The 144,179-nt window shown below is 37.8% G+C and overlaps 3 protein-coding genes across 4 annotated transcripts; 2 read left to right on the top strand and 1 right to left on the bottom strand.

Annotated features, from left to right (window-relative positions):
* Positions 1-45,177: 45,177 nt before the first annotated feature.
* Positions 45,178-92,865, bottom strand: slco4a1 (solute carrier organic anion transporter family, member 4A1). Of its 2 annotated transcripts, none has more exons than XM_030139310.1 (12): positions 92,697-92,865; positions 66,398-67,515; positions 62,884-62,974; positions 60,589-60,710; positions 59,484-59,595; positions 58,672-58,826; positions 55,972-56,242; positions 54,450-54,612; positions 49,822-49,997; positions 49,063-49,127; positions 46,870-47,018; positions 45,178-46,649 (listed from the first exon to the last, which is right to left on the bottom strand). In XM_030139310.1, exons 2-12 carry the CDS (start codon positions 67,242-67,244, stop codon positions 46,479-46,481), a joined length of 2,322 nt encoding a protein of 773 aa, XP_029995170.1. In that variant the 5' UTR covers positions 67,245-67,515; positions 92,697-92,865; the 3' UTR covers positions 45,178-46,478. The 2 variants fall into 2 exon arrangements, with proteins under 2 accessions (XP_029995170.1, XP_029995169.1); XM_030139309.1 differs by lacking the exon at positions 92,697-92,865 and adding an exon at positions 69,004-69,134.
* Positions 92,866-109,336: 16,471 nt separating this feature from the next.
* Positions 109,337-130,140, top strand: LOC115422477 (uncharacterized). Its single transcript, XM_030138828.1, has 7 exons — positions 109,337-109,661; positions 109,805-110,914; positions 114,701-114,826; positions 117,612-117,770; positions 119,238-119,931; positions 125,033-125,319; positions 128,452-130,140. Exons 1-7 carry the CDS (start codon positions 109,398-109,400, stop codon positions 129,736-129,738), a joined length of 3,927 nt encoding a protein of 1,308 aa, XP_029994688.1. The 5' UTR covers positions 109,337-109,397; the 3' UTR covers positions 129,739-130,140.
* LOC115423098 (nuclear factor 7, ovary-like) lies at positions 114,551-120,552 on the top strand. Its single transcript, XM_030139816.1, has 2 exons — positions 114,551-114,826; positions 119,238-120,552. The coding sequence occupies exons 1-2, from the start codon at positions 114,572-114,574 to the stop codon at positions 120,432-120,434; spliced, it is 1,452 nt and encodes a 483-aa protein (XP_029995676.1). The 5' UTR covers positions 114,551-114,571; the 3' UTR covers positions 120,435-120,552.
* Positions 130,141-144,179: the final 14,039 nt, after the last annotated feature.

The raw sequence follows: 144,179 nt of genomic DNA, 5'->3' as shown, positions 1-144,179 counted from the left end.
TACTGCTGGTATTAGAAATTTCAGAATTCAAAAAAAAAAAAAAAAAAAAAAAAAAAGAGAAGAGAAGACTATAAAGCTTATGGTGCACGTCAAAACATGGAGCCTACATTACACTTTGTAAACAAGGAATCCAAAGTCTGAACCATTGACATAAAACCAACTTGCTTTTTGGCATAACTTCATTCAACTCTCCCTCCCGTCAACAGATTGATGACAGGCTGAGTGTGGACCGTCGTTTGCACTTGTTCATTACGTGATCAGGCCAATGACAAATCATCTTCCTGACGTTGTTGCAGTCACCGGTAATCAGCGGTGAAAACACTAAATTTCCTTTAATTTATTTTTTGTAATGATACTGTGCATTAAAAATTTATCTGAGTAGAAGTATGCATTCGACTTGGGAAATGTAGTGAAGAAAAAGAGAAAGTAAACAGAATGAAAAAATACTCCATAAAGTACAAATTCTCCCAAAACATACTTGAGTACAGTAGTGAAGTATTATTACTTTGTTACTATACAAAAATGGTTTTTAAAAGGTGGAGGTTGGAGAGGGCAGAGTGAATACTGTTGAAACTACATTACAAGGAGGTTATTCAGTGGTTGGACTGAGGCTGGAAGTTGTGGTAAATAGATGTGCGAACCCTCTGCCACAAGAGCAATGTTTTTAACATAAATACTAAAGAGGGTAGGACCTAGTATTGACCCCAGAGGAACACCCTTAGACACTAGAGGTACAGAATCAGATACTCCCTCTGAACTCACAGACTGTTCCATATTTGTGCAGTAACTGTTAAACCATGCCAGACAATATTCTGGAACTCCTGTCTTTGTGAGACTCTTGTGCAAAAATGTAATGTTTCACAGAAGCAAAAGCTTTTTCAAGGTCAACAAATACAGCCATACAGGATCGTTTTCAGTCAGTGGTGCTTAAGATGACATTTAACTCATTAGGTTGTGATTAGGTCTGAAACCAGAGTAGTTCTGTGATTTTTAGTTCCTTATTATCAGACTTCTGGATGACCATTGACACAAACATGGACTGAATGACTGTTGAGTAGAGCAGACTTGTTATAGTGTAGTCAACAGAAGAGAGAAATGGAATATGTGATACCAGCCTTTTTGTCATCACATCATTCCACTGACAAAATTCAGGTGGAGGGGAGAAAGTGAAAAGCCGACAAGAAGAGATGAAGGACCAACTGTACTGTGTTAAAGAAAGAAAGGTACAAGTAAGTCAAAAATAGTCATTCTCAAAGCACCAGCACAGGGTGGAATTCACAGCAGGCTCTGTTGCCAAGTAGGTCGCACCAGTCGTACGCCTGGGTTATTTTCAGGGGAAGCAAAAAATTCCTTAATTCAGTGCAAAATCAGCCCCTTTCCTGCAAATAAACTTTGTTGCAAAAGCCTTCTAATGCACAAAAGAACAGCACAAATAGCAGCACGCAATTCTGGTTGGTGTAAATACCATCTGCAGAGAGCTGGTGTGAACTGCACATGTATATGTATATATATCATATCCCTATGTAAGTGTTAAGTGATGTTTGTTCTGTAGCTGTTGCTTTAAATCCAGATGAAGATAAGAAGATAAGAAATCCTTTATTTGTCCCACAATGGGGAAATTCCGAACTGAACTGAATAAAATACACTTGAAACCACCAAACTGTAGTGTCTTGGTTAAATTGTTTAACAATATCAGTAGCATTTTGCATCCTTAAATTTTGGCAATGATTGTTGTTGTTAATGTTAATACCATCATATGCAAACAACCTATTCATGGTACAGTTACAACAACCAGAGAAACTTGATAATACAACTTTGGTTAGAATAGGTTTTACCAAAGGTTGTAGTACTGGAAGTTTTGATTGCTGTCTTTGGTCTATTTGTACTGATTGGACAATAGTCAATCTGGTGTTGGACGGTCTGTTCACTGTCCCTGGAGAGTTAAAGTAACTCCAGAAAACTCATTTTCTTTTCTGTATTTTATTCTTTTCGGCTTCAGAGATTCACAGACCAGTTTTAATGAAAGTTTAGTGGAATATATGACAGTTGATTTGTATGGTTAATAACAAGATTCATGTTTGGTTTGTATGTTCTCACCATGTTCATTGTGTTGAACTGGAATAATAAACAATCCAGAGGTGTCTCATCTAAACTGCAGCATAACTGAGTGAAGTATACATGTATACCCCTTCCTAAAGTGAAAAGACATGCATTTGTACAATATGTATAAGATTTCAATTCCCAAAATTTGGGCAACATATTAAGAACTGGGGCAAGTCAGTTTTTTATACATATACAAAAATGAATCATTAAATTCATTTTTGTGTCTTGCATCAAATTTAAGAAAATAATGTTTTTTGTTTCTTCTACAGCACACTTGTTATTGCAGATGCTACTACTACTTACATGTGGCTGGTTGTGCGATGTTTATACTTCTGCACTAGGCGAGAAAAACATAGAGACGCAGGGAAGGTACAGCCAATGATACACTGCATTAAGAACAAAGCCCATTTGTATTCATGGCAACCTTTCAAGATAAATAAGGCCTGGACTTCTGGACTCTGTGGCCTGTGTAGTCAGCGGGGAATTAATGATTCTAATACAGTAAATTGTGTTGTTTTTGCAGATAAAACAGCCATACACAGTACCAAGTACAGGTTCACATGCTGTTACTGGTAGACAATAATAATAGTTTCGTCATGTATGTGCTAAGATGATACAGATTTATTTTAACTCATAAATAAAATCATCTTGCACAGTTTCTAAAAGAAGACAAATCAGTTCAAATTAGATTATCTTCTTTTAATTTACGAACTTTTAATAAGATGAGATCTCCAAAGTACCAGTGGAAAAGTCTAGATGATAGGACACTGCTGGTTTCACTACAGTCATTACAGTCCTATTTTGTGTAACTTATCATTGCAGTGACACATGTTTCAGAGTCATACAGGAAATGAGTCATTCAGACAGTTCTTATTGAAACTATTGGACTGATCAAACATACTGAGACAAATACAGCCAAATAAATAATGGTTCTCAGTTTCTGTTATATCACAGCAGTTTGTGGGTGTGGGGGTACTTCTTTTAAATAAGTGTTGGGGTTATGACTTAACTTTCTGATTGTGCAGAAAAGCACAAAAGATATAACACAACAAGTTATTGATATCTATCTGTTAGAAAGACTTTACTGTTCTGCCATAGAGAGGAGCAAATGACCAGTTTCCAAACAAAACTGTATCACAGAGTCAGAACTAGAAACAGAGAAGCTGCGTTCAGCTTTTGTGCTCCACGTCTGGAACAAACTCCCACAAAGCCTCAGATCAGCTGAAACACTCTGTTTATTTAAATCCAGGATAAAATCCCACCTATTCTCAGCTGCAATTGAATAGAGTTTTTATTCAGAAGTTCAGATCTGCACCGTTTCTTTTAAGCTTAAGTTTTTATTTGTTATCTCCGCCAAGGAGGTTTTTTTTTTTTTTGCCGGCGTTGGTTTGTCTGTCTGTCTGTCCGTGTGCAAGATAACTCAAAAAGTTAAGGACGGATTTGGATGAAAATTTCAGGGAATGTTGATACTGGCAAAAGGAACAAATGATTAAATTTTGGTGGTGATCGGGGGGGCACTGATCTGCCTTGGTGGAGGTCTGTGCTCTCCAAGTGCTTTTCTAGTTTTATCTGGGGTTTTTTTGTTTGTTTGTTTTCATGCTTATTCTTTTCATTGCTTCCCTGCTGTAATGCTTTTGATGTTTTATCTAAAGCACTTTGAATTGTCTTGTACATGAAATGTGCTATAGAAATACTCCTGCCTTGCCTTGCCACTGAACAGATTCATTTACAACAGTATGGATGAGTTTGTGAAGGTGTTTACAAAACTCTCACAGTCGGTTGTTTTTGTACTTCAACACAGGAGAGAATGTTGTAGGTACAGTCTACTCTCGTTATACCGCCAACTTCCGTTCACGGCCAAATTGGCGGTATAGCGAAAATGGCGTTACAACGGGTTGCGTCCATAATGTGCATGTCTTTACTATACGATGTCTATGCTGCCTCCGTTAACCCGTTCTAATTGCGTTTCTAAATAAATCTTGATTCTGTTATGTTGTAAGGCAGGGATCGGCAACCTTTAACACTCAAAGAGCCATTTCGACCCAGTTTCCACGGAAAAGACAACACTGGGAGCCGCACCTCGGAGGTGCCGCGCCGCAGCGGCGCACCTCGGAGGTGCCGCGCCGCAACGCTGGCGGTATAATGGTCGGGAAATCAATGGTATAAGTGTTGTTTGTGCATGGAACTGGGCTGGCGGATGGCGATAAGCGGAAATGGCGGTAGCTAATGGAATAATGCATTGGGGATTTTTGTGCAATGGTTTTGGTCGGCGGTGAGCGAAAATGGCGGTATAACGGCGAGCGGTTTAACGAGAGTAGACTGTATAAGCTAAATAAGCTACAGTGTAGGACCTCACGATCTGCAGGGGCCTCAAACAAATTCCAGAATTTTTTTTATTTTATTCAATGTCTTAAGATCAAAATTTTGCAAATTAATCATCTATAATTGCATTGACTATAGCTGAATTATAGGTGATGTGTAATATTTAGTATCAATGTTCCTTGTTTAAGTAGCCCATAGATAATTTAATGGAATCATAATGTATATAATTGTGTGAAGTGAGGCACTTTTGTGATTATGTCAAACAGAATTAGACTTAGACAAAGTTTATAGATCCACAAGGGAAATTACTTGGTCACAATAGCTCAGTCGCATACAAAAACACTCTTAAAAAAAAAAAAAAAAAAAACTACTAAAAAAGAAAAAAAAAAAAAGGAAAGTGTGAAGAGACAAGAGCAATAAATAATATAAATAGAATACACTAATAAAGCAGAAAAAATACAAGATTTTCATATGTACAAATCTACATGAAATGGAAGTAAATATACACTATATACACACAGGTGTGAATGTGACTAAGGTGCAGTAATGTGAATGTATGAGTTCTGTTACAGAAGGGTGAGCTGTTGTACAGGTGGATGGAGAATGAAGTCCTGTACCATTCACTGTCACAGAACTATCCTGGAAAAGAACAAATTCTACACAAAGATCTGTATCAAATCATCTTTCAAGACAAGATTCATTTAGTTTTCACTAATGTGGAAGCAATATTATGACTATTTCGATGTCTGATGGCAACACATTTTGTAGGAGAAGGATCATTTCACAGCTAAAGAGAATAAGAAATGAACTGAGTGTCAGTTTGTTTCTCTGCCATTTCCTTCCTGACTGTCACCTCATTACTACCATTGTTTTCACCTGGGACTCTCTGCTGCTGTCACTGTGCCACACCTTTTCAACCAATCCCTCTCCACCTGTTTGCTCCTTCCCTCACTCAGCCACACCCACCTCATCAGCCAGCTCTGTTCACCTGTGTACACAGCTGCAGCTCATCAGGCTGACACTCTATATTCACTCTTCTACTCTCAGTTCTTTGTCAGATTGTAGTTCAACACCTGCCAGACACTCCTGCTCTGTTCCTTTCTCTCATTCCTGTTTCAGACCTTTGCATGACCTTGGACTATATCACTCAAATATATCATGTTGAAATGTGATATTATGATGCACAGCAATGAAGAAAAGAGTCTGGTCTTGACAAAGGTTATAATAGTTTTGGATTTTTAATTATAGTTTAGTTTTAATTAGTTTTGACTTTTTTCTCTAATTCAGTTAGTTTTAATTAGTTTTTAGAGCAGGTTTGTTAGTTTTTATTAGTAATTGTTTTTTTTCTGAATGCTTAGTTTAGTTTAGTTTTAGTTATTTCATATATTTTATCTTCCTCACCATCCCATTCAAAGAAATTAGTCAGGCGCGGATATGGGTTACCCTGGACACTTTATTTGGGGGTTGGGTTGGGGCGGCTCATTGACTGAGCAGAGACACAAACACATGTACAGTACAATGTATAAATTCCATATAGCAGGTTGAGCAGGGGTGCAATCCATACACAACGTCACTTATGTGAAAACAATGCAAAGATGTGCAAAGCGTGAGAGGAGATGCACAAAGCAGCCAGCAGTAAACCAGATAGAAACATATATAAACCAGCTAACCAGCAGTTAAACCAGATAGAAACATGTATAAACCAGATAGAAACATATATAAACCAGCTAACCAGCAGTTAAACCAGATAGAAACATGTATAAACCAGATAGAAACATATATAAACCAGCTAACCAGCAGTTAAACCAGATAGAAACATGTATAAACCAGATAGAAACATATATAAACCAGCTAACCAGCAGTTAAAGCAGATAGGAACATATATAAACCAGCTAACCAGCAGTTAAAGCAGATAGGAACATATATAAACCACTTATAAACATATATAACCCAGTTCAGCAGCAGTAAACCACACCTTAGCAGATGGGACCTTATGTCATATCTTAATCATCTCCAGTTCCATTATTAGCCAACTCTGCTTCATTTCATTTCAGCTAGCTGTACCTAGTAACATCAAACGTTTTTTAACATTATAACAGGTTCCATACCTCTGTAATTGGATTAGTTTTCATCCTCCTCTTCTCTCCTCTTCTAAACTGTGCAGTTAAGGGCTTGGAAGGCCTTTTCATGGTGATAAACTCTCCACTCGCCAGCTTTTACCTGGATGCTAGTCTTGTCTGACTCTGTCATTTAGCTCCACTCTATCTCTGTCACTCAGGCACACACGGGGTGCAAAAAAACCCAAAAAAAAATGACCCCACGCATCACTAAAGTAAATCCCAGACAGGACTGTGCTGCTTTGTCCCAGCTGTAGTCTGTATGTTCCAGGTAGAGTGGGGACCAGAAGACGACTGGAAACCACAGTGACCAGACATGACAGACTGTGAAGTGCTGTATGCTGCTGCTAGCTAAAACTGCTCAATTTGATATCAATCGGACATTGACAAAGACGAAACCGAAGGGAATTTTATCCATAATTTTTACACGTTTTAGTTAGTTTTGTAAGCTCACAATACAGTTTCAGTTAGTTATCATTTTTTTTCTTTTAATTAGAGTTTTTATTTATTTCAGTTAACGAAAAGGTTTTTTCAATTTTAGTTTTCGTCATTTCGTTCGTGTTCGTTAACGATTATAACCTTGGTCTTGACCAGCTCTACAGTGTTATTATTGGTGCTATATAAATAAAATTTGATTGACTGATTGACAGGAGCTAAAAAAGAGTTCATGAGATTTATGTCCCATCAACACTAATGTGGATCTTTTGCAAAACTGATATTTGGTCTTCTCATACATGTAAACAGTGTATTAGGTAGCATAAACCTATACATGCATACATACATACATACATTTATTTATTTATTTAAACACTTTCTATAATGAAGATTTTTGAAAAGTGTGTATCTGTGTGGACTATGAAAACAGGGATTAAAAAATGACATCACATCCCATTTTGCTCATGTCTGTTGCTTTGTTTATTGAACCCGTACCTCCTCATGTATCAAATCCAGGCATATTCATCAGTATATCACCTGTGGTAGATCAAAGTCAGCACAGAAACCTTTGGGCGATGGACTGGACTGGTGTCAGGAACAAATCCACATCATTTAAAGAATACACTTCAACAACCCAAAGAAATACTTAAGGTAATTCAAGTTTGTAATATAATTTGTTGCTGCTTGTTTTCATGACAGATTAAAGTCTCTGCTTCTGCTTCATCCAGGTTATCCATAGTGTCCACAGTTTGAAGTCCAGTGTAAACAATGGTTTTTCTGTGCATCTGTACCACTTTGTGGTTGTTTTTGTGTTGTTATGTGTATCTGTCAACAAATCTGTGTAGATTATTGAGGACAGGGCATTAGTTACCTCCGCCAAGGAGGTTATGTTTTTGCCAGGGTTTGTTTGTTTGTCTGTCCGTTAGTGTGCAACATAACTCAAAAAATTATGGACAGATTTTGATGAAATTTTCAGGGTTTGTTGGAAATGGGATAAGGAAGAAATGATTAAATTTTGGTGGTGATCGGGGGTGGGGGGGCCCATGGGGGGGGGGCACTGATCAGCCTTGGCGAGGTCTGCGCTCTCCGAGTGCTTCTAGTTTGTTCTGTGGCTGACTGGAGTTTGAAGCTCAGTGTCTGGACCAAGGTTATAATAGTTTTGGATTTTTCATTATAGTTTAGTTTTATTTAGTTTCGACTTTTTTTCTCTAATTCAGTTAGTTTTAATTAGTTTTTAGAGCAGGTTTGCTAGTTTTTATTAATTTTTGTTTTTTTGTCTAAATGCTTAGTTTTAGTTTAGTTTTAGTTTTTTCATATCTTTTATCTTCCTTGACATTGTATTCAAATAAATCCCATACAGGACTCTGCTGCTGTCTCCCAACTTTAGTCCCCATGTTTCCAGGTAGAATGGGGACGAGAAGACGACTACACGGCAAGTGACCAGAAGTGATGGACCATGAAGTGTCATATGGTGCTGCCAGCTAAAATTGCTCGAGTAAAATAAATTGAATTCTTATTAATCTGACATTGACAAAGATGAAAACAAAGGGAATTTCATCCATAATTTTTATATGTTGTAGTTAGTTTTGTAAGCACACAATACAGTTTCAGTTAGTTATCCTTTTTTTCTTTTTATTACAGTTTTTATTTATTTCAGCTAACGAAAATGTTTCTTCAATTCTAGTTTTCATCATTTTGTTATTTTTCGTTAACGATGATAATCTTGGTCTGGACGGCCTTAAAATTTGCTGTTCTGTTCACAACCCAGAAAAAGTGTTTCCACAGATACAAACAGCTGTGGGATTTCTACTCTCCTGCAGAAGTGATTTTCACCTTCTCCACTTTAGCAAAGTGTCTGAACATGACACTATCACTACATTTCACTTGCATTTTCTGATGCATTTAAAACTTCATGGTTTGAAAAAATCTCCCACACATTTCCTTCAGGTGGAACACTTTGTGCCAATTTTTGATCCAGCTTTCCCCAGGCAGACTCATGCTGCCTACTCACTGGCAACAGGACTGATCTCCCCCCTCCTTCATTATCAGTCTGTAATATTAGATAAAAGCTGCTGCAGTAATGTTGTTGTTGTTGTTGTTGTTGTTGTTGTTGTTGTTGTTGTTGTTGTTGTTGTTGTTGTTCTTGTTCTTGTTCTTGCTCTTGTTCTTGTTCTTGTCTGGTCTTGGTTTGGACTGAGTCTTGTCCTCCATTGGCCTTGTTTCTGTTTTCATATACTTTGGCCTCAGTCAAACAACATTCGGAGCTTAAAAACAAATTTGCGAAACCAAATTTGCGACTGGGGGAGGGGATGAATATTTAGTAAGACCAGAGGGGGGTGACTTCTCCTTAAGTGCCGCAATGTACCCTACCTACCTACTACGGATGCAAATGATTAATTCATCCATTAATCATTAGTTGGTTGACCTTACTGATAGATTAAAGATTAATTGATAAGCGACAATTTTCCGAGAACCTGAATTTCTCTTTCGATAGGGTCTATAAGAATAAAAGCTAAATACTGTTTATATACTTCATGAAAAAAGCATGTCATATTCCTTAATGATTGATTTATTGGACCACTGGATACAGTACAGGCAATTCGTGAAGAGAGGTGATTGACACGCTCGTCCAAAAAATGAGAGGTGTGCAGGATCCCAAAAAAAATTCAATTAAAAAAAAAAAGGAAGGTCTGCACAACCTGTGAGCTCCCAAAGAATTTATTAAACAAAGTTGACGTTTTGGGCTGAGGCCCTTCATCCAACTGACTTAGTCTGATGCCCGAAACGTCACTTTGTTTAATAAATTCTTTGGGAGCTCATAGTGCAGGCAATGACATTTATGGAGTAGAACTAAATAAATTCTGCAGAGAAATTCAATAAAATAAATGATCTAAAGGGGGGCAGTTTAGAAGAAATGGGCATTTCTGACTTTGCATCACTAGTTGACATGATGGAAAGAGATTTCAGCGGCGATGCCGCCGCTATCCCAGCTGCGGCGTCACAGCGCGGACAAACCGGCAGCCTTTGGACAGGTGTGGGCAGGGTGACTCCCCCGTTATTCAGATTCAGCAATGAAGCCTAGTTTGGGCAGTGGCGCCCCCTACTGTCAGCACCACAAATCCTGCCGTGGAAAAGGGCAATTAATCAAAAATTAATAATTTAATCGAGCAAATTCTTATCGACCATTAATTGATAGTCGATTAATTGTTTACCTTCCCACTACTAACCTCTCTCCAGCTCTTTCTCTCTCTCAGATTGTACTCAGTACACACAGGCCGTATGGCTGCAGGTGCTAATGATGAAGGGACATATATTTACTCATATGCTTATTTTAAAAAAAAAAAAAGGAAAGAAAAAAAAGGGCTAAAACAGTAAAAAAAATATGTATTTTTTTCCTACTTGGATTTCATGTTATTTCAAACACACTGACCAAATTTCATGTAAATACAATGATCCTTGCTCATAAAAACATCAAAATAGAGCATAATGTCAATACCCGCAATGCATGGTGGGTACTACTATTGTGTATAGGTATCCATTGTCAGCTGAAGTAATGTGCTAATTAGTGTCTAGCCAGAGGTGAGTTGCTGTGTTCCAATAAAAGTTAATTAAAGTTATTATTCAAGAGTTAAAGAGGGCATACTTCAGTAACTTATCGTTTGTAATGTCCGACTCATCCTATATGAATTCTGTTGGGTTTTCAATGAGTTTAGCATCCATGCTAATGCTACCATGCTAAGTTAGCCACTATGCTATCCACTGGTTAATTCCCTTCATTGTGTGTGTTATCAGGAGAGCAGAGGTTGGCAATGTTTGTTTTAGGAAAATATGAGCATTTTACCAAGTTTGTATTTTTATACAGAATATATTGAGAGTATTTTACGTCTGTAACAAATTTCATTCATTTTTTTCTTAACTAATTAATTAATTATCTTAACCAATTGGATGAATTTCAAATAAAATCATTAACATTTTTGAAGGGTTGTTAAACAAAAATGATAACATCTAGTAACTTTGTTCCAAAATTTTATGATTATTAAAAATATGTTGGTGATTCATTGATTCATACTGGATGCAAAAATAGTTTCAATTATCCTTCAGAAAACATTTGCCTGAAAATGGCATTGTATTGTATTTTGCATTTCATTTTTTAAAGGTTCTTGTTGTTGTTCTTGTTGCTGTTGTTGTGTGGCCATGTGAAAGATATTTGAAGTTACTGTTTTAAAACTTAACTCCATTCTCGCTTATAAATTACATCCTTAGCAGCTGGTGACCATAATTGTGACTGAATTCTATATCTATCACACAAATGGGAGACAAACCATCTGTAGCAGCACATTAAACTGAAGATCTGCCAGTGGACAGGACAGATCAAATCAACATACTGTACATCCATATGAGTGAAAAACTAGAGGCTGTGGTTGCTGCAGGACTTTCCCATAAAGGTATCCCATGTGATGAGAACACAATCTGCCAAGAGTGTCTTTGGTACCAAAGAAAAGCTCTTTTTCTTTACTTTGAAGATTTTTTCAATCTTTGAAGTTTCCACTTTCATTTTGAGACCTTACTTGCTAAGAGCATATAAAGTGCTTTGCTGTTTTTTGTCAGGAGAACACATTTTCTTTGTTCTCTATCAGAGCTTGAGGATGACAAATCTTGTTGCCTATTAGCTGAAACATTCTTTTTGGGATGAAATTTTACTGGACTTTGTTTTAAACTTTAATCTATATTGTTTTATATGGTTAAATAGTGCATTTCAGTTGGGAAAGGACCATCAACGCTCTCCTTTCATATAAGACAACAGTACCTCAGCCAACCTCAGCTCATTATCCAGGTCTACATCAGAAACAAGTTAGGACAGTAATGAAAAGGCCAAAAATTTGAGCAGCGATTCTGAATTAAATTCGAGGTCATGGCAGACAGTATTAACCCATAAAGACCCATTGCTTCTTTTGTGGCAGTTCCCAAATGAATTTTTCTGTCTATTTAACCTTTCGTAAGTGATTTACCACCATTCATCATAATATTATTTCAGTGTAACTCATTTATTGTCCTACATTTCATTTACAGATCATGTAGATGCTCATGAATACTCAGAGTAAATCCAAAGGTTATTATAATAAAACAGAAAACTGAAGAAAAAGTGACATTTTCAGCAAAGATATCAAAAACTGAAAGTGAAAACAAGCATCTTCAACCTCTGTTATTTGTCAAACCACATGGGTTTTACTGGTGAATCAATGTTGCAGAAGATGACAGTGTTTCCACGTTCAGTATTGAGCCTCTGATCATCCAAACAGGTCATATGTGATGACCCTGGAAAAAAAGAGAAACTGCATTTTACCTCAGTTATAGTAGTTACATGTATTGATAAGTTTAGTGGTTCCAGTTATTAAACCATTTTAGATCAGTAAATGCTTTTGGTTGTCGATGGCTGTTTGGGACTTTAAGGGTTAATGTTCAGACTGCAACACATTCCTAAACAAGTATATACTGGGGCAATTTGAGGCTAATAATCAGTTTTATTTACTGACTTAAATGTGATATGGACCAGTGATTGCAATCATAATTTAGTGTAAAAGCAGCATCCTGGAATCATGAACCAAGGATCACTGGTTAGTCAACCAGTGCACACAAAAATAATCAAAAATGTGTTTAAAGCCTATCTAACTCCATCATCACAGCACTGTTTTGTCTTGTTTTGTTTTGTGTTTTTTAAAGAAACTTTGGCAAAGGTCAATTGGATTTCTGTGATGCATCATTACAACTGCAGGAGGTGAAATCTGGCAAAAATAGCAGAACCTCCTCTCAATCCAAATCAGATGACTTAAATATAGATAAACCTGAGGCTGTTTCATGCTGTAGAGGAAAAGTAAAGCCACTTTTCCAAGCATCTGTTTCAGCCAGTGTATTCATATCCATACGGTGTCTGATGGTATCGGATTAGTGATTGATAATTGCAGCTTTTAATCATATGTTTAATCTTGGAGTAGAATCTGTAAGTAGACGCTCGTGTCCTCTCAGACCAGTTAAATTAGAATTTTTGCCCAATGACAATAAAAACCAAGCACTGCTGATTTAATGCTGAAAGGTAAAGCAGAACACATGCTGCCTTTCAGATGTCTGTTTTTTCCAAGGATGCACTTGAATATAACGATTAAAATACAGGTTCTTAATGTTGTTCCATCCATCTATCTGTCCGTCCATCCATCCATCTGTCCTTCCGTCCATCCATCCATCAATCCATCCGTCCGTCTGTCCATCCATCCATCCACTATCCATCCATCCGTCTGTCTGTCCATCCATCCATTATCCATCCATCCGTCTATCCATCTGTCCGTCCGTCTGTCCGTAAGGTCGTCCATCCATCAATCCATCATCCATCCATCAATCCATCCGTCCGTCTGTCCATCCACCCACCCATTATCCATCCATCTGTCTGTCCATCCATCCGTCCATCCATCCATCCATCCATCATCCATTTTCCATCCATCCATCCATCCATCCATCCAGCCGTCATCCATTTTCCATCCGTCCGTCCGTCCGTCCATCTATCCATCATCCATCCATTCATCCGTCCGTCCATTTGTCTGTCCATCCGTCCGTCCGTCTGTCCATCCATCCATCCATCTGTCCGTCCGTCCATCCATCCATCCATCATCCGGGGCCAGGTCGCAGAGACAACAGTCTAAGCAGGGATGCCTAAACTTGCCTCTCTCCAGACACCTCCTCTAGCTCTTCCAGGGGGATCTCAAGGTGTTCGCAGGCCAGCCGAGAGATATAGTCTCTCCAACGTGTCCTCGATCTTCCCTGAGGCCTCCTCCCGGTGAGACATACCCAGAAAACCTCCCCAGGGAGGCCTCCAGGAGGCATCTGAAACAGATGCCAGAGCCACCTCAGCTGGCCCCTCTCGATGTGGAGGAGTAGCGGCTCTACTCCGAGCTCCTCCCTGGTGACTGAGCTAAGATTGTACCAGCAACCATGAAATGTGGTCCCACACAAAAAATACAGAAGTTTAAATAATTTATCAAAACAGGTAAAACACCAAGCATAAAACAATCCTGAAATGTCATAAAAGTCCACCAGTTTAAATGCTAAAAAATGCATAACTAAAAATGGGTGCATATTTATAAGTTCAGCTTACTAGCCAAAATGTGAACTTCCCTATCTTCAATTAAATAAAGTCTATGGAAATTTTAATGTAACTTTCTTTCAAAATTTGTTGTATTCAGACCCTCCAACCCTCCTTCTGCTCTTTTTTCAGTCCTTATTCATAGAATTGCTGAGAAAAAATATAATCACAGACTCTGTTGAATCCCTTAGTCCATTTTGTCTATCCTAGCTTTCAGAAGGTTTGCACATTCTGCAAAATGTGTGCATTTTGACAGATTGTGTTCACAGACCTTGTTTCGCTTTTCTTTCTCATTGGAACTTTTAGAATAACTCGTCCCTCACACTTGACATTGTCAGACCTCATATGAGCTTCTTCTTCAGGAAACTCTCAGTGGTTCAATCATCCTTCCCTCTGTCATTATTCCTAGACCAAAAAAAAAAATCTACTGAAATTCGCCATATTTCTATATCAGGGAACTCTTCCTGGCAGCTCTTAACATTCATTTGCACCATTATTTCCCTGAACATTTTTTTTGACCATTCATCTCTCCATGCCCATCATATCCCCTTCTCTCCTGCTGCTCTTAAACTTGTTCAAGTGTGGCCAGAATACCAAAATGAGCTCCTCAGACTGAGCTGGTGCTGCTTTGCTGAAAGTCAAAATGACTTGGGACTTCAACATGATAGGCAGATGATAACTACTGGTCGAGGAGCCTTCGGGTAATAAACGTAACTGAGGTATCACAGCTGCAGAGATAGTAAATGTAGCAGCACTGGCAACACATTTCATTTAATTTCATGAACAAGCTTGGAATAGGTCAACTTAATATTACTTTTGACCCTATATGTGTGATGTTATTTTTCCACCAGACATCTATTTATGACACTATCTACGAGGTTAGTGGTCCTCACTCATGTCTGTCAGCATCGGTTACCAGTTTAATAAGCAGAGTGATACACTCCTGTCTTTTCTTGTTTCAAGAGATTTCCATCATTTCTCATCTACTGTGATTTTTACAGACTTTGATGCAGTCTCTACCACTGTGAAATTTTGCGAGAAAACCAGTAAGTATCTGTCATTTACACAACAGCGGCTGAACAAGAATACAGCTCTGGAAAAAAATAAGAGAACTCTGCAAAATTGTCACTTTCTCCGATTTTATCATTTATCCTCCTGAGACCCAGAAAGTAAATATTGTCACCATTTTACGTTAAATAATTGCCTTAATTGGAAACAGCATGATGCAACATTTTTTTCAGATAATTTTTTTATTAATTAATTAATTTATTTTTATATAATGTCCTTTTCAATGGACTTTTTTTTTTTTTTTTAAGTAAAACTGTGAAACTCTTGTCCACTACAGAGGACAAAAGTGTATTGCTGGGTCTCAGGACGTTATAGGTATGTGTTTGAATAAAACAAACATTTTTCTTTTATTTTCTAAACTACCGACAATGTTTCACCCAAATTTAAAAAAAAAACATTATTATTTAGAGCATGTATTTACAGAACACAACACATGGTCCAAGTAACAAAAAGATGCAATGTTTTCCGACCTCAAATAATGTAAAGAAAACCAGTTTATATTCATTTCTAAACAACACAATACTAATGTTGTAACTTGGGAAAAGTTCAGACATCAATATTTGGTGGAATAAGCCTGATTTTCAGTGACAGCTTTCACGTGTCTTGTCTCTCCTCCATTGCTGTTGGATGACTTTATGCAGCTCCTGGCTTAGAAATTCAAGCTCAGCGATGTTCTGTGGCTTGTGACCATCCATCTTCCTCCAGCTGTTGTCAAAGTGGGTTCAGGTCTGCAGATTGGGCTGGCCATGACAGGGTCTTCATCTGATGGTCTGACATCCACACCTTTATTGACCTAGCTGAGGCCAGGAGCATTGTCCTGATAGAAAAACCAGTCCTCAGAGTTTGGGAACATTGTCAGAGCAGAAGTCCAGTAGTTTTCAATAGTTATTTTTAGATTCCAATTACTTTAGCTGGTCTAATAGGACTGATTTGTCTATTGTAAGAAGATAGTGATGGCCACAGCAGTGGTGTTTATACTTCTCCTTAAATAAGACATGGATCAGGTGTTTATTCAGTAGAATAAGGTGTGCTTGTGTTGGAATTCAACAGACACAGGAATGGAATGGCTGTCATACATGCAGACATGCTGGTTTCAAAGGAAACTGCAGTGGTCTCTGATTTTTTTCCAGAGCTGTATATTGCAGGCAAAATCATAAACTGAAGAATGTTACAATGAAGAAGAACATGAAAGACACTGGGGCAGGTTTTCAGATTACTATCACAGTAGCAGTTGAAGTGACCCCTTCAGCTGAGGACTGAGTGGACCAAAGCATGAAGATCTGATTTCATGTGATCATTTTCAGTCGGTTTGATTTGGTTTAGATTGACACACATGGACAAATCTTCAACCATTTTCAGGAAATAAAGCACTGCTGTTCTGTCAAAGTCATGAAGCCATGAAGGCTCAGGTTTGCAACTGATGTTAACCCTTTGACCCCTGAGACATTAGTTCAGCTAAACATGCTGCTGTGAATTTTCATCTGTAGAAGTGTCATAAAAGCTGCTATGAGTATGTGCTTGTGTTCTTTATATTCAGGAATCCTTCTACCTTCCAGATCCGGCAGTCATTTTACTTTACTGTGTTTTAGGGTCCAAACAGGGTGGAAAAACAGAAAAAGACAAAGAGAGGAATTGCAGTTTGACAGGTTTTTAGTAAACAAGGCACTCAGAATGTACACCAATAAGAGATTTAGATGTTAAACATGAACTGTGAACTGGAACACACTGAACAACAACAAGGATTTGAATTTTGGCCCTGTAGTTTTTGTTTTGGGGCTCTTTTTTTTCTAAATCAGTTCAGTTGCTTTTTGGCACCTGATTGAACTCCAAAAAGTAGTTACACGGTCAAAACTCAGTAAAAACACAGTTAAAAAGAAATACAGGAAAATTATGACAACACAAAAAAGCTCAAACTGTCTATTTTTATAGCAAATCGGTCTCACTCACTGCTCTGTGTTTTTGCCCCCCATTACATGCACTAAGTATCCCCAGATGTCTACAAAAAGTGCAAGGTCTTTTGTATCAGTACATTTTGATATTTTCTTATTGAGCAAATGGTTGAATTTTTATGAATATTTAAAATAAATCATACATATAGAACACTCACCACTGACACGTCAGGGGTTAAAGCAGTACTTTTCAAACTTGGGGTAGCAACCCCACAGGGGTTGCCTGAAATTTCAAGAAACAGATTTTAAAAAATGTAAATAAATTACTAATCCAAAATTTTTTTAATGATTCAATATATATTTCATTATAATTAAAACACCATACATTTTTCCTAATAAAAATCAAGTTCAAATAAAATGCAGGATATAACGCTAAGATATCACCAAGAAAAAAATGTCTCCATTTTGAATGTCTGGGGTCACGAGAAATTTGTGACGTTAAAATGGGCTCACAAGCCAAAAAAGGTTGGGAACCATTGGGTTAAAGGGCTACGGTTTCACCAGCTGCAATACTTAGAACTGGAAAACTAGGTACAGATAAAGTTTATTAATCCCAAGGGGACATTTGAGACAAAGGCATGATGGTGTTTTTCTGGACACTTTGATTGCTTAGAGTTGAGCAAATCAGAAGTGGAACCAAACCCAATTACAGCAGACTCCAACGCTGAAGGCGAATGGATTAAATGTCAGTTACACTGGTACATCAAAATGTATGCATCGAGTTAACCTTTTTAACCTTTGACCTTTTAAGTCACAAACAAAAATGATCACTTTGCAAACTTTCACAGTCATCAGCACTTTTATGAGTGAAGGAGTGTAGACGAAGACACGTACAAGGGATTACAATACATCAAAAGGGCTTTACAATATCTTGGGCTTTTTTTGGGGTCTTTGTTTTTACATGAATGGATGGCAAATTTATACTTTGAACAAATATAACTACAACCAGAATTGTCAAAATAAATGTTATGCACATACACATTTGTGTTATAGATTAGTATATATGATTATTTTCTATGTAACTATGTCACATAATGTTGTGTCAGTGTATTCCAGTATCCAGAATACCTGGAAAATAATAACTCATAGGTTAAAGCTGCAATGCTTAATGTTTTGTTTTGTTTTTTCAGATTCCACTCTAGTGCTCTATTCATCACAGAAGTGGGGAAATGTGTTTGTCATGTTTCCATACTGGGATGGAACAGGGTTAAGTCACCTGTTTTTATGCAGTCTTTTGATTTGTACCAAGTAGGGCTGGGCAAGTTAACGCGTTATAACCGCATTAACGCATTCATTAAATAACGCCGCCAATTTTTTAATCTCACATTAATGCCATTTTATCATTGTTCTCCCTTTCAAGCAAGTCTTAGTTCATTTATACATATGGACTCTTATTTTGAAACTCATACTTTTATTTTGGCGCTCCACACGCACTGTAAAGCCAAGCGCAGGTGCTCTGTGAGAACTGTGCACATAGCTGAGAGGAGAAAAACTTTCCGAGTAATGCTGAATCAAACTTTGTTTAACTCCTGCAGAAGCAACGCCTGTATCAGAGCCACAGGGATGACGTAGGCAAGGTAGGCAGCTGCCTAGGGCCCCCTCACTGAAGAGGGCCCCCGATGGCCACATGGTCATTTATCTATACAACTTATTCAAACCCATCCATTGTAAACAAACCACCACAGTGAGGCAGCGCTAACCCTCTCCTGCACTGTTTTGTGACTGGGCCCCCCAAACTACAGGGTGTCCCATAAGTCTCCATACATAGGAAAAATAAACGTTTCTTGACATAAACCATTTTTATTTATATAATATGCTCTATATGACTGCCATTTTGTCGGGAACACATTTCAATGCGTGTCCTCCACTGCTGAAGAACTATAAAGAAGAAATATAAAGAAATACATGTTAGAACCATATATGTATGGAATGTATTATGTCTCTTATGTATGGAGACTTATGGGACACCCTGTAGAGGGATTCCCCCTATGCAATGACAAACGCTATGAGGGTCATGTAGAAGTGACATCCGCCCTCGCGCACCCCCCATCACACCCCCCACTTGCTGTCAGTGGAACTAACGGTCTGTCCACACTGAGCACGGCGACGGCCATTTTAAAAGAACAGCAATGATGAAGAGCTCCTACCCTTCAGGGTTTGGAAAAAGACAAAAAAAGAAAGAGGAAGAGGAAAAACCCCAATGACACATATTAAGTAAACCACTGTTTTCTCCAAATAGGCTACAACTGTGTGATATGTTTGAAAGTGTGCAAACAAAAGCCCTCACATCAGTGACCAAACACACAGATAGATGTTAGCATAAGAGGGGGAGGATTCAGTTCAAGAACTAATCATATACACACAACTGTGTTCTGTTGGAAGAATTTAACGATAGAATAAACACAACTTCTCCATCGCCCTTTTCTACTGTTGTACAGCGTTCCAAAACTTCTTTTGAGCTAAATAATTTGGATGTGGAGGACTGAAGTACGACAGCATTAAAAGTATTTAGTCCTGAAAAGCCAAAGCTAAGCCTACTGAAGTGTTTTCACTTACTCTGGACGGTTGTCTGCCTCCTGCTGCGGTCAACCACACAACTTTATTCCAAACTAAATCGTCTGGTCCTATGAATCCCATCCAGTTTGGCCTAATAATCCATCCAGTTCAATGGACAGTTTCGGTTAGCTAGCAATTTCCGTTGGTGATCTGTCCATTCCATTATGAGAAAAATGTCCCTTTTCCATTGCGTTTGTCCGTCTCATCAGTGCGTATGTTCCTTGTGTGTCAGCTGGTTTAGGCACAGAAGAGGACTAGAGGAGGACTGCAGCAAAAGTTTGTATTTTCAGTCCAACATTTGTTAAAGTCCCTCACATCAGCTCTGTGCCCTCACTGCGGAACTGAGTTCTGTTCACGTTCAAGGAAGCGCACGTAAACAATACATGAGGCGTTCAGGAACAATTAGAATAATTAGGAAATTACAAAACTTTTCAAAATCGTCAAATATTCAGAATATTCAAATACAGCATCAAAAAAAATGAATGGCTGTGAACCATGTCTGTGAACCATGTAATCACAATCCTACATTTTAAACTCTGTAATTAAATATATTTCCCACACTTGCCCATCAACACATCACAACACTTTGCACCATGCACTCAGGTAGTTTTGCCGATGAGGTCTGACATTTTGGTGCACTTTGTTCCAAAAAGTCTTGGTATAGTTCTTTTAAAGAATGATGATAATAATGAAAATAATGAAAATAATAATAATAATAATAATAATAATAATAATAATAATAATGTTTTACCATGTTTTTGACTTGTTAACAAAAATAAACATTAATATAACCAAATTGTGTCATTCCCATCAACAATGCCTAATTGAAGACACTGTGTCCTTTACTACACTCTAGTGGATACTCTGTGTAGCGTAATACATAGTAATTCATGACTCATTAAATGCACCAGAAAACAGGAAATCGCATCTTGATTTTATTTTTCTTCTTTGGTGATTTGACCACCACATCTTTGTGTATTAGGGGCCTCATTTTACTTTCTTGCCTAAGGCCCCCAGATATCTTGAAATGGCCCTGGCCTGTATGTATCAATCATCCTGTTCTTTGCTAAATAATTTTACATGCAAATGTGCCGTTAGAAACATGTTTATGACGTTATTTTGGATGTGTTTATTACAATGTGTTATTAACATGTTTAAGCTAATTTGTTTATGCTAGCATTCGGAGATGGGTTGCTAATTCTTTATGCAGGCTCATGTTAAGTTTATGTAAATTCATTGGTTGTGTTTAGGTATAATATGCCAGCCTTTGAACTAACCTTTACTTATTTACAGTGTGATTGTTGTATTAGCAGTCAATTTAAGTTTATAATAATTACATCTATGCATTCTCCGTGAATATGCATATCATTAATAGACATAACTAATTGAATTATTTTGTCTTTCTTTTATAGTTTCACTCTGTCAATCTGCATGATGTCAAGTATGTACATTGAAGCTGCAAACTTCATAGAGGACATATCTTGCATTGTCAATTCAGAGTTTAGCTCGCTGTCTAGCTCAGAATAAATACAGATGTCTTAGCGAGGACAGTACAATTATAACTCCTATTCTTCTGCTTGTGTGCGTGTAGCGATTAGCTCGGCAGATAGACAACAGGTTTCCTAAGAACAGCAAACACCCAAAACTTCTCTCCAAATCTTTTACTTGAGACTCACTGTAAAACTGCAAAATACAAACAAAATATGTCTGTTTTGTTCATTGCCTTAGTACATTTACATGGCATTATACATTTAAATGAATGGAAAAAAGATCACTAGCTCGGTGCTAACTTGAATGGGAAAATCCATAGACACACTAACGATTAGCATTTACAGATTAATTTAAGATTTACGTCTTTTTATCCAGCGACAAAGGTTCACATCAGAGATATTTTATACTATTCATTCTTACAACAACTGAACATAAAATACTCACATGCAAACGTTTTTCAGGCCATACAGACAGAGTGAAAGAAACGTGTCTGTTAGTTCCTTCTTATGTCCAAACTGGCTACGGGAACACGGCAAGTACAGAACATACGTTAATGCAACTTATTCCGACTAGTAGAGGGCCCCCTTTGCTTGCTTTTAACAACTGAACATCACATATTATTGGGCTTATTAGTATTAGTACTTATTAGTGGGCTTAAGACTCTTGTCAATCACTCACAACCGGAAATAAACTGGGGACATAAACATGGAGAAAAGTAACGGTCTTTTCCATGGACATTTTCATTTTAAATGTCTTCAGATGGTGGGGTTGAGAAGGACACAGTTGTTTGTAAGCACTACAATGTGGAATTATTTTTTATCACCGGAGTACTTCGAGTCTGAAATATCACTTAAAGGCAATACACACTGTTGATGCCAGCAACCACCCCCCCCCCCATAACTATGCAATTAATCACGATTAATAGCAGAAATCCAAGCGATTAATTGCGATTAAAAAATTGAATCGCTACCCAGCACTAGTACCAAGAGAAGAGACCTACCTAATGATAAGATGAGATAAGATAAGATGAGATAGGATAAACCTGCTATTGGGAAATTTCACAGCAGCAGCATCAAAAAGCGAAGAGTGAAACATGAAATATAAAGAGAAAAAAGAAAAAGGAATGTGCTTTTTACATAAATAGTACATACATTTTAAATAGATATAGTTGCGCATGCACATGGTGTGCACATATGGGGGCTGTACTGGGACCTGTTTTGTAGTCTGATGGCTGTGGGAAGGAATGACCTATGTTATCGCTTCTTCTTGCACTGGAGGTGCAAAGGTGTAAAAGTCTAGTCCTCCATGGTGTGATGCAGCAGGTGAAGGTTTGTATTCTGAAATTCTGCTTTTTTTTTTTTTTTTTTACACAAAGTTTTATAAATATAATGAAAAGGTAAAATTTGCAGCAGATGGATTTCTCATTGACTCTTTTATTTGGAAAGAAAACCCAACAAAGAGTCTTGGCCTTTCAGTGAAAATGTCTGAGCTGGAGGTGTCCAGTATCGGCACAGGTAGGTTATTAGAGTCAGTACCAAAACCTGCTGCATCACAGGCACTAAAGGTCACCTTGGACGTATGACTGAGATGACAATAACTTTGACAAAATGGGTTGTTTGAGCTGTGGACTGAAACACATGCCACGTTCCTCTTGGATGAATGCCCTTTGTCTCGTTATTGTCTCTGTTGTATTCAACTGGAATGGCAGTGAAGCAGACTGAAGGTGACCTATCATGGTAAAGGGCAACGGACTGATAACATGAGCATCACCACACTGACACAGACAGTAAAGAGGCAGCTGATGGGCTCTGTGTGAACATATGCATTGTTTTATGTATTTGTTTGAGATCGTTAGGACCGAAATGTTTATTGAAATGTATTATTATTAATGTACTGCTCATGTAAGAAGAGGTTTTCATGTAGGCAGAGGTAATTATACCATAAATCTTTCATTAAGCAAATAATAATAACATATAGCAAATTATGACCATATTATAAAAACCAAAACAATGGGCAGAAATAAGACATTCATAGAAGCATTTATTTTATTTTAGGCACAAAGAAAATGTTGACTTGCTATGAATTCTCTATTACCTTTTTTTCAGTTGCTTAAACATGAACTTATAATTTGGGTTGGTTGATGTCACTAAATAAAAAAGACAACTTTGTGCTGGTTTCTGTAGTCACATATGAAAATATTTAACAGATCTCCAGTGAGCATTACTGCAGAAAAGGTTAATAATTCTCTGCAACCTCTTTATAATTCCTTCCTTATTGTAAAAAGAACAGTCATTTATGCAGTCAAAATCATCAGAAGCCACTTTTACACAGAGATCCCGGAAAAAGGTGAGATGGTGGTCCCACCTTTTTTCCACCATTGACTGATTTCCACAGCCAAGCCAAAGGAGGAACAGAGGTGAGACAGGCTTGAATCTTACACTGCGTTCCGGAATCAAAGGGGCGGTGACGCAGTGCAGCGTATAGTGTGACGTTTAACTTGCATGATGGAAATACCCTGAGCCTAGCGGTGTTGCTAACCTCTCCAGAGTCGACCCGTCTTTCGCTGTTCCACAAATGTTAGCATGGATAGAGTCCTCCGCTTGAAGTGACAACAGCTCGCGGATCTCGGAATCTCCTCAGTTCGGCACCTTTCCGGTCGCCTTGATATGTTTGTTTAGTGTACACAGCCTGCGCTCATTTTTTAAATCCCCTGGCGCACGAATTGCACCCGCATTACGTCATCAAAACGTCACACCTTGGTTGCGGAACAAAAGCTGTTCCTTTTACATAGCATTCTGGAATAATGATCCCACCTTTGTCATGACTCTGTTACTACCTCCAAAGGCATTACAGAGCCATGATAGAGGAGGGACCAAATGATCCCACCATTCCGTTCTGGAATAAAGGTGAAGTATTCCCGGTACAAAGTGCTGTATAAAAGGGGTTACAGACCACAGCTTGTAATATCCTTTAGCATTCGAAGAGCTCAGGGTTCCTGTTAGGAGGAGCTTTAACATGAGTGAAACAATCACAGAGGTCTTGTGGTCAGTGCTTCGTTGTGACTGTAAAACTAGCTTCTAGTAACTCTAGGGTCTTAGGGTTATTATTGCAACTTAAAAGAATTTAAAGGGTACCTGCAGTGAATTTTCCTCGCTAGCTATTTCAAAAGTATGTCATGTATAATACTAGCAGTTCTGTCCAGTAACTTCCATTATAACCCACTGTCAAGTACGCGCAAGTACTAAGTCACTGCAACATGTCGCCTCCTTCTCCTTCACGGGCTGTTCCAGCACCGGTAGTAACGAAATCTCATTGTATTGTCTGATGACCTGGTCTGTGATGGACTGGTGTCTGACCCTAGACACCAGTCTAAGATGACACATTATCGTCCGGTGGTGGGTTGTGTCTCTAGGACAATGGTGGAGTGCAAAGCTTAGCTCCCCAAAGGTTCTGCCCACAAACGGAATTCATGTAATATAAAAAGGTCCTGTGTAGTGCATCTATGGCGTTTTTTTTACTGAATTTGCGCCTCTCTTACTTATAAGTAAAGCACAAAACACTATTAATGTCATAAGCATCACTAGTACAGATACACTAATACCTTCATAGTCTTTTAGAGTCAATGGGCAACAGTAATTCAAGAGAGAAAACAATTCTCTGGACTCTGTTTTAGGCTGTACATGTTAGGCCGGATCTACTAAGATCCCAATTTGCGTGTAGTAATTTGCTTGCAAAATCTAGAATTTTGCGTGTGGGGTGTGACCACGGTTTGTGGGTGATTTACCAAGATTACTTGCACAAATTACAACAGGTGCAAAATCTTGGAGACCGCCCTATTTAAATGAGGATTGTGCATGTACTACTGGAGAAAATACGCTGTATAAACTGCTGTGGGATACACCAGCACTAATGGGAACAGTGACTGAATGATCCAGACGCAAGGAAATGTAACGTTGGGGGAGTTATAGAAGGTACTGCATGACTCATTCATGTATTCATTTATTTTTCATTTTAAAGGTGTGTGTGTGTGTGCACGCGCGGTGTGTGCATGCGGGGGGGGTAATTGGATAGAATGACTGTCATGCGCACATAATTTTGTCACACTGTAGCTGAATGTTGGTGCGTATTTTTAATCATGATCATCAGGAACCGTAAAGTGTGTGTGTGTGTGTGTGTGTGTGTGTGTGTGTGTGTGTGTTGGGGGGGTTGGGGTGTATGTGTCTCAATTATTTTTTCTTCCATCACTCCAAAAATGTTCACACGAGGGTTAAAAATGCATTCTCTGCATCTCGTTTCATCATTTTTTTGTCTCCTAACCACAGCCATGTGTGCACAGTTACACATCCAAACCGTTTGCACCTCCTTTTGAGATGTGTTAAATACAGACGCAGTTTCTATCAGCAAAATTGCTTTCGTGTTTGATTAATCACTTTGCATGTGCTAAATTAATATATTTACATTTTCTCCTCCCACCACATGCACAACTGCGTGTAAACACCCCAAATTGCATATTCATTGTGCCAAATGTACCAACTGGATCAGACGCGCTATTTTGCACCTTTGAAAGACACAACCCTTGTTGCGCACTGTTAGCAAATCAGTTTGTACATTTTTTTTACATGTGAAAAGGGTTTGCAAACGTCTTAATACACGCAAACCTTTGATAGATCCGACCCATTGTGTGTTGTGATGGGAGGTTTTGTCCATTAATTGTAAGGAGGTCGATAGCTGTAATTATGGATGATTGTTCAGATTCTGTAATGCGTGACTCTACTCTGAGGTTCAACACTGAAACTTGAAACATGGACAAAGTCAGCCTGAGGACTGCTGCAGTTCAAATGATTGAGAAGCATTTAGATCCCATCACTCATGGTATTCCTTTAATAGCCTGAGCACTAGTGTTTCTAGGGCTACACTCAAGGACCGCCTTCTCAGGTGAAGCAACAAGTTGTAAAATAACAATTAACGGTTTTTATTGCAGTATGTTGTTCACTTTAAAAGCTGCCAGTCGCCTCTGAGTCACAGAGTGAATTAAATTTACAATGTCAGTCTGTTAAAGTCCAAATGAAACCTCAAATGCTGCAGATGACCTGGTTTTGTACAGACATGAGGACAGATCCATGTAAAGACTGTGGCGAGGCCTCAGTGGGGAGGAGAAATCTAAAGTAAAATAATTCTAATGTAGTTATCAGTGCAGATTAAATGATAATTATACATTCAAAGATAAAATATGATAATGTTTGTTTTCGTGCAGCTTATTCATTCCCCTTGAGCTTTTTAATGTTACTGCAGAGCAAATGTCCCCTTTAATCATTCATTTTAAATGCATTAGCAAAAGTAGTGGACATTAGTAATACTTTAGAAAAATAGTGGGAAATGTCCATTTTTGCAGCCAGTTTAGGAAAAAACAACATGTATCTCCACATGACCCATACTATCACTTGTGATTATCTGCACTGTTCAATCTAATAATGACTTCCTATGACATCACTGAACAACAATACTTTCATTACTGGGAAAGAAATATGTAATTTCACCTAAATCAGGTATGTTGGTTCCAAATCTAAAAGGAGGACATGAAAGACCAATTTTGGGCGATTCAGAGTGAAGTACCCAGATCAGAGAACTGACTGGTGATTCTGATTGGTTGACCACAGACCTTCAAATTATGATGAAGTATTTAAAGACATAAATGAAGTATATGAATTGATAGGTTGGAGCAGAGGTTCTCAACTGGGGGGGCACAGCCCTCCAGGGGGTACTTTGAGGTTTTTAATACAGTCCAAAAAAAAAAGTACAGAGGACAGAATACACACGAAGGAAAAAGGACAAAAATAAGAGAAAATAAAACCAAAAAGTCTTGTCAAAAAATGGCCACCATGAACTGTTGAACACCTGAACTCTTTTTAAAAAAAACAAAACAAGAATGAGCAGAAATAATAACTACTGCTATAGTTTATAAATCATTAACCCTTTAAGACCCAGTGCTACTTTTGTGTCAGTTCCTGAATGAATTTATCTCTGTATTTAACCTTTACTTAAGTGATTTATCACCATTTGTTATAATAGTATCCTTTGTATTTAGCATTTTTAAGTATAAATCTGATATTTCCCAATATGTAATATACTGATCATGTAAATATTCATAAAAGCTCAGATTAAAGTTGAGGATTGTTATATTAAAAAATGAGAAAATGGAGGAAAAAGTGACTTTTTCAGAAAAATATGTCATTAACTCAACTTAAACCAAGAAATTATGACTTTTTTTAGTAAAATATATCATTAACTGAAACTAAGCCAAGCACCTCCATCCACCGTCATTTATCAAACTCGTGAAAACAAGCATCTCCAACCACTGTTATTTATTATTTGTTAAAATCCATAGGTTTTACTGGTGAATCAATGTTGTAGAAGATGACAGTGTTTCCACGGTAACTACAGAGCCTCTGAATGTCCAAATGGGTCATATCTCATAACCATGAAAACATGACAAACAGTATTTTACACCAATTATTTACAAGTATTGATAGGATTAGTGGATCAACAGGGATTAAACAGTTTAGATCAGTAGATGTTTTTTTATTGTCTGTGGCTGATTGGGTCTTTAAGGTTTAAAATGTGTAATAAACAGGAATGCATATGTACTGTTTCATAAATATAAACACTAAATGTGTCCATGTACATAAACAGTATGTGTTTATATCATGCATATGTTGTCAGTAAAAATAATGAAACATATTTTTGGGATTTTAAGTAAAGGTTAAACTAATAGTGAGTCACAGACTTCAGTTTTTCTGCCTCCATGCTCCTGTTCTCCTCTCTTTGTGCTTCTACCTCCCTGAGCTGTGAGGTCCAAACTGACCTTCAGTCAAGCAGAGCACTGACCGGTGATGCACTGTTTCCTCTGTAAGAAGGAACACAGGATGAGATGAAAACTTTTATTGAAAAATGTCTTTAAGAATGTTGTCTTCATACTCTGGCCCTTCTGGGTTTTTCAATCAGTGCTGATGTGCTGTTGATTCTCAACTGTTACCACCGCTCACGCTTTTTTCATATTGGGATTTCATTTTTATTCATTGATTCTGACCTGTTCTGTTTGTATGCTGTGTTGAAAAATATTTTTGAGAGACCTATCCAACATGTTCACACATTTTCAACTTCAAACTGACCGAATTTATACATGCTATACTTCTGGTTTGACCCATATTGCAGTTGGTTTTCTTTTTAATTAAATCACATTTCCCTTTTTCAAATCCACAAGATGGTCTGTAATAAAACAAATCCAGTTGCAGTGTGTATACAATAGTCACACATACAAACTTGCTGCTTTATGATGTTACTAAGAATTATCCCTATGTCTCCTGAAATGAAAGAGGAATATGTGGCTCAAATGTCAAGCCTTGTGTACAAAGAAGACCTGCTCTGATGGGTGTTTGGTTGAGCTTCATCTTGTACCTGCAAAAATCAAAATAAAGCGCTTTGGGTGCCTTGAAAAGCGCTATAGAAATGTAATCCATTATTATTATTATTATTATTATTGTTATTATTATTATTATTGTTATTATTATTATTATTATTATTATTATTATCATCATCATAAAAGTGCAGGACAGCATGTTAAACTGGTGATTCCAGCAGATGGTGATGCAAAGGCAATGGACTTCAACACTTAGAAATTAAAAAAACTAAATATATTAACTTACTCCAGTGCACATATTAGAACTCACATAGTGATTTTTTTTGTTTGTGGTTCAGTCTCCCTTTCTTTTGGGGTTCATGTTGGTACAAATTTCACATTGTTATTACTCTGTTACAAAATAAAAAAAAAAGCAAGAAATCAATACGAAAACAAAATATGTTAAATTGAGTTATTATGTCTCAAAACTTCAATAACACAAAACAGTTTTGGAGGAAATTAAGTACAGACCTCAAATAATAATAAAACTATAAAAACTATATTAAAAAAAAAAAAACAACTCTATTCAACAGATAAGTGTGGATAATGACATGTTATCTCTGAACCAGACCAAATGTCACAGATTCTAAATGAACTTTTCTCTACATCACTGGAACATGACCTACGCACATGCTTTCCCATCTCATGCATTATAGGACCCCCTTAAAAAAAGGCATGCATCTCAAGTGGCTAATAAAACTGAAACTGAAATACTACATTTGTCAAACAATATGCACTGATGGACACCCCGGGGGGTTGTATTTTTTTATGTGTTATAAGTTCCATACACAGAATAGGTCTTGATGATGGGAAAGTGAGCTAGGATGCAAAATCAGAAATAACAGAAATTCCTCAAATACATTAAAACTGAAGTAATGGGCCTGTTTTGAAAACGTAAGGAGTAGAAAGTACAGATATTTGTGTGTTGACGATCGTGTACAAACGTCTTACTGAAGTACAGTACCAAAGTGTTGGGTCTTTTTGTGCTGAATTGATCATTTATGCATGTATTTCTTATTTTTATTTTTATTTATCTATTATTGGTGCATCACAGTTTGCACCAAAAATAAATAACAACCCTCTTTCCAGCATGTGTGGAAAATTCTCCTTTCTCCTTTCAATGTAGAAAACTGAAATGCACTGAGGATTTTGTTGTGTTGAATTACTGAGATGAATCCAATCATGAGAAGACTGAAAATTCACACCTCTAACACTGATGATACTTGTATGGAAACTTTAAAGTGGAAATTTTACAATAATTGAGTATTTTTACATTCCGTATCTTTAGTATTTTTATTGGTAATTGTGGCGTTGTAGTAGCTGACGGTCACTACATCAGGCCTGTCAGGAGGAATTTATGACTTTTAATAAAAAGTAATAATAATAACTTGAAATACAAACAAATTCTAGATCTGTTGATATTTTATCAGCATCAAATTGCACTACAATTTAAAACCCACTGTAGTCACACTGCTTATTCACTTATTTGTCTTATTTTCAGCTAATAAACATCCTGTGGCTAACTAATACAAAGCTTTAATGCATTTTTGTCCTCTGCAGTGGACAAGAGTTTCACTGATTTACTTAGAAAAAAAAAAATCCTGTCTACTGCAAAGGACTTTCCATAAAAAAAAAAAAAAAAAAAAAAAAAAAAAAAAGTATCTGAAAAACTGTTGCATTATGCTTTTTCCAATCAAGATAAATATTTAATGTAAAAAAAAAAAAAAACATTTACTCTCTCATTTGCTCCCTTATTCTTTTTTTCCCCCAGGTATGATAACATGCTTTTTACATTCAGCACAAATGGATTAATCCGACACATTGAACAGAGAAATCAGAAGTAGTCAAATATATGAAGCGTATTACAACACTCTACATTAGCTCAGTTTTATTCTGATCTAACTGCAGTTCTCAGTATCTCAAGACCCTTTAGAAGACAAACTACTGTGAAAGATGAAAGGGAAAAAAATGCACCAAATTTTAATAAACATGTTTTTTGGTCATGATTATAAAACTTAGTCAAACCAATTTTTATTTTATTTTATTTTATTTTATTTAACCTTTATTTAACCAGGTTGGTCTCACTGAAATGGGGGATCTCTTTTTCAAGGGAGATCTGGCCAAGACAGCAGCGATACAGCCACATCATTACAGTTTTACAATAATAATAATAAAAGCATTTGCAAACACAGAAAAAAACATACAATCAGTAGAAACATTTACAGACCAACAGTCTTGATTCCAGAGTTTTAACACTCTGTTTAACCCATAAAGACCCAGTGCTACTTTTGTGTCAGTTCCCACATGAATTTTTCTCTCTATTTAATCTTTCTTAAGTGATTTATCACCATTTATTGTAATATTATCAGAATCAGCTTTATTGGCTAGGTATGTGAACACAAACAAGGAATTTGGCTTTGGTTTTTCTTTGCTCACGACATACAATTTCAACATGAACCCAAACACACTTAAACATGGACCTAATATAAACAAACATTTGACTAGAGACAAGGACAACAATGGGTTGAGATTTACATTGGATTTATATTGTAATATGTACAGAGTGTGTGTATATATTATTTATAATGGATTTATATTGCAATATTATCCTCTGCAATTTGCATTTTTCAGTGTAAATCAGGTATTTTCCCCTATATTTAATTCACTGATCATGTACATGTTCAAGAAAACTCAAAGTAAATTTAAAAGTTATTATTTTACAACAGTAAAAAAAAAAACATTTTGCTGCTAAATTGAACTGAGCTGCTAAACTGATTTTCATCGTTCCTATGACAGTGACAATAAAGATCTATTCTATTCTATTCTATTCTATTCTATTCTAACAACTGAAGGAAAAGTGACTTTTTCAGCAAATCTATCGTTAACTGAGCATAAACCCAGTGTGTCCATCCACTGTCATTGATCCAACTCCATGGGTTTTACTGGTGAATCAATGTTGTAGAAGATAATGGTGTTTCCATGGTAACTACGAAGCCTCTGAACATCCAAATGGTCATATCTGATGACCATGAAGAAGTGAATAACTGGATTTTACACCAATTACTCACATGTTTTGATAGGATTAGTGGATCAACAGGCATTAAACATAATAGATGAGTAGATGCTTACGGTCGCCAGTGGTTGTTTGGGTCTTTATGAGTTAAAATCAGTCAAAGGAATCAGTGTTTGTAAATGAAGCTCAGACTGAAGCTTGTTCCAGGCATCAGGAGCTGAAAACCTAAAAGATTTTTATCATCAGTCATAAGCACAAGGTGACTGCTATTTCATTTTGAGGCAAGGTTGGTTAGTTTTCTTTCAAACTAAGTGAAAAAATCTTTTTTTTTTTTTTTTAATTTATAATCACTCTTCAAAGCCATATCCAAACCCCATTCAAGCAAAAACCAAAATCCAAACCAAAAAGAGTTCTCAGATAAAAACACTTTCACACTGATGACTCAAAAAACATGCCAATCAATCAGCATAAATTCATTTGTGCAAGGATAAGGATGCTTCAGCTGCTGATCAGTAATTTACTGGAGGGAAGGGGGTTGATAAGAATGAAGGAAACGCAACAATAAATCTCACTAATGATGCATCCCATCTAAACTGCAGCACAGACCAGCTGGATCTCCATGATGCTCCTTGTGCTCACAACCTTCGAGTCTAATTTAGGAAAATCCTCCACAAACATGCTGTAGCTAACATTTATGTGACACACTGAGGCTGTTTACATGACCATAAAAGCCTGAGAATGGGGAGTAATTGGATAAAGGTCCGAATAAGGCACATCTGGCACTCAAACTGCATTTTATCTGAAGTATTTACATGTATTGACAGGATTTGTGTTTCAAAATGAATTAAACATTTTAGTCCAGTAGATGTTTCGGTCTGTTTGATGGGTTATTGAAGCCATGACATGTTAGTTGAGTGCATTGCTTGGATGAATGTGAGATAGGTGACGAAATTTGCATGATGAACAAAATCCTCAGTGGAAATGAGTCCAAAAACCAGCAGACAGGTCAACCATAGACCCCATTGCATTGCATTAGTTTTATAGCGGTGATAGTGTGGGGGTCTGATATACTACTGGAAATAAGGAACGAACCTCCAGCCTCCGACACAGCTCATACAGTTTACTTTTTGATAGACACTTTAATAAATTAAAGTGACTGCATTATGTTGTTGTTACTAATCAAGTTTGACTGAAAAAAATATATATAATTGTAGAAAATACCAGCCATGTAGAGCAGTGGTTTTCAATTGGTGCATCATGACCCAAAGTGGGTTGCAAACCCATTTTCAGTGGGCCTTTGTCTGGGCAAAAAATGATGTTAAGAAACAAATCCCGTGGATTATATTTTATGGAGCTGAGTATCGTCCATTCACATTCCCCAACAGTAGATGGCAGTAATGCACTGTAATGATAATTAACACCAGACATTTAACAGAATAAAGGAAGAGCCAAAAGTTTAGATTCAAATCATGGTGAAACACAGTTATGACACCATTTACATCAGATGTAGTGACAAAAACCTCAGTGTGTTTAATGCTCAAATAAGTCACTGAATGCACTTTTAATTTTTAACTGAGTGCACTTTTTAGTTGTTTTTTTTTTAATGTAACTAATTTAGTGTTAGAGGGAATATTTCCATATTTAGCATCACCACCTGCTGGTCAGTTTGGTTTATCATTAACCCATAAAGACCCACAGCTACTTTTGTGGCACTTTCCAAATACATTTTTCTCTATTTTCACTTTTTTCAGGTGATTTATCACCATTTTATATAATATTCTCCACTGTCTTTTGTGTTTTTTCAGTGAAAATAATATATTTTCCTATATTTAATTCACTGATCATGTAGTGGAGTAGTGAAGTAGTAGTTTATTTGGTTGTTAATTACTTTAAACAACAAACATAAACAACATATCCATTGTTCCATATATAATGTGACCGAAAGGATTTAGGCTGAATTTAAGACTTATTTTGCCTAACCCTATTTACAATTAACACAGTTGTTCCATATGAAAACAAACTAACTAAGTAACTAAACTTCAATGTAATCATTGCTAAATATAAAACAGAAGAGAATACATATTTAATTTAATTCAGGTAAATCCTGTCCTTATCTCAACTACCAATATTGATCGTAGTCTTTTAAACAAGTATTTTCTTGAGTCAATCCTGAGCTCTATATTTTGAATAATAGATCATTTGTACTTTTTAAAAAAAAAATTTAATTGTTTTAGACTGTTTTAATCGATCTACCAAGCCATTCCAAAGATTAACCCCTTTAACGGAATTACATCTACTTTTTTTTATTTGTTCTTGCTTTAGCTTTTTTTTTTTAAATGCCAGTTCGTCTGAGGCTGTACTGACTTTTCCTACATTCAGTCATCTCCTGGATGTAAGGAGGGAGAAGATTATTGTGTGCCTTGTACATCACATCACATGTAGATGTTCATAAAAGCTCAGTTTAAAGTTGAGGGTTATTATCAAAAACAGAGAGAACTGAAGAAAAAGCGTCTTTTTCGCAACGATATTAATAACAGAATCTAATTAGAAGCATCTCCATCCACTCTCATTGATCCAACTCCATGGGTTTTACTGGTGAATCAATGATGTAGAAGATGATAGTGTTTCCACGGTAACTACAAAGCCTCTGAATGTCCAAATTGGTCATATCTGATGACCATGAAAAGATGAATAACTGTATTTAATACCAATTAGTTTAACCTATTAACAGGTTCAGTGGTTCAGAAATGATTACACATTTTAGATCAGTAGTTGGTTTTGGTTGCCAGTGGCTGTTTGGGTCTTTATGGGTTAAAACTTGTCTTCTGTGTTTTCATATTGTGATATTGTGTATTCTCTCAGGTTTAAAACACATAATCTTTTCAACAAATACGTTTGAGAAGTTTAACTTTTATCCGTTTGGTTCTCTGCTTGTCACTGAGGGGTGATAGTGGGTCCTGAAGTTCTGAAGCCAGACCAGTTGAGAACCAGAGGATGGAACATGGTCATATTCAACCAAGAGTACAGGGACCTTTTCCAAAATATTTGAAGGACCTCTTTGTATACATCACCTTAACTCAAATTCTCTGCACTTACACACACTGAAAGCCCTTACCTCACTACATCGGCCTCTTGAGTTTGCTGCTGGAGCTCTGACACCTCATTTGGCCGTCAGGCATCACTGGTGAACACTTAAACATCTGTGACTGGCCTTGGTTTATAGTTTGTGCAGCAGTAATGGTTGGAATCCGTCCTTAACATCCATGGATGACCTTATTTAAATTTATTCTTCTTATCTTACAACAGTTTGCTCAAAGCTCTGTGGTTTTACTTGTGATTAGATGTCCTTGTGATGTGTCCTTGGACGTAGATGTGTTGTGTGTATTTCTTTTGTCTGTGTACATGCTAGGATATAGGTGATTTCTGAAAAGATGGAACTGGAACAGGACTGATGCTACAATTTTGAAAGGGTTCTTCTAGTTTCTGACCCTGTTGTGTTTGTGATTTTCTCTGCAATGAAGTTATTACAGTGAAAAAATCATCCATATTGTACAACAGTATCTATCAGAATGACCAGTTTCTTGCACATCTGTGAGAAAATCCAAAACCAAGATGTTCTAAATATATTTGGTGTTTGTTCCTAACCAAAGTTTTGAACATATTCCCTAAGATATTATTTTTCATACACTTTTTCATCCAAGACCTGTTGCATTGTTCTGTTGTTAGTCTTATTATCGAACTGAAAATATTAAAACTGATATCACATCTGCTAAACTTAAACACAACTGATGACAGAAGAAGAATTCAAATCACTAGAGTTTTAAATGTCAAGAAACGGATTTTTAATATATATATATCAGAGGTGATTTCTCATAGACTGCAAGGGAAGCTCGGCTTCCCCTAAAATTACAAAAATTAAATGGTCAAATATGTTTGGTTGTGTTGACATTTCATTGACTGCAAATGTGTTAGAACACGTTCATCTCAAAGATGAGTTCGTTCAGAATCAGCTTTATCACAAATCAATGGACTCGATGTTGTTCACTTCTCATACATTCCCGTTGCGCTGTTTTCTCATATGATCTCTGCTCAGGGCATTTGTCCGTAGACGCTCAGCGTCCATGCGCTTCAATGGGACTGAGTGGAACAGTTTTTTTCATTGCCTCAAAACTGGACGGTAATTGGATAAATGCTACGATGTTGTCCCGCCCCCGGACACCCGGCGTCTCTGGGGGTGAATGGAGCTGTGGGCGGAGCTCGGCCGGGCTGGACGCTGGGCTTCCACGTGCTGATTGGAGGATCAGTCGAAAGGCTGAATCCCATTTGATTGATTGATCTACTCCTTCACTGACACAGTTCAGTTTAATACCGTCGCGCACTCTGCTGTGAAATGGAGAGAGAAACCACTACGAAATTACTTGTTCATTTCTTGCACTGTAAATAAAACACTCATTGTACTTCCTTGTTTCAGTTTAACATAATTTCAGCGTTTTCTTGTTTAGTTGGTACGATAAGGTCACTGACCATTTTCTTAAAAAGGAACAGAGGGCTGAATTTATGTTTAAATAACTTGACCATTTTTTTTTAATGTAAGCCGACAGTGAGCTTCCTCTCTCTGAAAGACGAGCAGCCGCCACTGCCATATAAGTGAAGAATTTAAACTTTACAAGACATTTTGTTATAATAGGAGGAAATTATTAAATGAAAACACACGACTTTTGTCTTGACGCCTTAGGTGAGAAGCTGTCAGAGAAACATCTACAAACATACATTCTGTCTGTCCCTTCCCTCTTTGCTCATTTCTTCTCTCTGTCTCTTTCACCAACATAATTGCTTTTTCACATGAGTGGAGAACAGCTAATTAATATCCTCAAAACCCAGAGATATCGATACATGACTTCATACGCCTACGTCTTCATACTCCATACCATATCTTAATTAATAAATAACCATGTAGCCTTTGTAATTACCTCAGCTTTTTGTCACCATAAATTGGTTCTGTATTTAAAAAAGAAACCTCAACAACACCATCATCATTACCTTTATCTTATGCATATGTGACTTTGTGCAGATTGTATTGGCTGTTGTGACTTTGTGTGTCATGTTCTTGGCGCCAGACACCCCAGCCATTTAGGTCAGAATGTAAACACGTACTGAAAAGTGTGTCAACTGCATCATAAAGGTCAAACACTTTACCTGTCAGAGGAATGATGGACGACTCAGTGTGTGTTAGATGGAGAAGAAGAGCATTTACAACCACAGGCATTGAAATGGACTCACTGTCATTGTTTAACGTCCCAGCTGTGAAAGATGGATGGAAGGATTTATGCAGGATTTAATTAAGCCACTTCCATAACTCTAATATTAAATCCAATTTAAACCCAATTCATTTTTTTTCTTTATGAATGTCTAAAAATAAATTTCATGGGCTGATACCAGGCAGAGAAGTGGTCTGTTTCATAAACCTCTTCGACAGTTGACGTGTATTATGGCTTTCAGTTCACACGTGCAACCTTGGACCATTCAGCAGTGCTTTGGCTCCCCCTGAAGTATGAGAGATGTCAGTGAAAAACACACCAAGACTGAGTAGAAGAAAGAAAATGCATCTATTATTGCCACTTAATGTGTTTCATTTTGCAAATATTTGAAATAAAAATCTGTTGTAGTTGTGTCGTACAGTAACTTTCTTACATATGTTTAGATGCCAAAGCCTTGTAATGTCAAATATGGGCCTTTTACTGTTCTGCTGTCATGTAGGAGGTATATCATGTACATCTTAGGGTATTTTTAAGTTATTTGAAGTGTACCTGCACTGGTCATGCTTACTTAATTACTGCTTACTTAATTGTGCTTTGTGTATTACGTATAAGCAAGAGAGGCGCAAATTCGGTAAGATAAAAAATCACCATAAATGCACCACACTGGACCTTTTTATTATGTGAATTATGGGCAGGGGCAGAACCTACAGAGAGCTGCCATTGCCGGTGTAGCAACAATGTGTAGCAGCAATTTTAAGTGTTCTTCCTAACACTGGTAATGAGTTCAAATTTAATGTTTTAGTGTTACATATACGTTACATCAGATTAGAGCTTTAAGAGCTGAGAATTAAAATGTAACTCAGAAAAGGGGTTCAGAATTAGCTAAAAAAAACAACAACAAATGTATGTTTACGCTGCTCTAGAGTCTATGTGATGGTCACACATGTACACTAAACTGAGCTGTTTTTGACTCCAAGGGAGTTTATTCCAAAAGCCCAAATTTGCTGTTTGTATTTAAATTTTACCATTTTATTGTCTACAGTACATTTCACTGTTTCCATAAAATTAGAATAATCTTGTTTTCAGATGCATTCTTCTGTACTTGCACTTTATCTTCTTGCTGCTTTGACCAGTGAATTTCCCCGTTGTGGGATCAATAGTTTTATCTAATCTAATCTAATATAATCCAGTGCAATGTAATGTAATGTAATCTAACCCAATCCAATCTAATCTAATGTAATCTAATTTAATCCAGTGAAATGTAATGTAATATAATGTAATCTAATCTAATCTAATCCAATCTAATTTAATGCAATCTAATCTAATATAATCCAATCCAGTCCAGTCCAGTCCAATCCAAACTAATCTAATCTAATCTAATCTAATTTTATGTAATCTAATCTAGTTTTATTTAATCTAATCCAATGCAATGTAATGTAATGTAATGTAAATCTAATCTAATCTAATCTAATCTAGTCTAATCAATCTAATCTAATGCAATCTAATCTAATCTAATCCATTCTAATCTAATTTAATGCAATCTAGTCGAACCTAATCCAATCCAGTCCAATCCAATCTAATCTAATCTAATCTAATCTAATCTAATCTAATCTAATCTAATCTAATCTAATCTAATCTAATCTAATCTAATGCAATCTAATCTAATCTAATTTAATCTAATCTAATCTAATTTAATCTAATCTAATCTAATCTAATCTAATTTAATCTTCTGAATGTCTGCTTATGTTTAATCTTACTACATGAATGTTACAGTTCACATTGTGTATAAGACAAATGTTGACTTGGTGCATATCTTATTCAGGTGACGCCACACATTTCAAGTGTGTATTTATGGTGTGTGTGTGTGTGTGTGTGTGTGTGGCGTGTTCAGTGGCCTGTGTGCGTTTGTGTGTGTGTAGTGATGCAGGCTTCATAAAGCAGAGAACATCCGAGCGAGCGACAGTGGAACTCGGCGAGTGCTGATTTGACAGTAGTCATGGAAACACATCCTCTGCCTCCAGTGTTCTTCTGTTTCTAAGTGTATAGGGCTGTTAGCGGAGAAGACAATTTAGCAGGCAATTTTAGACAGGCATTGATCCAGAACAGAAGAGGGAGTGAGAAAATTGAGTGAATGTAAGGGGTTAAAATGTCGCATCCTTTTAAAGAGAAGTTAAGATTCAATTAACAAGTAAAAAATAAAACGCTTGAAAAACTTCCTGAACTATAACTGCAGTGCTCTATAGATGGAATGTGTGGCTTACAACTAAATATTAGCATTATAAGCAGTATAATATAAGCTTACTTCTGTCCATTCACATCTGTTCTCCTGGAGTACTGGTAACCATGACGATAACCATGACCATAACCGCAACATTATCCATAATCATAACCATAACTGTCCTGCTCACTTTACAGGAGCCAAAGACAAGTATTGACTAAGAAAGGTCTGGATTTTGTTTTTAACTGTTTTTACCTTTCATTTTTACTATAATAACTTGTTCCTTATAAGTATTTTTTCTACTTTATTTTAGCACTGCACAACTTTTAGAATTTTTTTTATTATTGCCATATCTTGTTTCAAGGTTTTACTCCTTTATGCATGATATTCTTTATTTTATTTTATTTTATGTGGATCACCACCATTGAAAATGAGGGTTTCTCTTGATGTGTTTTATGAGGGTTTAAATCAATAAATGAATTAAAGTAAATTAATCATTAAAAGGAGAGTACTCTGGAATTATCTTGAATAACTAATAATTTTAACAAATCCAACTGATTGTTGCAGCAATGTTTCCTTCATATCTACTGACTAAAACACCTCCTGCCTCATCAGGATTTATTTCAGTCTTTATCTGCTTGTGCCACTTGATTGCAATTCTACCATGTTATATGATGAATAAGTGAATGATGACCATAATAGACTTAAGACCACATTTTGACAACAAATTCTGGCTAATGGTGGCCAACCTGTACTCCACTTACATCATATTAGAATTGGCGATTGTAAAGAGGTGTTGATAATATTATTTATCTTGTTGTTATATGTTGTGATTGTGTTTTGTTTTGTTTTTTCTCTTTTTTGGGGTTTAATAGGTTTGCAGGTTTGTTGTATAATTTGTTTTTAATTTTGTATTGTGTCTGTGTGGTTCCTTATGTTCTAAGTACATGTTTACATAAATGCATAATTTAAAATAATAATTTTTTTAAAAGCTGGCCAAAAAAACAGAAAGAAAAAAATGGAAATCCTGTTTGGCATTGATCCCAGAGGTTGTGTGTGTGAAACAAAATAAAAAACATTTAATTGTTAGTTTTTATGTGTTAGCTTAAGTTTGTGTTTGGAGTGAAAAAAAATGTATGTTTCAAAAATATTAGTAATTTTCCAATGATACTGAAGCAGGTAGACTGAAAATCATAATATATAATCACAATATTGTCAATAATTAGAAAATGTCACGTTATTCATTCATTTCTCACACCATCACACCAAATAAGACACAAAACAAACTGTTTTTGTTCAGCATCTGTTATTAGAAAACACTTGACATCTTTAAATCATCCCATAAAAAGATCATTGACTTCAGATCGACTGCTTTCCTTAAAAAAAAAAAAAAAAAGGCAAAACATATACAGTAGTACCAAAAAAAAAATTATATATATATATATATATAAAAAAAAAGAACAAATCATTTTACAGAGCAGTCAAAGCTTGAGGAAAGATTAAGAAAAAGCACAACTAGGGGTACTGCATTTACACATTCACATGGAGCTCAGACCTTTAAGGTGATTCAGTACATGATCCAATTACAACACAACAGACACTGAGGACACGAGGAGTCAAGGAGGAGCCGGGGGGGGGCAGCCATTGGGATTTCACTGAATCTCCTGTTATCATCATCACACTGTGGTTGAAATAAAATATAAGTGCTATAATATTATAAATAAATAATTTGCATAAATAAGGTCAGTGATTTAAAAAAAAAAAAAAGACAAGAGTTGTTAGGCGAAGCTGCTTTGGCACATTTGTGGACTTACAGTACTATGATAATTAGGTCCAAATAACAGAACTACTGTGTTTCACTGCATGTCATGCCAATTGTGCATTTGCAGCTCCAGCGTCTCCCTCCCATTGACTTACACCATACTTTCTGAGCCTCTCGGTGCTTTTGTGTTTTTTAGTTTTTTAAAGTGCAGCTATGCAGACTCTATGAAGGGGAAGCAACAAAGCTCTCACTAAGGCTACGTTCAGACAGCAGGTCTTAATGCGCAATTCGGAGTTTTTGGGTGAAATCCGATTTTTGTGTGTGCTTGTTCATATTACACATTAAATGCAATTTCTATCAGTTTTGAGTATGACCAGAAAGCGACCCTGAAGTGACTCGCATGCACAAAACAGGTCCTGATGTAACAGGTGAAAGGTCGTTTTGAGCGCTGGCCCTTTAAATGCACAAGCCACTTCATGCCCCACCCCCTCCAGGTGTTTGACTGTGCTGCTCTGTCCGATTCAAACACCAACTGAACATTTTAGGTAATCGGCTCGAAGTTTGGACATATTTTCAGTGTGAACTACAACCGCTGCTGCTGACAAACAATTATGTCGTACTCGGAGAAATGTTCGTTGGAAGTCTTGACCTTATATGGGTCAATGTCGTGACGTAACAAATTAAGCAGGAATTAAAACGTGTTGTAGAAATCCACTCAATTTTTGCCAAAATGAATATAAATATAGTTTTGCAGCACCTGGAGGGTTCAAATTCAAACTTTTTGAACTAAACTGAACATCAAAAGAAACTTATCACATATTCTATTTGATGCCATTTCACACCATTTCATTAAATATGAAAACAAATTCTTTCTTGTTCTTAAAAATCATTTAGTTAACAAAAAGACAACAAACAACAAAACAGTGGATAAGTATCCAGAGGATAATGTAAAATATGACAAAGGGTAGTTCAATAAAGTTCACATTTAGCAACAAGTAACATTATTAATCCACAGCAAGTCAAAGATTGACCACATGGTCAAAAGGTGCCCAGCCTGTGTTAGGGCTCAGGGAGGACACACCCAGTACTGAGGACATGGATCTGGACCATGTGGTCAATCTTTGACTTGCTGTGGATTAATAATGTTACTTGTTACTAAATGTGAACTTTGTTGAACTACCCTTTGCCATATTTTACATTATCCTCTGGATACTCATCCACTGTTTTGTTGTTTGTTGTATTTTGTTTGTTAATTAAATGTTTTTTAAGAACAAGAAAGAATTTGTTTTCATATTTAAAAAAATGGTGTGAAATGGCATCACATAGAATATGTGATAAGTTTCTTTTGATGTTCAGTTTATTAGGGTCCAAATACACAAATAAATGTACCACAGACTAATAAAAGTGGGTTTAGCAAAATATGACCCCTTTCATGCACGATTCGGATTTTTTGGTGAAATCTGATTTTTTTTGTGTGCTCATTCATATTACACATTAAATGCGACTTCTATCAGTTTTGAGTACGGACAGAATGTGACCCTGAAGTGACCCGCATGTGCAAAAGAGGTCCTGACGTAATACGTGACACGCAGGCACTCACTGTAGAAGTAAATGTTTTTTCCCGCCGCTCTTCCGTCTGGGACGCAGAATTGTGACTGTTGCATTTCAATGACGTAAAGGTCGGATAAATGAGACCTGGCAGTTCAGACTGAAGTCACATTGCAAAATATCAGATACGTATCAGATTTAGGACCACGTATCAAAGTGGCCTGGTACAGATTTGTGCTGTTCAAACTGTCTTTAACAGATTGGATACAGGTCACATATGGGCAAAAAAAAATTGGATTTGGGCCACATTTGCCTGCAGACTGAACGTAGCTTTAGAAACTCTGACTGACAGAGTGATCACACCATTCTTCATTCATTTTTACTAATATTAAATACAAGCCAATAACTGGATGTAAATCTTCTCTACACTGACTTTATAAAAATACTCATGCTTTTATAATTTAAAATAGATTTGTGCTGTTGTATTTTGACCAATCAAATAAGATTTACATAGGTGCCTTAAGATACTCTTGGCTTAAAATAAGTCATATGTTATGAAGGTGATTTGGCATCGTTACTGGCCTGGTGATCTTGTACAGTGTATAAGACCACAGCTTCATCTATGGGTACAAAGTAAAGATGTGCTATTACTATATTGTCTAGTGATGGGAAACAAACAGAAGGAGCAGATGTATAAACTGTAAATGCCTTTTTCCACATCTAGATGCTTCATACACATGGCATATAATTTACACCACACACTTGTTTCATTGCCTTTTGAAGGCAAAATGCCAAAAAGCATGACACAGAAATATGATCAGACTTACATTCTAAGAAGTCATTTGAACGTCACTGTTGCATGATTTCCAATCATCTGTAGAAATGCTGTGGAGTACATAAAAACGTTGCACCGGCCTTTCAGTCACACTTACATATGCACACTCATGCAGTCAGGGCACAAACGTCCTCTGAGAGAGCAGCAGGTTCATGTCATGGATTATACTCTTCTATATGTGTGTGTTTCTGTGTTTACTAGTGTGTGTATATATATATATATATATATGTATATATATATGTCCATGAAGGCATTCTGAAGGTGTCTGAGTGTGTGTACAGGCACATCTCAAAAAATTAGATTATCATGAAAAAATGCAAGATTTTTTGTCTCTCATCTCAGAAAGTGAAACCCATATATTATATAGACTTATTACATATAGAGTGAAATATTTCAGGCCTTTATTTCTTGAAATTTTGAGGATAATGGCTTACAGGTAATGAAAACCCAAAATCCAATGTCTCAGATAATTTGAATATTACATAAGATCAATTAAAATCTAGGGGTGACACGGTGGTGCAGTGGATAGCACTCGTGCCTCACAGCAAGAAGGTCCTGGGTTTGATTCCAGCACCAGTCAATGGGGGATGGGACCTTTCTGTGTGGAGTTTGCATGTCGTCTACGTGGGTTTTCTCCGGGTACTCCGGCTTCCCCCCACCATCCAAAGACATGCACCGATAGGTTAATTGGTTAATCTAAATTGCCCATAGGTGTGAATGTGAGAGTGGTCGTTTGTCTCTATATGTTCAGCCCTGTGATGAACGGGCGAAGTGTCCAGGGTGTACTCCGCCTTCGCCCGTAAGTAGATGGGATAGGCTCCAAGTGACCCCTGTGACCCTAGTGAGGATAAAGCGGGTTCCGATAATGAATGAATTTAAAAAAGGATATTTTAAACAGAAATGTCAGGCTTCTTAAAAGTACGTTCTTTTCTATGTACTCAATACTTGGTTGGGCCTCCTTTTACATGAACAAGCGGCATTGTACCCGTGGTGCCATTGTACGATAGCGCCCTCCTGTGGTGCAACAGCGGCATTGCACCCGTACGCCTTCCCGTGCTGCAACATTGGGACAAACATCCGGACACGTGTCGGACACAGAACGTCCATTATAGTAGGATTACTGCATCAATGCGTCGTGGCATGGAGGCGATCAGCCTGTGGCACTGCGCAGGTGGAATGGAAGCCCAGGTTACTCTGACAGCAGCCTTCAGGTCATCTGCATTGTTGGGTCTGGTGTCTCATCTTCTCTTGACAAGAGGTCAGGTGAGTTTACAGGCCAATCAAGCACAGTAACACCAGCTTTTGGTACCTTTGACAGTGTGGGCAGATGCCAAGTCCTGAAATCAGCATCTCCATGAAGCTTGTCAGCAGAAGCAAGCATGAAGTGTTCTAAAATTTCCTGGTAGATGGGTGTGTTGACTGTGGACTTCAGAAAACACAGTGGACCAACGCCAGCAGATGCCAAAGCAGTCCAAATCATCACTGACTGTGGAAACTTCACACTGGAACTCAAGCAACGTAGATTCTGTGCCTCTTCACTCTTCCTCCAGACTCTGGGACCTTGATTTCCAAATGACATGCAAAATGGACTTTCATCTGAGAAGAGGACTTTGGACCACTAAGCAACAGTCCAGTTCTTTTTCTCCACAGCCCAGGTCAGACGCTTCTGATGTCGCCTCTGGTTCAGGAGTGGCTAGACACGAGGAATGCGACATTTGTAGCCCCATGTCTAGGATTCATCTGTGCATAGCGGCTCTTGAAGTGCTGACTCCAGCTTCAGTCCACTCCTTGTGAAGCTCCCCCAATGGATTCTTGAATGGATTGTGCTTGACAGTCCTCTGTAGGCTGCGGTTATCCCTTTGGCAGGTGCACACTTTTTCCTTCAACTCAACTTTCTATGAATATGCTTGGACACAGCACTCTGAACAACCAGCTTCTTGAGCAATGACCTTTTGTGGCTCACCCTCCTTGTGGATGGCGTCAATAGCTTGGCTTCCATTACAGTTTTCCGCAAAATAAAAACGATATTTCTACAATTTCAACATGGTACAATTGCTACTTGTACGTGTTTCCACTGAAGAGTGTTTGGCTTCTGATGTGTAATTCTAGTAAAGTCCCATCTCATAACATGTTGTAATTCTCGTAAAATACTGTATAGTTCTTGCAGAGAGCGAGAAAGAGATGGGACGGACACTCATGCTTGACGTCAGTGCAACAGACACAGAGCTAGAGCTGTGGAAACAATTAAACCAATTACTGTTGTTCAAGTTTTTGAAAGGTCGTTGGGGGCATGGGAGGCAAAGTCCTTATTTATATCCGAAAGCAAAGTCCTTATTTATGGCAGCGCCCACGCTTAATGGATTTCTGGGAGAGAATTGTACAGAATTCATACGGAGTTTCCGAATTTCTGAATGACCGAGTCAACGTTTAATGAACTGTGTGATGTTACTAAAACTCTCGTGGCACCATCGAAAATACGCAAAATCTGTTTCCGTTACACTTCTGCAGAATACTTCTATATGGAAATGTCTCAAAAACCACCTCAAGAGAGCGTAACATTTTTTTTGTGATCTTTGACAGTTTTTGCGACATTTCTGTGTTTCCATTACCAGTTTTGTATTGCTCAATTTACATTTTGCTCATTTCTGAGGGTGACGGAAACCAAGCTAATGATTGTCTTCCGGGCATCTGTCAAGTCGGCAGTATTCCCCATGACTCTGTCGTCTACTGACCCAGACTGAGACCATTTAAAGGCTCAGGAAACCTTTGCAAATGTTTTGAGTTTATTAGCTGATTAGGGTGTGACCCCATGACTTTCCAATATTAAACTTTTTCACAATATTCTAATTTTCTGAAACACTGGATTTTGGGTGGTCATTATCTATAAGTAAGAAATAAAGGCTTGAAATATTTCATCTATGTGTAATGAGTCTATAAAATACATGGGTTTCACTTTCTGGAATGAGTGACAAAAAATATTAAACTTTTTCATGATATTCTAATTTTTTTAAATGTACCTGTATGCAGTATTTCCTCTTTCTGTGATTGCATGTGTTTGTATGCATGCATGTGTGTGTGTGTGTGTGTGTTGGGGGTAGCGTCATTATGGCTGAGCTGAGAGAAGGCTGTCGGTATTAAAAAACACCCACATCAACGCACAAGCACACACAGTCACACACAGTCAGACAGGCTCAGCGGTCAGGCGCTCTCTGATGTCATAGCCTGGCGTGCAGGTTGACAATGACGCCATCTTCGGGCAGTGCTTTGATGGGCAGGTCGTTCATTTCTCCTATTCCCTGATCAGTGCTCTCACAGCTGCTCTGAGGCGATTCAGGCGGAGGCTGGTACAGGATGCTGGCTAAAAGGAAAAAGATTGTCCCCAAAACCTGGTAGAAAAAGATTGTAGCAAGAACGAGGGAAGTTAACAGCACGGTTTAATAGAGCACAAAATAATCTCCTTCACTTATAATTAAACTCTGCTAGCATTTTACAAGCTAAGGCGGTGTGAAAAAGCACTTCATCTGGAAAGTGGAGTGGGAATATCAATTTTATATTTTCTCTTCTAAAGCTAAAATGTGAGACTGTTCCTTTTTGTTTTGATGTTACCTTATATATGATACCAGCTACTAAAGTGTACTGGCTCATGGCAGAGTTCTTGTAGAGGTAGCAGGATCCTTGTTCACCGCACTTATCCTGCCACAGTAAGCAGGAAATGTCAATCACAGAGCCGAATGCTATGGGTCCTGGGATACCGCCTGTGTGGAAACAACGTCAAAGATCATTAAACCATGGAGTCTGGGTAGAAATAACAACCACTTTGTGTTAAGACAGCCTTAGGGTTTATAAGATGTAACTGATAATGGCTTCATTAAAGGAGACTTAAAGGAGTGATATTTTGCTTTTTTTTAAAAAAAATGGAATTATGTATTTTAAAACATTTCCCTGCGTTCTACATAAACTGTAAATGCTATGCTTGGGTCTGAATTCTTCATTAATTCAACTCCACAGGTCCATCTTCAACCCTATTTCTGAGTAATGACACCAGAAAGGTCATTTTGAGCGCTGGCCCTTTAAATGCAAATGAGCCACTTCACGCCTCCAAGTTGTTGGCTGTGCTGCTCTGTCCTGTTCAACCAACAACTGAACATTTTAGGTAATCGGCTCAAATTTTGGACATATTTTCAGTGTGGACTACAAGCGCTGCTGCTGATAAACAATCATGGCGTACTTGGAGAAATGTTCGTCAGAAGTCTTGAACTTATATGTGCAAATGTCAGGATGTAACTAGTTATAGACGTAACAAATTAAGCAGGAATTAAAATGGGTTGTAGAAATCAAGGTTATAATAGTTTTGGATTTTTCATTATAGTTTAGTTTTATTTAGTTTTGACCTTTTTTTCTCTAATTCAGTCAGTTTTAATTAGTTTTTAGAGCAGGTTTGCTAGTTTTTATTAGTTTGCGTTTTCTTCTAAATGCTTAGTTTTAGTTTAGTTTTATTTTTTCATGTCTTCACCGTCGTATCCAAAGAAATCCCAGACAGGACTCTGCTGTTTTCTCCCAACATAGGGCTCCATTTTGCCAGGTAGAGTGGGGACAAGAAGACAACTCTAAACAACAAGTGATGAGAAGTACGGACCGTGAAGTGCCATATGGTGCCACTAGTTAAAATTGCACAAACAAAATAAATCCATTTCAAATCAATCCGACATTTACAAAGATGAAAACTAAGGGAATTCTATTCATAATTTTTATACATTTTAGTTAGTTTTGTAAGCACACAATACAGTTTCAGTTAGTTATTGTTTTTTTCATTTAATTATAGTTTTTATTTATTTCAGTTAACAAAAACTTTTTTCAATTCCAGTTTTTGTCATTTCCTTAGTTTTCATTAACGATAATAACCTTGGTAGAAATCCACTCAATTTTTGCCAAAATGAATATAAAGAGAGCTTTGCAGCACCTGAAGGGTTCAAATCCAAACCTTATGAACTATTAGGGTCCAAATGCACAAATAAATGAACCACAGACTAATAAAAGTGGGTTTAGCAAAATATGACCCCTTTAAGACAGCCTTAGGTTTTATAAAATGCAACTGATATTGAGTTAAAGTCAAATATTACATGTGTTTCCACTCAATTGCTTTTATTTGCATTTCCTATTTGTGCAGTAGAAATGCAGACAATTAATATATGATGAAAAAAATGTTTTTGTGCTTAGGAGACGTGGAAAAGGTAAGTGCATGTTTGTAATCAAATGCAATGAAAACACAAAAGAAGACAAGTGTGTGTGTCTGCTATAGAGACTGCAATTAAAGCAAGAAACAAAAATGAATACTAACTGGAAAACAGCAGTGAAACACCAACATGTATGAAAAAAGAAATATTTCACAAAGATTTTGACCAAACCAGAGAAGAGTTTCAAACATTATATGATCAGATTCAGGTTTCTGTCAAAATAGCTTTTACATTTGTTAGTTGTTCAATCAACAGCTCGGGCCACGTTATTGTAAAATACTACTGTGAACACCTGTAACAGGCAAACTTATAGTCATGATGATGGTAATGTGAAAAACCTGCTATTAATATTTGCATTACACTAATAGATATAAAAGCCCAATCAAATTAATATTTTATTTATATAGCACCAAATTATAACAAATGTTATCTCATGACACTTTATATTTAGAGCTAGTCAAGATCAGAAAAGTGCAGAAACTTGCATTTGCTTTTGGTGACTTTTCTAGAAATAATTAAAAATGTATGATACATTAGATTGAAACCCACTCATTTAGTGGCTTACCAAGTGTGCGCACAACAATCCACTGGATTCCAAGTCCAAAGGATCTCTGACTGTCTGGTACACATCTGCACAGAAACAAACCAAACTAGTTACACAGACAAAGGTTTATTTTTTCTGTTTGTCTCATCTTGTAAGTGTGTGTGTGCTCATAGTGCTATGATAAAAGTCCCTGTCTCCTACTGACATAGAAATGTGGTCCATTGGGATTATAAAAACACTGTCACAAACAGACTGTTTTATTTCCAGACTTTTAAATAATGTAGAAAGAATCCATCTTGTATGTGCATCTGTATTTCTCATCCTTCACAGTACACATATACTGGATTCTAGGATTGAACTGAAACCATACTGTGAGAAAACCTCAGTGATATCCACAAATGAGCGTCGCTGCCATGGAACTGTTCAAATAACTGACATACATGTATTCATTTAGCTTCACTATGATGTTGGATGAAAGCACTGGGATTTTACCACAGCCTCCTGTTAGGTACTAAACCTCTGACTCTTAGCCATCGCTTTCATTTTGTTGTTTTATTTCTACTTCAATAAATTGGAGGCAGAAAACACTGCATTAGTAACAAAAAAAACATACGGCCTTTCAGTTGGCTCAAGTATAATTGGATGCAATAAAACATCAACAATACAGCCCACTTTTATCTGTTTATGAATAGAAACAACACAGACCTAGTGGAAGGTAAACAGAGTGGTGCTGTTCAGATTTATGGTACGAGCCCTGGCTTTTCTGAAGGCTCCACCCACCTGAGCGTGGCAGTGAGCGCTGGGATGCTACAGAGGAAGGTGAAGCAGATGACGACGAAGAGGAATGAGAGGAAGGCCGGCATGTGGGGGCAGGAGCTGCTACACTTTCCTGCCAGAGCGATGCCCTCCTGACCCCAGGACACGTTACCCACCACACAGCTACATCTGGTGTACACCTGCAAACAAACACATTTATACTAAAGTCAAAACCATGGGGTCAGTGCTCCTCACACTGAAGTCATTCACCTTGAAATAACCATCAGAATAAATATTGTAAATGTTGCTGATAAAATGAATGTTGTCCATGAAGTGGGAATTAAATAATTATGAAATGATTATGATAATGTGATTTATTCCTGTTAGATAAAGTATAACTGGGACTCAGTATGGAATCATTATACCTGGTCAAAGGTGATGAGTGATGTGAATAAATAAAGAGGAATGTGTCTGAAAACAAAATTATTTCAACTTTATGGGTAACAGTGTGTTTAAAGGCACAGATATGTTATAGGAGATTTAAGTAGTAGTTTTTCCCTTCAAAAGGTTTATTTCTTTGAGTTCTGGAAAAACATCCCGAATTACTTGATCAACAACACGCGGCGAGTGCAGGATTCCAAGACACAAAATAGCATTTGCAAATTCAGCATTCTCATGTGTGGCCACGCGACAGTGGAACACATTACCAACAGATCTACTAACAATTACAAACTATCACACATTCTCCCGCATGGTGAAAAAACATCTACTGTCAAACCAAACCTGTAGACATAATGTAATGTGATGTAAACATGTTTAATGTGTGTGTGACAGACTGCAGTGGGACATGAGAGGGAATGGATGGGAATGAATATTTTACATAGATGGAGTTATAAATATGCATTTTTTACTGTCTTTTACTGTTTTAGTTTTTATTAATGTCTGTTTTTTTTAATGATATACAGATGGAGTTATAAATATGCATTTATTTATTTTTTTTTTTACTGTTTTTTACTGTTTTAGTTTTAAATAATGTCTGTTTTTTTAATGATAACATCAGCCTGCCCAGGGACTACAGATTACAAATTAGCACTAGTGCTAGAACCTGGCACACTACATCTCTCCTTTTTAAGGTTAATGTATATTGTGCATTGTCCCTGTCTAAATAAATAAATAAAATGAAAATGAAAATATATCCACATCTGCGGTACTGAAAATTGTTAGCACATACTAGAGCTACTTTTTAATATATACATTTATTTTATACAAATACTTCTTTTTGTCTTGTGTGCTGCATGTCTATTTTACTATTGGCTGCAGGTACAAAAATACATTTCACTGTGTGTTGTATTATGTACAATATATCAAATCACCCTATCCTATTGTAGTAAGCTTCTCTTTGGAAAATGCTCAATATCACATGACACAATGAGACTATCAGTGTTTTAGGAAACTCACAGTTCCACAGTATAATGTTGCACTTACATTTGTTCCTAATTTCTAGGTTTGTTTCACATTCATAGTTTTTACAAAGTGAAATAAACAGCTTAAGTTAGCACCTGTAGTATTTATAGTAATCTTTAGTTTTTATGCTCCACACATCTGGAACAAACTATCAGAAAACTGCAGGTCTGCTAAAACTTTCAGTTCTTTTAAATCAAGGTTAAAGACTCTTTTTTTTTTCAGCTGTCTTTGATTAGAGTAGCTTTTTCAGCTCTAATACCTGCACTGACACTCACAATTTTAACTCTGTTGATTGATTTAACATTAAACTCTTAATTTTAGTCAAGACTGTTTTTTGATTTTGTTTTAACTGCCTCTTCCTGTTTTAATTTCCATCTTTGTTTTTTTTTATCTTTTCTGCACTTTCCTTTTGTTTAAAGTTTTATTCTCTATGATTTTAATGTAATTTTATGTCTTTGTAAAGCACTTTGTATTGCCTTGTGTATGAATGGTGTTATATAAATAAATTGGCCTTACCTAAACCAGGTCACAGATTTTCCATAGTACACTACAGACTGAACTAAAACATGTCAAGATGTGGAAAAATAGTATAAATGTGTAAAAAAATGTATCAAATCTGACATCACTATTTCTGTCAGATCTTGTAGTATTGTATCTTATATTTAAATATAGGATTCCCCCTTGGTTATTTATACAGTACACATTAGTAATGTCAAATGTTAATGCATTCATCAACAAATCCTACAGGTTGTATTTTTCATTGCTGTGTGGAAAGATGAGGCAGATTTCATTTTGAGTTGAAAAAACTCATGTTGTCCTTGTTTTTCTGCATTTTGAGTTTCTAAAATGTTAATCTCATGTCAGAGAAACTGGGTATTTTAGTAGTAATGAACAAACACCGGAGGAAAAACATCTGATACTGAGTAAATCCCACACACCGATTCAATGAATTTCTCCGGCACATTTGTATTTTGAGTTACACAAACAGGAGAAAACACTAATTTTCCAATCGTACACCTGTGCCTTTTATTTTATATTTACAATCTGAAGATAACGTGCTAAATTTCTCTCATTTACTAACAGATATGAACATAAAACCCAATGAAACCTAAATACTGGAGCCCATCAGCTGGACTCAGTTGTTCCAAAATGTCTTAGAGACTGGATATAGTTCTTGTGGGTTATGACAGATTCCTGCTGTTCAGAATCAGCAGTAATAGTTGAAGCCCCGTCGTACCTGGGTTACATTTCAGAAATACCTGAATGAAATGGGCACCACTTATATCATCCAAACTAGGTGGGAAAGAGAAGCTGTGAGTGAAGGCCATTCCAAGACTCATCTATTCATATACTTTTATCACGTTCTCAACCAGTTCGTCATAATTCAGGCTCTACAGCTCACAGAAAATCAGTAACAAATGAATCCTAGGTTGTAATCTTAAAGAGCTGAGCATTGAAGGGAATACTTTGATTTTTAATTTCAGGTATTGAAAGCCATGTGAATTTTGACACTGATAATAGAACTAAAATCCTGCAGTGGTATGCTGCTAATGGCTAGAAAAAGACTTAACTTAATAGAGTCATTTAACCCTTAAAGACCCAGTGCATTTTTTATGGCAGCTCATAAATGGATTTTTCTCTCTGTTTAACCTTAACCCTTTAAACCCTAACCCTAAAATGGTCCTTCTGGACTTATTTTGACTATAAAAAGGTTAGAAAATATGCTGTGAGTGAGTCCTTTTGCCCATTTTTCCAGAGCTCTTAGAACTTTCAACATCTAGCAGTCGTTTGCAATTTAGTGCATGTTATAATACTGCTGAAATGGCTTCTTCTCCAGCTTCTAGTACAGGCATGAGTGAAATTACTGCAATAACCCAGTAAAGCCTATAAAGCACAATGCCTCAGGTTTCAGAAACTGTTGGAATTTTTCCAATTGCACAAACAGTGAAAGAGTAACAGCCATCCAAAGTGCAAATGTGCAAGGTGTGTCCATGATGACACGTCAGGTATTAAAGAGTTAAGTGATTTATCACCATTTATTAGGCTTGCAGAATCAGTGTCATCTTTTAAATTACTTCTTAAAACACATTTTTATAGACTTGCCTTTATGTGATGTCTCTTTTTAATGTTTTTAATGTTGAATATTTAATTTTACCCTGTTTTGGTTGTTCATTTATATTGACATACATGATGTTGTTTTGTTCCATTCCTTCATTTTGCATTGATCTGACAGCATCATGTGATGTTATTTCTGCCTTCTCCACTACGATACATTCAAAGTTAGTCATGATTTCGTGGTTGCTGTAATTATCTCTTTTATTGTGTTGTGTTGTTTTCTATGTTTTTATTCTGCTGTTGTGCACTTTTGCTTTATCTGTCAAAGCACTTTGTAAACTCAGATTTTAAAGGTGCTATATAAATAAAGTTATTATTATCATTATTATTATTATTATTATTAGTAGTAGTAGTAGTAGTAGTAGTAGTAGTATATAATCCTATGGACTTTGCATCATTCAGTGTAGTCTTTTCCTATATTTAATTCACTGGTCATGTAGATGTTCAAGAAAACTCAGAGTAGATTCAAAGATTATTATATAAAAACAGAGAAAGCGACTTTTTCTGCAAAATATATCAATAACTGAACATAAAAACAAGCTTCAAAAACCACTGTCATTGATCCAACTCCATGGGTTTTATTGGTGAATCAATGTTGTAGAAGATGACGGTGTTTCCACGTTCACTATGGAGGCTCTGAATGTCCAAATGGGTCATATCTGATGACCATGAAAAGATGACAAACTGCATTTTACACCAATGGATTGATAGGATTACTATATCAGCAGCTGTTAAACATACAGATGAGTGGATGCTTTTGGTCACCAGTGGTTTAGTGGGTCTTTATGGGATAATATCCTAATATGCTGGAGAAATTGTGATTTTAGATTAAGTTAAATCAGGTATTTTTCTTCAAGCAAACTCATTGCTCCAGTGTAATGGTCAGTAGCTACAGCATATCGAAGAATAATAATGTACTCTGACATAGTGCCTGGTTTTCCCTCTTTGAATTTTCGCTCACTCAGCTCAGCATGCTTTCTATAAATTGTCCTTTAGCATTTGATCTTTAGTAAATCATATCTTGTTTTGCCTCCAGGCGGAGTGAAGTGACAGGAACAGTATGCGTGTTGTACCTGTTTGCCCGTGGAGCTCTGGGTGTGATTGATGGAGCTGCAGCCGGCGTAGCAGGGGGAGTAATACATCACCCCGTTTGCCCCACACACTGGGTTGAACAGCTCTTTGGCACAACTACAGCCAGCATTACAGCCTGACGTTAGGTTCTCCTCTAGAGAGGAGCTGTGGATATGAGAGGAGGGAAGAAAAGGAGAAGAGGCAGAAAGGAAACCAATGAAAGGAGAGAGGAAGAAGGAGGAGGAGAGGAGAAACAGAGAAAGAAAGTGTTTGTTATCAGCACAATATTAGAAGCACTATTCTATGGACAAACACACTATCTTTAAAACCTCTGAAGCCAAATATCAGTAATGTCAAACTCATTTTAGTTCAGGGGCCACATACACCCAGTTGGACCTGAAGTGGGCTGGACCAGTAAAATAACAGTATAATAACTTAGAAATAATGACAACTCTAAATTTCATTAGCCTCATAGCGTAATAGCCTGAGTCATCCACTATATGGACAAAAGTATTAGGACATGTCAAATTCAGGTGTTTCTTTTCTAACAAGGGTCTGGGATACAAAACAATAATGACAAATGTCATAATGTAGTTTTATATTGTGATAAATATCATATTGATTATTAATATTGATGTTTATATGTCAAATCAACATGAACAGGACATCTTACAGCTGTAACCATGATGTGTCCCAATATTTTTGTCCATATAGTTTATCATCATCAGTATTTCCTTTTTAAGTTTAATGTTAGATTTTTCTTCCTCTGTGAGATGTAAAGAAAGTAGATGGTTAGTTGTGGCAGAAAATTATTATTTACAGGCATAGCACAAAAATATTTGAGAAATTTAGAGGTAGAACGTTTAAAATCATAGTCATGGATTTAAAAAATAATCAATGTTGAGAGAAATTAAGTAAAAACCATTTCTCAGGCATTTTGGAAACAAACATAATTTCAACAGAATTAACCAATGCAATGACATTTATCATAATATAAAACAATATTATGACATCTGTCATTATTGTTTTTTTATCTCAGACCCCTGTTAAAAAATAAACACCTGGATTCAATGTGTCCCAATACTATTGTCCATATAGTGTATGACTTAGGCAACTGTGCTCTGAGGGTAATTATTTGTCTTTTTGTTTTAATACAAAAAAGTACTATCCTTAAACAAAAAAAAGTAAATAACTTGAACTTCCATGAATAACCTGAAACTTCTTCAGAAAAATAATTGGTATTTTGACCATATTAAACCTCAGCTTATTATTTTCTTATGTTATTATTACAACTTACAGATCACAGTAGATCAACAAAACATTTAGTAACAGGCATCTGGAACTGACAAATATAGAATTCAGCTTTGTGATCAATACAACTTGCTTGTGAATGTCTTCTGTGTAATCTTTTTAAATTAATCCTGGGGGCCAGACTGAACCCTCCAAAGGGCCAGTTTTGGTTCGTGGGCCGTATGTTTGACACCTATGGCCTAACAGAGTGAGTGCCGTGCAGCAGTGTCCAACCTGTTTCTTAGTCGCAGACGGCTTGGTTTATCATACAAGGATGTGAACTGGTCTAAGCGGTGCTTCTCCATGAGGCCAGCCTCGTACGGTGCAGTGACGCCGGCCATGGGTACGTTAGGGCAGTGGATCAGAAAGATGAAAATGGCGAGCAGACTGACCAACGCACACATCATGCAGAAACGGATGATGCCTCGACATCGTAGGTTCAGTCTTTTTACAATGTAGCCGCCCAGAAACGTACCACCGCCTCCCGCTGGTACCACCATGTAACCTAAGAAAAAACACAACACATCAGACTGTATTTACAAAGTTTTCATCTCTTAAAGTGAACCTGTACTGGTCATGCTTAGGACATTCATTGTGCTTTGTGTACTATAAGCAAGAGAGGCGTAAATTCAGTAAAAAAAAAAAAAAAAACACACATCATAAATGCACCACACTGGACCTTTTTAATACATAAATTACGCACAGGGGCAGAACCTATGGGGAGCAGCCGTCAGTGAGACTGAGTGGAAAGCACAAGTTCGCACTTTTTGTTTGTGCAGTCGTAAGCTTTACATTCTGCCACTGTCCTAGAGACGCGACCCAGCACTAGACAATAATGTGTCATCTTAGGCTATGTTCAGACAGCAGGTCTTAAAGGAGTGATATTTTGTTTTTTTAAATGGAATTATGCATTTTAAAACATTTCCCTGTGGTCTACATAAACTATAAATGCTATGCTTGGGTCTGAATTCTTCATTAATTCAACTGTATATATAATAATATACTGTAACTATTGAAGGAAATTGTTGAACTGTTGATGAATGTACTGCCATGATAGTATTGTTGTGCATAACAATGTTACTGTATTATGTATTAGTTGTGGGTTGAATGTTAAATTAAGAAAAATGTATTGTTTGATTAATGAATTAAGTTATTGATAAAGATGTAAAAGTACTTCAGAGGTGGGATTAAATAAGTTTATACTTCTTCCTACTCCTTTTCGACCATGCAAATTCAGACTTGCTCGTACTCGGCAACAGATTTTGTTCATTTAAAGGAGTGATATTTTGCTTGTTTTAAATGGAATTACGCATTTTAAAACATTTCCCTGTGGTCTACATAAACTGTAAATGCGATGTTTGGGTCTGAATTCTTCATTAATTCAACTCCACAGGTCCATCTTCAACCCTATTTCTGAGTAATGACACCAGAAAGGTTGTTTCGAGTGCTGGCCCTTTAAATACAAATGAGCCACTTCATGCCCCGCCCCCTCCAGGTTGTTGGCTGTGCTGCTCTGTCCTGTTCAACCAACAACTGGACATTTTAGGTAATCAGCTCAAAGTTTGGACATATTTTCAGTATGGACTACAACCGCTGCTGCTGATAAACAATTATGTCGTACTTGGAGAAATGTTCGTCGTAAGTCTTGACCTTACATGTGCAAATGTCATGACGTAACTAGTTATAGACGTAACAAATTAAGCAGGAATTAAAACAGGTTGTAGAAATCCACTCAATTTTTGCCAAAATGAATATAAAGATGGTTTTGCAGCACCTGGAGGGTTTAAATTCAAACTTTACGAACGATTAGGGTTCAAATACACAAATAAATGTACTAAAGACTAATAAAAGTGGGTTTAGCTAAATATGACCCCTTTAATGCACAATTCGGATTTTTTGGTGGAGTGACCATTAATTTTACACATTAAATGCAACTTTTATCAGTTTTGAGTATGAACTGAATGCAACCCTGAAGTGACCTGCATGCGTAAGAGAGGTCCTGATGTAATACGTGACCAAGTAGGCACACACTGTTTACGGAAGTAAATATGGAGGCATCTCGACTCATCTACAGGTCACATATGGGCAAAAAAAAAAAAAAATCAGATTTGGGCCACATATGCCTGCAGTCTGAACGTAGCCTTAGACTGGTGTTTGCTGCACGGGGTCAGTGGCATACACCATACAGCCTGTGCTTCACATTTCAATGCGTATAACCTCACTGTAACACTGCAAAAATCTAAATCTTACCAACTGTATTTTCCTCATTTCTAATCAAAATATGTCATCACACTTAACCTCCTAAGACCCAGGACATGTCAGCAAAGTACAAGCTTTCTTTGTTTTTTTTATTAAATAAGTGCCAATATTGGAAACATCATGATGCAACAGTTTTTTCAGATGCAGTTTTTAAAATTTTTATGGAATGTCCATTGTGGAGGACAGTTTTCTTTTCTTTTCTTTTTTTTTGTATAAAGTTGTGAAAGTCTTGTCCACAAATGTGGACAGAAAACCCATAGATGGGTCTTAGGAGGTTAAAATAAGACATAATCACCAAAAGAGTAACTTTTCAGTGAGATATAAGAACTTATTTTTAGACAATAGATCTTAAAAATCTTATTTCAAGAAATCTTACCAAGATAGTTTTCACTTGTTCCATTGGCAGGTTTTTTTTCTTAATTCAAGATTTTTTTGTTTAATTCAAGCAAAAAAAATAAGCCAATGGAACAAGTGAAAATTATCTTGGTAAGATTTCTTGAAATAAGATTTTCAAGATCTATTGTCTAAAAATAAGTTCTTATATAGCACTGAAAAGTTACTCTTTAGGCGATTATGTCTTATTTTAAGTGTGATGAGATATTTTGACCGGAAATGAGAAAAATACACTTGGTAAGTTTTAGATTTTTGCAGTGAACATCCTCATAAGTCACTCACCAAACCACGTGGCTGCCTCTGATGCACTAAGACTGAACTGTGACTCCAAGAACTTAGGACCAAAGGTGGACATCCCAGCGATGAGGGTGGCCTCTGTAGCTCCAGCCAAGCACAGGAACAGGAAGGTGGGATTTTTTAAGAGAAGAAGGACCGACCTGGAAAAACAGAGAAAAAAACCATGTTACATTAAACTGACGATTTCAGTAAATATCTGAATCAGATAGTATCTTATTAAAGCATTTTTTACTGCTACAAGAATCAGAATGAATTAGGTCACATTTCTTTGTAAATAACATACAGTTCTAATTAATGTCAACAGAAATTCAGTGGCCAGCAGGGGAGAACAGTGCAGTAAAATACATCTAACAAAATAAATGTCAAGCTTCCTTTTTAATTAAAACAGGCTGCACTAATCTCAACAGCCTGGAGACATTCCTAATACTGTACGGATAAACACTAGATCCATCGATGTAGTCATGTTACATAATATGCCATGATTATCATCTCACTCCCTGCGTAATCCCTGGTCCCATGGAGATGACAGCACACTGTGGCTGCGGAACTCATAGTAAACACAGTTGTAAACCCAGTAACTGAGGAATGACTGCACTCATCTGCACCAGCACATTTCATCATTCATGTGATCTGGGACTGTCTGGTTGAGGTGTTACTGACGGTACAGTATTTATGAAACCACAGTATAGTAACATATGTGTGTGTGACTGCATGTATATTAGGTCACTGGTAGTAACCCATTCACAACTCATCCTGTGGCTTTATCTTGTGTAATATTGTAACAGTGCATGTTCTACCTTGGCATGTCCTTGACTGATTTACCAAACTGAGGGTCTGAGGCTGTGGTGTGGCTGCCATCTTTGAGCTGGTGGGCCTCAGACACCCGCATGGAAACAAACTCCTGAGAGCCTGTAAGAGAAGACAAAAAAAAAAAAGTAAATTCATTAAGGTGGTATTCAGCAGATTTTCAGCATTTCCCATAATTGTACCCAAAGTGTACCTGTGCTGGTCATGCTTACAACATTAATTGGGATTTGTGTATTATAAAAAAATTTAGTAAAAAATTTAGTAAAAAAAAAAATCTCCATAAATGCACCACACCGGACCTTTTTATTACGTGAATTACAGGCGGGACAGAACCTATGGGGAGCAGCCATTGTTGGTGGTAAGTGGCGTACCAGTCATTGATTCTGGGTGATGAGTGTGAGTAAACAAGCAGCAGTCAGTGAGCCAGACTGAGTGGAAAGCCAGTCAGAACCACTAGTATTATACGTGATCTTTTGAGGTAGCTAGTGATGAAAATTCACTACAGGTACCCATTAACCCATTAAGACCCCTATAACAACCAGCGACCAAAAGTATCTACTGATCTAAACTGTTTAATACCTGTTGACCCACTAATCTTATCAATACATGTAAATTATTGGTGTAAAATTCAGTTTGTCATCTTTTCATGGTCATCAGATATGATCCATTTGGACGTTCAGAGGCTCTGTAATGAACATGGAAATAATGTCATCATCTACACACTGATTCACCAGTAAAACCCATGGGGTTTAATAAATGACAGTAGATGGAGACGCTTGGTTTATGTTCAGTTAATGATATCTTTACTGAAAAAAAGTCGCTTTTTCTTCAGTTTTCTCTCTTTTGATATAATAACCTTTGAATTTACTCAGAATTTTCATGAAGATTTAAATCAAATATAGGAAATTAAATACAGGAAAATACATGATTTTCAGAGAAAAATGCAAAATACAGAGGATAATATGATAATGAATGCTGAAAATCACTTATGAAATGTAAAATAGAGAAAATAATTCACTTGGGAAGTGACATAATAATAGCACTGGGTCTTTATGGGTTAAGTCTAAGTCAGAGTGAGTCTGTTGTAACTCCTACCTGGTAATTGTCTCGGGTAGCCCAGGATTGGAAAGGCTACGATCAGAGCTGCTGCTCCTCCTGCTAAGAAGCCGATCCACCAAGCTCCAACCCACAGAGGATTCTCTGGAGTCATGTCCGCCCTGTGGCATCAAACACATCACATGTCAGTGCCTTCATATGTACCTACCAAACCTGTGTGGCATGTACATTTTATTTCTATTCTATTCTACATTTTACAGGTTCAGTGTGTACTTTTGGTCATCCAGTGGTAAACATTAAAACTGAAGGAATACCTCAGTTTACCTTAGTTTTTGGTTTGTCCCATCTCAGTTTAGGTGTTATAGGAATATTAACTGTGGCCCACACTTAAAAGGGTTCTATGTAGTACTGCCACACTGTAAACTCTCAACAGCGGAGGGAAGTCATGTACAAGAACACAAGACTACCAAAGATTGTATCACTCACTAAATAAAGTATAAAACTCATTCTTTACACATATAATGGGATCATCAAGTTTTCTCCTTCAAACACAAAGTCAGACAGCTGATTAAAATAACACTGTCTTATAATCTCTTCTGCATCAGCTCTGTTAGCCTAGCTCTGTTTTTAGACAGAAAACAGCCACGGTAAAACCATAAATCACCTCTTTTTATTGTACGGTTTGTGTTGTCAATAGCTGCACTAAAGGTCTGTTTGTAATCGTCCAAACAAGGTCAAAGCTGTCGCTGTTGAGTCTGAACCATGGATCAAAAACCAGTAATAACATCCCAAAACTACAAAAGCACTCGGAGTGCACAGACCTCCACCAAGGCGGATCCCCCCCCCCCCATCACTACCAAAATGTAATAATTTGTTCCTTGTGCCAGTATCAATATTTCCTGACAATTTCATCAAAATCTTTCCCTAACTTTTGAGTTATCTTGCAAACAGACAAACAAACAAACAAACAAACAAACAAACAGACAAACCCCAATGAAAACATACCCTCCTTGGTTGGAGGTAATAACTTTACACCATTATAAACCTCATAATCAAACTCCCCTGTGTAGAAGAAATGCTGCCATTTCATCATCAAACACCATTCTTCTCATTTAGAGCTGAGTCCTGCGGTGAAAACAATAACAGTGCCTCTAGCTTTCATCAGTCTGTTACTTTGTTTGACTCAAAGTTTTTTCTTGGTGGTTTTCATCATTTCCTGTCACTTTCTGACACTTTGGTCAAAGGCCCTGTGGCGTTTGTTTTCCTCACCATGGGAGACTGACAGAGTGACTCATTACTCCCTCTAGTGGTCACTATTCACAATATGTCTCCACAGTCCAATACGCTGGTGTCTCTGACAGAACTTCAGAGCTATTATAAACACTCTAATAATATTTTTACCTCCGCCAAGGAGGTTATGTTTTTGCCGGTGTTGGTTTGTCTGTCCAGTTGTCCGTGTGCAAGATAACTCAAAAAGGTATGGACGGATTTGGATGAAAATTTCAGGAAATGTTGATACTGGCACAAGGAACAAATCCTTAAATTTTGGTGGTGATCGGGGCGGGGGGACTGATCTGCCTTGGCGCAGGTCTGCACTTTCCGAGTGCTTTTCTAGTTAGATCATGTTTTAATATTTGAAACTAGAAGCACTCGGAGAGCGCAGACCTCCGCCAAGGGCAGATCAGTGCCCCGGAGTTGGATGAAAATTTCAGGAAATGTTGATACTGGCACAAGGAACAAATGATTACATTTTGGTGGTGATCGGGAGAGGGTGGGGGTGGGGTGGGGCATGGGGGCCCACTGATCTGCCTTGGCGGAGGTCTGCGCCGTCTTTTCTAGAAAAGTGCTCGGAGAGCGCAGACCTCCGCCAAGGCAGATCAGTGGGCCCCCATGCCCCCCCCCCCCCCCCCACTCCCGATCACCACCAAAATTTTATCATTTGTACCTTGTGCCAGTATCAGCATTTCCTGAAATTTTCATCCAAATCCATCCATAACTTTTTGAGTTATCTTGCACACAAATAGACAAACAGACAAACCAACGCCGACAAAAACGGAACCTCCTTGATAGGTAATAATAAATATAACATATAGCCCCTTTAAATGTTGTAATTTACATTAATCAACCTTTCCACTGGATCCCTCCTACCATAAAAGAGAATGAAAAGAATAAGTCTGTTCTGAGCTACTGTATAAACATGGAGGACTGCATGGAGAACACCTGTCCCTTCTATCATGTCCCATTTCTGAACTTCGAACCCCTTAACTTCCCCAAAAATCACACACACTGAACCTTGGAAAAACCTAGAATCTTTTAGTGCAGGTTCTGTCTTACGTCAGGTGGATCTCGGTGAAAATGTTGAGGAAGTATCCTCCCAGCAGGTAGCCCGCTGCTGGACCCACAATGGCTGCTGTGTAGAAGATCCCTGGAGAGACAGAGAGAGGCCACAGTGACGGGCCGAGGGTGTGTCAATACTGTAACTGTCTACTTCCTGTTTCCTACTACCAGGACATATCTTCCTGTCCTAGAAGTTAAAAGGGTCCCATTGTTTTCTACTGACTGTTGTATTCACAAAGTTAGCGTTTCATGAGAAGAAAGACCTCAAGGATGAGAAGCTGTATGTGTGTGTTGCTGTGTGTTGTGCATGTGCACAGATACACCAGAACTACCTACCCTTTTAGCTTTTGTCTTCTCTTTTTCCTATTTTGGTTTTGAAATGTTCCCCATGTAATCAACTCTCAATTAAAACCCTGTTGTGATGCCCAATATCAGTGTCTGTTATTGTTGTACCAGGCCATGTCCCTCCTCCCCTCGCCTCCAGAGACCTCCTCCCCCATCCCGTTTGCACGCAAAGGTGACACCCTGCAGAGCAACATCCCTATCTCCCTGGTGCTTCCACTGGGGATAGACAGGTAAGAATAATTTGTACCCTAAGCATTGTTTGTCAGTACTGTGAAATTAAACCACTGATAAAGCATCATAATATAAACCTGTTCACACTGTTGGGAGATATTTTGCGAAACTAATCTTTTTCCTTACATTTCGGCTTCATATCCAGATGTAAATGACATTTTAGATTATGGTTGACTGAGGTTAATAGTAGTAGCATTAGTATTTAATTATTTAGTGCTGGTTATAAAACAAATAAAGATACCTTAAACCTTGAACTTCAGAAATTGGAGATGATAGCGAAGTGAATATTTATTATGGACTCTGGTTCCTGAGGATCCGTGTTGACAGAGAAAATGCAGATATAGGTCAATCATTTTGAGTGTACCTTATTTTGTAATGGAGCTTCACCTGAAGTATCAAGTGCAGGTGTATAAATCAGTGTATGACTGACAGAGGTCAGATGGACTGGACCGGTGTTATGGCCAAATCCACATCATGTAAAGAATAAACTTGGACACCAACAGTAATGCTGACTTGAGTTTAAACTGGACACATTGCTGGTCATTATCACAACAGATTAAAACCTCTGTATCCGCTACGTCCAGTATTATACCCTATTATTATAACTCAACCAGAAACAATGGTCTGAGCGTTTGTACCAGTATGGGGTCATTGTTGTGTCATTGTGAGGACAGAGGTATTTTATTAACCAGAGGTCCTGTGGACAGATTAAAATGGAAAAATAAAATGTGTCTTTACACTAATGATATATTGGACATATAGGGCATAACTGATCACAGCCCTGTTAGTTTGATTTAAAAGAGCAAATTAACTTTTTGTCTGTCAGTCAGTCAACTAATATTCAATATCTGTTAAAATGTCATAACATTTACTGTTTATAATGTCAGTGTAGTCATTGTGCAATGAAGTGATCACAGCCAGTGTTTTACCAGTAAATCATATATATATATATATATATATATATATATATATATATATATATATATATATATATATATATATATATATATATATATATATATATATACAGGGTGGGGAAGCAAAATTTACAATGAACATTTAGTTGTTTTTTCTCAGCAGGCACTACGTCAATTGTTTTGAGACCAAACATATACTGATGTCATAATCATACCTAACACTATTATCCATACCTTTTCAGAAACTTTTGCCCATATGAGTAATCAGGAAAGCAAACGTCAAAGAGTGTGTGATTTGCTGAATGCACTCGTCACACCAAAGGAGATTTCAAAAATAGTTGGAGTGTCCATAAAGACTGTTTATAATGGAAAGAAGAGAATGACTATGAGCAAAACTATTACGAGAAAGTCTGGAAGATACTATTAAAGAAGAATGGGAGAAGTTGTCACCCGAATATTTGAGGAACACTTGCGCAAGTTTCAGGAAGCGTGTGAAGGCAGCTATTGAGAAAGAAGGAGGACACATAGAATAAAAACATTTTCTATTATGTAAATTTTCTTGTGGCAAATAAATTCTCATGACTTTCAATAACCTAATTGGTCATACACTGTCTTTCAATCCCTGCCTCAAAATATTGTAAATTTTGCTTCCCCACCCTGTATATTTATTCATATTACTGTGTTAATGTGTTACATTTTACTGCTGTTTTTAAGACTAAAGGTTGAGCTCACTGGACTGTTTAATCTGGATCTAAAGACGTCAGAAAAACAGCCTTGTTTTCATCTTTCTGACCAAACAGAAATATAATGGAAAAGTCATCTAGCTTAATAAGCAACCTGCAGCGTGTCTTTTTGGGTTTATATATAACATTAAATGGAGACACATGACACACAAATACAAAACCTTGGAGAACAAAAAGAATGTTGTTGGTTCCTGAAGTTAAATTTTGATCCCAAACATCACATAAGGGAACTCTGTTATTATATGTTTATTTTGGGTGTTTGGAGGATGGTCCATAAAACTCATATTTTGTCATTTTAAAAAATGTAAACATCTGCATTCCAAAATGTCTGTCGGCTGCTGTGGTGTGCAAATTCCCCAGTAATGGGGATGGAAAGACACCTGACTCAAATAGAGGAAGAGAAAAGACTGAGTCAATTTCACAGACTGTCAGTGTGTTTAAGTGTGTACTGAACAGTAACACACCGACGCATTTGACTATTTCTACCTAATCAGCTTTTTCATCTGTAATACATGTAGGTGTCTCTGTGATTGTAGCCACAGGGTGCTTTATACGATCACTGCTGGCCTGTCGCAGAAATATCACACATTCAGTCAATATAAAAATGAGCAAAGCCAGAAACAATAAAATTGGAAAGAAAACACAAATGAAAGCCATGCATTCATAAAGAAGGAGGTGGCAAGTTTGTCAAGAGCTGCTATTTGCATAAATATTCTCATTTCATATGTATCTGATGCAGTCAAAGCAAAATCAAAACAATTAAAATGACACAAAAACAAGTGTCTTTTTGTGATTGCCCAGTTGCCAGTATGTTGTTGGGATAAACAAAGGAATAAAATGAACATCTGAGGGTCTAAAAAAAAAGGCCTACAGCCTGTGGGAGTAAAATAGTACTCAACAAAATTTTACTAGAAAAAAAAAAAATTTAATTTTTAAAAATTATTATTATTACCTTTATTTAACCAGGAACAATCTCTTTTTCAAGAGTGTCCTGGCCAAGACAGCAATTATATTTTGTTGTTCATTTTTATTTCAGTAAACAAAATAATTCTTCCCCCACTAGCTTTAGTTTTATCCTTAGTTTGCATTCACTATAATACTATTTAGCCAAAGGGTCTGTTTGCTCTGTATTTTCATACACATGCGCAAACATGTTACTATTTTAATAAAAGTAACTGAATCACGTTAATGATTGTTGTTATTATCAACATTACTACTTTCATATTTGATCTGGATTACCATGTTGCACTTTGTGGCGTTATTGCAGGAACTCACCTATATAAACAGGTGCGTAGCTGGACTTGACATTTTCATCCAGGTATGTAACTCCTAATGTGTAAAGTGGTGTGGCACCCATGCCATGTAGAAACTGGCCCAGCATGAACACAAAACGATAGCTGGACAGCCCTGCGCTCTCTTTGTTATGACACGGGCTGGTACGGTTAGCCGAGCACGTTCCTGTCAGCTCGGGCAGGCTGACCTGATAAGGAGGGGTGGTAAAGTGTGGTAAGGCGAAAACAAGAGATCCCAGCGCCATGATTAGGACTCCCCATCCCAACCAGCGAGGCTTGTGTCCATTCCCACCAAAATAACTGACGAAGGCCAAGCACACGCAGGCAGCGATGTCATAGGAGCTGGCTATGAGTCCGGCCTGATAGCTGCGCAGGTCGAAGCGCCTCTCGATGGACGTGACCACCGTGTTGATGAAGCCGTTGATTATCATCCCCTGAAGGAAAGAGGCCACACAAAGGAAGAACAGCACCCATCGAGGGGTATTGAAAACCTGGACAGCTTTAGGCGTCAGAGCCCCCCATCCACACAGCTGATCCGAGTCAGTGGAGATTAAATTTAGCTCCATGGGACTCTGTGCACAGGCTGCTGGTCCCATCCCGTACAGCTGTCCTCGGAATGAGGAGGCCCCGGTATAAATGTGGGTCTGAGACGGGCCATCAACTCCAGGACTGCCAAGGCTCCTGGAACAGGAGCCTATGGGGCTGCCTGTCTGAGAGTCCACAGGACTGGGGGTGTCCGTAGAGGGGCCGCCATTGACAGGACAGTCCTGTAAGTCCAGGAGCTCCTGCTTGGAGCTAAAGGAGGCATCGGCATTGAGCAAGACTGGCATTGCCCCTCTGGGGGGCACTGTGGGAGGGGGATGGAGGGTAGATATACAGAGTGAGAGTGATGTGTTAAAAACTACCAATCTGAAAAGAGTTCATTGACTGCGGTCAGGTTGGATGTGTTTAAGCTCAAAGAATGATCTCCTCTAGTTTTGCATACTCCATGTGTCCACAGTACCAAGGATTTGTTAAAGGTCTTCAGCTCCAGCATTTCTGTCTGTAGAAGGCCGCGTAGGTCGGAAGAACTGCTTCATGTCGTTGGCAAACAATGGCACCCTGTGGAAGAGACAGGAAAGAGAGAGTTAAAAGACAGACAACGGGATCCTTTTTAATTAGGTCCAACAACTCTTAGTGCTTGCATGAATGAGCTGCTTAAAATCCATGTATCCTCAGTGGTGCACATGTAGAAGAAAACCTCTGCACACACACTGACATGACTACTGTGTGTGTCCAGCTGTGTCCTTTTAACCAAACCGCAGTGAAACTGAGAAAATGGACTGTGCACTGTTCTCATGAAAGTGTCAAACAATTGTAATTAGCAAAACCATCTCATACCTACACATGTTGACCTTATCAACCGTTAAATAAAACACACTGGTAATGAACCGTGGAAAACTATCTGCTCTGGCAACTACAATGCAGATCACAGCCTTCATTAACAGTAGCATAACAACAGATGTCATGGTTATATAACTAATTTTGACAAATTAGTGAAGCTTGAGATGTAGTATCCACTACTATATCATTCACTATTGCAGCTTCAAGCATTAACAGTAGTTTATTTCTTAGATTTGCTAGTATTTCACACCACATCACACAGTGTCAGCTTAATATTTATTGTGTGCATCTTTGTGCCTTTTGTCAATATTCGATAATAGAAATGACACAGGGAACTATTGTGATTCATGGTCAGCATCTTAAAGTACTTAGCTATAGGGCACCCTGAAATATGCTGAATTTTATTGTATCTGACAAAAACCCTAGACTCAGGTTTTTGTTGCCATTCATGATTCAGTCTGAAACAGGGCTTTCTATGCTGCCATCTGTGTCGTGTCAGTAGATGCAAACACAGATGCTTTCAAATGTACCTTATCTTTACACATTTGCCTCTCAACACTTCAACAGGAAATCAACTGAAGACAAGATTAGGTGCCACGGAAATGTGTGAAAGACAAAATACAACCTAGTGCTTATTTTGTATTTACTTCTAATATTCAAATGTACATGACCCAGAAATAATGGCATGAAATTAAAGAAGTAAAACAGAGACAAAACATGCTTCCGTTGTAGTCTCATTTCCTCATAAATTTACATACAACAAAGCAGGTATCTGATTAACAGCCTCCAGCAGAAAAATAGAAAAATCATATAACACTTTGCACAATGCAATGTTGTAAATGCTAATGGCAGGATATGTGAATTTACAAGGTTATGCTTGGTAATCCTACTTTTTAGTTCAAAGGCAGTAAACATCCTTGTAATCTACAACTGCATGTGAATATGAATAATTTTTACAACCTCTGAATCCAATGATTTGATAGCCATAGTAACTTTGTACTGTATAATTCTGCTGCATTTTGACTGAAAACTACTAAATGAGCTATTTGTTAGTCTAGAAAAAGAATAATATCTATACAACTCCTGTAAACTATCAAAATTAGCTATAGCAACAGTGAAAAAACAACTGCTGGGTCTTCCTTCCATTACAAATCCAACTTTAAACACTATGTAAAATAATGAATAATGCTCTGTTTTTCTTCCTACCTCTGTTTCCGCTTCAGGAAATCCACACAAAAGAACATAAAGACAAACAGAGATGCAGCAGGAGAGACAAGGTAAAATAAAGACGGAGCATCAGAAAGAGGTGTCCATGCTAGGACCTAAGCCAGTTTCACAAAGCCTCTTATAGTCTGGCGCTGAGGCAGCACATCAGCACATTCACACGCCCCGTCAGTGAGTCTTGCAGGCAGTCTGGAGGGAGGGGACGGCCCTCAGCCCACATAATCCACCTATAAGATAGATGGTCACTGATACTGCAATAGAGTCTCAGTGCCTCCCACTGGAGTTCCACTGTATTCTTTCATCTTCCACTTTTCACACAAAGTGCACACACCTCTCACACACACACACACACACACCCACAATGCATGTAAAAAAAAAATCTATTTGTATCAGTTGTCTCCATATCAGTTTACCAATTTGCCTTGTAGCATTAACTGAGCATTAATTAGATTATATTTTTCTATAATGGTAAAATTGTCATTTTGCTAATCCAGTATTGTATTACACATTGCATGAACCATTCATAAAATTCAGTGCCTCGTGGAGCTTTTAACCTCATTTAGTATGCTGTTTTGGTTTCACAGCCACAAAATGTACTGTAAATATTCCTCTAATCAGGGTCCTGGCAGCCCGTACCAGAAAAACTAGCTGACCGAGCACACACTACCTGACGGACACCACATAACAGACAGAGAGAGGGCTGAAACTGGGCTGGGAGGTGTTTTTCACATATTGGCCACAGTGAGTCTACTGGAAAACAGTGAATCAATACTTCTTCAGAGACAAGATCATTACAACTGAAACCGTTCTAGAAGAGGAAAATCATGGCCCAACACATACATGCCAAACATAACAATGGAGTCAAACTTGTAAACAAATCCTAGGATTCATTCAACTAAAGCTGAAAGTGTAATTTTGGAATGAAAATTAATTTTGGCTTGACATCTATGAGTGACAACAATCTATCCACAACAATTTATTAGAGATTCACACTCTAGCTGGCCACTTTTTCTGCTACTGGAACAGGTGGTGGAGAATGGAGGACCCAAGTGTAACACACTTCTTCAGGTTCGGAGATTAGACTTAGATTAGACTTTATTCGCAGTTCATTACAAAAAGGCAGTAACAGCAGGCCGGGTTGACAGGGCTGAGGTGAGGAGAAGTAGTCAGAACACACAGGGTGAGAAACAGGAACAACAAAAACACTGGAGAGTCAGCTACAATAAAAGAAGTGAGGCAATCTGGCCAAGAGGATTCTTCTTCTTGTGTTTTTCAGCAGACTAGACGCTACATGGTGCACTGCTGCCTGTCACATTCCGGAGGTTGTCTCACTTGATGGTCATCCTACTCAGGGTTGTCTAATCCTGGTCCTCAAGGGCCGGTATCCTGCATGTTTTAGATATCGCCCTCTTCCAGCACACCTGACAGTCACTATCAGGCTTCTGCAGAGCTTGATGATAGGCTTATCAGTTCAATCAGGTGTGTTGGAAGAGGGAAATATCTAAAACATGAAGGATACCGGCCCTCGAGGACCAGGACTGGACACCGCTTATATGCAGCCCTGTAGCTGCTAGGACAGGGGTGTCAAACTCAGGTTCTTGAGGGCCAGTATCCTGCATGTTTTAGATATTTCCCTCTTCTGTCACACCTGGAAGCCATTACGTCATTATCAGGCTTGTGCAGGGCTTGATGATGAGTTGATCATTAATTGAACCAGGGGCTCATTTTTGCACTAGCTCGTTAAATCGTTAAGCCCAGCGCAACACAAAATGCATCCATTTAACGCATTTTGTGCTATCCCGTTTCTGGGCTCGCTGTTTGTTCGTTACCTAATGTGACGCAAAATGCGTTTGTGCGTTAGTTCGTTAACCCCAACGCAATGCAAAATGCACTATCCCGTTTCTGGGCTAGTTGGTTAAAAGTGAGCGCTCGCCCAGTCCCTCGTTCCAGGGCTGATTTTAACACGGACCTCAGAGGTCCGCGTTAGAAGGAGGATGTATTCTTGTAACTTCATTTCACTTCGTTTCTGTCATGTGTTTCCTTTGAAATATTATTTACATTTGAAAAAGAAGATTTTTAACAGACGTTTGACAGTATCTTTGATGATATCAGATTTTTCCCATGGACATTTTGCACTGATAAAAACGAATTTACCGAGTGAGGACTGATCTGTTCACTGAATTTTTTACTCTATCGATTTATGGATGAATATAGATTAGTTTCAGACTAAGTGTGTGTGGCTTTGAGAGATGAATGAATGAATGAATGAATGAGAACCGTATGGGGGCAGAGCCAGTGAACTGGTGCCACACACACCAGCAGGTGTGTGTGTGTGTGTGTGTGTGTGTGTGTGTGTGTGTGTGTACGCGCGTAATGAGATATGAGCGCGTGGATGAGAGGAACGGAACAGCGTTCAGTTTTTCTGTACAGCCTGTTTGTCCTGTTGTTCGCTGTGGGTACGACCCACAGTGACCGTTTAGAGTTCTGTTAATAAAGTCACCAGTGGAATAACTGGGGTCATCCTTAGACGTCCAGCCCGACGCACGATATGTATGTGTAAATAATTCAGTTCAGTTCAGTGTGTGTGCGTGTGTGTGTAAAGGGGAGGGGGGGCAGCTGAGGGGGTCCATCTATAGTCAGATGAGGGTGAGGAGGTCCGTCCAGACAGGTGAGGGTAAGGGAGGAGGTCACAGGTCTGGGGTCATAGACATCCTATAATAGTTCTTCATTCTAACCACAATGCTGTCAGATGAATGGAAACAGTGGGAGCAGAGGCGCTGTTCTGGGTTAAATAGTGAACGCACCTGTTTAGTGCACCCCTGAACGCAAATAGTGATCGAACGATGGCTTAGCGAACGCAACGAGCGCAGAAACAGATTTTGCATTCGTTAAGCCTCTGCATTCACCGACCCATCGTTTGCTCACTATTTGCGTTCAAGGGTGCGCAAGCGGCTTCATTCACTATTTAACCCAGAAACGTGCCCCTGGTGTGTTGGAAGAGGGAAATATCTAAAACATGCAGGATACTGGCCCTCAAGGACCGGAGTTTGACACCTGTGTGCTAGGACGGCCCCTAAAGCTTTTCCACAGTAGTCCTGTCTCTGAGACAAGCTGAGCAGAGTTTTCAAATTAAAAGCATCTCCAGGATTTGTTGGCCAAGAGGGTCTGAAACAGACCTGCTTAAATGCTGGCCAGCTGAATTGGCACACCTGTGACCAACAGGTAAGAGGGTGGGTGCTGATGAGGGAGAGGACAGAAGTTGAATCCCAGGTGAAACTGTTTGTAGCTGATGAGGTGTGGCAAAGTGAGAGAGGAGACAGCTTCGAAGCAAACTGTGACAGCTACTAACCCATGTACAAGACTTCAGACTAGAGCTGCACAATATATCGTTTGAGCATCATCAACGCAATCTACATGTGCGCAATAGTCACATCGCAGGTTCTGCGATGTAGGAGGCAAATTAACTTAACATGTTCTCATCTAATTTCAATCTGGGTATCTGACACACTGCGTGCAGCGATCCAGCAATCACAATCGTTCTTCATCAGTTTGCTGAAGCAGACCACACCCCTGCACATGGAGTGAGTCACTGGTAACAACACTGAAAAATGAGCAAAGAACAAGAGAAAATCACCGAAAATGAAGACTTGGTGCCAAAAAGAAAAGCAATGTCAGTTTTCTGTAATTATTTCAGCAACAAGAAGGATGATACTGAAACACGAGTTCTGTGTCGATAGTGCCTTACACCTGTTGCCACATCGAGATGTAACACAACTAATTTGATTGACCATTTATGTTGGTGCCACACAGCTATTATATCCCCCTGAGCATTTTTTCATATCGCAATATATATCACAGAGTTAGCAAAAATCGCGGTGTCAGTCTTTTCCAATATCGTGCAGCCCTACTTCAGATCATATTTATTGACAAACAATGGTTTGTTGTGTGCAACCAATCCATTTTCTCATGCTATGACCAGTACAATTCATCCCGTTCTGTTCATTAATTTGTACGATCAAACATAGATATTGACAGTGCTGTCTTGGGTAGCAGCTCATTATAGAATACCAGAAGAGCCAAGAACAGCCCAGAGTAAAGCTGTTTTCTGATCAACACAAAATGAATAGGACCATCCAACCATGCGGCTTTAAGCTGCTGTCTATTCAGCTTGATCGCCTGTGATAAGTAGGGAGTAATAAGGTTTGGGAGGGAAGCCAGAGCATAAAATCCAATTAAAATTTAATTATGTTTAATTGACAGGTTGATGGATGGCCAAATGACGTTAGACCTTGTTTCCCATCCCCGTGGTCTGAAGTGAGTTTACTGGAGATGGTTTTATCTCTGATTAGTGTTGCAAGGTTAGGAGAACTTATCAGGTGAGGGTTTTTTGCATAGACTTTACATCATTATGAGGTGATGGTGACATGACCAGAGTGGGAGGGGCCAGAGTTGAACCAGGGCACTCTGTTAACAATGCACTATGGGAAGGTAATACCCTCCTACTGTTTGTTTTTCTGTTCTGTCTCATTGTGAATCAAAAGAAGCCAGAAATTGCAAATGTTCTCACTGGGGTTTTCTTTTTTCTCTCTATCTTGCCTTTTCTTTTTTGTTTTGAAAGTGAGATCAGAACAGGCAGTAATATTAATAAGCACCGGGCTCTGCCCTACCCACTGGGTCCTTTATCTTCACAGCAGAAACTTATTTGCTTTGGACAGGGAAGTACTTCCTCCTCTGGGGTAAACAAAGGCTTCTGAAGTATATCAAGAAGGCTCTTGTGTTGTTAATACACACCAGTACACACCTCCTGTTCAGACTTACAATTAACATGTGCTTTTGGTGATCAGATCGCAAATGACCAACTGTAAAGCAGCTCTTCACGTCACATGATCTGACCTCACTTCTCCAAATTACAGGCAAAAAGAGCTCATCTATAGGTTAAAACATGGAACATGCTTTCATTTCAGTTTTAACTGTCTTTATAATATGCCGTTGAAAATGTAAGGAGTGTAGTCAAATACAAAAAGCTGTTTTAGGGCAAAATCCTGTACTTTCATATTAGTTACTCAATGTGTGAGCTGATGCTGTGAATCATTCAATACACCATTTACTGTTACTGCTCCATTTATTTCTCTTGTGATTAGATTAGATTAGATTAGATTAGATTAGATTAGATTAGATTAGATTAGATTAGACTAGATTAGATTAGATTAGACTAGATTAGATTAGATTGGTTTAGTTTAATTTCGATTAGTTTAGTTTAGATTAGATTAGATTACTTTAGCTAATATAGTTTAGTTTAGTTTAGATTATATTACATTAGATTAGATTAGATTACATTGGTTTAGTTTCATTTCGATTAGTTTAGTTTAGATTAGATTAGATTAGATTAGATTTAATTAGATTAGATTAGTTTACTTTAGCTAATATAGTTTAGTTTAGTTTAGATAAGATTAGATTAGATTAGATTAGATTAGATTAGATTAGATTAGATTAGATAGAAATTTACTGATCCCTTGGGCAGACCCCTCAAGAAATTAAAGATTGTTGTTTGAAATTATGGTTCTCCGGGGGGGGGGGGGGGGGGGGGGGGCTCTATCCTGGCTGTCATTGTGTGACAGTGAGGTGGGGTACACCCTGGATGTGTCACCAGTTCATCACAGGGCTGACACATACAGACAGTCATATTCACACTTTTAGACTGCTGCAGAAACGAGAGGGAAAAAAATCTATAAAGAAAGAGACTGAAGCAGCAAAACTGTTGCCTACAACTGTACATTAATTTCTACCAGACTAAATGAACTGCAGATATTCTATTTCTTCACTTTGAAAAGACACACACATTGTTCCTGTGCTCTTGTTCACACCATTCACACCCTCACATTAGAGCTGTCCATTTCAGATCAGATCACTCAGAAATTCCTGCTGAATCCAGGTATGTACAGGGTCTAAGGCTACGTTCAGACTGCAGGCAAATGTGGGCCAAATCTGATTTTTTTGCCCATCTGTGACCTGTATCCGATCTGTTAGACAGTTTGAACAGCATAAGTCAGATTTTTTCAAATCCGACCTAGACCACTTTCATATGTGGTCCTAAATCTGATTCGTATGTGATATTTTGCAATGCGCTTCAGTCTGAACGGCCAGGTCTCATTTATCCGACCTTTACGTCATTGAAATGCGACAAACGTCACAATTCTGCATCCCAGGTGTTTTACTTCCATAAACACAGTGTGTACCGTATTACGACAGGACCTTTTTAGCACATGTGGGTCATTTCAGGGTTGTATTCAATTCACAGTCAAAACTGATAGAAGTCGCATTTAATGTATGATATGAACGAGCACACAAAAAAAACAGATTTCACCCAAAAATCTGAACTGTGCATTAAGACCTGCTGTTTGACCATAGCCTAAGAGAAAATACTGTCTCTTACAAGGTACTGAATACTAAATAATACAACACAAAAGTTCAGTCACTCTCTTCACATCCAAAAATACAAACAAATATTAAATAAACAATAAATAAAACAAAACAAAGCAGCCTTTAGGATTTTATGAAAAAATTTCTCCCAGACAAACTAAACTGACAGCGATCCAAAGACTGCAGTTGTGATTCAAAGAGTTTACTGTGTCAACAAGTCACCCTGTTTGAACCTGGCAATAATGTAATTCCAGGAACTAGCTCTTTGTGCTATAAAACACAAAAAACCTACATTGTTAAATTCAATGCCTTGTGCATTTGGCCTTGTTGACCCTGCACATGTTGTCACGCTAATGCTACTTAGGCCTATATTTTCAATTTACAGACCAGAACAGAATCAAAGTCTTGATAGAAGATTAAGAACTTGTAATGCCATGTTTCATTCCATGTGTCATGTGTCAAAATCAGGTATTTTCCTATATTTAATTTACGGATCATGTAGATGTTCATAAAAGCTCACATTAAAGTTGAGGGTGATTATATCAGAAACAGAGAAAACTGAAGATAAAGTGACTTTTTTTTAAGCAAATATATCATTAACTGAACATAAACCCAGTGTCTCCATCCACTGTCATTGATCCAACTCTATGGGTTTACTGGTGAATCAATGTTGTAGAAGATGATGGTGTTTCCATGTTCACTACGGAGTCTCTGAACGTCCAAATGGGTCATATCTGATGACCATGAAAAGATGACAAACTGCATTTTACAGCAATTTTTTCAACATATGGATCGGTTTAGTGGTTCAGAAGTTATTAAACATTTTAGATCAGTAGATGCTTTAGGTTGCCGGTGGCTGTTTGGGTCTTTATGGGTTAACATGTCCCAAAAATGGCATCGCTTCCAGCTGTCGTAGGTGTCATCTTGGGATCCACCGATACCACTTAGTTACTTTTGAAAATGTACTTAATTGTCACTGGCATTGGTCTGACTGTAATGCAATTTAATGCATTGGAATGAGCGTTTCTCAATCAATCCACCTGAGGGCGCCACTCTTAATTAACCGTACTTGTCAAATATCACGAAGAAGAGTAAAGTTTTTTGAGACAAAGAAGAAGAAAGTCAATAATAACAAACATGGTGCGACAGAGGAGGTGATATTAATGTGGATGCTAATACTGATATTGAAGAGGGTAGTTGGTGTTAATATGTCGGTAGTTTTTCTCTAACTCACACAGTCACTCTTTGAAAAGATCCGCTACCTCCACATTTCCCGGTGGTACTGCTCCAAATTCTCCATCTGGATATGCATCCGTGAGCACCCGGAAAACAGGCAGAATTATGTACAGAATGTAGGCAGAGGACGCTCCAGAACAGAACGCTCCCTCTGTGTCTTTAATGTAACTTTCAGTCTATTTTGACAAATCTCCACACTGCTGACATTACTCATCCACCACAAACCTGCTGCACTTAACTGTGAACGTCACACTGCTGTAAAGTGATATTGGTGTGTTTGTATCGGAGCACTTTTACGAGTACGAGTAGAAGTACATGCACTCAGTATCGGACCGATACCCAATACTGGTATCGGCATCGGTGCATCCCTCGTGTCATCCCCTGATTTGAACCCATTATCCATACAAGTGCTTCTTCAGAACATCATCTCCCAAATCCAAAAGTCCCCTTGTCTTGAGCTCGAGCCCAGATAATGGAATAATGTGCATAGTGTGCATCTATCTAAGTCTGTTTTTTTCTCATTTGCACAGCCAGATCTGAGTACAAACACTAGACTTTTTTACACACACACACACACACACACACACACACAGCATGGACAGCTAGTGAACCATCAGGACATATTTGCTGAATCTGACTAAAGTGTCGAATGGCTTAGCTCATCTTTAAAGCTCCTGATGAGTATAGATTCTCAGAGAGTCAACCGCTAGTACAAGTGAGCACTCTACTGCACTGGAGTGTAATGAGAAAATGATCGGAGTAAATATCATATAAAAGCAGTGGTTTCCGACCTTTTTTGGCTCGTGACCCCATTTTAACATCACAAATTGTGGCGACCCCAGACATTCAAAACGGAGACATTTATTTGCTAAAATTAATTTGTTTTTGATCATGTAATAGTTTGCTATACTATCCTGCAAATAACTGTTAATTTTAGATGACATTTAGTCTATATAATGTATATTATTCTGGACGGAGGCAGTAAATCCAGGTGTAGATTACTGCACAAAGTGAGAATTTTATTTTCCTTGGTCAGGATATGTACAGTCAGTCCAGCTTGGATTTACAAGGCTGACAATTAATACTGAACAAACAAGAACTCAAACTATGAATTATGAAAGAGCTGCAGCATCTGAAACTGACCACAATGAACATTTGACAGATAAACAGTACCACAGTGCTTCAGTTTAAACTTCACAGTTTGTCATGTCTTTTATGGATTGGAATTGTCTCTCTCAACTCACTATATATTTTTTATTAGTAAGTTTTTTTTTATTTGTTTGTTTTTTAATCAATTACTAAAAATTTCAGGTGAACCCACGTGGAGTCCTGACCCCAAGGTTGAAAAACCCTGTATTGAAGTGCCTTTGCCTCATCTGGGATGTCCTGTCTGGAATAATGACTTCCTTATCAATCATTGTCTCAGTATTGTTGTTGTGGTTTGTATTTCACCTTTACCTTTGAGCTTACAAAGCATGTAGTGCAATGAAAAATAAAATAAATAAACCTTTTATGCCCAGTAAAGGAGACTCTGCAAAAACACTATAAAATGGAGAAAGCAGCAAAGAATAGAAGGAGTGAGACAGACTGATCTTTAGTAGATGGTGGAAGACACTACAACATAACCCAGGTTTATCCCGTCCACCTTAAGGCTGTGTGCTACACTTATCACTTAATGTGGTATGATGTCTTTTATTTAACAGCTTAAATAGCTGACTTGAGCCTTTACCTTTACTGTAATAAAGAATGGTGAATTTTTCATTATTTTATATTATTTTAGAAAAAATTAAGGATACTTTCAATTAAGTGAGTGAGTTCTGTCTACTATCATGTAAATGTCCTTAAACAAAGGAAAAACAAACTTTTCTAATAAGCTGCATATATGAATACAGTAAAGAGTTCTACATTGCCTGTTTCCATGACAACATTGTACCATAGGGCTGCAAAACAAAGACATAACTTCTCAAAATACACAGTGCATCTGTTCTTTTCATGGTTGCTGCTCTGTCTTGGTTTGTCCGTGTTTTCAGGGTTTGGGAAATTTAAAGTATCTGCTCTTAGTTTTAGTTGATTTGTTCAAGACTACTTCTATTAAAGTCTCAGTCATTCTATGTTAGGACGTGAGTAGATTTTTTATGAAGTGTGAGTGTTCACTGTTTGCAGATATACATGCACTTAGGCTGCAGGACTACCATAATTACCATAACCAGCATTAATGTGAGATTTCATTGCCAACCAATGAAAAACATGAACTTAGTCTTCATCATGCACCAGCTCAGTGTCGTGAGCACAGAAAAGACCCTCAGACCTCCAATATCCACAGATTCCTCAAATAATATATATGTGTATATATATATATATATATATATATATATATATATATATATATATATATATATATATATATATATATATGTATGTATGTATGTATAGTTAGTTGAATGCAAAGTATTTCATTGTAAATCTGCAGTGCTTTGGGTTCTGTGAGGCTGTACTTGGCACACTGAGCTTTAGCCATGACTGAAAAAATGAATGGTATCATGTTAAAATGCTGATAGTACTTCTTTTCCTTTGTATTTCTATCTGTTGTTTTTTGTATTTTATGTATTGCCTTCTTATCCATTGCTGTACAGTGTCCTTGGGTTTCATGAAAGGTGCTTACACATAAAATGTATTATTATTATAGTATTAGTATATGGTCTGCTCTAGTCATCGTTTTAGTGTAACACAAGTATACTGTGGCCCATAAAGTTGGAATAAAATATTTTTACATCATGAAAAGACTGTAAAAATGTGATTTATTCTACAGTTGCGGAAAAAATTGTTAGACCTTCAAAAGTCATCAAAAACAATGGTTATGCAATCAAGTACTAACTCCTGTGGGTATCATGTGACTAAAACAGTCAGAAAAGAAAACATGGAATACCTAAAAGCATTGTTTCTGGCAGTACAATGCCATAGCTATTGATGTAAGAACTGAAGTGATTTTGGTTATTATCAAGAAAACATGGAAAACGGATAGATATCAGCTCTGAAATTAAACCCTTATGAGCTATTTTTGTTGTTATCATTATATTTGTCCAAACAAATGTACCTTTAGTTGTACCAGGCATTAAAATGAACAAGAAATTGAAGAAAACAAGGGGTGGTCTAATAATTTTTTCCACAACTGTACATGATCATATATGATAAAGTGTAACTGGGACTCAGTATGTAATCATTGCATTTGGTTAAAGGTGATTACTGATGTGTATAAATAGGAATAAAAAGAAGAGTGTGTCCAAAAATAAAATTATATCAGCTTTATGGGTAACAGTGTACTCTAATGCTCATTAATAAATACTACACAAAATATACCACTGACGCTGATGCAACTGTTGACAGTTTTATCATAAAAGTTCTAGAAAAATCAAGAATTTCAGCTGGTAATGAATAGAATAGAATAGAATAGAATAGAATAGAATAGAATAGAATAGAATAGAATAGAATAGTTTTATTTTATTGTCATTACACCAGCTGTGCTACAAAATTGCAGGTGGTCTCTACCAGTGACAGTGCACTTATAACTAAATAACAACACAATAAGATACAGACATATATTAATATGTGTACGTATGTGTGTATAAAATAGTATGCAATCAAAATATGTGCGAATTAGAGAAATTCTGTATGAAAGGGTACAATTTTGAAAGTATAAAGGTAGTATAAAATGTGCAAATGTAACAGTGTAAACAGTGTAAATGTGACAGTGTAAACAATGTAAATGTGACAGTGTAAACAATGTAAACATACAAGTAGGGATGTAACGATTACCGGTATAACAATAAACAGCAGTAAAATTGCCAACAGTTAGTATTACCATTTAAATTCTAATTATCATGTTAACCGTGTTTGATTACCACACTTTTCCGGAGAAAACGCCTATGTAAAGATCTGCTTTTATGTCAAATATTTGAGTATAGTTTTAATTTATTCCAATTTTAATTTTCTATACCTAATATTTGGAACCAATATTCACTTTTAAAGTCTTTGAAAAGGTTTGTTAAGCATCTTTGTGTTATTTATACAATAAATTATATACATTTTTCAAATCGGATTTTATATTTTTTGTGTTTTTTGTCCTTTTATGTCTTTATAGTAGATTAAAGTGAAAAAATAATAGACAGATGAGATAGATGAAGTTGTGCTGTAAAAAAAGATACCAAACATGGGTATAGTAAACATTTGTTTATATAGTATATAAAGGAAAAACCAAAAGTACTGAAAAACGGACAAAATAGACTCATACTACTAAGGATTAATACTTGAATGTTTGTTTGTTTTTTGTTGTTGTTTTTTCAAAATACATGGTTAAATTATTTCAGTGTGTGAATCAGTACTTTTTGAACATTTTGAGCACAATTTCAACAATACTGCGATAATTATGATAACCGTGATAATTTTGGTCACGATAACCGTAATATGAAATTTTCATATCGTTACATCCCTACGTACAAGTAGCAGTGTAAACAGTGCAAATGTGACAGTGTAAATGACACTAATAACAAATTAAAGATTTATCCAAACTGGTCTATAAATGATCAGAAAGTGAGAAGCTCATGTTGGTGATATGATCATGAAAACCAATAATGAACCAACATCAGTCTTCCCTTTCAGACTGTGAGCAGGTTACTAAATATATACACTACTAAATTAACAAAGTATGTTTTTCATATCAAACCCTGAAAACCAGTACCATGACCATCAGGCATCCCTCTCCAGTCACCATCCCATGCAGAATCACTTCCCAACATGACCACTTTAACGCGCTGTCATTTTGTTCATCCTCTCTCATTTACTTGAAATACACAGCCAGTCTTCCCAGTACAGCAGTTGCCAGTTCCCCAGTATACTGTACATGGAAATCCACCCTTTAGGGCCCTCACTGTTGGGACTGAATGGGAAGGGAAAAAGTAGCCAGTGACCCAGTAATGGTCTTCTGCTTGGTTGCAGCTCAGAGAACAAACATCCTACAGACAGACAGCAGCGCTCATGTCCCTCTTACCTCCTTAGTTTTTGAAGGATGAAGGATCTCTAACCTGTGCTCCGTTCACTCTCATCTGTTCACCCTCACATCTGGTTCCACAAAGAAACAAAATGAGGAACAACATTAACTAGTATGTAGCCACATGTTTGCGTAATATGGAAATGATTTTGTCATGGTTCTCTGTTTGAATACATATTGAGCAAAAGCTTGAACAAAGGGAGATAAATGCAACCACTCAAAGAAAACAGGAACCTGATGATGATGATGATGAGATTAAGCTACAAAGCCAAATTGGTAAAGAAAAGTACAAAAATAAAACTATAATATTTATACTCTCAGTGTTGGCCATAAGTGTATTATTATTATTATCATTATTATTATTATTATTATTATTGTTGTTGTTGTTGTTGTTGTTGTTGTTGTTGTTGTTGTCATGAATGTGTCAGCTATGTAAATCAGGTAATAGTTATTAATACTTTTGTTTTGTTTTTTTGTCTCTTGGACACAATGGCGCAGTATTGTATAAATATAATAACAATGCATTAAGTTAACCATTTTCTTTAAGTAGGCTACTCTTTAAGAATACTTAAATCCTCAACCTTTACAGGACTTTGTACTTTTAACTACAAATAAATTAAGAGAAATATACATTTTTTTAAAGATGCATTTTATGTTTGAACTGCTGCAAAGTTGAGAAATAAAGTAGCATAGAATGGAATTATACTTTATAGACTTAGTAGTGTATAGAGGTGTGTATTGGCAAGAATCTGGCAATACGATACAAATCACAATACTAGGATCACAATACGATATATCATGATACTGTTAAAAAGGCAACTTTTTGTTTGTTTCTTTTTTTAAAATGATTATTTCCTTGAAAAATTTAATTACACCAGAAATCTGCACAAATACTAAACACATTTTCATTTGATCCCAACAGGATCTAATGCTATATCACAAAATGTTCCTATGTTAAAACTTAAATTAGGTTTTACAGACATTACTGTTATTATCAGGACATTATTTTTGTGCAATCCCAACAAAGGAACTAACATTATTTAACAAAAGAGTGTTAAATAATAATAAAGAAAATATAAAGAAAAAACAAAAAACAAAAACAAAAAACAAAAACGAACCTTCACAAAATCTGCATCTGAATAAATACCTAAAAATATCGATACAGAACTTCATGATATCGATACAGTATTGTGAAATGAAATATTGCGATATATTGCAGAACTGATATTTTCTTACACCCCTAGTTGTGTATGCAGCTATACATGGGAGCTGTGGTCAAAGACAGAGAATTCAAAAATGCAGTGTTAATTTGATTACAAACAATTACATATGTTACAGTATTTTCAGATTGACTGTATATGTTATGCTTTAAATACAGTGAGACTGGCATATTAAATATAAAATAGTGAGCTAAAATTGTTGCTTCATTCAGAAACCTCAGTTTTAAATTTACAAAAACACATGAAAAAAATGTTTCAAGTTACACAAAGGTCAACTTCTGTTATGTTTCTTGGGATTGGCCTAGGAGGAAGTTAAGAATTTTTTTTTTTTTCTACCTGTCTTTCTCTTTGTACTTGTGTGTTGTATGTTGCTGCTGTTAACTGTGAAACTTCCCCTTGGTGGGATCAATAAAGTCTTATCTTATCTTATCTTATCTTATCTTATCTTATCTTATCTTATCTTATCTTATCTTATCTTATTTTATCTTATCTTATCTTGTCTTGTCTTGTCTTATCTGATTTTCACAGACAAGGTCGACTTACAAAAAACAAAGAGCTGTATAAAAGTGACTGCAGACACAAACATACACAGTTAGACATATAAGTCAACTCCTGCCCTACATCTGACAGAGTCACTGTCAGCACATGTGACCTTACTGCCTCCTGTCGGGGGTGAAGCCAACTGGAAGAAATGACCTAGAGAGTCAGCCAATAAGGGGCCTCCATTCTGGTCATGTTAGAATAGTCTAACAGCAAAGTATCTTGTAAGGCAAAGCGCTCCAGCCGAGACAGACATGTACATGAGATGAGACCCAGAAAGCTGCTGACGGGGCTCATGATTTCTGCTTGTCTGCACTGCCTGAAGCTGCACTTAGCCTCAACAGCACCTCTGTCTTTCAAGGAATGGTGGAGAAGAAGAAACAAGACTGACATTACTGCAGTGGGAAAAAAAAAACAATGAGAAAAAAACCATATTTCATAACATTTCCAACATTGCACAAAGTAGAATGCGGGGGAGACAATCACTGAATTACTAAATTACTAAGTTTCCAGGAAAACTGACCCTCGTTTCTCAAAACATCTAAATGTCATCGGTGTTACTTTTGACTGTATGACTGCACTGTTTCCATATCTGTTACATGACACAATCCTCCTTTCAGTGAGTAACAGGATTATGAAATGCTCTGTAACTGTTCCTGCTTGTATCAAATCTCAGTGACACATTAATATACATTTTACACTCTCCACTTGGCAGTAATAAAAGGTTTATCCATCCATTTTAGCGCCTCTTAATGAGGTAGGTAATCACTTCAGATGTAGCTGTATTGCAAAAAGCACGGGTAGCTTATTTGATGAATCGAAATGTTTTAGCCTAATACAGGATGCCTGTAGAGGTGGTGGTGGGTTGTAGTACATGTCATGAGGATCTTGTGGTTTTAAAGTTGCATAACTCAATTGCCTCTTTAGGGTACAACACTGTGAGTGGAGCATTAGTGAGTCCTTTATCCTGCCCTGGCCCCATCTGTTTCTGTGAACTGGGTCAAATTAAACTGCATTAGTTCTGCACTATGCTTATCACCACAGCAACACAACTATCAAAAACCTGAATCGTCTCAAATGACTGGGCCGTCATTAAAGAAATCTAAAGTTCCCCTTAAGACAGATCAGCGTCTCAAAGACAGAAGCTGTGTCTTGACAGATTAAATCACTGATGAAAGGTGCTGCAACCTGTTAAATCAAGTAACAACGTTCAACCACAGAGTTGACAGGAAATGCTAAGTCAGTGCTCAAAAAAACCCCAAAAGAGAAACCAGTTTGGTTTTTACTCATGTCAAGAATAAGACTAGACTGCAATTTACCCATGAGCAGTCTTTAGTATATACTGCTACAAGCTGTGCTTTGGTGTTTCCATAAAACACCACAAAATTAACCTTATAACGAATGGCCGTGATCGACAGTGTTGGGAGTAACGCATTACCAAAGTAATACATTACAGTAACTGATCACTTTTTGCTGTAACGCAGTAGTCTAAGGCATTACTAATCAGTTTTCAGTGATATTTTACTGGGTACATGTTCAATAGCGCTGGAATTACAACACTTTTCGTCCATAATCTAACTGCTCAAATGAAAAAAAAACAAAACAGAAAGACCATGAGACCTTAACAAATCAAAAATGCTGCAGGAAAGTTTTATTTCCTGTTGGTGTCCAGGCAATAGGTGAAGATGGCAGAAGACAGTACATTGGCCATTGGACGTATGCTCATTGTCAAGGAATGATTTGAGTCTCTGGACAATGTGAGTCACTTATGCGTAAAAAAACATTTATCTCTTTCGGCCATCTTTTATGACTACGGCAACCTCACTAGGACAAATCTATCCAGCTGACAAACATTTTGATCTAAATCTGGGGGAAACTGAGCGGTGGAGGGTAATCATGGCTCTATGCCAGTCATTTGTCCTAGTGAGGTTGTCGTAGCGAGTGGTAAAAAACGGCAGAAATAAATGCTTCTACACATACACGACTCACATCGTCCAGAGACTCACACCCATTACTAACCCTAAGCCTGTTTTCAAGAAGCTAGTTAGCATGATCCCTGTGGTCAGCAATGACAAAGTAAGCTAATGTTTCTATGACTAGTTAGAATTCTTCATCAATTACGGATATATTGTACCAGCATCCTCGCGGGAGCGTGAAGTTGGTTCCGTAAACAGAACCAGTTCCGAGTTCCAAAAACGGAACTGCTCGGAACCAGTTCTGTTTCCGGAACTCGCAACCAGTTCCGTTTAAGGGTCTAGTCCTGTTTAAGTGTCATGGAAGTAAGCCGTGTTCCGACCTCCAAGCACCGCTTAGCGCCCTCCAAGCCCGGCTCCTGCGGGGCTTGGAGCTGCTCTAACCCGCAGTGAATCACGAGAACAAGCCGGTCCTCCACAGACCTCGGATCTCGTTCTGAATAATGCTCTCCATCAGGTCCGACCCATAAATTAATACACATTTGCACTCTTCTGCTGTTTATATTTTCTTTAATGCTGGCGAATGTCATTTTATTTTACTTCATTAACGCCAACCCCAACGTCCACATCGCCCGTTGTGCCCTGCACAAATCGGGCTCCAGGCTTCTAGCGCCAGCTTACAGACCGGTGCACTATGCCGCTGTGACCTGATACACCATGCCGCAGCACTGACCTCCAAGCTCCAGGCTTTTCATCAGCTACCGGCTACGTATAAATTAAACGGACCTCGGAAGTCCAGTTTGTGCTGGTTATGAATAAGCTTTCTTGGATCTGCTTATTCAGAACCAGCTCCGTTTAAGGATCATTGAACTAGTTTTGTTTACCGAACTCAGAACCAAGCCGTGCACCAACCTCCAAGCCCTGCTTTGCCCTCATCAAGCCCTCCAAGCCCGGCTTCTGTGGGCCTGGGAGGTGCTCTAAAACGGGATGAACTGGGAGACCAAGCCGCCTCTCCACGGACCTCGGATCTAGTTCCGAATAATCCTCTCCTTCAGGTCTGAGCCAAAAAGTAATACACATTTGCACTCCTCTGCTGTTTGTATTTTCTTTAATGCTGATGAATGTCATTTATGACTTCCTTAGTGTTAACTCCAACAATAATGTTACTTACTGCGCTATCTGTCCACATGTACTTCGGGGAGCAAATGTATGCCATTTATGACGAGAGTTTGTATGAAACCCAAATGTAATACAGGAGTCATGTAACGCATTACAATTCTGAGACAGTAATATTGTAAGGTAAGGAATTACTTTAAAATAACAGTAATAGGTAATCTGTAATGTATTACAGTTTGGAAGTAACTTGCACAACACTGGTAAACAGCAGCCTACAGAGTCAGGTTGAGCTAAAAGGAAGCAATGAACTAATTTAGTCACATTTTACACCAGTCATTATTATGACACAGACACAGCCTTCAATATGAGTGCAATCTGTTTTACACACACTCACAACTCAGTCACATGACACACACCAATGACAGCTTAGTGAGTAGTGGCATCTCTCACCTCTACAGTCACCCCAGCTAATGTCTAGAATAGAAAAGTATCAGACACCAAAACAGAACCATACTGCCACTACCACCTACACACCCTGGACTCTACTGAGTTATGTGTATGAGAATCACTGTAGTCCAATTCAGTCACAATCAACTAATGAAGACACTGGTACCAGTCTAATGGAAACTGTCCATAATGTACCTGTTAGCAGGGGTGTATTTAACTAAGCATTCTGTTTACAGGAATAGAGGAATTAGAGTAAATTTTACAATGTCAGAGTAAATTTACATACAATGTGACAGCCCGGCTCTTAGACTGAGACAAACAGTGGAGATAGAGGAAGGGGCTGAGAGTACAAGTAGTTTATTTGAACTAAAATATGGAAAACTCAAAATAATGTGGTGATCAGTACATCAGTGTAGGGCGTGCAGGGCTGGGTGTATGTGTGTGTATATACATAAAGAAAAGAAAGACAAAGGGCTGTTGCCGGTCATCCAGGCAGTGTCCAGGTGAGGGGAGAGACCAGGTGAAACCAGAAGCTAGAACCAGAACCAGAGGCCAGGGACCAGAAAGAACAGCCATGTCACACTGGTGGCACTGATCTGCACCTACAAAACATTAAATTGGAGACAGGACAGGGACACCTAATGCCCTAGTAGTACAGGGCCAACACCCCAAAAAAGAAAGGGACCCCCTCAGCAGGACCAGCAGGACCAGCAGGACCACCTGTCTGACCAGTTGACGACAGCATTCATAGGACTTTACAACAGAAAAGGTCATGTACGTATATTTACCCATTCTGATTTGCTCATATTCATACTTTTGCAACCAGTTCCCAAATCACCACCTCGACCAAGTTACTCAGCAACCCCAGCACCTGGAGAAGTGATTTAAAAGTAGGGAGGAGAGGATGGAGAGCAGGCACATATAGAGAGACAGAGTCTGTTATTGAGCGGCTGGTGCATTACGCACTCCAAAACTCATCACTTTATATTAGAGAAAGCCTGATTGTGTCATAAAGTCTGAAGTTTGTCCTGCTCTCAGTGACAGGGGGACTTGCTAGGACCCTCTAGGCAAGTCAGATTTGCTAACAAATATACAAGAGTCAAACCAATCTGAGCATCCAGATGATGCAACATCTCAGAACTGTTTAATCTGCCTCACCACAGGCTCTGATCAGGTGAACAAACACCATCATCTTCCACAACAGGTAACCTGTTTTCTTCCAGAGACCGGACTACCACCCCTGGGAATAGCACCGCTTATGCAGGTAAACATGACAAAGTTGCATTTTCTTCCAACATTCTGGAATGGAGAGCAAATAATTCAAACCTGTCACAAATTGTAAATGAAGTCTGAAATTTATCCTGAAAGGAAGGATTCACCAGTGGCAATAAAGTCAGGACCTGATCACCAGCACTACGCTGATGAATTTCAGACTTACCGTCATACAAACTTTTCATTTCAGGCTGTGCAGAAGCTAAATTTTCCCTAGGTCTTTCCACAGCTACAAACAAACGATGCCAAAAACCATGCACATAATTCTTCAGGTTCTGAGGAGGCTTAGGCTGAACCACTGAGTCATGGAGGCTTGTCATTGGCCCACATACGGTGTCAAAAACACCAGCTCATTTGGACTGAAGCCACTGCTCTCCTGCACCACTTCCCAACAACAGCCATGGTAATCCCTCATCCCATCCCAGTCCTGATTCAACTCTGTATGCAATAACTACAGAGACTTAAGGATCTGATGGAACCTCTTATGCACCTGGGCTCTGTGCATGATACGCTAAAGCCTTGTTATATACTTAACACCATTAAAAACACACGATCCAAACATGTGGTGTAATTTCCAGAAAATGATTTACTCAGGTGCTTATTTTGTATACGTTGCTCATGAGATGAGTAACACAGATAAGAGCTGTATTTTTTTCATTCCTGTTGCTTTTTCAGCTTTTGGACTAATCCCTTAATGTCTGACATTGAGTTGAATCTCTTGTACAGAGTCACGTTTGACTGGTAGCTTTAGGTGTGGTCAATAGCCGATATAAAGGCAGCAAAGAAAACACAGAAATGTTTTTGCAGCTCAAAATGCCACGACTTAGGATACAACAGAGAGAACGTGCCATTGGCATGTTACACAAAGGTCTGAGCCGTGGTGAAGTCGCTCGCCGTCTCTGCCGTCATCGCAGTACAATCTGTTGTCTGAGTGATGGAATCCCTCAGGACAGGATAATGAGACTTAGTTCCATGCATCGTTGCTTCACTGCTTGTTTGGAAGCCAGAGGTGGACACACCCAATATTGAATGATGACACTTTCAGTGTCTGTGTACCTATATTCAGTGACTGAATAAATGTGTTAAGTTGATCACAATTTGTCCACAATTCATTCTCTAATGACCAGTGCTTCCCTCTTTAATATAAAGGTAAACCCAAACCAATTAATTTAATATATCTCCAAATAAATATATTATTCTGACCCATGTGTTTTTAATGGTGCTAAGTATACTTCACTGTGAGCTATTTACAGACCAGTGAAAGTAGAGTTCATGAAAAAAAAGTGCCCTGATCACTCTTACACAGTAATCTTCCTTATCAAATCAATAAAACAGCAAATAAGTCTTGGGTCACCTATAGCTTTGTTGTTTCTGCTGGGTTGAAATGGGTCTTTTTACTTCAGATATAACAAGAAAATGCAGGAAATACATGCATTGTATTAATCACTACCTAAAGTCTTCTACAGGTAAAGTCAATATTTGGTGTGACCTGTGTTCACACGATAAAAAAAAGTCACCCAAGTAATATGAAATATGTAATATGTTGAGTGAAATCTGCATTAAATTAAATCTCAGGTTATCTCAACAGAAGAGGGAGGTCCCCTTTCATGTGTGCCACCTTGGTTTGAATTTTTACTTGTGTGTTGACCCGCAGGGATCCACAGGTTCTAGATGTGGTAGTTTTTATGCTGTTGTGTATTCATACATGCTGTACTGCATTTGTCCAGCAGTCACCGCCAAAGCGTTCTGGGTATAGCAACATGATTGTAAGGCTATTGTACTCCAAAATTACTAATATCTCACAAAATATTGGTCCTATCAACTGGCGCGTTTTCACTGGTCTGTTACTTGACCAAAAATACATAAGTATGTTAAAGAGTAGCAGTCAGATCTTTCCAGATTTTGTGTGAATCCCCAGACACACACACATTTGTACACACACACATGCATGCAGCAACCACTTGGCTTTTCTCATACAGATTCTTAATGCTGAACATATTTCCCATATACTGTGGTTGTATCATTTTAATGTAGATTTTATAAAATTATTTTATTCTTTTCAATGTTTTTATGCATGCTGTTCATCTTCTAAAAATATTTTGATCATCTGGTCTTTTATTGTTTTAGGGTCAAAACACAGTAATGTCCCGTCAGAGAGCGAACTTTAATTGATTGCCATTCCAACATTTATTCCAATATAAAGTAGCTCATTGTTTTGAATAATCCCTTATGGTCCAACTAAAGCAAAAAATGAATTTAAAAGTAAAAATGTGGGTCATTTAGCCACACTAATCTGTCAAATTGTCTCTAAAATGTCCTGTCAGAGAGATTTTGAATTTGGTTTTAACAGGCGACATCACACCACCCCTATCCTCACATCCCTCCATTGGCTCCCTGTGTGTTTTAGAACTGATTTTAAGATTTTACTGAACACTTTCAAAGCCCGAATGGGTCTGGCCCCTGGCTATATAGATGAGATGCTGGTTGACTACGAGCCAGTACGCAGCCTTAGATCCTCGGGGGGGCAGAGGGCTCCTGGCTGTTCCAAAATCCAGGCTTAAATCAAAAGGTGAGCGGGCCTTTTCCATCAGGGCCCCTCCACTTTGGAACGGCCTGCCTGAGGAGATAAGGCTGCAGAATCAGTGACATCTTTTAAATCACTTCTTAAAACACATTTTTATAGACTTGCTTTTATGAGATGTCTGTCCCTTTTTAATTTTTAATTTTAATTTTTTAAATTTGATTTTTTATCCTGTTTGATTATTGATTTATATTCTCACACATGATGTTGTTTAATCTCATTTCTTCATTTTTGCATTGATTTAACAGTATCATGTTACGTTATCCCTGCCCTCTTTACTCCGATTCACTTAATTTATTCGAAGTGCCATATTTTTTGCATTTGTACACATCTCTCTTATTGTGTTGCTTCTGTTTTAGTGTTTTTATTTGTTTCTTGTATCCTGCTGTTGTGCCCTCTGTCAAAGCACTTTGTAAACTTTGTTTTTAAAGGTGCTATACAAATGAAGCTATTATTATTATTATTATTATTATTATTATTACCTCCGCCAAGGAGGTTATGTTTTTGCTGGCGTTGGTTTGTTTGTCAGTCTGTCTGTCTGTGTGCAAGATAACTCAAAAAGTTATGGACGGATTTGGATGAAATTTTCAGGAAATGTTGATACTGGCACAAGGAACAAATGATTAAACTTTGGTGGTGATTTGGGGGGGGGGCACTGATCTGCCTTGGCGGAGGTCTGCGTTCTCCGAGTGCTTTTCTAGTTATTATTATTATTATTATTATTATTATTATTATTATTATTATTCAAATACTGTGTTTTGACCCTTTAGCGCTTTTTTAAAAAATTTCCCTCTGGATGTTAGGTTTATTTATGTGAATGAAATGCACTATAGAATTTTTTTAAGTAATAATTTTTGCAAAAACAAACCTTCTCATTATCAGTGGATGCAGTGTGTGTGTATCTGATGTGCTTTTATATGACATGTGTCCACAGTAATTGAAGTGAAACAACTAAGCTTGTGGCTCTGTTGTGCCAGTATGTTACTGCTGCTTGTGTCTCATTTCTTCACAGGTGTGGGAATCCCTTGCTGAACTTGAGGAGTGCACGTTTCCTGCATCACATGTTCTCATCCTCCCTGAAGCACGGGTGTGGTGGTCTGACCGCAGCATCTGTGTGCGGGGGTCTGTTATTTCCGTTGCACGGTACAAATGACACGTATAGGACATTACATGGAGGCTGTGTAAGGGGGGGGGTGTCATCCTCTGATCACAGACTATTTCCACCGATTCAGCAAAGCACTGAGCCGTACGTCTGTCTTATGAATCCATAATGAGAGCCTTGTTTGGTCCTGCCCCCCCCCCCCCCCTTCACTAACACGCAGCACAGACAGTGATATTATATAAATAATCGATCCGATAGGGGAATGATGGGGTGGGGGTGGGGGGGTATTTCTGCATATTACGGGGCCATCCTATTGTTAGGATGGAAAATACCCCCCCCCCCCCCCATGTCACTGCATTCACCAAAGGAAGTGATTTCAACACAGCTCAGTTTTAAGGTGCACATGCTTTGGTTTCATGTCAGGGTGGATCAGACTGGACATGCTCTGGTGCAGTTGTTCAGAAAAACCATCAGACAGTTCCACGTCTGCGCGTGACGGATTAACGCATCCAGATGCTGATGGAGAACAAAGCTGCTGTGCAACAAACAACAGAAGAGCTGCAGAAATGTCCAAGCACCCCCTGTGTTCGATGATCTGCAGGGTGTGGATAAAACTGTTGCAGAATACAACAGAGGAGGAACATTTCAGCAGCCGTGTGGACACCGTGTCATTCGTCACATGTGCATGCATGGGTGTCCACGCTGCTGATGCTGGGCAGCCCCACGGAGGACAGCATCCTGCAACACACCAGCACCAGGCGGAGGAAAAAAACAACACACTCACCTTCAGATGCCTCTCAGTCAGCTCCGGTGTGTTGTTCTAACATGGATTTCTGTCATTCGTACGGACTCCCTCAGATGCAGAGGCTGAAAACCTGCCTCTGAGCTCCTGTTCGCGCCCTGCTGGACTGAGGAACCGACAGGAACCGGTGTCAGTGCGCCTCAGTATGGAGGGTGAGGAATGCCACCAAGGGGATCCCACAGGCATAGACACACAGGGAAAATGGACCTGCACCTGTTAATACAACACATTATATAGGGTTTATCTGTTATATTCTCACTAAAATACTCCTGATCCTATTTGTTGTTTTCAATAAATTGCTTACTCACATTTTTTTTTTTTTGTCTCTCTCCCATTTCTACTCTAGCATATTAGGGCCACATAAGAAAATAAAAACGCTTATCACTACAAGAATAAAGTCATTATATTTCGAGAATAACGTCATTATTTGACAAGAATAAAGTCATACTTTTAAAAAAAACTCATTGAGCAAGAATGAAGTCGTACCCACCCATCGAATAATGTAGAACTTGGAACATTTTGTGAAGTTATACTTTCATTTGGAGTTTACAAAGGGTCAAATACTGAGCCTATCCCCCCATCAACACACTGCTGCTTAGCTTGTTGCCTTTGCTGTAAAACCGGAAACTGTCGAATTTTCAAAATATTATGAATTTAATCTCATGAAAGTACGACTTTATTTTCATTAAGTAATGATTTTTTTTTGTTAAACTATGACTTTATTCTCATTAAATAATGACTTTCTTCACGAAATATAACGACTTTATTCTCGTAGAGACAAGTGGGTTTTTGTTTTTTGTTTTTCTTATGTGGCCCTAATACACCATTGTACATTTCTTCTTCTTAGATTTTGAAACTCAACTTAGAACCTTTTTAAGATCCAACAGTGCAAAATGTTAATTCTTGTAATTTTCAAATGGTCTTAAAATTTTGATTATGAGTGCATGTTTGCAGCAAAATGTAAACTCCCCAGTTTTTAAGTGTGTTTAGTTGGGCCTTGCTGTATTAAACAGTTCTACCAAAGGAGGTACATTTTGAAATCTGTTTGTTGTTATCAATAAAGGTGCCTATTTTTTCACCAAAAAGCTTTTTTTGTGTGTGTGTGTGTGTGTGCGTGTGTGTGTGTGTGTGTGTGTGTGTGTGTGTGTGTGTGTGTGTGTGCGTGCATAGAATATGGAAACACTTTTTGTTATTGTTGTTTTGTTAATGGATTCTTAAAGAATCGCTCTGCATTCAGCAAAGGAAAAAATCTGACCCTACATATCATAATTAGAACATCCAGATGTCATAATTTTCAGATCCGTATTTCTGGGAGGGACTATTGAAAGACTTAATTTTTCTCATAATTACAAGATCTTCTCTCATATTTACAAGATAAAAGATCTAAAATTATATTTCTTTGGTGAATGCAGTTTATCACCATAAATTCTGACTCAGCCCACATTTAACTACGTAACTGATCCCCTGTTTGACCACCAGTCTTCCCAAATGTTCCCATAAAGAAAACATTCAAACCATAACAGGTCATTACACTCAACTGTCACACTCCCCCTCTGATGACACCACACCATGATGACACTATCTAGTTTACTTGTTCTAAAAATATTAATGACAGTAATTTTATCTTTTTTTTTTTCTTTTTGTGACTTTTCAAAGGTTCTTTTATCATGGAAACACAGCTACTATACCACATGTAGTTCTGTAATATAACACAGGCAAATGTGAAAATCCATTATCTTTAAAATGTATGTCAAAGGCCAGGTTTTACCTTATTTTCTTCCCCTGCATCTGCGTTCTATGGCATTAACCATCCTCTATAAAGTGTGTTGCATTAATTCAGAGGAGATGCTATTGTCCAATGATGTTCAAGCCCTGTGGTGCTATCAGCTCTGGACCAATAGCTGCGCTCAAGAGTCAAGTTGAAACCAACAAGCACCCAAAATGACTGATGAGCAGCTTTGTGGCTTGACTGTGACCTTTACACAGTTCAGAATGAAGGAGCAAATGGGTTTCACTCTTAATACTTGTACTGAAAGGTTAGAGATAGTGTGCATTGGAGACTTCCTGCTTTAGATATACTTGGAAACATTTTTTCATGTTTAAAAGCTCTCTTGTTTTTGTCAAAATGTTAGTTATTTTGAAGGTAGTTTGTGTTACTATATGAACATGTATCAACAGACACTATTACACATATTTTCACAGTTGGAATCAAATTGCCTGTTTTGTAATATTAAAAAAAATATATAAAAATATACAGATTTACGTCAAAATGTAATGTTTTCATCTATGGCCTATGACCAAACCTACCATTAAGGTTAGTGTCAGATATAGTGGCTCAGTTTATCTGTTGATAATAAATATAATATTATATTAACATCATGTTGCTTATTACAAATGTAAATCCAGTTGGATCTAGCGCTGTGATGCTGTTAGCACACAGTCCTCTGTATCTGTATCTTTTGATTCAACCCATCATAATGACAAATGTCAGTTTAGCTGATTTACATGAATCAAACTGGTTTACCCTCCTATACTAAATCAGATCTGTAAAACTGAACCCAACTTTAACAAAGTTTGATGAAAATGTGTGCAGTATGCTGACACTTAATTATAAATAATACAACTGATGAGAACTTCCCTGGCAGAGGTGATATAAATAACACATTTAACTGAAAATAAACATATATACAATGTTGCATAGCTTGTCAAACCAAATCTTCACACAAGTAACTTATTTATTTCAAAAATATCATTTTGGTTACTCAGAAATTAAGTACACCACAGTGAAATGTTGTTTTATATCCTAAATTCACTGAATTCAGCCAAAAATAATTACTTATATGTGAATTATTACAAGTCTTGTGATGAGCCAGTGAGACATCCAGGGTGTACCCCACCTTCACCTATAGTTAACCAGGATAGGCTCAGTACCCCCCCATGACCCTTATGTGGACTAAGCGGTTCAGAAAATAGATGGATGGACAAACTGTTACACCACAGGAAAAGTATGGAATAGTACAGTGACAGGATATGGCAGTAGGATGGACCCTGTTCCAAGTCTCCAATTGAAGGTGTGTCTGCTTTTCAAAAACCCTACAGCTACCTGATCTACATAAGCCCCTCCCCCCCAGTCTAGCACATCTCACAAAGATTTACTAAAAAGTTTTCTCAGAGTGAACTGAGGCTTAAAAACACTGCATTGCATCAGGATCATATTATCCATGCCTGTGCTCATAGTATTTATGAAAGTATATCGTACAAAAAAGGGAACGTGTCATGGATCGTCCCATTCATCTGGTCTACACACTGCTCGGCCCACCTCAGGGCAGTAGTGCCTACAGATGGACCACAGATACCCAGGTAAATATATAGAATTAAAAACTTTCCATCAGTCAGTCCTGGCTTCTTTGCTCTGCCTGGAAAAATCCCCAAGATCACATGAGAATTTTTTTTTTTTTTTTTTTTTTTTTGTGGTAAAATCACATTCTATGATGTAAGTTTCCTTCCTCTAATCATTGTTCCTATATTTTTTATTGGGCTGAGGCTGTTTTTGTTATGGCTTTTTATTATTGTATGACTGACAATCTGAATTTTTGTATCATTGTGCATTGTTGTTTTTTTTTTGTTTTTGTTTTTGTTTTGTTTTTTTCTCAATATTTTGACATAGCTTGAAGAAACACAAACCACATCTGCTCCCTGTTGAGGTCAACACTAGTCCTCATGTTTCTAACTGTAGGCTACTTTGTTTTTATGAATGACCATGCACTGCAGTGGCTGAAGTTGATTTACTAAAATTACCATTCCATCAGTGATGACGGGTTAATCCTGCTCTGTTAGAAAAACATGATGTCATCCCTTCAGTTATCATTTAAGTATCTGAAATCAGAGAATGACCTCAGTGTGTTTATTTCAAACATTCCAGCTCTGTTACACTTTTTTTTCTTTTTTCTTTTTTTTTTTAGAAACTACAGGATTAATCCCATCTGATAACAAACTAAAGCAGCAGTTTCAACCTTTCACCACTAGAGTGTGACATTAACCTTTTTGTATTAACCTTACCTAAACAATTATAAAGGACACAAAATATATTATTTCCAACATGTTTGACTCAGTGAACTGTGAATGTACATTAATGTTAATGTGAGTATGATCTGAGTTCTAATTTTGTGTCTTAATAGAGTGTTTTAATATGTGTATTTGTTAAAGATCGTGCCAAACCCTCAGTGCTCTATAGCACTGGTTCAGAAGAAAATGATCCAAATAATATACAGGTTGTCCTTCAGTGGCTAGGGTTAATGTGAGAGACACCCATTATATTTAGCAGTGAATTCTTGTAAATAATTGTACATAATAGTGATAGTGCTGTTTTGGAGTATTCTACCAGTGTGTTTTGCTGTGTTTTTGTTGAGTATTGCTGTTTTGTCTGTATATTTCTGGTTTGTATAGTTCATTGAAAGTTGTATTTTAGCTGTAAAATGATATATATAAATGTATGTATATTTTTAAATATATGTAAATATATAGCCAGACAGTTAGCCAGGGCAGAAAGAAATGCATCGTCTGCAAAAGAAGCAGATCATGGATGTGTGAGCAGTGAAATGAGGGGCTCTGTCTATTTACCAGACAGAAAGTGCTACAGAGACAATCACACAGGCTGAAACTGATAAGAAATACTAAAGAACAGGAAGCTATAACACTGAGAGAGAATGCTCTAGACCAGGGTGTCAAACTCAGATCCTCGAGGGCCGATATCCTGCATGTTTTAGATATTTCCCTCTTCCATCACACCTGGAAGCCATTACATCATTATCAGGCTTCTGCAGAGCATGATGATGAGCTGATCATTAATTGAACCAGGTGTGCTGGAAGAGGGAAATATCTAAAACATGCAGGATACCGGCCCTTGAGGACCGGAGTTTGACACCTGTGCTCTAGACAAATGAGAATGTTTGAGCACATGTAAAATAGTTGAAAGTTTCTTTTTGTAATCTTATGAAGTTTGGTTATGCACATTTACAGTTGTTTTTCATAATAAATATGATTTTTTTTAAAAAAGTCTGTTTTTATTTTTTGATATAACATACTGTTTTAAGCATTTATTAGATATGATAATGATGATAATTAATGTCCAGATACTGAGAGTTAAGTTCTTCCTAAAAAAAAAAAAAAAGTGCAAAAGAATTGGTAAAAAAAAAGTCATCTTCTGACAAGTGTTTTACAAGCACAAAGACATCGAGGCAGCCTGTTAATGGTAGTGCTTAAAAGTGTTAATCCTCTTGTACATGTACGAAACTTCGGGACGTTCATCACTAATAAGCATCTTGTTAAATCCTTTTCTGAATAACATGTTTAAATTGTATGTCCCACAGCATCCAGATGTTAAACCAGGACATCACTTCCTGTTTATGCATCCACCTCTGTTCATTCATCTGTATTCAGTCTGCTGCAGTTCGGTTCATTTAATGAACCTGTAATAGGAAGGAAAAAAACTAATGAAAAAAGTTGCAAATAGCCATATTTTATATGTTTCCTTAAGAGTTCCACAATATACGACTGTGCTGATGCAGTGATACTGTTGAGGAGCTGCATGAAGATGTACTTGTCAACAGAGGGATTGAAAGAAATATCTGATATTTGTATAACTGTAAAGAGTTAAATATGGAAATATGAAATGCTTTATGGATATGGGCACCTGCCTCTGGCAAAAATATTTATACCTTACAGAAAACATAGGCTATGGAAATAACTACAAAATGTGCACATTTGGTGCCCTTTGTCATAGCTGACAGTTTATAGTATAAGATCCAAAATGGGTTACAAACGATCAGAGTGAAATGGTGTAGATAATAATAATAATAATAATAATAATAATAATAATAATAATAATAATAATAATAATAATAATAATAATATAAATTAGTTCATTTTTAATTCCAATAGTAGAATAGTGCTCTCTGGAAGAGTTTGTAAATATTAACTTCTATGTGAAATGCAGAGGCCTTACAGAATGCACCACTGCAGAGTGAATTAACAGACAGTATAGAAAAGGAGTTCAAACATAAACTTTAACAAACCTACTGCATGTTTTTTAAATAAATTAAATAGACTATATATTTGAATTGCTCATCTTGCCAATGCTTATTTGTCATTGATGGCTTTTTCACATATTTATTTTCTTTGGTTCACAATTTCTTGAATTTCAGTTAAACTTCTGTTGAAGTTTTACCACAAACTAAAATCATATAATCCTGTGGAATAACTCAGTTAAGCTTTTCACCCAAATGAGTCAATTTTTCTGTTTTGTAAAACCATCAGTAGTGAAATAGAACAAAGTACTTTACTCAACTATCACCCATAACTAACTGTAACATATCATATATCATATGTTTTTGAGTTATTTGAGTATTTCCATTGTATATATCTTTATACTAACTGTTCCTCTACTTCTTAGTCAGACACTGTACTTTTCAAAATCACTTTTCAGACTACAGTTTTTCATCCTTTTTCTAACTTTTCTCCACATGAACTGAATCTTTATGGCGTATTCCAACCCATGAGGGCTTATACCACAGAACATTTTCCAAACAGTATCGTGTAAGAACACAGTTTTTGTTAAATGTTGGCAGATAATTTCCAACTATTACAGTAGCGATAACTACTTCCTTGCTGACCAGTTGACACTTAAACACTAAATGTACAGTTTCTAAGTCTACAGTTTGTGGTGGATGCCTTGAGAAATCTTTGAACTCTGTTCTTGAACCCTCCAGGGAGACTGAAGCATTAGAAAAGAAAAAGTTTTTTTTTTTTTTTTTTTACATTAATCGACCATGTAAACCTGAAGATCTGATTAAGAGATAAATAGACTCCTTTATATGTTACCCTATAACGCTGAATGTATCATAGTTGATACTTGAGTTTTGAAGCCCTCTACATGATCAGTGTGATATTTTTTTTCTTGAAAAAAATGATGCATATAATTAGATTCATGCAATACACAGATAATCCACCAGGGGGGAGGAATTCATTCACCAGAGGCCTTTCCAGTGACACTACAAGACTGTCAGAAGGCAGAACTTTGCCAGTTTTGTACAGGAATTACCTGTTTGTTAGATGTGTTTGTGTTATATTATGTTTTTGTCTGTTCAAAAATAATAATATTTGAGCATTGAGATCTGACGTATCAAATATGATACAAAATTGAAAATCCTACATGGAAAGTGATATTTGAAAAACTGTTTTATTGGTTGTTCAGAAGGACCTATAAAGGCTCCAGTTTCAAAGAACTGGAATTTTTCTGTCAGTGACTGAATGGTTCAGATTTTACAGGGTTAAGATATAAAGCTGCTTTGCTCTTTCAACTTCCAAAACAGCTCATTAACCATGGTTGTGGATTTCATTGTGATAAATAGCATATGAATTTCAAATTGTGTTCTATTATTTTTGTGTATTTTTGGGTCCAATATGTCATATAAGATAAAGTGTAAAAGAATTATCAGATCATATGGGTGAAATAGTGCTGGAAAAAATATACCAAACCTGGGTGTGGTTTACATTTTTTATATGTTCTTGTTACATGCCTGAGGGCATGTATATGGATAGGTGTGTGTGTGTTTCTCCTCCCCTTTTGTTTTCAGGTCAGGGATGGCCTGGTTGTCGGGGTGTGACCATAACTCTGGGAGCTCCTCCAGGGCTGCACCTGAAGGGGGGCCGGCACAGGTGGAGGAAGGAGGAGCAGACCAATCCTGATCAGCCACAGCACCTATAAATTCACCCCTGCCTCTCTGTCTGGGGCTGCTCTTGTCTGGCCATGCTTGGTCAGAGCCATTTTGCTTTTGTGTTCTACCTGTGTTCTCCTTTGGTGAGTTGGGTTTAGTTAGGATGGGGTACCCTATACACTGCACTAAGTCTTGTTTTATGTTATATACACTAGATTAGTTGGTTGGTGCCACCCTCTGTATTTTTATTTGGGACTAGTGAGGAGGTAGATTGTTTTTTTGTCCCACCAGTTTCTTTTGGTAGTGCAGGGGTCACCAGTTAGTTTGGTTTTGTTTTACTGAGTTTTTTGATTTACTTTGGTACCACCTTGTCCAACCTGCACTCACCTGGAATACTTTGTTTCATTTTTTGTAAAAACTTTGTTAAAAGAAAGCAGCCGTGAATAAACTGGCTTTATTTTAAACTTTTTTTCGTTGTATGCTTTTGGAGACTGAAGAGGTGTGTGACACCCCTCCCTCTCCTGGACACCCTTATATTGGGGGGGGTGTAACACAAGTGGGGGCTCGTCCGGGATACTTTTTCCCTTTTCTCTTCAGTCTCTATTGTGTATAGTGAAGTTGTGGTTTCTCTTGCTGTCTAAAATTGGTTCCTGTGAAAATGTTTGACTTAGCCAGGTTATTGAAGACCCAGTTTTAATGAACTTGATTTATGTCGTAAGGATGACTTGTTGGCTATCGCAGCTCATTTCAATATTCCTATGCCTAGCTCTTTGCTTAAAAAAGAAATTAAAAATGCTGTGTTGGAGAAACTGATTGAGCTAGGCGTGTTGCCTAATTTGAGGTCAGCTTCAGCTGAGCTTTCTGATGAAGCTGTGTCATCTGCTCTCCCTCTTAGTGAACAGTTGCAATCAGTCACTCAGGAAGAAGTGAGTACTCCTAGTACTCCTGGAAGTCCTAAATCACCTATAGCCTTGCAACAACCTGATCCTCCTTCTCCTGTTAGACCAGGGGGGTCTAGTGATAAGGTCAAGTTGAAAGTTCAGCTTGCTCGTTTGCAGATGGAGGCAGAAGAGAGGGACAAAATTAGAAAAGCAGAGTTTGATCTTCGTTACCAAATTAAAAAACTTGAAATTGAAGCTGAAAAGGAAGTGAGATTGAAACAGCTTGAGATAGAGGCTCTGAAACTGAAAGAGAGAAAGAGGGAAAGGGAAATTCCTGGTGATGTGCCTGTGACCCCCCCCAAGTTTTGATGTTGGTAAACATATTGCTTTGGTCCCATCCTTTCGGGAATCAGAGGTGGACTCATTTTTCGAGGCATTTGAACGTATTGCTTTGTCTTTGAAATGGCCCAGAGATGTGTGGCCCCTCTTACTTCAGTGTAAGTTGACTGGTAAGGCTCAGGAAGTAGCTTCTTCACTTACATTGGAGGATAGTTTGCAATATGACAAAGTTAAGGAGGCAGTGTTGCGCGCATATGAATTAGTACCTGAAGCATACAGGCAGAAATTCAGAGGGTACAAAAAGAACAGTAGTCAAACATTTGTTGAATTTGCTCGAGAGAAGGGGGCGCTATTTGACAAGTGGTGCAATGCTACTAAAACCAGTGATTTTAATTCTCTTCGTGAATTAATTCTTCTGGAGGACTTTAAAGGGTCTTTACCTGATAAAATTGTGACATACCTCAATGAACAGAAAGTGTCCTCGTTGTCAAAAGCAGCAGTATTGTCTGATGATTTTTGCTCACACACAAGAATGTGTTTGTCTCTCCTCCTCATCTAGATAAGTCTACAGCATCTAGGCCATCCAAAATGGAGTCTGTTCCTCTTCCTGACAGACCAAAACAGGGTTCTTCTCAGTCTAAAGAATGCTTTTACTGCCATAAGAGGGGTCATGTACTAGCTGATTGTTTAAGTCTAAAACGCAAACAGCAGTTTATGGCTCCCTCTTCAGCTTCCTCTCCAAAGGGGGTAGGATTAATAAAAAGTGTGGCTAGAAGCGGTGTTGAAGAGTCACTTACTCAGTTGTCAAACCCTGACCCTTGTTTTAAGCCATTTATTTTTGAGGGACTGGTTTCCTTAACTGGAAATCCAGTAGATCAGAGGCCAGTTCAAATACTAAGGGATACAGGAGGTTCACAGTCATTTATTCTTGCTGATATATTGACACTCTCTGAAGATTCTTCTTGTAAGTCCAGTACAGTGGTACAGGGAATTGAAATGGGTTTTGTTCCTGCGCCACTTCATACTATTCATGTGCAATCAAAACTAGTGACCGGATTTTTCAAAATAGCAGTTCTACCTGCCCTTCCAGTAAAAGGAGTGCAGTTCATTATATGTAATGATCTTGCAGGTGGAAAGGTGCTCCCAGTTCCAGAGATTGTGGAAAAGCCAGACCTAATAACAGAGACTGACAGTGCAGCCCAATGCTGTCCTGATGTGTTTCCTGCCTGTGCAGTCACAAGAGCTCAGACCAAGAAATTTGGTATGGATCTGTCTAATACTTTCCTTATTTCAGAACCAGAAGAAAAGCCTACAGAGCCCAGGGAAAAGCCTGTTAAAGTTTCAGATAATAGAGGCCTGCCTGAGTTTAGTTCTGAAGCTTTACAACTGCCTGCCACTCGTAAAGATTTCATTGAAGCTCAGCAATCTGATGTGACCATTGCTAAGTGTCTGTCATCTGTGTTGAGCCAGGATGCAGTAAAGAGCAAAAATGTGGCCTACTTCCTTGACGATGGTGTACTGATGAGAAGTGGACGATCCGACTGGAGATGGGATGGACTGGGGAGCCTGTTATCAAGTGGTGGTCCCTTTAAAATTTCGTCAGCAGTACGTCACTAGCACATGACCATCCTTGGTCAGGTCATCTTGGTGTGACAAAGACATATCAAAAAATTTTAAAGCATTTCTTCTGGCCCGCCTTAAAGACTGATGTGACCCGCTACTGTCGTTCATGTCATACATGCCAGATTACTGGAAAACCAAATCAAGTAATTCCACCCGCTTCCCTTCATCCTATTCAAACCATGGGAGAGCCATTTAAAACAGTAGTGATGGATTGTGTTGGCCCTTTGCCTAAGTCTAAGTCTGGAAATCAGTTTTTATTGACCATCATGTGCACAGCTACAAGATTTCCAGAGGCATTCCTCTTCGCACAATAACAGCAAAGGCCATCATTAAAGCTATGACAAAGTTTTTACTACCTTTGGCCTCCCAAAGGTGGTGCAAAACTGACCAAGGAACAAACTTTAAATCAAACCTGTTTGCACAAGTATTGAAATCATTGATAGTGTACATAAGATGTCAAGTACTTATCACCCTCAGGTCACAAGGGGCAATTGAGCGGTTTCACCAAACCTGAAAACTATTTTGCGCAAACATTGTGTAGAGTCACGGAGGGATTGGGATGAGAGTATTCCTCTTGTGTTGTTTGCTGTACGTGAAGCTGTGCAAGAATCTTTGGGTTTCAGTCCTGCACAGCTGGTCTTTGGACATTCAGTGAGAGGCCCCCTACAGGTTCTTAAGGAACAGCTGGTTGACTCTGAGAGAAGACATTATCCAGTGTCTGAGTATGTCAGTCAGTTTCAGGAACGCCTGCGCCAAGCCTGCTCCTTAGCTAAGGAAGCCTTAGCTTTCCTCTCAGGTAAGATGAAACGTCAGTTTGATAGAAAGGAGCTGTGGATCGCTCTTTAAGCCTGGTGATAAGGTACTTATTCTGTCTCCAACTTCTGGATCTGCCCTTTCTGTGCGTTTCTTTGGTCCTTATGATGTTGAAAAGAAACTTAGTGACACAAATTATGTCATTCATACACCTGATCAACGTCGCAAGTCTTGTATTTGTCATGTAAACAGGTTAAAGCAGTATCATCCTAGAGGGAAGAAAACTGAGATGCTGGTCAAGAACACTGGACCCTCTGTCTCTGCCATGGGGGCGTGTGCAACAGTTGTCACCACTACAAACTCTCACTGTGATGATGAAGATGGACTGGTCCTACGTAATGCTTCTGCATCAGGGGTGAGGTTGTCTAATTCAGAGGTACTGTTGAACCTATCAGCTCACCTATCTCATCTATCTGCCAATCAGAGGGCTGATGTGGAAAAAGCAATTTATGATTTTCCAGAGCTTTTCACTGATATTCCTTCTCAGACTTCAGTACTGAAACATGACGTTAAACTCTTGAATGATAAGCCTATTAAACAGCGAGCTTATAGGGTTAATCCAATGAAAAGAAAAATCATGAAAGAAGAAGTTGAATATCTTTTAAAAAATGATTTTGCTAAGCCTAGCTCCAGCCCCTGGAGTTCCCCTTGTTTACTGGATGGTAAGACAGATGGCACTCACAGATTCTGTACAGATTTCCGCCGAGTGAATGCAGTTACTGTTCCTGATGCCTATCCTCTGCCTCTTATGGACGACTGTATTGATGAAATTGGTTCATCTACATATGTCAGCAAGCTGGACATGCTAAAAGGGTATTGGCAGGTGCCTCTTACCCCTGAAGCTTCTGAGATATCAGCTTTTGTCACACCTGACTATTTTTGTCAATACACTGTTATGCCATTTGGTATGTGTAATGCTCCAGCCACCTTCCAGAGGCTCATCAACTTAGTGCTTGGTGATGTCCAGAACTGCAAGGCTTATTTAGATGACATTGTAGTGTATGATACTGACTGGAGCTCTCATGTGTCAACCCTTCGAAAGGTTTTCAAACGTCTGTCTGATGCATCATTGACTCTAAACCTAGCCAAATGTGACTTTGGTAAAGGAACTGTTCAGTATCTTGGAAAGCAGGTGGGGCGGGGCCAGGTGAGACCTGTGGATGCAAAGGTGGCTGCTATCGCTGCATTTCCAGTTCCAACCACTCGTCGAGAAATGCGAAGATTCCTAGGTATGGCTGGATATTATCGCAGATTCTGTAGAAATTTCTCAACTGTAGTGGCTCCTCTTACTGCCCTGACTAGTCCTTCTAAAACTTTCACATGGTCCAAGGAATGCCAACATGCTTTTGATGGTGTCAAGGCTATGTTATGCTGTGCTCCTGTTCTGTCTGCTCCAAACTTCTCTCTACCTTTCAAGTTGGAGGTAGATGCCTGTGCCACCGGTGCAGGAGCTGTCCTTCTTCAGGAGGATGACCAAGGTCTTGACCATCCTGTGTGCTATTTTTCAAGAAAGTTTGACAAACACCAGCTCAGGTATTCAACAATTGAGAAAGAGACATTGGCTCTACTTCTGGCCTTACAGCATTTTGAGGTCTATGTGGGTGGTAGCGTGCATCCTGTTGTGGTCTATACAGATCACAACCCTCTGGTCTTCCTCAATCGAATGTATAATCAGAACCAGCGGCTTATGCGCTGGTCTCTCATTGTACAGAATTACAATCTCAACATTCTCCACAAAAAAGGATCCGAGAATGTAATGGCTGATGCCCTGTCTCGTACGTAGTCATGGATTATATCAACATGATGTTTGGTTTTTTCTTGTGGGGGGGTGTTACATGCCTGAGGGCATGTATATGGATAGGTGTGTGTGTGTTCTCCTCCCCTTTTGTTTTCAGGTCAGGGATGGCCTGGTTGTCGGGGTGTGACCATAACTCTGGGAGCTCCTCCAGGGCTGCACCTGAAGGGGGCCGGCACAGGTGAGGAAGGAGGGAGCAGACCAATCCTGATCAGCCACAGCACCTATAAATTCACCCCTGCCTCTCTGTCTGGGGCTGCTCTTGTCTGGCCATAGCTTGGTCAGAGCCATTTTGCTTTTGTGTTCTACCTGTGTTCTCCTTTGGTGAGTTGAGTTGGTTTAGTTAGGATGGGGTACCCTATACACTGCACTAAGTCTTGTTTTATGTTATATACACTAGATTAGTTGGTTGGTGCCACCCTCTGTATTTTATTTTGGGACTAGTGAGGAGGTAGATGTGTTTTTTGTCCCACCAGTTTCTTTGGTAGTGCAGGGGTCACCAGTTAGTTGGTTTTGTTTTACTGAGTTTTTTGATTACTTTGGTACCACCTTGTCCAACTGCACTCACCTGGAATACTTTGTTTCATTTTTTGTAAAAACTTTGTTAAAAGAAAGCAGCCGTGAATAAACTGGCTTATTTAAACTTTTTTTCGTTTGTATGCTTTTGGAGACTGAAGAGGTGTGTGACACCCCTCCCTCTCCTGGACACCCTTATATTGGGGGGGGTGTAACAGTTCTATAAAAGTAAACTCAGAAGTACTGACAGACCCCTAAAGGTTAAACACTATCTTCAACTATGAACCTTCATATCTTTCTTTTACAAAAACAGAAAGAAAAGGATGAGTTTATGTGGTTTTTTGAGGTTAATCTAAACCAGACTCTTGAGCCAATTTACAGAAACCCCAAACAGTGACAAGCAGCGAGGAAAAACTTCCTTTTAACAGGCAGAAACCTCGAGCAGACCTGGGCTCTTGGAGGATGGTCGTCTGCCTTGACCAGTAGAGAGAAGAGAGAGAGAGGAGAGAGAGAGAGAGAGAGAGAGAGAGAGAGAGAAGGAGAGAGAGAGGAGAGAGAGAGAGAGAGAGGAGAGAGGAGAGAGAGAGAGAGAGAGAGAGAGGAGAGAGAGAGAGAGAGAGAGAGAGATAGAGGAGAGAGAGATGAGAGAGAGAGAGAGAGAGAGAGCGAGCGAGAGAGAGAGAGAGAGAGAGGAGAGCGAGAGAGAGAGAGAGGGAGAGAGAGATAGAGAGGAGAGAGAGAGAGAGAGAGGAGAGAGAGAGAGAGAGAGAGAGAGATAGAGGAGGAGAGAGAGAGAGAGAGAGAGAGAGAGAGAGAGAGAGGAGAGAGAGAGAGAGAGAGAGAGAGAGAGAGAGAGAGAGAGAGAGAGAGAGAGAGAGAGAGAGAGAGAGAGAGAGAGAGAGAGAGAGAGAGAGAAAAAAAAAAGGGGGAAATACGGGCTGGTCCTGGTCTCCCTCACAGGTCCATCATTGTCGTCTCCTCCGATGTTATCTACACCCACATCTAGAAACATCAAGACAGGATTATTTAACACTGTTGGATGTAGAAGAGTGATTACATGATGTGATTTGTAAATGTGGATCCTAAAGAGACAGGAAGTGGATTTGCCCCTCTGGTCGGTCTGTTCACTGTCCCTGGAGAGTTAAAGAAACTCCAGGAAACTAATTTTCTTTTCTGTATTTTATTCTTTTCTGCTTCAGAGATTCACAGACCAGTTTTAATGAATCTCTAGGGGAATATTTGACAGTGGATTTGTATGGTTAATAACAAGATTCATGTTTGGTTTGTATGTTGTCACCATGTTCATTTGGCTGAACTGGAATAATAAACAATCCAGAGGTGTTTCATCTAAACTGCAGCAATGAAGCATAACTGAGTGACGTATACATGTATACCCCTTCCTAGAGTGAAAAGACATGCATTTGTACAAAAAGTATAACATTTCAACTCCCAAAACTTGGGCAAGATACTAAGAACTAGGGGAAGTCAGTTTTTTATATATTTAATGATGAATTTTTGCGTGTTGCATCAAATTTAAGAAAATAATGTTGTTTTCTGTTTCTTCTACAGCATACTTGTTATTGTGGATGCTACTACTACTTACATGTGGCTGGTTGTGCGATGTTTATGCTTCTGCACCAGACGAAAAAAACACAAATATTGAAAAACCAGAGGCAGAGATGCAGGGAAGGTTAGGGCATCTCAAAAATCACCTTTGTCTTCAGATCACAGTGTTCATACTTTGTGGTGATGGGGGCATCAAATGTTGACGGATTTTGCTGAAATTTTTGGGGGGGGGCTATTATCATGTTGGAGATTAACTGGTTTAAATAACACCGTGATCTGAAGACAAAAGTGATTTTTGAGACGCTCTAGGGAAGGTACAGCCAATAATACACTGCATTAAGAACAAAGTCCATTTGTATTCATGGCAACCTTTCAAGATAAATAAGGCCTGGACTTCTGGACTCTGTGGCCTGTGTAGTCAGCGAGGAATTATTGATTCTAATACAGTAAATTATGTTGTTTTTGCAGATAAAACAGCCGTACACAGTACCAAGTACAGGTTCACATGCTATTACTGGCAGACAATAATAATAGTGAGTATTGTCATGTATGTGCTTACATCATATAAATTTATTTTAGTTATAAAAATCACCTTACACAGTTTCTAAAAGAAGACAAATCAGTTTAAACTAGATTATCTTCTTTTAATTTGCAAACTTTTACCTCTCTTCACATTATTCTCTGGCTAATCTTTTATTATGAGATGAGATCTCCAAAGTACCAGTGGAAAAGTCTGGATGATAGGACACTGCTTTGTGGTTTCACTGTAGTCATTACAGTCCTATTTTGAGCAACTTACAATCATTGCAGCAACACATGTTTCAGATTCATACAGGAAATGAGTCACTCAGACAGTTCTTTTTAAAACTTTTGGACTGATCAAACATGCTGAGACAAATAAAGCCAAATAAATAAATAAATAAATGAATAAATAAATAAAGGTTCTCAGTTTCTGTTGTATCACAGCAGTTTGTGGGCATTAAAATTAATTTGGGCATCTAAGATACTTCTTTCAAATAAGTGTTGGGGTTATAATTTAACTTAATTCTTTTTTGTGATGTGATGTTTACTCCTGGGGGTGGGCCTGGTGTCCAAACAGGTAATACGTCATATCACGTGACTGCTCACTTTCCCTAAACGACCCAAAACTTTTTTAGACTACACTTGAATGTATGTTCTGAATGACAATAATAAAGTATACTATTGGCGGACTCTCTGCCTATACTCAGAACACTTTTTGAAGATCGTAAATTAAAACGTTGGAACGGAAGTTGTGACGTAGTTTCGCGCATGCGGGTGGCTTAGCTGCTAGAGCGGCTCTGGTACTTCCTGAACCGTTGTGGGAGCCACGTGGGGCTTTCCTGAGAAATAGAAACCAAACTTTGAAATTCTCCCGCTCGGTCTGCAAAGCAGAGTAAAGAGAACAGAAGCAGTCATGGCTTCTGCGTCTTTGTCTGAGGATCTGACTTGTTCTATTTGTTTGAGTGTCTTCACTGATCCAGTCATCCTCCTCTGTGGACATTCATTCTGCAGAGAATGCATCACACTCTCTCTGGATAAACAGCAGCATTGTCCACATTGCCGCACACCTGTGCCGACAGAAGGAAACTATCTTCTAACCAATCACATCTTAAAAAGTCTTGCTGAAAAAAGCAAAGAAGCTGCCAAGTTGAAAAGGGAATACAGAAATGAGAAGGAGGTAAGTGACTATAATGTGATTTTGTCATTGTAATACATTTTTACAGCAGCACAAGCATTTGTAGTGTTTTTGTTTGTTTTTTTTAAATTTTCTCTAAATCGTATTTGTGTTGTTCTTTCCCCCTCCACTTTTAATCACTTAAGGAGACTGAATGGTTTTGCCTCGAACATGAGGAAAAGTTGAAATTATTCTGCGTCACAGACCAACAGTTGACCTGTATTATCTGCAGAGATAGTGAGAGACATGAAGAGCACAAGTTTAAACCAGTCAAAGAAGCAGCTGCGTCTCTGAGGAAGGATCTGGACATGTTCATGCTACAGGTCTCTGCTGATATCAGAGGTCTGGAGGGCATAGCCAACACACAGAGAGAAGAAATGATCAAGACAACAGAGAGCTGTAACCAGCTGAAGACCCACATTAACACCCAGTTTGAGGAAATGCACATGTTTCTGAGAAAAAGACAAAAGGAGATAAATGATGAACTGAAAAACAAAGAAGAAGATGCTCTCAAGAAGATGAGATGGAGGTTGAATAGTCTAGAAACAGCTTTGTCTGAGAATAGAGAGCTGGAAGGAAATGTGGCGTCTATTCTGGAAAACAAAGAGACAGAGAGGTTTTTAGAGACCTGGACTGATGACGACACGACAAAGACAGCGAAGAATACCTTCAAGTCGAAGACAGAAAACTTCCAAGTGGAAAAAGCCTCCATTTCTCTGGGGCCTTATGAAAGTCACCTGCAGTTTTTTGTGTGGAAGGAGATGCTTCAGGTCATCAAACCTCGGGAGGAAATGCTGTCACTCAGAAATGATGATACAAGTTTGTGTGTGTCCGAAGATCAACGAAGTTTGATTTTCTGTAACACAAAAAGATCCTCTGATTATTATGGACGTAAGCCAACTCAGCCATACTTCACCAATAGTATCGATACATTTGCAGGACAGCATTACTGGGAGATAGATGTTGGGGAACTGACTTCTTGGGAATTAGGAATAGAAAACAATTTCCTAACAATGGAGGGCAATACCTATGAAATCTGCATAGAAGACAGTTATGAAACACTAAAATTTACAGGCAGACCTCGCAGGATTGGCATTTACCTCAACTGCTCATCTAAGGAACTCTCCTTCTATGATGCAGACAAAATGAAGCATATTGAAACCATCAGGCTGAGTTCGATGCCCTCACAGGTGTCGGCATATTTTAAAGTTTCTCAAAGCAATCCAGATCACACACCACTGACCGTGTGCTGGTACTGAGGTACTGGTTTTACTGGGAACCTGCAGACCCTGGCAGTAATGATCTAGAATATACTGATCAAATAATAACATTAATATAATAAACCAGATTTACAAGGTGTTTGTCAAAGTAAAATACTACACAACATGAAAACAGTGAATAATTAGCATGTAAAAGAAGGACAAAATACACCAAAAAGCAAAGTTAAAACAAAAAAGGAGGAACATAGTAAAAGAAACTGGATAAATCTGTATAAAGTTGTTGTTAAATGGGTTTTAATATAATGCACAGACTCCACTGAGCTGATGTTAATGGAGAGTTTGATACACATTGGACAAATAAGCACAAGGAGACATATGGTTTACTGTAATTATTGTTCATAACAGTTAGGAAAGTCTGTAGTTGGATATACTTTGACATTACGGAGGCTTATGTTACTGTTACCGTGTTATGTTGCTTCTTTGGATGGAAATGAACAGATGTTAGAATGAAATGTTAAATAAAACATAGAAAGTAAAACTCAGAAATTGGCAACAAATAAAAGCCAAAGAATGTTACTTTTGCGTGATTGGTTTGTGCTTTTTTGTTAGATTTATTTTCACTAAACATGTATAAAAGTGAACATCAATAATAAAATAAAATCCAAATGCTTTCTGAATTGTTTCTTTTTATTTCTGCACTCTCATCAACACAATGCATGCTCCTAATAACACTATTTTTTTTTTTTTTTTTTAAATATTTACATTCATTTAGCATTTAACACTTACAGATCTGATCAGTTTTGCAGTTGGATTCTTATAACACTTTCACAACTGAGACATTTTTTACATGTTGAAACTTGTAAAAACAACAACAATGTGCCACAAGCTTTCTGCTGGTGTACAGAGAAAATAGTTATTGGATGATGAGAATCTGACAAAAACTAAGAGTCAGGATTGTCTTGTGAGCGGTTTATTCTTACTACATTTTCAGACAGTGCTAAGCAGTCTGATGTGAAACAAGAAGGGGCTTCTGTGATTTTTAAGTTTTTTTTTTAAACTCTTCTGAAAGTTTAACAGATATAAAAAAAAAAACAGAACAAACAGGTTGTGAGGTCAAAGGGTTATAAAGATCGCATTGCTTAGACAACACAATTTTTACACTTATTGGTTTACAAGTTTGTCTCACAGGTTTTGTAAAGGCATCATTTTTCCCACCTTTCTTCACCCAGTTCTTTCTGCAGTCGTACTGTGTAGGTCATCTGTTCTAGTAAATGGAGATGTTTTACAATATTGGTAAAGACAGTCATCGGTGGACATTCTCTCTTAAGACAGTATTTTGTAGTGGTCTTTTTACTCGCTGCCAGCAAGACCTTTAGGAGGTAAGTGTCATTCTTACTAAGACCATCAGGTTCATGGCCAAGAAAAAGGGAAGTGAATGACGTGTTGATTTTAAAACCCAAAACTTTAGAGATGATTGTAGATTCTTCCTTCCAGTAAGTCTGGATAGAGGGGCAGGCCCAGAAAACATGGGCGTGGCCCATGGTTCCCCCGCATTCTCTCCAGCAGCACTGCTGAGTGCCAGTCTGTTCGGCCTTCTGTTTAGGAGTAAAAAAAAAAAAAAAAAAAACGGATCAGGTTTTTCCAACAAAAGTCTTTCCATGTCCAAGAATTAGTGGAGGACAACTGAGTTTTCCAAGCACTTAGCCATACATCAGTTATTTTCAATGTCCAGTTCTTTTTCCAGATTTTAAGGTTTTTGGACAGAGATAGTATGTGTGGGAGGGGAACAAGGATGAAACAGTTTTAGTATTGATATGATATGATATGATATGATATGATATATGATATGATATACTCAGTGCCAATGAAAACGCAACACTTGAAGATTCTTATATTTTTTTAAATCGATGAGGATTTTTATTCCATAAGCTCTTTGGAATTAATCATAGGCCATTTCTATACAGTAAAAATAAAAAATCACATCCAAATTTGTTGACAAAAAATAAGGATAAAGAAAGAAACTCAAGGACCCCCAAAACCAAAAGTCACAAAGCGGTCCCGGAGGTGCTGCAGCTCAATGTAGTAATCCTGCTGTGGCGTGGTCACACGTGCTCGTCCAGGGCGAGGTCTGTCTGCAGTTGAGCCAGTTTCTTCATGCCTCTGTTGCATTCTGACTATGGTGGACACATTGCATCCAAAACGGCGTGCCACCTGCCGAGCAGAGATTCTGGCCTCCAGGAGCCCCATAGCACGGCATCTGTGGTCATGTGTCAGTCTAGGCATCGCTGAGTTATTGCAAATGATTTTATTGCTTTTCAGTTTGCCTTTATATACAGAACATGACCACTCCTTAACTGACCACAGTTCCTTAAGTTGAGCAGTTCATTGCTGAGCAATGAGAAAAACAAGTCTTATGAATGCAGACAAGTTCATTCAAGCATGATAATAGCTCAACCTGTCTCAGGTTGTTAAGAAATTGTCTGGGATTATCTTATACAGGTGAAACTGAAACATACTGATGCAGCTCAGGAACAATAAAACATATTCAAGTGTTGTGTTTTCATTGGCACTGAATATATGATATGATATCATGTGATGTGCTGTGATGAGATGTGAGATATATGAGAGATGTGATGTGATGTGATATGATATGATATGATATGATATGATATGATATGATATGATATGATATGATATGATATGATATGAGGTTTTTAGTCCCAAGGTGCAGGACACAGCGTTATAAAAACAGCTTTGTTCCTGTCGCTGTCACTGAGCTCAATAAGAAATAGTGACATTACACTTTATTTACTTATTTTAGTTATTTATCCTATTTCTTTGCTCTATTTATTATTATTGTGACTTCTAATTTTTAAATTTTATGTTGTTATCTTGGTTTTTATCCCAGAGACTGTTTTTATCTTCTGGAGGTTTTTATTGTGTTTTATTGCATCTTGTTTTTATTTATTTGTTCTTATTTATTAATTTAATTCTTCTACTTATCCATGCTGCTATACTGATGAATGGTGGAACACTGAGCACTTTTTGTCTTGTCTTGACACTTGATCAAGTACCTGCCTAATAGGTTCAGTGTAGGTTTTGTTGTAATGCCAAAGGCAATCACTATGTCTGCAAAACAAATCTACCCACAGGTATAAATAAAGTAACCTTGAACCTTGATGATGTGCTGTGATGTGATATATGGAATGATATATTAAATAAAGCACTTAGGAGTGGTTAGACGTGAAAAAAATAGAATTTGAAAGTCAACAGAATAAGAGGTCCAAGTCTTTAAGGGTTAAATTATTTCCATGACATGTACCTATAACCTAAAACATCCAACTAAATGGAATAGTTTACATTTATGCAGATACAATGCTCAGATTCAGTCCAGTCTGGTTGTGACCAGTAGAGTGTGCTATTGTACTTAGTTTATCTGAGTATTAATATTTGTGGGTTTCACCACAACAAATAAAACATGTATTTTCTTCCTATTATTTTCCTCCTGTTATTATTTTGTAAGCACAACAATATGGTATTATGGATATTATTTTAGCATTAAATGGGATGAATATCAGAGGAAGTGTCATCATATCTAAGCCACGGGGTGTGGCTTTACAGGGAAACAGAAACTTAAGTGAATAAAAGTGCGTAGTCAGAGCAGAGGGAGGACCTTCAGTGTCACTGTGAACCATGGCTGCAGCTGTTTACGCACAGGACCTGACCTGTTCCATCTGTTTAACTCTCTTCTCTGATCCACTGACTCTCCTCTGTGGTCACTCTTTTTGCAGAAAATGTATAACAGATTGTCCGATCACACAGTGTCCACAGTGTCGAACTTCTTTACCATCACCAGAGGAAGTGAAGTGTTTACCAACCAGCCACATCCTGAAGAGTCTGGCTGAAAAGGCGAAGGAGGAAACCAAACAGAGCCACGACAGAGCAGAGGTGGGTCTGGGGTTAGTCAGCACTGGGCATGATGGAAATAACTCCAATAATACTCTTCACATTACATGATGTAACCTGGAGAAGCACAGATTTTCTGCCAGGGAAAAAAATGTGCGTGATCCTTTTCAGTGTTTGGACGCAACAAAGAGAAGCATTCAACTGTTGGGTGTCCAAAAACAGACTGAATTTTAATGTTCATATCCACTCATTAATGTCTGAGCTGAGACTGGCAATGTTTTCTCTTCACAAACAAATCAGGAGCTTAATTATTTATAATAATAAGAATAATAATGATAGAGTACGTGGATGTTATTTATGGTCAGGTGACCAATTTAACCCAGAAACATTCGATGAAATACATCATTCAGTATTAACATTAATCACAGGTTATATGAGAATCACCACTGTCTGGCTTATCTGCTCCTGCAACAAAAAGAGACCAACATCAGTTTGTATTTATTAACAGCCCCCCCACACACACACACACACACACACACACACACACAAAACGAGGGGGTGGGGGGGAGTGTATTGTTTTTCGTTCAGTTTGTGAACACTCTAGCAGCAAAACTATTGCTTGAATTCATAACATATTTGGTTCATAGATTGTGACTGACCAAGAATAGATCTCATTACATTCTGGGAAAAGTAGGTCAAAGTTAAAATTTTGTATGAATTTTTAAAAAAAATTTTTCCTATTTGCTTATAATGGGGGCAAACGTTCAAATATCTGTAGCTGCAAAACTATTGGTCAAATTCATACCAAATTTGGTTTATAGATTGCAAGTGACCTCGAATAGATCTCCCTACATTTTGGGAAAAGTAGGTCAAAGTTCCAATTTCTTATGAATTTTTAGAATCCTTATTTCCCCCATGTATTTACAATGGGCAACATTTCTAATGTCAGTAGCTGCAAAACTATTGGTTGAATTCATACCAAACTGGGTTTATAGATTGCCAGTGACCCAGAATAGATGTGATTAGATTTTGAGAAAAGTAGTCAAAGTTTCAATTTTTATGAATTAAAAAAAATGTTTTTTTGATTTTCTTATAATTTTGTTTCAGTTTACTTCAAACTTGGCACATATATAGAGGTAATTGATATGCTGACATCAGCACACGCATGGACATGATGACATCAGCTGGATTGATGCCAAAATAAGCTACAATGCGTGCAAGGGGTGGGGTTTGTTGTGCCTGACACCACTTTTTTATTTATTAATAAAGCCGTTTTACATAAGCATCCCTCCTGTCTATGAGATTTCTTCTGGAATACTGATAACCATAACCATAACCAGTCCTCTCACCAAAGATACCAGTCAGGAAGTTCTTCCTTAAGTAACTACGCCCTATTTACTCAAATCAACTCTAACAATCCTTTAAAGCAGTGGTTCTCAAACTTTTTACTGCGGAGTAACCCCTGAAATATATATATTTTAGCCAAGTACCCCCAACTCTCACTTAAGTATTTTTGATTGAAAAAATTAGGCAAAATTTGTTCCTGTGCCAAAGGTGTCTGTTTATATTTTGTAAATGAACAACATATATTTAACTTTAATATATTAAAAATAAATAATCTTTGTAAGAAAATTTTGTGCAAAATATCAACTGAAAAGTGTCGTCTTTCATTGATAAGAAAAATAAATTAAATGGTCATTAATGAATAAATGAACCTTTCATCAACAAAAAATAACTAGAAGCACTCGGAGAGCGCAGACCTCCGCCAAGGCTGATCAGTGGACCCCCCCGTGGGCCCCCCCACCCCCAATCACCACCAAAATTTAATCATTTCTTTCTTATCCCATTTCCCACAAACCCTGAAAATTTCATCCAAATCTGTCCATAACTTTTTGAGTTATGTTGCACACTAACAGACAGACAAACAAACAAACAGACAAACAAACAAACAAACCCTGGCAAAAACATAACCTCCTTGGCGGAGGTAATTACTTAATTACTCAAATAAACTCATCTTGAACAATATGAAATAGAAATGTTCTTAAAATGTTACCAAAACTTAAACAAGATGACAGACAATAACTAGAAGCACTCGGAGAGCGCAGACCTCCGCCAAGGCTGATCAGTGGCCCCCCCCGTGGGCCCCCCCACCCCCGATCACCACCAAAATTTAATCATTTCTTCCTTATCCCATTTCCAACAAACCCTGAAAATTTCATCCAAATCTGTCCATAACTTTTTGAGTTATGTTGCACACTAACGGACAGACAAACAAACAAACAAACCCTGGCAAAAACATAACCTCCTTGGCGGAGGTAATAATAATAATAATAATAATAATAATAATAATAATAATAATAATAATAATAAAATATTGAAATGAAATAAATCAGGAGTGTCAGTTTTATTATATGAATGTATTTATTGTGTTTTATATTTCAGCATTAATTCTCATTATTTATTTTGTATTCAGAACATTATGACTTATTTAATGTATTTTTCCCCCAAAAAAATTCAAGAACCCCCTGGGCTTGTTCCAAGTACCTCTGGAGGTACTGGTACCCCCATTTTAGAAAGCCTGCTTTAAAGTAGCATCACTAATACCAATGAGACATTTTCAGAGTTTAATTGATCATTTTATTCATTTAATTGCCCTTTTGAAACTATTTTTACTTTTAAGGGTCATTAAAATAACTTTTTCTTTTAAGTTTTTCTTACCATATTTACCACTGTACAACTGTGGTTTGTCTTATTTGATATTATTATGCCTCACGGTCTTTACCGTACCGTCTTCATCCGCTTATCTGGGTCCGGGTCGTGAGGGCAGCAGCCCCAGCAGAGAAGCCCAGACAGCCCCTTCCCCAGCCTCTTCCACCAGCTCTTCCAGGGGAATCTCGAGGTGTTCCCAGGTCTCTCCAGTGTGTCCTGGGTGGGCCCCGAGGTCTCCTCCATGCCCGAAACACCTCCCCAAGGAGGCGTCCAGAGGGTATCCTCACTAGATGCCCAAACCACCTCAGCTGACTCCTCTCGACATGGAGGAGCAGCGGCTCTGCTCCGAGTCCCTCCCAGATGTCCAAGCTCCTCAGCCTATCTGTACGGCTGAGCCTGCGAAGGAAACTTAGGCTATGTTCAGACTGCAGCCAAATGTGGCCCAAATCAGATTTTTTTTTTGCCGCTATTTTATTTGACCTGTATCTGACCTGTTGAAGACAGTTTGAACGGAACAAATCTGATTTGCTACAAATCCGACTCAGGCCACTTTTGTATGTCGTCCTAGATCCAATAGATATCAGATATTTCGCAATGCGACGTCAGTCTGAACATCCAGGTCACATTTATCCGACCTTTACATCAAGAAATGCCAGTACAGCCGACTGCAACACACTTGCGAACAGATATAGGTTGCCGGAGATGAGTGTCTTGTTGTGAGAGTGTTACGGAGAGGTGGTTTCAGATATATTTAAATGTTCTTCTTGTCATTTGAAAATTATGAATGCAGTCTGTGTCAGTGAAGCCGCTAACATCACTATCCACCACTCCTGACTCTGCATCCAAATACTCCATTGTACAGACGTAGCAGCCATTGCACCACGAAAGGCCAAAGCAAAAAACCTGGCTCTCTCTTTTGTTTTTTAATCTTCTGCTTAAAATTATTTGACTGTAATGGTGCTGACTTCAGTTGTAGAGAAACTTTATCAGTGCCACACACATGCTGATATGAGATGCCTCTATATTTACTTCCGTAAACACAGTGCGTGCTGCGTGGTCACGTATTATGTCAGGCCCTCTTTTGCGCATGCGGGTCACTTCAGGGTCACATTCAGTTCATGCTGAGAACTGATAGAAGTCGCTTTTCATTTGTAATATGAACGAGCACACAAAAAATCGGATTTCACAAAAAATCCGAATTGTGCATTAAGACCTGCTGTCTGAACGTAGCCTAATTTTGGCCGCTTGAACTTGCAGCCTCATTCTTTCTGTCATTACCCAGAGTTCATGACCATAAGTGAGGGCCAGAATGCAGATTGACAGGTAGATCGAGAGCTTCACCTTTCGGCTTAGCTCCCGCTTCACCTCAACAGACCAGTTTAGCGTTCACATCACTGCAGACACCAACCCGATCCACCTGTCAATCTCACGGTCTTTACTTTATTCTTATTTTATGTATTTGTCTTTATGTACCTCTGTATTATTGAAAGTGACGGTTTTCTGAGGGTTTAAATGAATGAATGACAAAATGGTGCAAAATAATTATTAAATAAGATTTAGTGACTAGTAATATACACACTTTAATCATGTCAGCATTTATTAGAACAGTTTGGGATCATTTCTGTTTGAAAACATGCACATTTTTGTCATTTTACAGCTTTTATGTATTCTACTCTATAAAGCACCAAATTATTTTTCTGTCTCAACATTTGATTTTTCTTGCTTGTTTTTTTTTTTTTCTTAGGCCCAGTGGTTGTGTCCAGATCATGATGAGAAGCTGAAACTGTTCTGTGTCACAGATCAGCAGTTAACATGTATCATATGCAGAGACGGAGAAAAGCATGATGGACACAAGTTTAAACCAGTCAAAGAAGCAGCTGCATCTTTGAGGAAGGAGCTGGAAACGGGCATGGAGACCCTTCCTGCTGATATCCTTGCAATTGAAAGCCTTGCCAACAAACAAAGAGAAGAAATAACAAAAACCAAAGAGCGGTCCCGTCAGCTGATGTCCCAGATGCACAAGCAGTTTGAGGAAATGCACCAATTCCTCAGAAAGAGAGAAGACGAGATCAAAAATGAGCTGAAGAATCAAGAGGAAGACGCTGTTGAAGAAATGACCAAGAGGCTGATTTCAATGGAAGCAGCGCTGACGGAGAACAGAGAGCTGGAGGTGAAGGGCGCAGCGGTTCTGAAAATTACTGACCCTGAGAGGTTCCTAAAAAAGTGGACTGAGGGTAACTGCATGAAGACCCCAGAACATTTATTCAGATCAAGAGCAAACGATCTGGATGTGATTAATACATCTCTCTTCCTGGGTCCATATGAAAGTCACCTGCAGTTCTTCATGTGGAAGGAGATGCTGCAGGTGATCCAGCCTCGAGCAGAACTGCTGTCTCTGAGAAATGATAATGTTAATGTGTCTGTGTCTGATGATAGACGTAGTTTGTATTGTGCTCCCAAATGCAGCCAGAATCAGCAGAACATGTTTGGACAGACAGGACTCTTTTTCAGTTCTCCAGCCTTTGGTTCATCCACAAGCCATTATGATCAATACACAAACATTTTTCCAGCAGTGCCTGATAATACATACAATGCATTCAGCACTGATGAGTTCACTTCAGGACAGTGTTACTGGGAGGTAGAGGTCGGCCATAGGGACTATTGGAAACTAGGGATAAAAGATTATTTCTTACAATATGAAAACTATAAGCATGCAGCCTGTAATCCAAAAACAATCACAGAGTTAACTGTCACAGACACACCCCGGAAGATTGGGATTTACCTGGACTGCTCTTCTAAAAAGCTGAGCTTTTATAATGCAGACAACATGACACGTATTCACACTATGAGCTGCAGCTCCATGTCAGTACCAGTGTCAGCATATTTTAACATCAGATACAAAGAACCAGATCATAACCCACTGACAGTGTGCTGGTACTGAACAGTGGACATACGCATCTGCAGGAGAAATAGTTATCAGATAATAGCACATGGAACAGGCTTATATTGTACATTTTCAGTGCCAGAAAATACAAGTATTTTGCAGATTTAAAAAAAAAGAAAAAACAGGAGCAAATTATCAAAATCACCTTTCAGTGATAGTGTTATGGTATCAAGGAAACATCCAGCAACTGCAGCACAGGGATAAAATGTTCCCAGAAATGATGATGGTTATCTTTTACCTATTGAGACAGCGGTTAAGACATTAAGACAGTGGTTGTCAAATGCATGGTATGAATTTGGATGATTAAATAACTTTGCATTATTGTGTTGTCATTCTGTAACTTTTAGTCAATTTTACTGGAGTGGTTTTATTTGCTAAACACAGTGACTCCATGTTCTCCTTATCAGCAATAGAGGATAATGTCCAGAATTTTCAGTGAATAGTCAGTGTTTTGCTTGATTCATTTCCATTTTTTTTTTATTACCCCGCCCCCTGAAGTAGAGGCAAGGGGTATTGTTTTTGGTTCAGTTTGTTTCTTTGTTTGTTTACGAATAATCTAGCAGCAAAACTATTGGTTGAATTCATACCAGATTGGGTTTATAGATTGCCAGTGACCCAGAATAGATTTCATTACATTTTGGGAACAGTGGGTCAAAGTTCAAATTTTTTGGAATTTTCAAAATGTTTTTTTCCCCATTTACTTATAATGGATGGAATTTCAAATGGCTGTAGCAACAAAACTGTTGTTTGAATTTATACCAAACTGGGTTTATAGATTTTCAGAGACCCAGAATAAATGTGATTACATTTCAAGAAAAGTAGGTCAAAGTTCCAATTCTTTATGAATTTTCTTAATGTTTTTTTTCTTTTCCCATTTACTTATAATGGGTGAAATTTCATGTCTATAAAAACATCAATTTTGTTTCAATTTACTTCAAACTTGGCACATGCATAGACATGATGGCATCAGCTGCATCGATGCCAAAATAAGATACAATACATACGAGGGGCGGGGTTTGTTGTGCCTGGCACCAGTAGTTTGTCTGTGATATGGTTCTGAAATACCTAAGTGTAAATGCATTCTAATCAATAAACTCAATACAGTGGTAAATTTGACTGGTTAACTTTGAGTTTTTACTTACCATACTGAACAGGAAAAATCACACAAAAACAATATCAAGTGAAGAAGAGTCATGACATTTGGTATGGCTGTATAGAAGGTGCTTCCTGTTTGTCCTTATGTTAAACACTACTGTCCTGCTCAGAGTTCTGTATAAAAACAGTGGATGTATTTCACTGTAAACCACCAGATTGACCTATTAATGTAGCAGGACCTCCAGAAGACTGATATTAGTATTACTCCATGTGTTTCCTACCCAGTGTTAGTCCTTTTGTCCACAGTACATGGATCCTTTTCTTCTTAGTGGTACTGCAGGTGCACAGGTGGACTGACTTACCTGGTCCTGCTCTGACTGAGGGTTAAACAGACACTGTGACCTCTGACCCCTGACAGGTGAACTCCAACAGCCCCGGTGTAACAAGTATACCCCCCCATCCAGTCTATACCTGGGGTTAAAGGGGCCCTAGGCCAGATTATACCTCCATGATATCAGTAGTGTTAAGGGATAGACACAAGAATGACTTAATTTTTCTACATTTTATTGGGGGTTCAGCTTTGTCAGCTAAGATAAGTGAGAAAGTGAACTGAAGTCAATCTTAAAACTAAACAATTACTTGTATTTCTTCAACCAGAAAGACTTCAATCAGTAAAAGCAGACTTCCACAAAGGTCAAAGATTACTACCACACTTTTCAGTAGTGTTTACACATTGAAACTAGAAAAGCACTCGGAGAACGCAGACCTCCGCCAAGGCAGATCAGTGGGCTCCCGTGGCCCCCCCAGCCCCGATCACCACCAAAATTTAATCATTTGTTCCTTGTGCCAGTATCAACATTTCCTGAAATTTTCATCCAAATCCATCCATAACTTTGAGTTATCTTGCACACAGACAGACGAACAAACAAACCAACGCCAGCAAAAATATAACCTCCTTGGCGGAGGCAATACAAGTACATCAGAAACAAAACGTAATGTAATTGGAACATAATGCTCAATTAATTTGACTGTTCACTATAAAATAAAAATCATAACATCCTGAAACTTCAAGTTGTAAGACTGAAACAAATACAACAAGGACCCAAGTGCAGATAAAGGTGTTCAAAAAGAACAGTCTTTATTAACTGGCAAACAAGCAACAGGCTAGGGACAGACAGCAGGTTAGTCAGGGACAGGCGATGGGTTGGGAACCGGGGTATCCAAATGGGACTAGGAGGGCTCAGGCTGCAGACGTAGCCGGGGACGGAGGACGGGTCAAACATCCAGGGTACAGATCGAGAGATGTGGTCGGGAGAAGGCTGGTCGTTACCAGGGGCTGAAGACTGGTAGGCTAGGTTGGACAGGCAGGCAGGTAGGGAATCAGGCAGGCGGGCGGGTCAGGAAAGAACACAAACAGGATCAGGATCCAGGCAGAATCAAATGCTGGAAAGTCTCACTGTGTAGAACAATCTGGCAACTGTACAGAGGACAGAGGGGTGAATATATAGGCCTAGCCTAATGGGCTTCAGCTGAGCTGAACAGGTGAACAGAGTTAACTGATGAGGAGGTGTGACTGAAAGGGAGAGAGAGAAAGAGAGAGAGAAAGAGAGAGAGCGGAGTAGACAGGGATGTGACAAAGACTAGTAATTTACCAGACATCACCAGACTCCACCCAATATCAAAAAAGCACTCGGACAGCGCAGACCTCTGCCAAGGCAGATCAGTGCCCCAGATTTGGATGAAAATTTCAGGAAATGTTGATACTGGCACAAGGAATAAACTACTAAACTTTGGTGGTGATTGGGGGGGGGGGGGGGTTCTGTCTTGGAGGAGGTCTGCATTCTCCGAGTGCTTTTCTTGTTTATTTTTTCAAAAATTTGCAGTCTTGATGGTTGTTGATATCTATATATTTACTCCAGTTTGCACCTGTGCCTTTGTATGTTCTTTAATACAGATGTCAAGTTGTTTGTATTTTTGTATATTTTCAATTTTAAAAAAAGAAAAGGTAGAACCGCATGGCTCAGTGTGAGCCTTTTAGACACATTGCAGAGTACTTTGATCCTATACATACATATGCATACATCTTTGCCTTGACCTTTCATGTGAGGTCAAACTTTTATATATACTTTTGTGTTTGAGGAAAAAAAAAAGTTGTTGATATTTTAAGTCATTGTCTCTCAGCATTTCCATTACATACAGATGGGAGCTAGAACATTCTTCCAAAATGTGAATGTATTTTTTGGACTTACCTATAACATTAAAACAAGCAGAAATATAATATATATTGCCTATGTTATAATCACGCCAATGTGGAATGATTTTTTTTTAAATGAATCTTTATTGAAGATATAAATGCATACAAATCATTGATAGTTCTAAAAAAAATCAAAATGTCAAAAAGAAAAATCATCCAAAGAGATAAATTAACATAACGCAAGGGCTTAAAGACATAAAAAAAAAAAAAAAAATATATATATATATATATATATATATATATATATATATATATATATATATATATATATATATATATATATATATATATATATTAAAGATATAAAGAAAACAAAATACAACAGAGAGTAAATTTAGTCCATTTTGTAGAGTTATTTATAAATTGTCAGGGTTTTGTGCTTTTTTTTTTTTTAAAGCCAAATTATAGTGAGTAGATATAATATTTTTCCCATTCATGTGGAGTGAATATTTCTTTTTTTTTCTTTTTTTAAATCTTTATTCAATGAAGAAAAGTATGCAAACATTGTATACAACAAGAAAATAATAAGTTTGCCAGGGGAAGGGTTACATAATTATTATAGTACAATGTCTAAATCAGAGCAAATATTGATGGTTTTTATAGCCTTTAACAAAAAAAAAAAAAAGAACAAAAATCCTGATAATTTATAAACTACTCTTCAAAATTGACTAAATTTACTCTCTGTTGTATTTTCTTTTCTCGATAGATTAAAATATTAAAGATATAAAGAAAACAAAATACAAGAGCGTAAATTTAGTCCAGTTTGAAGAGTTGTTTATAAATTGTCAGGGTTTTTGTCCTTTTTTTTTTGTTAAAGGCAAATTCTAGAGATAATATAGCATTTTTCCATTTCATGTGGAGTGAATTTATTTATTTATTTTTAATCTTTATTCAGTGAAGAAAAGTATGCAAACATTGTTTACAACAAGAAACTAACAAGTTTGCTAGGGGAAAGGGTTATATAATTATTATAGTCCAATGTCTAAATCAGAGCAAATATTGATGGTTTTTATATCCTTTTTGTTTCCAGATTTATCTAAAAGCTATTTGGAGTGAATTCTATTTATTTATTTATTCATTCATTTATTCATTCATTCATTCATTCATTCATTCATTTATTTATTTTATGTGGAGTGAATATCTGGCCATGAAATGAAGCTGAAATGTCTTATCATAACCATACCATGGGGTGTGGCGTTTCCAGGAAACTGATACGTACTGGTATAAAAGGGTTGAGTCATATCAGAGGATCCACCACCAGCCATGGCTGCATCTGTTTACGCAGAAGATCTGACCTGTTCCGTCTGTTTAAGTCTCTTCTCTGATCCAGTGACTCTCCTCTGTGGTCACTCTTTTTGCAGAAAATGTATTACAGATTCTCTGACCACACAGTGTCCGCTGTGTCAAGTATCTTTCCCTTCATCAGACGAAGTGAAGTGTTTACCAACCAGCCACATGCTGAACACTCTGGCTGAAAAGGCCAAGGAAGCTGCGCACAAAACAAACCCGGACCAAACACAGGAGAGACCAGAGGTGAGTGTTTAATCACTTTTTTTTTTTTTCCTGTTTGGAGTTTTAGGTGTAAATACCTCTACTAAAGTAATGTCAAATGTATGGCCCAACAAATGATTCAAACCAGTCAGAATTTGTGAAATGCAAAAATTACACTGAAGATATTGCAGGGTGTTTGCACAGGTCTTGAAAGTCTTAAAAAGTCTGGAATTTTGAAATGATGTATTCCAGACCTTGAAAAGTCTGGAATTTTGTGTGAAAGTCTTCATGAAGTTGAATTTTAGTGTATGCTCAAAGGCACATCTATTAAGATAATAAATATATGAGCAAAGCATATAAAAAATTTGATATGATTTCACTAACCGGTCAGTACTGGAATGATTCTAGTGAAACTTGTGATATCCATGCACTTTTGTGATTTTTATATGTTTTCAAAATGTTTCTATCAGTAAAGCATAATTTTTACTGCGAATTAAGCGTTATTTATTTATTCATTTATTAAAATTAACTCGTCTACTACACACAACGGGTACCATCTCAACCAAAAAAGTAGGCACACAAGTATAAAGGCCCAATCCCAATTCACCCCTTAGCCCTCCCCCTTCTCCCCCTTACCCCTCCCCCTTGGCCTGCACACTTGGCACTACCCCTTGAAACAGAGTTGCAAAGGGTAGGGGTTGAAACATTCCCCTATGAAATGGGACAACCCGTCACGAACCTGTTACGTCATCAGCAGTCATCGATGCCTCTATTAACAGATCCGACAACTTTGTTTCCAAAAGTATTTATCATGCCATCAGCAGCTGTAACTATCTCTGCTGCATGGTATTTGAGCATCTTTTTGCAGCTATCAACTATAAACTGTAGAAATGTGATCTATAACACATTGAAATGGCATTAAACTGTCGATCAAATGATTAAGTTGTTTATGAAGAAAATATGTACATTTGTGTGTTTCTTTTTCTTCACACTGCTGCACTTTTTGGCTGTGTTTACCTCCATCTTGCCAACGATTCGAACAGAATTATGGGACATTTCTCCTACCCCTCTGTTTGTGGTGTGGTCCTGAAAAATCTCCTTAGCCCTTCACCTCCATCTAATGGAGAATTAGGACAACACTACCCCTTCACATGTACATGCAAAACCAAGGGGGAGGGGTAAGGGGGAGGGGATTCAGTGGATTCAGCCCAAAAAGTACATAAAGTCAAAGTCTTGGGGTAAAAAAATAGCAGATTTGAAAAAGTCTTGTATTAACAGTCGAGGACGTCAAGGTCATTTTAGTTCAGGTTCCACATACGGAGCAATTTGATCTACAGTGGGTCAGAACAGTAATCACCTGTAAATAATGACAATTCCAAATGTTTGCCTTTGTTTGAGTATAAAAAAGTAAGATTACATACAAATGTTTACATCTAGAAACTATCCTTTCACAAAAAATATGAATAATATGAACAAATATGAACAACCTGAAATGTTCAAGAGAAGTCAGTGCAGTTTTACCAATATTCTACCTGTTACTAAATGTTTTGTGTATTTGTAGATCCACTGTGATCTGTAAGTTATGATGTACATGTGTAAATGATAAACAGACACATAATAGTGTTCAAATTGCACTTATATTTTTTAAGATATATCAGGTTGTTCATGTTATTCACATTTTTTATGAAGCGTTGTATATGTTGTATATGTAAACATTTTCATCATGTAATTTAACTTTTTTCTCTGTTATTATTTTACTGGTCTGACCCACTTCAGATCATATTTGGCTGAATGTGGCCCCTGAACTAAAATGAGTTTGACACCCCTGATCTAGAAAGTATGTATATTAATATTAGATTCTATATCCTAAAATATACTAAAGTAAATGAGTAAATTAGTATATTAGTATATATATTAGTAAATTAGTATATTATATTATGGTATATTATATTATAAAGTAGTATATTATGTTATTAAAGCATATTAGAATACCAGCAAACATTCAAAAAGTCTGCAAGAATCTGTTCATTGCAGTATCATTTTGCAGTGACTCAAACAGAGGGTTCATTGACGCATTTTCGTAGTTGAACAAAAAAGTTTATTTTGGTCTGAAATTAGGAATTTTTTTATTAGTTTCTTTACATATTTTACATATTTGTAGGCTATATCCTACTCCTATCAAAGAGGGGAGACTGGTCAGTAGTGGACACTCCAGTTATCAAAAAAAAGAAAGGAAAAATTAAAGGAAAAAAGGTTATATTGAGATTACGCTGATGACAAAATATAGTCTGTGGCTAAAACAGTATGTAAGGATCACTATTATACACTGTTTGGTCCTATCATTAATTTATAACAATGGTTTTGTTCAATTTTTGTTTGAATACATACATTCTTAGTCTGGTCAACTATCCGGTTTCTCAGTGGATTCAATACAGAGAAAACAGTCTGGAATTGGACAGCTTGCTGTGAATATGCACAATCTATTCCACAGGTGTCAAACTCCGGTCATCGAGGGCCAGTATCCTGCATGTTTTAGATATTTCCCTCTTCCAGCCACACCTGGTTCAATTAATGATCAGCTCGTCATCATGTTCTGCAGAAGCCTGATAACGATGAAATGGCTTCTAGGTGTGATGGAAGAGGGAAACATCTAAAAGATGCAGGATACTGGCCATCAAGGACCTGAGTTTGACACCCCTGATCTATTCTATACTGAACCAAGCACGAGTCTGGGGGCGGGTGTTTTGCAATACTCACGACTTCTTTTTGTCATGAGTCAAAAGTCAGTTTCAATTCCGCAAATCTCTTTACAACTGTTGTCGGTTGTTTGACTCAAAAATAAGGATTAAATTACAGATTACACCCTGTATTCTTAAATTTCTCTGACCAAAGCAGCACATTTGTCTTATCTGTGATTGGTTTACTGTTTACTGCACCTGTTCTTCCCGCCTTCGTATTTTAATTCAAGCACCATAATTCCAGACGTATTTCTCATTTAGAAAGATGGATGGCTGGACAGGCTGATACACTGCAGTCTCTATGTTCTTTGCTCTGTGTTTATATGGTAGCAGATTATTTTGCTGTTACTTCCTCATTTGCCATTTATTGGACCATTTGTCTAAACATTAGTTCTGTCAGTAGACTTCAGATTTTTCTCTCTTGTTGTTTTTTTAGGCCCAGTGGTTGTGTCCAGATCATGATGAGAAGCTGAAACTGTTCTGTGTCACAGATCAGCAGTTAACCTGTCTCATATGCAGAGACGGAGAAAAGCATGATGGACACAAGTTTAAACCAGTCAAAGAAGCAGCTGCATCTTTGAGGAAGGAGCTGGAAAACTGTGTAGAAAAGATTTCTGCTGATATCCTTGCTATTGAAAGCCTCGCCAACAAACAAAGAGAAGAAATAACAAAAACCAAAGAGCGATCCCGTCAGCTGATGTCCCAGATGCACAAGCAGTTTGAGGAAATGCACCAATTCCTCAGAAAGAGAGAAGACAAGATCAAAAATGAGCTGAAGAATCAAGAAGAAGACGCTGTTAAAGAAATTATCAAGAAACTGAGTTCAATGGAAACAGCGCTGATGGAGAACAGAGAGCTGAAGGTGAAGTGGAGAGGAGCTCTGAAAACAGACGAGTCTGAGAGGTTCCTAAAAAACTGGACCAAGGGTAAGGACATGAAGACCCCAGAACCTTCATTCAGACCAAGAAAAAATGATCTGCCTGTGATAAATAGGCCTCTCTTCCTGGGTCCATATGAAAGTCACCTACAGTTCTTCATGTGGAAGGAGATGCTGCAGGTGATCCAGCCTCAAGCAGAACCGCTGTCTCTGAGAAATGATAACGTTAATGTATCTGTGTCTGATGATAGACGTAGTTTGTATTGTGCTCCCAAAAACAGCCAGAATCCGGAAATTGTCTTTGGACAGTCCTCCTTGAGGACCGCACTCAATGCCCCCTTCAACTTTTCTAGTCCCAGTGGGTACACTAGACAACCACAGGGTAAATCCAGTTTCGTATTTGGCTCACCTGCACTCTCCACTGGTGGTGGGTCTCTTTTTGGATCTAAAAGCCATCATGATCAATACCATGACAGTTTTCCTGCAGTGCCTGATAATACATACAATGTATTCAGCACCAATGTGTTCACTTCAGGACAGTGTTACTGGGAGGTAGAGGTCGGGCATAGGGACTATTGGAAACTAGGGATAAAAGATTATTTCTTAAAATATGAAAATAGAAAGTTTGTCACCAGTGCAAACACCATGCTGACGTTCAAAAACACACCTCGGAAGATTGGGATTTACCTGGACTGCTCCTCTAAAAAGCTGAGCTTTTATGACGCAGACAACATGACATGTATTCACACTATGAGCTGCAGCTCCATGTCAGTACCAGTGTCAGCATATTTTAACATCAGATACAAAGAACCAGATCATAACCCACTGACAGTGTGCTGGTACTGAACAGCGGATATAGGCTACGTTCTGATTTTTTTGCCCATATGTGACCTGCAGGGTGCGATTTGTCAAAAAACAGGGAAGGGTGTTTTCTGGGAGGGGGAGTTCAGAGCAGGGGGGTGGTCCATAACTAACATAAGTAACACTGGCGTCAAACGAAAGTGAAACTTTACATACTTTCAATGTCCATCTCTCGGGTTCTGTTCCTTCATTACACAGCAGATCTTACCCCCCTTTTACGACGCTCCAGTGCATGGAGACATTCGCAAATCTTGAGGCTGCAGACAGTTCAGTTCAGGTGAACATTAGAGCCACTAATGTAGGATATAGGTGTAAGAAAACTGTCACAACCTGCCTCTCATTTCAGCTGGTTGGTTGTCCCCCCAGAGGATGAAATTCTTTGAGCAGAAGTAGGGATGTAAAAACCAGAGGGGGGGTTGATAGCCCCCACCCCCCCCAACAAATCGTACCCTGGTGACCTGCATCTGATCTGTTAAAGACAGTCTGAACAGCACAAATCCAATTATTTTCATTTCCAACCCAGACCACTTTCATATGTGGTCCTAAATCTGATACAATACCAATATTTACCTCCGCCAAGGAGGTTATGTTTTTGCCAGGGTTTGTTTGTTTGTTTGTCTGTTTGTTTGTTTTGTTTGTTTGTTTGTTTGTTTGTTTGTTTGTTTGTTTGTTTGTTTGTCTGTCCGTTAGTGTGCAACATAACTCAAAAAGTTATGGACAGATTTGGATGAAATTTTCAGGGTTTGTTGGAAATGGGATAAGGAAGAAATGATTAAATTTTGGTGGTGATCAGGGGTCGGGGGGCCCACGGGGGGCGTCACTGATCAGCCTTGGCGGAGGTCTGCGCTCTCCGAGTGCTTCTAGTTTGTAATGCGACTTCAGTCTGAACAGCCAGGTTGCATTTATCTGACCTTTACATCATTGAAATGCGACAAACCTCACAATTCTTCATCCCAGGAGGAGTGGCGGGAAAAACATACTTACTTCTGTAAACATAAATTAATTATTTAATTAGCAAAGTTATAGCTTGCATTATAAATTTTCGTTTTATGAAGTGATTGTTGGATCTTTGGATTGGATGGATCTGTGGATGGATCTGTGGACTGTATTTGTTCTTCAGACTGAAGTAAAACAAACAAAAACAAACACAATGCGTGCCTGCATGGTCACGTATTACACCAGGACATCTTTTGCACATGCGGTTGGGTCACTTCAGGGTCTTATTCAGTTCATACTCAAAACTGATAGAAGTCGCATTTAATGTGTAAGATGAACAAGCACACAAAAAATGGAATTTCACCAAAAAATCCAAATTGTTCATCAAGACCTGCTGTCTGAACGTATCCATATGCATCTGCAGGAAATCCACAACCTGGTGAAATAGTTCTGAAAGACCCAACACACTCATCAGGTTTAAGTCAGTTTCAGAATGAGTGAATTACTTTGTATGCTTAAATTCTTATTCTTATGTTACTATCATTGTGTAAGTTTTAGTTTGATTAGTTGACTGGCTTAAGTTGTTTAACACAAAATGATTCCATGATCATCTTATCACCACTAGAGGGTGATGTTGTCCAGAGTTTTCTGTGCATCGCCAGATAACAGCTGGAAGACATTGAGCCTGTTTACATGCAGACAATACTCTGATCATTGTTAGATTTCTGGAGTTATCCGATTATTCATGGTATCCTGTAAAGAGCATAATCTGGTATGTTTTATCAGGTAACAGCAGTAATCAGTTTATGACAAATTGGATTAATACACCTGGATTTCTCCCCAATACTCTGATGTTTTCCTGCATGTCTACAGGTTAATCGGATTTGTTTTGTTCTTTTACATCTGCACATGTGAAAACACAATTGAAATTATAGAAAATAGAAGTTATAAGACAATAACCAGAAGTTTGAGTCTAAATCAGGGTTTTCAATTATCGCATTATTAAAGTGCATGTAAACATGTTAGATCTGATTATTACCATTGTCTGATTACTCCCAGCTATCAGATAGTTATGGTCATGTAAACAGTCTCACTGGTGTACAGTTAGAACGTGATGTGAACAATCAGTGTTTTGCTTGATCCATTTCCATTTTTGTTTGTAATGTGGTTCTGAAATATTTAAGTGTAAATGTGTTTTTGATCAATAAATTACAGTGGTAAGTGTGATAGATGTGAAGTCTTTATTTACTGTGATTAACATGAAAAATCACACAAAAACAACATCAACTGAACAAGAGTCATGACATTTGATATGACAGTATAGAAGATGATTCCAGTTTGTCCTCATGTTAAATACTGTTGTCCTGCTCATAATAATGTATAATAACGGTGGATATATGTTAACCGCACAAATGTATTAACTCCCACAAACGTAATAAACAGCAAACATAATTAAAATTAGCAGCTTTTAAAGAAATGATCTCACAAATGTAAAAACAGTCCCCTACCACAAATGTAATACCTCATTTTCCCACAGTGTGCTTCTACCCTCTCCATTATTATGATAATTGTATCAGACATTTTATTTATATGGTTCAAACATAGGCTTTTATTATAATTAATAAGAATAAATAATATCCAGTTCATACAGAAGCTTTTAGAAAGAATCCTTTACAACATTCTGTGTTGTTTCCCCACTTGTATTTGTAATTAAACACCTTTAATCTGGGATTAGTACCATGTGGTGTAACTGCAACATCTGATCATTCTAAAAAGGCTCGTATCCAAAGGACGAGAGTAAAGGGGAAGAAAAAGATGAATGAATATTTATGCATGCATTATTTAAATGTATATGATATATTAATTTATTACATTTGTGGGATGTTGTTACAATTTTGGATTTTTACCGTCCCCACAAATGTAATAAAAATGTGCAGCTTTTAACGTAATAATCCCACATACGTAATAACAGTTTCTTACCACAAACGCAACACCTAATTTCCTACAAACGTAATAATTATTAGTTTTGTGTGGATTTATTGCGTTTGTGGGATGGTTAAAATCCAAAATTGTAATAATGTCCCACAAACGTAATAAATCCTCACAAAAGTAGTAATTATTATGTTTGTGGGAAATTAGGTGTTGTGTTTGTGGTAAGCAACTGTTATTACGTTTGTGGGAAAGTTATTACATTTGTGGGGATTTATTACATTTGTGGAATGTTTTTTACTGTTCCACAAATGTAATAAATCCCTACAAATGTAATAACAGTTGCCTATCACAAATGCAATACTTGATTTCCCACAAACAATAATTATTACTTTTGTGAGAATTTATTACATTTGTTGGACATTATTACAATTTTGGATTTTAATCATCCCACAAACATAATAAGTCCCTACAAAAGTAATAATTATTATGTTTGTGAGAAATTAAGTATTGCATTTGTGGTAAGAAACTGTTATTACGTTTGTGGGAAACTTATTACATATGTGGGATTATTATGTTAAAAGCTGCAAATTTTTATTATGTTTGTGGGGTTAACAATGTATTTCTGTGTAAACCACCAGACTGGTCAGGATCTCCATAAGACTGCCATTATTATTACTGCATGTGTTTCCTACCCTGTGTTGGTCCTTTTCTCCACAGTACATGGATCCTTTTACTCTTAGTGGTACTGCAGGTGCACAGGTTGACTGACTGCTCTGACTGAGGGTTAAACAGACACTGTGACCTCTGACCTCTGACTGCTGACAGGTGAACTACAGCAGCCTCAGATCCTTTCCCCAGCCACTGCCCACAGCGCCAGGACATCACCCCCACCATGAGTCAACAAATCAGGCTGAATCAGAAATCAAGAGGAGACAGTGGAGCACAGCCGGGCTTCCAGTTTTTTTTTTTTGTTTTTTTTTATGGTAGTCTTTCCTTGTTGAAGACATAAAGCTGACATAAAACTCATTATTTAGTATCTTTTCTAAAAATGTTGCTTCATGCTAGTTCAAATCAAGCTAATTATTTTATGTAAAAACCCAAAACTTTTACTTCCCTGGGTCACAGGAGGTTAAATACAGGAAAATACCTGATTTTCACTGAAAAAAACAAACAAACAAAAAAAGTACAGATGATAATGTTATAATAAATGATGATAAATCACTTAAAAAAGGTTAGATAGAGGAAAAAAAAAATATTTGGGTACCACCACAAAAGTAGCACTGGGTCTTGTTAGAGCAGATACTGTATCTCCTTCAGTCTCAGAGGTTTCCTTTTAATACAAATGTTTCATTCTTTCCAAAAAAAAAAAAAAAAACATGGCTTGAAAAGTTCCTCTAAACCAGTGTTTTTCAACCCCGGGGTCGAGACCCCATGTGGGGTCACCTGGAATTCAAATGGAGTCGCCTGAAATTTCTAGTAATTAATAAAAATAAAAATAAAAATAAAAACCTACTAATAAAAAATATATGGTGAGTTGACAGAGACAATCACAATACATAAAAGACATAGCAAACTGTGAAGCTGAAACTGAAGCACTGTGGTTCTGTTCATCTTTCAAATGTTCATTGTGGTCAGTTTCAGATGCTGCAGCTCTTTCATAATTCATAATTTGAGTTCTTGTTTGTTCAGTATTAATTGTCAGCCTTGTAAATCCAAGCTGGACTGACTGTACATATCCTGACCAAAAAAAATAAAATTCTCACTTTGTGCAGTAATCTACGCCTGGCTTTTCTGCCTCTGTCCACAATAATATATATTATATAGCCTAAAAGTCATCTAAAAGTAATGTTTATTTGCAACATTGTATAACAAACTATTACATGATCAAAAACAAATTAATTTTAGCAAAAAATGTCTTTGTTTTGAATGTCTGGGGTCACCAGAAATTTGTGATGTTAAAATGAGGTCATGAGCCTAAAAAGGTTGCGAACCACTGCTCTAAACTCCTGATGGAGAGATGGCTTTGTGGCTTAACCAGGACATTACAGACACTGTACAATGGGGAAAGTAAGAGTAAACAATTATTTCTCACTCCTTGAGTTACACGGCAGCAAACATCCTCACAAAGGACAACAGTATTTGTGAATTTTCCTGTCTAAGAATTTAGAGTTTCCCAATAATGGAAAATTGTGTTTTTACAGGCAGGTCCTGACGACAGACTTGTATAAGTCATCAGATTTTTTTTTTTTTTTCTAGAAAAATAGAAAAGCAATTCAGCATTGAAAATACAGAAGCAATAAAGATTAATGGTTTGCTTTGAATGGACCTGCAAACTCAAGAGAAAAACACAACAAAGGAATATCTGAGTTAGTAACTGTCCAACAAGGTGAGAACAGGCTGTCGGTCGGAGGCCATCAGACCGGCGCCAAAGCATAATTATACGGGCTTCAAAAGCTCACCTTGTGCATTATGTGGTCTCATTGCTGTGTGTGTAAGCGGGTATACATACATTATGTCTGTGTTTGTAAGGGTGTGTTTGTGGGTGTGTAGGTGGTCTTATTGTACCTCTAAATCCACAGTAAGCTACTTCATTTGTCCTGTAAGAAACTGCTGCCTGGTTAACCATGATTAATACCCAATGAATAGTTATCTGCGGTTTCGGCTGTGAGGCGCCAGGTCTACTGTTGTGAACCAGCACAGTATCTTCATTAATCAAAGAGGGAGCTGCTGTCTAGTTAGCATTCATCATAGGCTGTATTATGATATTCAGATGATTCAGTGTGGAGAAACGTGTGTGCTGAGCTGGCCTGGACAGAGAGAGAGGGAGCGAGGGGTGAACGGGCCAGAGAAATCAATGCGTATAGGAAAGGCTGTTCTCAGCAGTTAGGGGTTCGGAGCTCAGTAATCGAGTCTTTCTCTGCAGAATTAATGAGAGGGCTTTTCACGCTGTATAGGCTGCCGAGATCTGTCGACTTCCACCCCAACACTGGTCTAACAACAGAGGAGATGTGATGTACCGCAGGGCCGGGAAGGACTAACTTATAAAGGCCGCACAAAGAAGAAAGAAGAAGAAGACGATGAAGACGACGAAGAAGAAGAAGACGACAAAGAAGAAGACGATGATGACGAAGACGACAACAAAGATGACAATGAAGAAGACAACGATGATGACAACAACAATGAAGACGACGAAAATGAAGATGACAAAGATGACAAAGATGAAGAAGACGACGACAACAAAGACGATGAAGACAAAGAAGATGAAGAAGAAGAAAAAGAAGACGACGATAATGAAGATGAAGAAGAAGACGATGACGAAGAAGAAGAAGAAAATGACAAAGAAGGTGAAGAAGACGACGACGAAGACCATGACAAAGAAGAAGACGAAGACAACAAAGACGATAGTGAAGATGACAATGAAGACGACAACGATGAAGATGATGAAAATGAAGATGACAAAGACGACAACAAAGATGAAGATGAAGACGACGACAAAGACAATGAAGATGAAGAAGAAGAGGACAACGACAACAAAGACGATGAAGAAGAAGACAAAGAAGACAACGACAAAGATGATAAAGAAGAAGAAAAAGAAGAAGACGACAACGAAGACAAAGAAGACGACAACAAAGATGAAGAAGACGACGACAAAGAAGATGAAGAAGAAGACGACAACGAAGATGAAGAAGACGAGGACGGAGATGAAGAAGACAACGACAAAGATGAAGAAGATGACGACGAAGAAGATGAAGAAGAAGAAGACAACGGAGAAGAAGATGACGAAGATGAAGAAGACGACGAAGATGAAGAAGATGACGACGAAGAAGATGAAAAAGAAGACGACAACAAACACGAAGAAGAAGATGACGAAGATGAAGAAGACGACGAAGATGAAGAAGATGACGACGAAGAAGATGAAGAAGAAGACGACAACAAACACGAAGAAGACGACAAAGAAGATGAAGAAGACAACAATGAAGACGAAGAAGATGAAGAAGAAGACAACAAAGATGATGACGAAAACAACGACAAAGATGACAACAACGAAGACAACGAAGACGACAACAAAGAATAAAAAGACAAAGAAGTGGAAGTAAAAGAAGAAGAGGAGCATGTAGCTGTGGTGTCCCACTCTCAGACAACAGTATCCAAAAAAAAAAAGACATAAAGCAGAAAAACAGTAGTCATCCACCATTCCCCAAGCGGACACACACATACACACACTTTCTTGTAATCAGTCATCACAGTCCTGAATCAAACAGTGCTCTCTTTACTGCTACAGCTTTATTGTAACAGTTAGAAGTACACTCAGGTTATTGCTCTATCTGTATACGCAGTGGATGAGGAGACCGGGGGAAACTTTTACAATATTTCTTTATGAGACGCAGGCACTCATGTGCATTACATGGCGTGGATAATGTGCCGTGTAAAAGTGAAGGATTGCTTACAGTTGAGTGATGTAATGCTCCACAAATAATCCTGTTTAGGCCTGATGAATATCTCAGCCTAAATCCTGGGCATCCATCTGCTTTATTGGCCGGTGAGCGCCTGCTGTTGGTGCTGTACAGTAGAGTATAGTGATAATATTTACTGTGTTAAAAGTGTGTGTGTGTGTGTGGGGGGGGGGGTATTTTCAGAAGAAGAAGAAGCAAAAACCGCCTTTACAACCCTGACTTCTTCTCTTGACCCTGATTACTTCTCATACGCTTCGATGTGGTGTTTGCTCACAGGGGGTTCTGTCTGATGCTTCTCCATGTTGAACACTAGAGGGACCACTCTCCTTTTTCTACTGCCTTCTCCGCCGTTCGTCACCCCCCACCATGAGATATTAGTTGTCCCCAAGAACACTGGCAATGGTTTTCTCTGTTCTTTGTAATTAAAAGGCAATTACTCAGAGGAGACAGAGGATGCAGTATGTATTTGTGCAGTCTGTTTGTACTGCTATACCTCTTGACTGTTAACTGGGGGTAAGTATTATTGCTTTTACATTGATCTTGGTGACAGATAACAGCTATACCACAATGCAATTGTAAATGGAGACGGGAACTGGAGACAATTAACTCAGCTTGTTGCGGCTTCAGGGAACATATAGCTGGTAGAGTAAAGGACACAGTGTGTAAGATAATCTAATAAGAACAAGTAAAACATCAAGAACATTCAATCTGAGTATGAATGTTGGTTATAAATATGTTTACTGCAGTTTGGTTCTAGTGCTGATTTATGTTTATTTATTTATTTATTTGCACATCATAAAACAGCAAGAGAAAAATTAAAAAACAATAACAACATTCAAACACGTAACATCATTGTTCAGGAGAGGATAGAAGCCAAAAAAGGGTTATGTCAGGGGTGTCAAATTCATTTTGGTTCAGGTGCCATATTTAGCCCAATTTGATCTCAAGCAGGCCAGACCAGTAAAATAATGACTCAATAACCTATAAATAATGACAAATCCAAGTTTTTCTTTTTGTTTTAGTACAAAAAAAAACCAAACAATTAAATTATGAAAATATTTACATTTTGCAAAAAAGATGTGAATAACCTGAAAAAACTGAAATTTCATTCAAAAAATTAGTGCAGTTTTAACAATATTATGCCTCGACTTATTATTTATCCATATGCATTTACACACAATGTTACATAAACATTTAGTAACAGGCAGAATATTGTTAAAATTTTGGATGTTGGAACTAAAATTCGAACAAGTTCTACAATATTCCATCTGTTATTATTAACACAACTACAGATCACAGTGGATCCATAAATGCACAAAACATTTAGTAACAGGCAGAATATTGTTAAAATTGCACATTTCCAGTTGTTCATCTTTGTTTTTATTTATGTTTTTATTTGCATTTTATTGTGAAAGAATAGTTTTTTTTAATGTAAATATTTTCACAATGTAATGTTATTTTTTCACTTAAATTTTTTCCACATAATTTTTCACAAAGAACATTTGTAGTTGTCATTATTTATGGGTTGTTGTGTTGTTATTTTTATTTTAGATCACATTGGTCTGTATGTGGAATCTGAAACAAAATGATTTTGACACATAATTTTTGCACTTTCATCCCGCGGGCTGGAATGGAACCTTTGGCGAGCCAGATTTGGCCCCCAGGCCGCATATTTGACACCTGTGGGTTTTGTGAATACCTCCCAAGAAAATAAACAATTCACAGGGAATTAAAAAAAAAAAAAAAGAGAGAGAGAGAGAAAAGAATTAAAAATACAATATAACTGAAATAATTAACTAAAGTAAAAACAATAAAAATATAAATCAAATGACAAATCATCAAAAACAAATCAAATGATTTACAGCCTTACATTTTCTCATGAATTAGAGTCCTTTTCAGATGCTTTTTAAATAATGATAAAGTTGGGGTTGTAGATTATTCTAGAGATGTGGTCCAATATATTTTTGAGAATACTGATTGACAGGAGTTCAGCCATACGGAAAATGAAATTTGCCTGAATACTGTGTAGGATAATTGTGAATAACAGAAGACAACATACAGAAGTTCTGGAAAACTTTGGGAAGAACATGAGTTAAATGAACAAATTTGTACATGAAGACACAGGTCTGGTAAACGTTCACGCCAAAAACTGATAGAGGTTCGAATTTTTTGAAAACAGGAGAAGATGAGTTGAGTCTCTTAGAAAAGCTGTATAAACTATATAACATACAGATTTACAGTACACTTCTTTAAGCAGAGTCTAGCATTACTGACCAGTCACTTCAGGCGATCAAGAGTCAATTTGAGGCCTGTTTCAGACCAAAGTAGATGTAAACAGCGCCCTCTGTTGGAATAAATACCACTACCCTTACATTCATTCACCTGGAGATTCATCAACATAGTGCTGCTTTTATTGATTTTTCGGGGGGGAGGGGTCACATTGTTCCCACTGACGGGCCAGTCCTGTTGTTGCCCTTTGTGTGTTCTAAACATATAATCAGCTCTAGAGTTACTTCCACGTGACACATGTTCAGAAATTAAATACTTCTATTAGCTTAGGGTTCTGATCAGATCAATTGTTGATCAGTCTATGAGAGTTCATGCTTTTGACATTCTTCACTGTATGTGCATCATTGTTTGTTCAAGATTCAAAGCGTTTTATTGTCATGTGTACAGTAAAGAAACAGATTTCCCTGTACAATGAAAATCTCACTTTGCCGTCCACACTGAACACTAAGAGAATGTAAGATGTATAGAAAATAAACAGATGATCATTTAACTAGGAAATTAAAACAAACAAGACAAAGTGGCATTTAAGAATGCCATGTAAAAGAGAATGAGCGTAAAAATCTAAAAATAATAATAATAATAATAAAAAAAACTACTATTACTAAGAGAAAAATATATATTTACATAAATGTGCAATATCTGAGTAGTTGTGCAAACTGTCAGAGAAAAATTATATGGTAAATGTTACATGTGCAAGACTGTCAGAGATTAACAGTATGATTTATGTGTTATTATTGAGTATGAGGGGCATAAACAATATCACAGTTGAAAATGTAAACGCTGTAAACAGTCAGTATGGCTATTGTACCCTGGACATGATTTAAATACTATCACACAATGCAATAAATGTACATGAGGGTAACTGGGAAACTATGTGTTGCATTGACATGATTCTTTCAAGTGTTCTCAATTGAATTAAATACATTAACTTTACATGCAGTATTTCATAGAAACAAAGTTAAAAATCCACAATAAAATTAAGTAAACTCAAAGAATTGTTTTTTTTTAGTGCAGACTCCTGTCAGCTGTTAAATGAGTCTGATGGTGGAGGGTTTGTGTTGGAAAAGATAAAAAATGTGCATCAAAAAACATCAATATTTAGAGGCTTTTCATTTTTTAAATATCATCTATAGTCTACATACGCTTCATAGTCTATATGCTTCATTCACTAATATAAGTCAGGGTCACCCAGTATCCCTGCTTTAATGGTCTGCATATATTAGGTGGAACATCGGCCTTTTAGTTAATTCCAGATCATGCCTCTACATTCTTTAAATCTCACTCACCCTGTGTTATCCACACCATACCTTGTTCATTAACCTACATCCTGCTGCTCCATTCACTGCCCTCCATTCGTCCTTCACCTCCTCTCCCCTTTTCCCTATGTCCGTATGGTCCCGTATAGAGGTGAGTCTCTCCCTGACCTCTCCTGGCCTCTGCAGACACACAAAACCAGACAGCTGAACAACACACACCACACAAAGAAGCACAATGTCGCTTGTTGTTCCAGGTCACCTCAGCCTTGTCGGCAGCCACAATCAAAACAGCAGAAAGAAAAGGCCATCAAAAGGTCACACACTTGATCTTGATATTATTCCTGATGAACACGGTCATTAAAAATCTTGAAATGAGTGTTGGCTAACTTCCTGTAAATGTAAAATGTAATCTATTTGACAGCTAGATATCAGACTGATGGATCACAGGTTTAACAGGCTTTATTGTCGGGCGCTGTGAGATCTGGCAACGGACTCCTAATGAAGACATTCTGGGATGAGTCCACCGAGACATACCCCATAGAGAGGACATTGATCAGAGCCACCAGACTGAAGAGACACATTACATAGACTGGGAAAGATAGAGGAGAGAATGGAGGAATTCAATCTGTTGATTCAGTCCAACGACTTTATTCACTTTGTACAATATCTGTGCATGTGATCTGTCCCTCCCCTCTCAGTCTGCCTCATTCCCTGTGTGTGGCGAGAAGGAGGAGGTTATCCTTAAACTTATTAGAGCAGGTGCAGTGCATTGAAAATCCATTCAGTGTTGCTGTCACAGCGATTCTCTTCCATTGAATTAAGAGGGGTCAATCCCACAAATCAAGAGATTACGCTGCAGGGAGATAGAGGACTAACAGTTCAGTGCTGTACATACAACTCTCTCTCTCTCTCTCTCTCTCTTTCTCTCTCTCTCTCTTTTCCACACACACAGTAATGTAGGCCAAGGCAGGTGTGTGTAGGACTGAACAGAGCATGCATTTCACACACAGACACAATTTGCTTTTCCAGCATTATATCCTGCAATCGTATTGATTTCCTTTTTTTTTTTTAATTACACATATATCTAAAAACCTTGAAAGATTACAATTAAGTTAAAATAATGTATATGAAAAGCGATGTTAAGAAAATGTTGGGTTACTTTAAAAAAACTAAAAATGTCTCCACACACAACGCTCACTTGTTCCAACTGTCTTTCAAACACACTCATTCTCACCCACACACACTAAACCCCGTCTTGCGTGACCGTGCGGTGCTTGCACTGTAGCCCTGGCAGGAGGAGGTAGTTGGGATTGTGCTGAGTGGAACAATCTTGAGTTTGGGGACCTTGGCATTCATCACACACTCACACACACATACTATACACTGCAGTAGCCCTGCGGCTCAGCCTCCTTTAATTATTACACAGCGAGCTAATCAATACCAAAGAAGCTAATCCTATTTCATCCCTTCATATTCATTTGTGCCAGTGTCAGATTTAGATTACCTGTACCATGATTCCCATCATAATCTTTGGGAAACTGATTGTGTGTGTGTGTGTGTGTGTGTGTGGGTGCGTCTGTGTTTTTCTGCATATGCACATTTACTGCCGCTAACATGCATAATAGCTTTCAGTAAAGGAAATTTGACTTTTAAAAATATTTTTGAATGAATGAATTTATTTTTGGTTTGTACATTAATCATTGCACTAATTATAATAAACATAAAAACCAACAAAGGAATAGGCTAGAAGCCAAAGCAAATTTTTTGGTCTATTCTTTTTCACCTGATACACTGCTTACATTAAATTAAATGTGTACAGTATCAAGCATTCTCATTATAACAAAAAAATCAACAACAAAACAATACCAACCATTTCAATGTAATATTCCAAAATGATTTTATACTTAAGGCATTTTTAAACTTAAATATTTGGACTGCTATAGCATATTTTTACTTAAATTGAACTGACCTCCATTCATTTATAAGTAGCTATTTAATAGGAAACAAAACATCTGAATTTATGAGAAGTGCTCTGTTAATCTTACACACTTGGTGGATTATGTTTTAATTATGGTATATTTGATAAAGACAGATAAATTAGATTTAAAGTGAGAACATTCATTAGACTCATTGTTTGCAAGACAAGTGTATAAGAGTAAACTTAAGACACTAACTCCTGTACTCTAGCTCATGTGCATTCTGGGCCCAGTTGTACAGTACATACTGGTGTTATATCCTGACTCCTCCTTTACACCCCCTCAGTTCACTCTGTAATTGAACTCAGTTACAGAATCCAGCCACTCTTCCAGGCTGCAGCTTCTCAAAGGAGTTCAACACTGTCTGCTTCAGCGCCGTGTGCTTCCCAGAATATTCCTGCAGCTATGTCTGATGCAGTCAGGGTTTCAATTTACTGTACCTGGCTGACCCCCTTCATGGTACCTGTAATAAAATACGGTGCTCAGCTGCTGTCAACACTGAAACTTTAATCTTGTGTAGTGTTGTCATTGACACAGGCATAAGGCAAACCCATATATAAACCCATATAGAGTCAATCTCGGAAAGGTGCATGTTTGTCATTGCACAGAAAGTAAACAGGACTTCAAAACTATTTGGTAATAAATGCAAAGGTTGAGAGTTCTCAGAACCAATGTCTAAGTGCCACGTCCAGAAATTAAATGTAGGACAGAGAGACCACAGCACTTACACATGGGTGACAAATTAAAGGAGTCTCTTGTAGAATGATAATTTTTCCATCCACGGGGCATGAGGGAGAGTGAAACTGATGTGAATCATATGCTATGGCCTTCAGAGTCAGCAGATGTCCTCACAAGTGAACACCAACATTACACAGCGCAGTCCACCACCATCACCAAAACTTCCATCCATCCATTTTATGAACTGCTTAGTCCTTGTGAGGGTCACAGAGTTGCCAGTGTCTATTCTGACCCTCAGTGGATAAAGGTGCGGCACACCCTGGATGTGTGGCCAGTTCATATCAGAGCTTGCTCACCAAAATCTACTTTTTATTTTTTAAATTATTAACCTTTATCTAAGTAGGAAAATCCCACTGAGATGAATAAAGTCTTTTATAAGGGAGTCCTGGCCAAGGCAGGCAGCAGCACATACAAAACACAGTAATAAGATTAGACAGTTAAAACACAAATAACAGACATATTTAACAATAAATAAAGTAAAAATATTAACATCAAGAACTCTCAGTTTGGATTTAAAAGGGCCCAATGAAAGTAACGCATTTAGTTTTCAGTCATTCCACAGCTGATTCCATTAATAAGGTGCAGAATATACAAAAGGCCTTTGACCCAGTTCTATACAGATGTATGGAACAGAAAGCAACAAATGATCATTTGTACAGTGAGAATAAGTATCAGAATTTCTCCGCACAATTATTGCAAAAATGTAGGAAGGCAGGAGGCCAAGTATTGTCTTATATATAAACATGTATCAATGGCTGATCCTTCTGGCAGCCAGAGCAGGACATTGTACCCGAGAATTCAACTCACAGTAGTGTATCAACACATTACAATTAGCAATGAACCTC

The sequence above is a fragment of the Sphaeramia orbicularis genome, chromosome 7, assembly GCF_902148855.1.
Source record: "Sphaeramia orbicularis chromosome 7, fSphaOr1.1, whole genome shotgun sequence".
Lineage (NCBI taxonomy): Eukaryota > Metazoa > Chordata > Actinopteri > Kurtiformes > Apogonidae > Sphaeramia > Sphaeramia orbicularis.
The sequence above is the reverse complement of the archived record's forward strand: the minus strand, read 5'-3'. Positions and strand labels throughout refer to the sequence as shown.

Coding starts and splice junctions, on each gene's coding strand:
- slco4a1 (XM_030139310.1), bottom strand. CDS start 67,244: ATGCCAGTCTTGCTCAATGCCGATGCCTCCTTTAGCTCCAAGCAGGAG. Junction 60,711..62,883: donor TTCACCGAGATCCACCTGAC/GTAAGACAGAAC, acceptor TTGATGCCACAG/GGCGGACATGACTCCAGAGA. Junction 49,128..49,821: donor GCGCTCACTGCCACGCTCAG/GTGGGTGGAGCC, acceptor GTTTCTGTGCAG/ATGTGTACCAGACAGTCAGA.
- LOC115423098 (XM_030139816.1), top strand. CDS start 114,572: ATGGCTGCAGCTGTTTACGCACAGGACCTGACCTGTTCCATCTGTTTA. Junction 114,827..119,237: donor AGAGCCACGACAGAGCAGAG/GTGGGTCTGGGG, acceptor TTTTTTTCTTAG/GCCCAGTGGTTGTGTCCAGA.
- LOC115422477 (XM_030138828.1), top strand. CDS start 109,398: ATGGCTTCTGCGTCTTTGTCTGAGGATCTGACTTGTTCTATTTGTTTG. Junction 110,915..114,700: donor CACTGACCGTGTGCTGGTAC/TGAGGTACTGGT, acceptor CCGATCACACAG/TGTCCACAGTGTCGAACTTC. Junction 117,771..119,237: donor CCCAAGGAGGCGTCCAGAGG/GTATCCTCACTA, acceptor TTTTTTTCTTAG/GCCCAGTGGTTGTGTCCAGA.